Source organism: Danio rerio, chromosome 7 (assembly GCF_052040795.2).
Source record: "Danio rerio strain M-AB ecotype USA chromosome 7, GRCz13ab, whole genome shotgun sequence".
In the NCBI taxonomy this organism is placed as follows: Eukaryota; Metazoa; Chordata; class Actinopteri; order Cypriniformes; family Danionidae; genus Danio; species Danio rerio.
Genome location: NC_141027.1, coordinates 4,455,716 through 4,585,000, shown reverse-complemented (window position 1 = coordinate 4,585,000; position 129,285 = coordinate 4,455,716). Strand labels below are relative to the sequence as shown.

The window sequence follows — 129,285 nt, the reverse complement described above, 5'->3', positions numbered from 1 at the left end:
ACATTAGCTCCAGTCGTGTTTCTTAAAGCAAGTTACATTTCGTATCAAACTGTTTTAAATTACTAAACGCTGTTACAACCAAACACTGTGGAAATGTTTTAAGCTCTAAATTCGCTAATTATACAGTACACAAGCAGTAAAAAGCTTACCTTTCTGACCGGGATTCACGTGAAGTCTTTAAAAAAACCAAACTTTTTCTTCTTGTGATCTTCGTGCCATGGTGGTTGACAAACAGCTTTTTGGAGCATTACCGCCACCGTCTGGATTGGAGTGTGGATCATGAGTTTAGTCACGCATGTGTTTATTATGAAACCAACTTCTGCTTTAAAACAAAAACAGTCAGCACAGGAGCGTGCTATCTCAAAAATAAGCGAATTTTACATAGTTTTTCTCTAGATGACATGTATAATCTATTTATAAATAATATTGTTTTGTTTGCGTCTAAACATTGCGACCATCCACACTAAATATTCTTTTTTTTTTTTTTTTTGCTATCGTACCATGAATATTTTCTCAAATTATCATTAAACGTGGAGCTAACAGATTACTAGATAAAATAAGAACTTAATCGGTTGCCATCAGCCTTAATCGGTTGCCATATGGTTGACCGGAATCGGGCCAGTGCTTTACAGCCGCATCACAACCGCATGTGCGCGAGCGAGCTGCGGGCCGCACTCGGCCCGGATAACACTCGCCGATGCCGAGTCGGAGCCGGAGGCGCCAGAGGGCAGCCGAGCTCGGGCCGATTACTGCCTGCTATCTGGGGCTCTTTCTGACAGCAATACAGGTAAAATGTTAATGCTAATAATGGTGATTCACAAGTAATACACTGCGAAAGGGGAATATTGTTAATTATATGTAATATATTATTTTAGTTTTACTTTATAATTATGTTTATGTGACTGGTCCTCACTGTACTCTGTGTTGTATTGTGTTTAGGCGAAAGGAACCAGTCATATAGGAGTAAACGGCCTTTTATTATTTATAAAAACAAAAAAACAAACAAATGACAAGCTGAGTCTGTGGCCTTTCTTAGCAGCTCACCAACCTCTCAATAGTGATGGGTCGTTCATAAACGATTTGTTCATTTTGAACGAATCTTCAATATGACTCTGGAACTACAAGTCCTCTCAGTGAGTGATTCGTTCATCCCCGCGTGTACACATTTGTGCGATGGTATCGTTAATTTCAAGTCTTCATCACATTAGCAGAAGCCAATCATATGCATTTAGAGCCAGAAAAAGAATTGATCCGTTCACCTCTCGAGTCCTCTATCGGGTCTGAGTCACTCGTTCATCACGGGCCAATCATATGCGTTTAGAGCCAGAAAAAGAATTAAATCGTTCATCTCTCGAGTCCTCGGGTTTGAGTCATTCTGTCACGAGATGAACGAACGATTATAGCTCCTATCAGCTTAGACTGTGCATTGATTAAGATTATATGTGACTGTCAGTGTAACGTGAATGAACCCCTGACATTTGAAGACATGAAGAGGTGAGCTGAGCAAAGAGACAACAATACCTTCATAGACAGAAGAGCAGGTAAACATTGAACTATTATTTTCTCCTTCTTATATTCTATTTAAGACTTATTTGTCGTGTGATCAACCTTTTGGGCTAGTTGTAGATGTGTTTGGAAGCAATTCGTAACATTTAAATAATGTTTTGGCAAATTGAACCAAATGAACGAAATGACTAGAAAAAAAAATCATTCATCTTGATGAACGAGACTCAAATATCCAAGTCATTAAAATGATCCGAACTTTCCATCACTACTCCTCAATCGCGTTAGTCGCGAACTGACATAAATCAAGTTGAACATGAGTGTGATGAAAACGAGCCCACCAACTCGTCTTCAAGGGGGAAGAAATGTGAGTTCGTTAAAAAAAATGATGGCTTACTCGCAAAGCACTGTCGTGCAAGGTGATATTTATTTACAGTGCCAAAAAAGTCCATCCACAGTGAAGATATATACAAGTGCTAACAAAAAAAAATAGTAATAAAAAGTACCAAAGAAACAACAAACAGGAAAATAAAATCTGCAAAAATATACTCCAATTATATCTACAATACTAATAATAACGATAATATCAAGTATCCACAATATACTTGCTCGAGGCACCACAGTAGCACTCTTGCATCGACTTGATTAACAAGTGTTGTAAGAAAGTTGGGCTCTGGCTTATATAGCCCAAACTCCCGCCCGTTTGTGGGCTAAACCATTCAACAGGTAAGTATTAAAACGTACAAATACACAAACATTAAATAACTTGACATTCAAGCCACACTTCACATTAAACACATAAAGAAAAAATCCTTAATATATAATTAACAACAAAACATACATTTTCTTAATATAAATAAACACATACTACACACTTCATAAACACAAAACACCTATTTAACAAACATAATGGTTTCGTCAGCTTCAAATCGCAGTGCGCATGCGCACACAATCCCATTCATTCTTAAACCGGCACTTCCTATGTGCTCGGTTTGACCGATCGCGACCGGAAGCCTGACTACGCCCACACAGACAAACACCAAACAGAGAAGACAACACAACAGGTGAAGTGGAGGTGTATGAAATGCCTATGGATGACTTATGAATTGCGGGGAGTGGATTTATGGAAATATGACCATTTGCTATCGAGATCGCGTGTGCACCCGCTCCTCCGATAACGGCAACGGCAGGGAGGAACATTATGATGAATGAATGAGGTAAGTGGGTCTGTGAGTATGTCTGCGTGTCAGCGCGTCTGTGTGTGTGTGTGTTTGCAAGTATGTATGTGCGTGAGAATGTGTGTGTGTGAATGCCAGTGCTGCTTTCCCAGCGGTGACAGTTAATGTGACTTTATCACAATGAGAGTTTAACATACACCAAAAACAGAGAAACATTATACATTATTTCAAAAACAAAACAGAAGCATGAGTAAGCACATAACTGCATGAATAAAATAAACAAATGACAAGCTGAGTCTGTGGCCTTCCTTAGGAGCTCACCAACCTATCAGTGAAAGGGATAATTTTCACTACAAAGCTTGCACACTCATGCTTATATGAAGCATGCATTTTGGGTAAAGTTTGTAAGATACACAACCTCTTATACATGTTTAAATAACAGTGAAATGCAATTTAAAACGAAATTGCATGTATTATTGTGATTAACAACACTTATATGATATGTTTTAACCGGAGCTTCAGTACAGCTCACCTCTCCTCAATCACATTTGCTGTGAACTGAGCGAGAGCTGGTGCACTGTTGCCAACTATTTTCAATGAAAAGCCGCAAAGCTCTGCCTTAAAAGTTGCTAGATTACATCATACGTCAATTTGCATATTACTGACGTCATCACGTTCTACCGTTTCTGTTTGTTTAAAATGGTTAAAAGGGATATTTATTTGCACTACGCTTTATATAAGCATGTCAATTTAATTTTATTGCTGTCTGAATACAGTATATCATTAAAGATGTGTAGTGATATGCAGTAATCTCCCAGATGTAATAAATTCAGACAAGTTCCAAAACTGTCACTAAAATATCTGTAATTGTGAACAAGAAAATAATAAATGGTCAAATTATATTGTTAAAATAAAGGAGTAGCCGACTGGTTTGACTGTAAGAGGGAAATACCGTCACACTGCCAGTATAGCAGTCGATTCTGTTCCCTTCTGGAATTCCAGTTTCCCTCTACGAAGAGTGTCCACTAACAGCGTATGCGGACACACCTAAAGACAACTGGGTGTACGGAAAGCAAAGTGGATCTTAAAGTATGTATTTTTTCCGAAATTGGAAATGAAAAGGACTAGCATAACCGTAGGTCTACGTGCAATATTAAACTAGGGTGCCTAAACTCAAACATTAGAAAAAAAGTTAAGAATACAAACAAGAACCACGGAAAATACGTAATGGGAGTGTTAGATTAATTTTATTACGCTACTTTGGCATTTCAAGACATGAAAGCATTGCCAACACTTTTGTCCATTTTCGCTTTCCGTACATCCAGTTGTGTTTGGGTTGTGTCCGCATACTCTGTTAGCGGACACGCTTCATAGAGGGGGAACTGGAATTCTAGAAGGGAACAGAATCAACTGCTACATCGGTGCTAAATTATTTGTCGTCGGTACGCAGAGGGATGATCTGCTGTCAGGCTGCAGGTGGGAGAGACTGCTGTACGAGGACTGACTGAGCCGCCAATCAGTGGTCTGAGGTGGAGGAGGGGCCGACAGCATCACCCGCAGCTCGTTTAGATGAGTAGGGACAGTACAGTATAACCAAATGACAGTCTGAAAAATCTCCAGTAACACACAAAATAGTCGCTAGATTTGTTGCTAGTCGCTATTTTGAAAATTGGATGCTAGGGGTGTCTAAAAAGTCTAAATTAAATCTAGCAACAAAGTCGGTAAGTTGGCAACACTGAGTGGGAGGAACCGGAAAACGGCACCTAAAGGGGCCATGTACTATACATTAAGTACACTATATATTTATATAACACTATATATATATATAACACACACACACACACACATATATATATATATATATATATATATATATATATATATATATATATATATATATATATATATATATATATATATATATATAAAACACCTGTTACATTTACGTCTGTTATTTTTGTTTGTTTTTAATACATGAATACATTTGTATATGTGCACATTCTCATTATTCATTTGCTTATGTACACAGCAGGTTTGGACATTCTGGATGGAAATTATTTACATACATAGTGTATCTGACGTAAAACTGTGATGAACTGAGTTATTGTTTAACTAGATTCAGATATTGTTATTGGTCTGATTAAATTTCATTCAGTGTCATTCATTTAAAAAATACAAAAATGTTCAAAGAGTAAATTACAAAACTAGCTTTTAATAAAAGGCTGTCTGAAATGTGTTAAAATGTAAATAAACTTTTTGGCATTGTTGGAATATTTTTAATAATAAATGTAGAAAAGTTTGTGCATATCAATCAACTCACATTATATCATTTAACTCTGATGAAAAACACTAAAGAGATAAAGTTGCTGGTTTGACAGGTTTATTTAAGCTGGTGTTGGTGAAACATTTCAACACAACATGATTGTAAATATTTTAACAACAAATTTCACTGAGGTAAATAAAGTTTAGTGATTCACATTCAACCAGTCATTTCTAATATAAAGACATGATAGAAATAATAAAGACAAATCTATAGGTGAAAAACAATTACCCATCAACATAGGAAATTAGGAAAACGCATGTGTAAATTTATAAAACTGATGATTGTAAAAAAACTACTAATAATACGGACACGAGTTCACAGAAAAATCAAAATCACATGACTGTCAGATTAATTTATAGAACCAACATTTGGGTTTCTCTATATTTTACCCAATTTGAGTTGAAATAACTCAGCTTTAACAGTGCAGTTTCAGAAAGATTTCAAATCCCCACAAGCTGCTCTTCAGATATGCTCATCACTATAATAAAGCATTAATGACTGCTGATGTTGAAGATTAAATGTAAAATTATTACTTCAGTGATAAATGAACAGGCGAGGCAGTGGCGCAGTAGGTAGTGCTGTCGCCTCACAGCAACAATGTCGCTGGGTCGAACCTCGGCTCAGTTGGCGTTTCTGTGTGGAGTTTGCATGTTCTCCCTGCCTTCGCGTGGGTTTCGCGTGGGTTTCCTTCAGGTGCTCTGGTTTCCCCCACAGTCCAAAGACATGCGGTACAGGTGAATTGGGTAGGCTAAATTGTCCGTAGTGTATGAGTGTGTGTGTGTGTGTGAATGTGTGTGTGGATGTTTCACAGAGATGGGTTGCGGCTGGAAGGGCATCCGCTGCGTGAAAACTTGCTGGATAAGTTTGTGGTTCATTCTGCTGTGGCGACCCCGGATTAATAAAGGGACTAAGCCAACAAGAAAATGAATGAATAAATAAATGAACACATTCCTCATCTTTCTTCTTCACTCAGTAGTTTCTGCAGATGAAGTTGAGTTTGTGAGTTTCAGGACGGCTGATCCAGGTCTGATTTCCTCCTGACTGAACTGCTCCAGATCTCACTGTGGGCTCACAGTCCTCCTCTGATGTGCCGTTCCCTGGAGCCCAGTTCTGATAGCACACGGTCTGTCCACTCACCCAGAACCAGATGCCCAAAGCACAGGAGTGACGTAAACCCAACCACACCGCCTCAGTAGACGCCAGTTTAACCACGTTTATCACCTTATACTGCATCTCCACTGACTGAACCGAGACCAGATCCACATGATGCCGTCTGCAGTATCTCAGAGCTTCAGACCACGACAGATTCTGCTGGATCACAATCAGTTTATCTGGACACAAAACAAAGCAGAAACTAGAGAGAGACTGATCAACAACAACATGCAGAACAAACACTGTGGAGGAATTTGTCATGTTAGACATGTAGAGTCAACTTTAAGAGATCTGGAGCTGATGATGGATTGAGTGTGTTTGCAGGATCTGCTCACCTTCATGACATACAAAAGGAAGCTGATTGTAACCACTAGTGTAGTCACCCCATTGTCCCTGTTTGTTTAGTTGAATCGCTGCATTTTTTCCATCATTTTTAAAATTATCTGCCCAGTATCTGAATGAGGAGGTGCTGTTGTCTGACCACTGCCATGGGTCTCTGAACAGACCGATCCAGACTGGAGATCCAGATAAGCTTCTATTATTAATGAACTTCTCCAGCTGTTGATTCTCATTCTGGTTCCTCACACTGACCAGATCAATGTGATTCTGTCTGCAGTAACTCTGAGCATCTCTCCAGTTCTTCATCTCATCAACAAACACCAGTCCTCTGCTCACTTTAAGAAAACCAAATAAAAACTTTATATATTTATTTTATTCTTATTCTGCTGTATGCTTAGTATATAAACAGAAGCAGCACTTAAGTTAAAGAAAAGCCCGTGTTTTAAAAAGATGAATTGTTATGAGTTCATGTTGATCATGAATATTACCATGGTTACTAATTCAAGTTTTTAAACTATGGCTTGCAAAACAAAAACATATTGAACTTTAACTTCAATCTTCATCTTTTTTATGTTTACATTTCAGTTCAAAGTAGGTTTGTCAGACATGTCTGCTACAAAATTACAAATTAGATATGACTGGAAATATTTGTTTACTCTTGTCATATTTAATTTTTAAGCATATTTTGTTAAATTTATGTTTTGTACAGTAGAGGTTTGTACTCACTGTTATAGCAGATGAAGACACGAGTGTTGCTACATGCCTCATTTTGCCACTGTCCATTATTCATCACAGTACACTCATTAGTGCCGTCAGGTTCTCCAGATGTCCAGTTCAAAAAGAGCACAGGATCACCTGAAGACCAATGCCAATTATAAACACTCATCTTCTGAAGACCAATCCAGATTTTATGATCACCTCCATCATTCACACTCTTCATCAGCTGGATCATGTCGTTCATGTTGTCAACAGTGGCCAGATCTGTGTAATTCTCTTTGCAGTATCTCTGAGCTTCAGTCCAGGACTTGTTCTCATTTATAAAGTGATACTGACGCTGAACACATTCAGATATGGAGCAGAGAGCTGTGAAAGAGACACTTTGCTTTAATGCTTTTCAGAACAGAGTCAAACCTAATGAAACTATAAACCATAAATAAAACTACAAACACACTCACCAATGAGGAGAAGAGGGAAATATAGAGTCTGAGCCATTTCTGGGGAAGAAACACATCGACAAACATGTAAAGTATCAGAATAATTTTGGAGTAAATCATTTCAACAGATAAAGAAACAAATGCAGAGTACACAATAGTACACAATGAATAATTTCAAGCGTAATATGTATATGTGTGTTACCTCAGAGCTGGTGTATTTCTGTCTTCAGTCTGATGTTTCTGTCTGCAGTGTGATAATCCTATATCTGCTCACATCTGTCATTCAACACTTTGCATCATTTTTTTACGACTCTAAACAAAACATGTCTTCATTTTTCTTCCTCATTCTGGTGTATTTGCATATTTCATTAACTGTTGATCATTGGTTCTGTATGTTTTTGAAGTGAGTTTATTTGAATGTGGTTGAGAGTCGAGTCTACTGTAATATATCTCACAATGTGTGATTCTTCTATATCTGCTCTCATTCATCTTTCAGCACATCAAGTATTTTGTTTTTGACTGTAAAAGCCCCCGTTTCATATTTCAGTCCTCTATATTTGTTTATTTGTCAATTATTTTCTGTTATATTTGCACACTGGCACCTGTCAGTTAGTATCAGTAAACCTGAATATTGACCAGACAAGTAAACGCCTGAAATTTGCAGCTCCCCATTGATGAAAGTTGCATCCCCACTGTCAAACATGGTTGAGTCCTAACTTAAATCCAATCGACAATCTGAGGAGGAGCTAAAAATCAGGGTGATGGTAGAGACCCCTCTGTGGTGTTTGTTCACCAAAAATAAGAATTAATGAAAGAAAAGAAAAAGTGTATTATTTTGTTCATACTGCTGAATGTTACTGTTGTTGTAGTTCAGCTGAAATTGTATGTGTTCTGTACATATGCCTGTGATTGATTGTATACAGGGGGCGCTGCCGGGTAATATGTGAGTGCAGTCATCATCAGAGATAGAAGAGTGTGAGACAGTATCATGCTGCTGTAAAACCTCTAAAGAATAATAAAAGCCTGTTTGCTTGTTCAAAACGTTCTAGTGCCGTGTTTCAGTAAAGATCCAACGTATTTCCACTACCGGACACAACAGTTATGGCGACGAGGATGGGATTTTTACCGTACAGAAACTGAGTTAGGAATAACTCCATTGAGGCCTGTGAACTGAGCGAGCAATTCAGAGGGTAAATTAGTAGCCTCGTAATATGGCATATGGAAAGCCTGAGGATTTTCACTATGAAGAAAGTGAGGAACAATTCGACGCCTATTTGGAAAGGCTCGAACAGTATTTTGAAGCGAATGGATTAAAGGATACAGAGGAGAAGACCAAAGCGGTGTTTCTAACAATTGTGGGGAAGAGGACTCATAGTTTGTTGATGGACTTATGTACACCGGAAAAACCATCGCAAAAGACCTATAAAGAACTGATTGATTTGTTAAAAACGCACTATGTGCCTCGAACGAATTTCATTGCAGAGAGATGCAAGTTCCATGCAAGGAATCAGCTGGAAGGTGAATCGATAAGTGAGTATGTGGCAAATTTAAGAAAATTGTCAGCCACTTGCAAGTTTGGACAGTTTCTGGAGGAAGCTCTACGCGATAGATTCGTGTGTGGAGTAAGAAGCACCGAGTTAAGAGATCGCCTGTTAACTGCTGCTCATTCTAGAGAATTAACCCTTGCACTGGCTGTGGAGATGGGTTTGGCATATGAAGTGACTGTTAAGAGCTCACTGCAGTTTTCCCAGAGGACTTTCAAAACACACGTTGTAGAAAGAAAAGGCGGTGGCAGATTGAACGTGACAAATGCTAAACCATGCTACCGATGTAATGGCAGTGGACATAAATCCGAATGTTGCCGTTTCAAGGATGTTGAGTGCCGCGACTGTGGCAAGCGGGGGTACATCGCGCGCGTTTGCCGCGCACGTTTTAAAGAAAAGAACGACAGTAAGCCTGCCAAGTGGACCAAGCACCTCGATGCCTCTCTGTTGCCGAGTGAGGGTGCGCCTGATCCGGGGGTCGTGAGCAATAATGAAAGTTATGCAGAGACGTTGCAGCGCCAACATGAAACTGAATGCAACATCTGCTTGCCACAATCTGACCCCGGTATATACACGGAGCGTCCAGCTGGCGGAGTTTACAGTGACAGTGACATAAAAGGGACAGAATTGTTTGCTATTGATTCAAATGTAAATCAGGTAGACAAACCATACAATGTGTATGTTAGGATAAATGGTCTGAGGGTAAAAATGGAAATTGATACAGGAGCGGCGGTTTCTGTGATTTCAGAAAAACTGTACCAGCGCAGATTTCACAAGGTAAAGTTATCGCCTGCCACATGTGTGTTGAAAACGTACAGTAAAGAAACGTTGGAGATAAAAGGGAAGATATCCGTACAAGTAAAGTGTAAAGATGAAAGGCACTGCTTAGATTTGTTGGTGGTAAAAGGGGATGGGCCTTCTCTAATGGGAAGAGACTGGATTAGTCGCTTCAATCTAGATTGGTCACGAGTAAACAAACTCACCTTTGAGACGGTGCAGCAACTGTGTGACAGATATTCATCTGTTTTTCAGCCTGAATTAGGGATGCTGCAAGGCATAAGTGCAAAGCTTCATGTGGTAAAAGGTGCTGTGCCTAAGTTTTGTAAGCCACGCCCAGTACCGTATGCTTTAAGAGAGATGGTAGATAGGGAGTTGTCAAAACTAGAAGCTGATGGGGTGATTTCTCCTGTCAGTTATTGTGAGTGGGCTGCTCCTATAGTGTGTATTCCTAAAAAGGACAATACTGTAAGGATCTGTGGAGACTACAAGGTTACTATTAATCCTTGGTTGGAAGTTGAACAGTATCCGTTACCAAGAACTCAGGATTTGTTTACCAAATTGTCAGGGGGTCAGAGGTTTACCAAGTTGGATTTATCTCAGGCGTACCAACAAGTACCGCTTGAGGAAAATTCCAAACGATACCTGACCATTAACACACAAAAGGGGTTGTATACCTTTAACAGATTACCGTATGGGGTGTCAAGTGCACCTGCGATTTTTCAGAAAATCATGGATCAGGTATTGCAAGGTATGGAGGGTGTAATCTGTTACCTTGATGATATTTTGATCACTGGAAGTGACACACAACAGCATATGGATGCTTTAGAAGAAGTTCTAAAGAGACTGCAAGCCTACAATCTTAAAGTCAGAAAAGACAAATGTGCTTTTTTCCAGAGTAGTGTCTCATATTTAGGACATATCATTGATTCTGAGGGTATTCATCCAATGAAGGAAAAAACAGATGCTATTGAAAATGCCCCGGTACCCACTAATGTAACTGAATTGAGGTCTTTCCTAGCTTTGCTAAATTATTATGGCAAATTCATTCCCAACCTTTCTACCCTCATACAACCCATGACAGAACAGTTGCATAAGGGTGTAGAGTGGAAATGGTCAAAGGAATGTCAAATTGCATTTGAAAATGCAAAAAGACATTTAATGTCAAATCAAATTTTGACACATTACAATTCAAATCTACCGTTGCTGTTGGCTTGTGATGCATCTCCAGTAGGAGTAGGAGCCGTAATTGCACACCGCATGAAGGACGGTAGTGAAAGGCCAATCGCGTTTGCCTCCAGGATGTTGACGAAAGCTGAGAAAAATTATTCTCAAATTGAAAAAGAGGCTTTGGGCTTAGTGTTTGGCGTGATGAAGTTCCATGATTACTTGTTTGGGAGACCTTTTGTTCTGATCACAGACCATAAGCCTTTGTTGAAAATACTAGGTCCAAAGACTGGAGTGCCTACTCTGGCGGCTGCCAGAATGCAGAGATGGTCTTTGATTTTATCTGCATACCAGTATGAAATCCAGTACAAAAGGTCTGAACAGCATGGAAATGCTGATGCTTTATCTAGATTGCCCGTGAAAGGGGATGATTCTGTGCATTCCAGTGCTATTTACAGAATTTCTTATTTGGAGAAATTGCCTGTTACTGCGAAAGAAATTGCACACGAAACAGAAAATGATTATGTTTTAAAAAGAGTGAAAGAACATGTAATGAATGGATGGCCACAATAAATAAAGGATGATGCCCTAAAGCCATATTTTTCTAAAAGGATGGAACTGTCTATTGAAGATAATTGTTTGCTTTGGGGCTATCGTGTGGTAATTCCTGAGAAATTACAGGAAAGATTACTGAATGAGCTTCATGATAGTCACTGGGGCATGGTAAAAATGAAGTCATTGGCCAGAAGTTTTTTTTGGTGGCCTAATCTTGATGTCCACATCGAACATTTGGTGGGTCAGTGTGATGCATGTCAACAGCAGCGTAGTATGCCTTGTACTGTGCCTGTGCATACATGGAAATGGGCATCAGGTCCCTGGGAGAGAATTCATCTAGATTTTGCAGAAGATCATCAGCAGATGTTTCTTTTAGTGATGGATGCCTATGCTAGATGGCCTGAAATCATCCCTATGAAAACAACTACATCAGCTAAGACTATTGAGGTGTTAAGAAATTTATTTGCGTCCTATGGTCTTCCGCAGGAAGTTGTAACGGATAATGGACCGCAATTTACCTCCCAAGAATTTGAACAGTTTTTACAGTTGAATGGGGTTAAGCACATTAAATCGCCTGCGTATCATCCAGCATCAAATGGGTTAGCGGAGCGTTTAGTGCAGAATTTAAAAAAGGCACTTGCAAAGAATAGAGTTGCGCAGAACAGGACAATTCGTCATTGTGTTGCAAATTTTCTACTCAGTTATCGCAACACTCCCCATACTACTACTGGCAAAACACCTGCAGAACTTTTTCTTAAAAGATCAGTTCGTACACGGTGGTCTCTTCTCAAACCACAGTTTTCACCAAATCTGAAGAATGAGCATTCTTCAATGATGACCAAATCCCGTAAACTCAGAATTTTTACTGTAGGTCAGAAGGTTCTGGTAAAGAATTACAGGGGAGGGAAGAAATGGTGGACTGGTACCATTTCAAGAGTGCTGGGTCCAGTAACGTATTTGGTTGATGTAAATGGGAAATGTGTAAAGCGACATGTGAATCAGATGCTGGGTAATAGCGGAATGTGTGACAGTCAAATAAATCAAGATGGTGTGATGAAACAAGGAATGTGGGACCTTGATGAAGCAATAAATGTGGATGTTGAACAAGGTTTGGAAGTACCTGAGACAAAATCAGGGGAAGAGTTGGCAACTGGAAGTATGGCTGACTTGCCTAAAACTGAAACTGTAAATGTTAGAAACAGGTGTGCACCCAAGAGGTTGAATTTGTAAATAAATAAAGAAAATGTAAGAGAGCTTAGCTTAGCTTATATTTTTGTAGTTACTTGGTAAAAAAAAAAAAATTTGTGAAGATTAGAAGTTACAGGGGAGGAGCTGTGGTGTTTGTTCACCAAAAATAAGAATTAATGAAAGAAAAGAAAAAGTGTATTATTTTGTTCATACTGCTGAATGTTACTGTTGTTGTAGTTCAGCTGAAATTGTGTGTGTTCTGTACATATGCCTGTGATTGATTGTATACAGGGGGCGCTGCCGGGTAATATGTGAGTGCAGTCATCATCAGAGATAGAAGAGTGTGAGACAGTATCATGCTGCTGTAAAACCTCTAAAGAATAATAAAAGCCTGTTTGCTTGTTCAAAACGTTCTAGTGCTGTGTTTCAGTAAAGATCCAACGTATTTCCACTACCGGACACAACACCCTCCACCGTAAAGAGTTGGAGCTCATCTCTAAAGATGAATGAGCAGAAATACCAGTGGAGACATGCAAAAACACTGGTCAGCAATTATAGGAAGTGTTTGATTCAGGGGCGTAGATTTAGGGTGGACCAATATCCACAAACTACCAAAATGTCCCCACCAATAATTTAATTCACTTAAAAACATTGCGCTGTCAGTATAAACCTAGACATGCTGAAAGGGTTAAATTACGTTCTCTCCTCCAGTCGCACCGCCCCCAAACACATATGAACATTGTGATTGGCTGTGCCTTTCCCTGCTGTCATGTGAGTGGCTGCTTTCAGATCATAGTTTCAGATACAAACAGCGCCAAAACAACTGCGCGGGGGGAATTTCCCGATGTGTGTGTATGACAGACACGCACAAGTTAGGATGGAGGTAGCAAGAAGAGGTGGACATAAGGAGCTTTTTTCAACCAAAAGTGTGAGTCAAAAACTCAAGTTCGCTACTAAATGAGTGCATGATGATAATGCCGTTATGCTAGTGTTTTCACCGCTTTTACGTTCAGTCTAACGTTAAAGCAGACTGGTCTGTAAACAATATTCCCTGAAAACTAACTGCAAAATAAACACCTACATGTAAACGTATATGACCCTGCCAGTTCTCCTAATCTCTTAGAGTAACATCTCCAATTTTGGTTGAAACAATTTGTCAGAAAAACTACAGCCTGTGCTCCATCTTTTAATAATACTGTGAGACATGTTTAATTTGTACAAAAAAATGAACGAAAGTCTTTATTAAACTCTCTCTTTATCAGTTATCTCTTTATCAAACATTATTTTAACTTAACACTTTCAGGCCTGTAGCCAGTTTATTGAAAGGGGTTATTTGTTTTCTGAAAAACCTTTTTGCAGTTATTCACCTGATTTTCTGTTTAATTGAGGTATAAATAATACATTTTAGTGACATATTAAGAAATCATTTTTGCTGGATAATCTTGTTGGATAGTTATTACAACTACACTTTTTGATGTACCAAAACTATTTCCTACCATTTTGTCAAATTGCTTTATTTACACGTTTAAACTAAGTTTTATTACAGTTTTATATATAAAAAAATACTTTGAACTAGAAATTAGGACTTTAAATTCTTAGAATAAAGAAATGAAGTACAGTACAGATGGCAAAACCTCTAAATGCCATGTAAAATGAGCATTTTTCTCAGCCTTGCATAATTATGTTCAGTAATTTCACTTTAAAGGCAATGAAAAGAACATATTTGTCACTATAAAAGTAAAATCACTGAGTCCACACACAGGAGTTGAAGAAAAATGCTAATTTTAGAAGAAAATATTAAATGGCATTTAGAGGTTTTTGCATCTAAACTCTTCAAATATGTAAATACACTTATTTTTAAAATAAAACTTTTTATCATAATTTTCTTTGGGAAATCTGTTAAAACTTGATTTAAATTTAAAACTGAAGCCTATAGGCAAATAACCCACTGGCCGGCGCATTCAACCTTCCTCAGTGAAAATTTATCCATTTGAATAAAAAGATAAATTCAAACATAATAATAACAATCCAACTGTTGGTCTTTTAAACCACCTGACCCCCCTTGGCTACACGCATGACTATTTCATTTAACTTAATAAATTGTAAGAAGAGAGGATTACTCAATGATACATTTTAATTGCAGTTAAATAATAAATAGCAATATATAAAATAAAAAAAAAAAAAAAAAAAATATATATATATATATATATATATATATATATATATATATATATATATATATATATATATATATATATAAACAATATTCATTCTTGGTGGGGGTGACTCGTCCCCAGTCCCCACCAATGTCAGATGCAAACCTACGCCCTTGGTTTGATTGCTGTAATAGCCACTAAAGGCTTCTCTATTGATTATTGAGAAGGGTATGCATAATTTTAGACATGCCACTTTTTGTTCAAATGTAAGGTTAATAAATAGTTTTTTTTTTCCACAATGATGCACTTCCTGGTTAAATAAAAATAACTTTAAGGCATACTGTGCCATGGGTATGAATAATTGGTGGGCTTGGCGACTGAATTATAAAACAATGAAGGAATTTCTGACCTTTCATGCACATCAGCAAGATCATTTTTTGGAAACTCCCAAAACCAAAATATGAACCTTTTATAATCCATAATTGGGGTCCTTAATATCATGTAAAATGCAAATAAACTTTATGCGCAAAACTGGATTATCGCATAAAAGTTGTGCGAATGAAGCATCGTTTTCATCCAACGAGGTAAAGCGAACAAAATCGTCACTTCCTGATTAACTGGCGCCAAATATCAACAGTAAAAACTGCATTTGCTGCAGTAGAGAAGCTGCATCAATCTTTTCTAAATGAATGCACCTCAGAAGACAATCCTGACATGCAGTGAGCGCGCAGTGGCGTTAGAAGGTGTCAGACGCGGAGCACAGGCGCTCTTGATTCTGGAGGTCATTAACAATATAATAACATTAATACTGAAATGTTAAGGCATTTTATAATGACCAAAACAACATTTCAGATGTTTTATAATGTGCTCAGTCTGATGTTTTATCCATTCACACACATTTTAAGCATCACATGATCTCTTTTAACAAAATCACATGACCTTTTTTAATGTGCATGCTGGAGTTTGTGCAGTAAAAGTGTTTCCATCGCAGTTTATGCGCATCTTTTCTTATCGAATAAAAAGTTTATCCTACCCAGTTAGGTGCATAAGTTTTTTATGCCTATTTTCAAAATGTATGCGCATCATGGCGTTTCCATCAACTGTTTTTTTATCCGCATTTGCAAAATGCGCATAAAATAGGTGGATAGAAATATAGGTACTGACAAGTTCTGTAACAATGTTTCCTATAAAATGTGAGGAAATACAGACTGTATTAAATACAATATATTGATAGATCAACTACTTTTGTGTAAAAAGGTAAGTGACTCCAAATATTTAAATATCTATTCATTTATTTAACATTTAGTGGAGCTCTACACACTCTTCTCTGTTGCTGTCTATTAAACCTTTTCCTGACAGCTGAGTATCTCTTCTGCATTCTTACAGGGCTGCTGTAATCAACACCAATAGATTTGTCTGGAAATTTCTGTTAAGTCTGAAGGTAAATTCCAGAAAGCAAAAAGTAAACTTACCCTCTGCTAAACTCTGAACTAGGTTCATTAAAACTAAACCTGCTTATGTAACAGTGGTAATAGAGATTCATTGTGATGAATGACATGAAATTAAGAGTATGCATGATTGATGCTTTGGTGCTTCCTAGTGGATAAGAAAATGCAGGCGTTTTTCTTTAAGATGTCCTTGCGCAGCTACCGTAGTTCAGCAGATGATGGCTGATGCTGCTACAGGTAAGCATACTCTGAACACAGGAGTGGAAATATAGTTATTAAAGTGTTTAACATGATTATTTTTGGATATAAAAGAGTGATTAAGTTGTCAACAAATGTATAATGGATTTAAACAGCGAATAGATTTAAACATAATAGATTTAAACAGCGACTATGTATTAAGAAATGCAACATTATTGAGCTTCGTGTTTCTCATAGTAAAAACCGCATGTTGATTTCATGGCATTGTATTAATGACGCAAGACCACACTTAAAGTGACAGTGTTGTTTATTTTACATCTTTTGTTTGTTCAGTTTTGCAGTATATTGGCGTTAAAAGTGATGTTATGTAATTTGATTTGTTTCTCAGGTATGTGAAAATATATTCTTTATAAGTTTATTTGTTTTGTAAAAATGTTAGTAGTAGTTCAGCAGATGATGGCTGATGCTGGTACTGTTTTGCCTGCAGTATATTGCCGTTACATGTGATGTTATGTAATTTGATTTGTTTCTCAGAATAAAAGAAATGCTGAGAATCACTTTTGGAGGGTTTCATTACTTTAAGTTGGTGACGATAGCAGCACAACACAACGCAAAGGTCAACAATCGTTACACTTACACAAGGTGTATCAGTGCCAATAGCACTCTTGAGAGTAAGTTCAGTAACTCAGAGTTTGTGAACCGTGAATACAATCAACATTCTCAGCAAAACATCTAAACCAAGAGTCAACATGAAAACAGATGCCAACCATCAGCATGCCACACCTTTACTTTTTTATTCTCCTGTTCAATGGTAAGTTACATTCTTAAAGCTTTTCGCCCCCTAATGGTAGTTGTAACATTAAATATTTGTATACATTTTTTTTTATAATAATTTTTTCTGTGTTTTCACCTTTAATGGACAGGTTAGTGGAGATTACAGACAGGAAAGTGTGGGAAGCAGAGAGAGGGGAAGGATTGTAAGACTGTATTTTACTCAAACAAACATCTCTTGCAATAAAAGCATACAAACTCTGGAATCTGGAGGAGCGGACGCAAGTACACCCTTACTGGTGTTGAGGTTTTATTATAATCATTCAGGTGTGACTGGTAATCAGGGGTCCGTTCTTCGTACCTCGCTTAAATGATCTGAGATGATTTGGCAGATCCGGGATCTTTTAATCTTGATAACTGATCTTTCGCTAATTTGGTTCTTCAAACAAGTTCGTGAATCAGATTAGAATGTCTGGATGAACTGATCTGAGATCACTGCGTGTGTTATGAAGGACAGATCTATCCATCCTCGAAATCATGATCAGCAGTGCAACGATTGGCTGACGGCACAGCAGCGTAATGACATCATCTGATTACTATTCAATTATCCATGTGAGCAAAATTACAGCAAATTAGCAGTAAACGATTTGTTAAATATGACACGCAAGAACCTTCCACATTTGTTGTGAGCTGCAGGCTTTACACTTTCATGTGTCAAGAGTATTCATCATGTATTTCAATGGATATCAATGTATTTAGTTCTACATTTAGAAAATATTTTCTTTATTATAGTAGCTGGTTTTTTAATCGATGTATGGAATAACTGGATATTTACAAAAGCATTTTGATATTGGTAAAGGCGTCTGCAACTTTTGTAAAGCATCAAATCACTGGCATATTAACTATCAAAACATATTTATGACTGCTGAAATGTATTATTGCTTTTTTTTTAAAAAGTAACATATTGTGCATTTCTATTATCATACACAAATTGTTCTAGAGCAGGGGTCTCAAACTCAATTTACCTGGGGGCCGCAGGAGGCAAAGTCTGGGTGAGGCTGGGCCGCATAAGGGATTTCACACAAAAAAGTCCTCAAATGTTATTATTAACAGTTTTAATTATTTCTTCTGAACATGAAGTGTCCTGAACATTAATAGAACATTGAGTGAAGATTATGAACAGTTCTTCTGAACATGGCATCTTTTGCCTACCTCTTGCTGCCAGAGACTTGACAGCGCTTCTTCTCACAAATCTGAACCACATTTGGCTTTAGAGCGGAAGCAGTTGAGACCCTCAGTATGGCTTGGGGGAACTCACTCAAAACTTCCATTCCCTCACCCACTGCAGAGTGGATGCGCGTGTACTGATGAGCGGTGTTATCGCGCGCGTACTGATGAGCGGTGTTATCGCGCGCGTACTGATCAGCGGTGTTTTCGCGCGCGTACTCAAGAGCTGTGTTGTCGCGCGCCTACTGAAGGGCGGGACCGAGGGTGTGCCGCGTCACGGGGGCACTTTTGATCATTTTGGAAGGGCACTTTCTATCCAAGACTAAAAAGGGCATGTGCACTGCACAGGTTGAGCCCTATGTGTGCACGTGCCTGCCCTCACCTAAAAAAAAAGGCGTATATATGTATAAATAAAACACCCCCACCCCACTCACATCAATCTGTACCAGTCTGTATCTACCTATAATATATATAAGATGCAGGCTGTAGCTAGGTAGGTGGCAGGTTGCAGATAGGTAGCTAAGTGGCAGGCAGGGGCGGGAACAGCTTACCTTGGTTCTGGCCGGCGCGAGTTCCCTCCTCACAGCGTCTAACAAAGTGGCGGGGTGCGTGGTGACGTCACCGGCATCCCCGCCCCTTTGTTTACACAGGGGGCGGGGAATGCCAGTGACAGCTGTGTACGGATAGAATCAGCGGAGCGCTCTCTCACCCCGCTCCGCTGATTCTGTCAGTGTACAGCGGTCGGCGCCGCCACAAAATATTGCATTGAGGGCCGCAAATGGCCCGCGGGCCGCGAGTTTGAGACCCCTGTTCTAGAGCGATCTAAAAAGTTCATATCAATGAATTCTCTTTGCACCACCAGGTGGCAGTCTTTGTGCTTTAATTTCGAAGGTGCAGATTGCATAAATTTTATTAATATATATATATAACTATGTATTTGATTAATAACTACTACTTTATATATATAGTTACAATTTTTTTACTATTTTCCCAAGTGTATATAACTACTGTTAAAAAAATATCAGAATTCGGAATATGCTTTCTCTATTATCTTTGCTTGAACTGAGCCGATCTAATCCTGTTTATATGATTTGAACCTGCTCCCGATCAGATTTGACCTAGCAGAACTGTTGCTATGACAACAACTCTCAGATCAGCTTTGAAGAAGATCATGTCAAATCGCCAATATCCAAATCCAGCTAACTGAGTAATCCACGTACGAAAAACGGACCCCTGGGGAACTGTCTTTAAACTTTATTTCACCCCAAAACATAGGGTAACCCTTTGAAGTTGGGTTGAAGTTTGATAAACTGGTGAATGTTTTTTTTTCTCCTAAGGATGACTATTCATGGTAAAAATTTGTGATAAACTTTTCTCCCCAAACAAATGTTAAACCCTTTGAAGTTAATTAACTCTGAAAAGAGAGTCAGATATTTGGGTGCCAAATATTCATGACTGTTTCACAGATGATAATGGGTATTTAAAGAGTTTTAGCAAAACACTTGGGGATGTTTCTATAGCCAGACTTCCCACACAGCCTCTGTGTGTCTCTTCTATTGCCAGGTATGCTGACTTTATGACATTATTTTTAACCTTGTATTTGTGCATGTGTTTATATGTTTTGCTGATCAGTTGTGTTTTGTATTCAATTTTGATTCATTCTAAGTGTTGTTATACCTGCCTGGCAAAATAAATGTTAACCTTTTTGATTATTTCTGGAGTTTTCCGAATTCATTGGATCCAGTAGATCGCGCGGAGTCTGTGCTAACTTTAGGTTTGGCATAGGTTTTTTGATTGATAGGTGCATTTGATTATACAAAGCCATTCTGGGTACAACAACATGTAGATCTTTTAATCAATTAATCACTGAACGTACGAAGATGCATTGGGCTTGGCTAAAGGAATTTTGCAACCAGCCTATTTGAATATTAGTTAATCCTGCACCCTTCTGACTAATTTCGTAGTGTCCACATACTGTCCCGGAGAAGACATGCAAACCCGGGGTGTGAAACTCTTGAGCAGCGTTTGCTCCCTAATGAACGTACAATTTAGATTATTAGACCCCAGAAAATATCAAAACTCTAAATTAAATCACAACTAATAACATGATCAGCTAAAGACATAAAAGTTGAATTTATAAAAGTGAAATTGGAGTCAGATTAAAATACGCATGAAGTCAGGTATGAAATTGGTCAACAAATTTTAATGAAGTAAAATAACTTATACCAGAAGCGCCCGAAAAGGCATACACGCAGAGTTCCTGTGACCACAACACTGGACTCAGTCATAGGACTGGTGGGTGGAATCTTACAGGATCGGCAAAGGACCTCGAGCCAGTAATCAAACTCAGGTCACGGTGAACACCTCAGTGCCGTGTGTCAGCAATCTAATCACTAGGATATTTGCACCAACTTCGATCTTAATTTTTTTATAACAAAAATTATATTTTTATAAGGTGATTTATATTTCTATTATAAAAAATATACATAATCTATAGGTTTTATTCAAAGCATCCGGCTACGAAAAAAAAAAAATAATAATGGAGATCCAGCAGGTAAGAGAAGTAATAAATACCAGTACAAAAAAACATTATAATGGCGTTTTATAGTGAACACACTATACATTAAGTACACTATATATTTATAAATAATATATAAAACACACATGTATAAATTTGAGTTCCCTCCATTTTTGAGGGTCTTTGCTAAAACATGTCCTTAAACTTATCTGTGTAACCGCTGGGGGTGATACAGACAACTGAAGTAGGATCCACGTGCAGGTTTATTGGAATATTCAGGCAAGCAGTGGTCAATACGGGTGCAAAAAGAAGTACAATGGCAGTCCAGAATCGTAGTCAATATAACAAGCGAGAAGTCAAAAGGCAGGCAGCAGACAGGGATAACTAAATAAACAAGGCGAGGAAAACACACAGGAAAACAGGGCTAAGAAAACACGTTGTAATGTCACTGTGGCAAATAACAAGACTCTGGAATGTGAATGAGTGAGTGTGCTGCTTAAATAGTGTGTGTAATCAATCGTTGACAATCCTCAGGTGCGAGTGTAATCAGTCTAAATGAGGAAGCATGTGTGAGTGTGAACGGAGTGCATGTATGAAAATGTAGTCCAGAAATGGCGGATTTGTAGTCCATGGTTACTGTGAATGAGATCCATCGATCTTATAAAGTACGATCGCTGGTAATCGTGACAATCTGAGTATGTCCCATAACCTGCTGTCTGGATTACCTGCTCAAGGTGTGTTTAATAAATGTGTAAACTCTGCAGGACACTGGTTGTCCTGTATGAGCAGGTATTAAAAACAGCACATTTACTTTTACATTAATAAGCCAATACAAATTCAGCTTTATGGAATATCTTGTAGCATTGGGGGTTATTTTAGAAAGCTGCTCTTTCTGACAGCAATACAGGTAAAATGTTAATACTAATAATGTTGATTTACAAGTAATACACTGCAAAAAGGGACTATTGTTCATTTGCTAAGATTTGTCTGGTTATTGTTTATTATTTGTAATTTATTATTTTTATTTTATATTACTGATGTGTAATCCTGTTATTTGTGTTTGTTTGTTTATAATACATGAATACATTTGTATACAGTATGTGCACATTGTCATTATTCATTTGCTTATGTACACAGCAGGCTTTGACATTCTGGATGGACAATATTTACATACATAGTGTATCTGACGTAAAACTGATGAACAGTGAGTTATTGTTTAACTAGAGTCAGATATTGCTATTGTTCTGTTTAATTTTATTCAGTGTCATTCATTTGACACAAAAGCAAAAATGTTCAGAAGAGTAAAATACAAAACTAGCTTTTTATCCCTCTCAAGGCAGGCGTTGCAGATTTGCAACAGTTAAACATGAACTACCTTATTACTCCATATACATATTTTGACTTTTTTTACTCAGAAGTACCACTGCAGGACTTGGAGGTCTCCCCACTTGCTCACTAGATGACACACAAAAAAAAAGTTTCTTGGAGAACCACATGACAAAGTGACCTACTCAATGATTTGAGATATTGGATTTGGATCAAATATTGTTTTTGTTGTTGTTTTGCCACAGAAAAGCAATTTATTGCATTGTTTAAAAAGTTGTATATAAAAAGTTATTGTTCTTATCATATTCAGTTGTCAGTGTCTAATTACCACACTGAGCCAATGTTGCAAATCTGCAACATCCCAGAACGCCGTGCATGTGAAGGTCTCTCTAAAAAAAAATTTTAAAAAGTCAGGATTACACCATATGATAATTTTCCCCAAATATCAGATTTTTCCTTGTTTCTAAAAATTCATTTGAGCCTGAGAGGGTTATAAAAGGCCGTCTGAAATGTGTTAAAATGTAAATTTACTGTTTGTTATTGTTGGAATATTTTCAATAATAAATATAGAAATGTTTAGTTGTGCATCTCAATCAACTCGCTTTTATTGCATCTGCATAAAGACAGATTATCCTCAGTATTTAATATATTACATTATATCATTTAACTGATGAGAAAACACTAAAGAAGTAAAATTACTGGTTTTGCATGTTTATTTCAGCTGGTGTTGGAGAAACATTTCAACACAAAATGATTGTAAATATTTTAATAACAAACTTTATTTTTTAAAGAATAAACAATATTTAATATCACTGAGGTAAATAATGCTCAACGATTCACATTCAACCAGTCATTTTAATATAAAGACACTCTATAGGTCAAAAATAATTACCCATCATGCCCATAACCATCATACAGTGATCAACAAAACACAAGAAATTAAGAAAACTCAAGTGTAAATTTATAAAACTGATGATTGTAAAAAAAAAAAAAAAAAAAATTAATTGTACAGACACGAGTTCACAGAAGCTTCACTCACAAGTGACAAAACACTAAAATGTAAAATCATTCTGCATAACGTATGAAATATCAAAGCTTGGTTCAATGAAATCACATGTCAATTAAATTAATTTATAGAACCAACATTTGAGTTTCTCTATATTTTACCCAATTTGAGTTGACATAACCCAGCTTTAACAGTGCAGTTTCAGAAAGATTTCAAATCCCCACACAGCTGCTCTTCAGATATGCTCATCACACATAATGCATTAATGCCTGCTGATGTTGAAGATTTCATGTAAAATTATTACTTCAGTGATAAATGAACACATTCCTCATCTTACTTCTTCACTCTCAGTAGTTTCTGCAGATGAAGTTGAGTCGGTCAGTTTCAGGACGGCTGATCCAGGTCTGATCTCCTCCAGACTGAACTGCTCCAGATCTCACTGTGGGCTCACAGTCCTCCTCTGATGTGCCGTTCCCTGGAGCCCAGTTCTGATAGCACACGGTCTGTCCACTCACCCAGAACCAGATGCCCAAAGCGCAGGAGTGACGTAAACCCACTGCACAGCGTTTATCAACTGGAGGTTTAGGTTCACCAGGTTTCCAGTATCTGAATGAGGAGTTGCTCTGATCTGACCACTGCCATGAGTCTCTGAATAGACCGATCCAGACTGCAGATCCAGATGAGTTTCTGTCATTAATGAACTTCTCCAGCTGTTGATTCTCATTTTGGTTCCTCACACTGACCAGATCAATGTGATTCTGTCTGCAGTATCTCTGAGCATCTCTCCAGTTCATCTCCTGATCAACAAACACCAGTCCTGTGCTCACTTTATGAAATAAATTTATTTTATCAGTTTATTCTTATTAAAATATTAAGAACAACTGTTTATCAATATTACTGTGGTTAATATTTTATGTCTTTAAATGTTATGCTATGGGACTATTATTACATTTAGTTAATAGTAGGTTTGTCTGAATTATCTGCCACAAAATTACAGCAGATTTGACTTGAAAAATACATTTGAATTTTGCATTACAATTATATAAAATATGTAATATATTAATTATATTATATTAATATTTAAAAACGGTCTTTTGTTAAATGAAAGCTTGATGTAAATATTTGTACTCACTGTTGTAGCAGATGAAAATCCAAGTGGCACTACATGCCCAAACAAACCACTTTCCGTTACTCATAACAGCACAATTATCACTGCCGGCAGGTTGTCCAGATGCCCAGTTCAGAAAGAGCGCAGGATCACCTGAAGACCAATGCCATTTACTGTCATTTGTACCCTGAAGACCAATCCAGACACCATCATTCACATTCACACTCTTGTTCAGCTGGATCATGTCGTTCATGTTGTCAACAGTGGCCAGATCTGTGTATTTCTCTCTGCAGTATCTCTGCGCTTCAGTCCAGGTCTTCTTCTCATTTATAAAGTGATACTGACGCTGAACACATTCAGATATGGAGCAGAAAGCTGTGAAAGAGACACTTTGCTTTAATGCTTTTCAGAACAGAGTCAAACCTAATGAAACTATAAACCATAAATAAAACTACAAACACACTCACCAATGAGGAGAAGAGGGAAATATAGAGTCTGAGCCATTTCTGAGGAAGAAACACATTGATAAACGTAAAAAAAAAAATACATAAGAACGAAATCAGAAGACCTAAAAGAGAAACAAATGTGATAATAATGAAGATTATGAATGGTAACATGAAGATGTGTGTGTTCTTACCTCAGAGCTGGTGTGTTTCTGTCCTCAGTCTGATGTTTCTCTCTGCAGTTTCAGACTGTGTGATTATTCTATATCTGCTCTTATTCTTCATTCAGCACGTCACATCATTTGCTTGTTACTTTAAACAAAAGGCATTTTTCTTCCTCATTCAGGTGTATTTACATTTTCTCCTCTGTGTGGTTAAATTCTTCAGTAATTCTATAAAAGTGAGGTTATTTGAATGTGGTCGAGAGTCGAGTCTATATTCCTTACAATGAAGTCTTTATGTAATGGATTCACAGGAAAAATCCTCCTCAACTATGTGATTATTCTATATCAGCTCTCATCCTTCATTCAGCTCATCACTTCATTTGTTTACCACTCTAAAAGCTGCTGCTTCATATTTCAGTCCTCTATATTTGTTCATTTGTCCATTTATTTCCTGTTATTTGCACACTGGCATCTGTCAGTCAGTGTTAATAAACCTGATTATCAGACAATGTTTTAAACTAGAGATCTGCGCGGGACTAAATGTTGAATCCCGCTCCCGCCCGCACCCGCCAGGTTTTAGCCCGAAGCCGCCCGCTCCCGCTTATATTGAGAATTTATTGTCCCGCTGCCCGACCCGCCCCTTTTTCTGCCCGCAGCGCCCGATCCCGCTAAAGAGCAGGGGAGAACAAAACCGAAAATCCCCCAGCTATACAGTCCAGACAGCCAAGCTGTCTGTATAAACACACACACAGACAAATCTCTCTCTCTCATACGCGCGCGCGCACACTAACACACACACAAGCACCAAGCAGACACACAGGCGTTTGCTGTTATATCAACTCAAAAGCTTGTAATACCATTTATCAAGTACCAATGTAATACCAAAAGGTTTAATATAAAGGTATATAAATACTGAGTCGCGCCAGCTCCAGGCCGCAGCGCACATTACTCTCGGGCCGATTCCGGCGCGGATGCGGTAGCGCAGGCTCGCTTACGGCAATTGATTCGGGCCGGAATCGGGCAGTGAGTCCACAAGCATACGGAGTCCGGCAGCCGGAGCCGGGCTGAGTGGTAAGTCTCTGGCAGGCGAGAATCTAGCCGGAACTGGCCCGAGTGTATTTTGCTATCTGGGAAAGCTCTCTCTCTCTCATTCGCTCGCGTGCGCACTAACATACACACACACAAGCACCAAGCACACACACAGGCAAAGCTCTCTCTCTCTCTCTCATTCGCATAGCAATATCCGCGATATTGCTTGACAGCCCGCTCCCGTCCCAAATTAAACCCGTTACCGACCGCTCCCGCGATTTATTCGGAAATTTATTTCCGCGCCGCAGAAATCTGGTCGGGTCCTGCGGCGCCCGCGGGACAGCCGCGGGAATGCAGACCTCTATTTTAAACTAAACACTCATCATGTACAGCTTATAGAATACACCAATGTTTAGAACTTTTGAAAATGACCTTATTGAAAATATTCTGAAGATGAGGCTGTGAGGAATAAAGGGTTACAATCTGTCATTACAACAATACCACAATATAACCCCAACTGTGGGCTGTTCCTATCATTTTACTGATGATTGCTATATAAACCGATTTTTTCGAGATGTTGTGGGATCTCATTTCAGGCTTTAGTGAAAACATAAAAGAAAGATCTCTGTCCATAACGGTTTTTAAAAGCTGGTACTGGCAAACATCCATGTGTTACAGATCTGGTGGAACGATCAGTCCTTGTGTTGAGTTTTGGTACCAAAGCACAAAGGGCTGCTGATGTAGCACTATTTAAAATTTGATTGTACAGTTTAATACCTGTGTTCATAATGTAGTTTTGAAATGTTACAGCAGGGGTCACCAATCTCGGTTCTGGACGTTCAGTGTCCCTGCAGGGTTTAGCTCCAATTTGCCTCAAAACACCTGCCTGGATGTTTCAAGTATACCAAGTAAGAGCTTAATTAGCTTGTTCAGGTGTGTTTGATTAGGGTTGGAGCTAATATCTCCAGGACATCGGCCCTCCAGGAACAAGTTTGGTGACCACTGTGTCACAGCATTAGAAAGTGATAGAGCAAAACAGTGATGTGTCCAACCAGAAAGTCTGTTGTGGATCTTATAGGCCCTTTTGTACAGTCTAGCTATTGGCTCCAAGATATCATTTGTTGTGAGAGACCAAAGAGGCAAACATCAAGACAAGGTAGACAAGACTATGACATGAAGATAAGTTTCTGAAACAGAAAAGGACAAATTAGGAAAAAATTTTGTTTCATTTATTCATTCATTTTCTTGTCGGCTTAGTCCCTTTATTAATCCGGGGTCGCCACAGCGGAATGAACCACCAACTTATCCAGCTAGTTTTTACGCAGCGGATGCCCTTCCAGCCGCAACACATCTCTGGGAAACATCCACACACACATTCACACAAACACTAATACACTACGGACAATTTAACCTACCCAATTCACCTGTACCACATGTCTTTGGACTGTGGGGGAAACCAGAGCACCCGGAGGAAACCCACACGAATGCTGGGAGCATCCAAACTCCACACAGAAACACCAACTGAGCTGACGCTCGAACCAGCGACCTTCTTGCTGTGAGGCGACAGCACAACTTACTGCGCCACTGCTTAGCCAATATTAATAATAATTCATGTACAAATGTTTAAATGTGCACCTCAAGCAACTCATTTTTAATGCATCTGCATAAAGACAGATTATCTTCAGTATTTAATATATTAAATGATAGCAATTAATTTTAACGAGAAAACACAAATGAGATACAATTGCTGGTTTGACATGTTTATTTCAGCTGGTGTTGGTGATACATTTCCTAGCACAAAAGGATTGTGTATTCTTTTTTAAAGAATAACCATAATTTAATTTCACTGAGGTACATAATGTTCAGTGATTCACATTCAACCAGTCATTTCTAATATAAAGACATGATAGAAGTAATAAAGACAACTCTATAGGTGAAAAATAATTACCCATCATGCCCATAACCAGCATACAGAGATCAGTAAAACACAAGAAATTAAGAAAACTCATGTATAAGTGAATAAAACTGATAAATGTGTAAAATTACTAATTATACAAACACAGGTTCACAGAAGCTTCACTCAAAAGTGACAAAACACTGAAATTTAAAATCAGTTTGCATAACGTATGAAATTTCAAAGCTTCATTCAATGAAATCACACGACCAAAATACACTAAAATGTCATTTCACCCAATTATTAGTAAAATGTGGACAAAACTAATTGCTGGATTATTATTTATTTTAAATGTAATTAAAATAACTAACTTTTGGATTTGTCTGTATTTTACCCAATTTCAGTTGAAATAACCCAGGCCAGCTTTAACAGTGTAGTTTCAGAAAGATGCAAAATACCCACAAAGTTGTGCTTCAAATATGCTCATTACTATAAAATGCATGCCTGCTTAAGTTCAATATTAAATGTAAAATTATTACTTCAATGATAATGAACACATTCCTCATCTTACTTCTTCCCTCTCAGTAGTTTCTGCAGATGAAGTTGAGTTTGTGAGTTTCAGGACGGCTGATCCAGGTCTGATTTCCTCCAGACTGAACTGCTCCAGATCTCACTGTGGGCTCACAGTCCTCCTCTGATGTGCCGTTCCCTGGAGCCCAGTTCTGATAGCACACGGTCTGTCCACTCACCCAGAACCAGATGCCCAAAGCACAGGAGTGACGTAAAACCAACCACACCGCCTCAGTAGACGCCAGTTTAACCACGTTCATCACCTTATACTGCATCTCCACTGACTGAACCGAGACCAGATCCACATGATGCTGTCTGCAGTATCTCAGAGCTTCAGACCACGACAGATTCTGCTGGATCACAATCAGTTTATCTGGACACAAAACAAAGCAGAAACTAGAGAGAGACTGATCAACAACAACATGCAGAACAAACACTGTGGAGGAATTTGTCATGTCAGACATGTAGAGTCAACTTTAAGAGATCTGGAGCTGATGATGGATTGAGTGTGTTTGGAGGATCTGCTCACCTTCATGACACACAAAAGGATACTGGTGGTAAACATTACTGAAGTCACCCCATTGTCCTGATTTGTTTGATTGAATTGCTGCACTGTATGAAGAATCTTTGAAATTATCTGCCCAGTATCTGAATGAGGAGTTGCTCTGATCTGACCACTGCCATGGGTCTCTAAACAGACCGATCCAGACTGCAGATCCAGATGAGTTTCTGTCATTAATGAACTTCTCCAGCTGTTGATTCTCATTCTGGTTCCTCACAGTGACCAGATCAATGTGATTCTGTCTGCAGTAACTCTGAGCATCTCTCCAGGTCATCATCTGATTGACAAACACCAGTCCTCTGCTCACTTTAAGAAAATCAATTAAAAACATTATTTTATCAGTTAATTCTAAATCTGCTGTATGATTTGTATATGAACATAAGCTGCAGTAAAAGAAAAGCTTGTGTAAAGAGGAGTTGTTATGAGTTCATTTTGATTATGAATATTAGTTTGATTACTGTTTCAATTATTTAATCTATGGCTTGTAAGACTACAATTCAACATCACTTTTTTGTTTGCCTCACAATTCAAAGTATGTTTGTCATACATAGTGATACATGACAAATTTCTGTAGACCTGACTGAAATAGACTGACTTAAACATAAGAATTTATGTTTACTATTGTCACATTTTAATGTCCATTTGAATCATCTTTTGTTAAATGAATATTTGTTACTGTAAAGGTTTGTACTCACTGTTGTAGCAGATGAAGACACGGATATTACTACATGTCTCATTAATCCATTGACCATTATTCATTACAGTACACTGATTACTGTCAGCTGGTTTTCCAGATGTCCAGTTCAGAAAGAGCACAGGATCACCTGAAGACCAATGCCATTTATAAACACTCGTCCTCTCAAGACCAATCCAGATATACTGATCACGTACACTATTCACACTCTTGTTCAGCTGGATCATGTCATTCATGTTGTCAACAGTGGCCAGATCTGTGTATTTCTCTCTGCAGTATCTCTGAGCTTCAGCCCAGGTCTTATTCTCATTTATAAAGTGATACTGACGCTGAACACATTCAGATATGGAGCAGAGAGCTGTGAAAGAGACACTTTGCTTTAATGCTTTTCAGAACAGAGTCAAACCTAATGAAACTATAAACCATAAATAAAACTACAAACACACTCACCAATGAGGAGAAGAGGGAAATATAGAGTCTGAGCCATTTCTGAGGAAGAAGCATTGAAAACTCAATTACTTTTAAAACAGTCACTGAATAAACAGGATCATAACATGATTCACAGTCATCGAGACAACATTGATTACAGACTGTAGATGTGAGTATTTCTTACCTCAGAGCTGGTGCGTTTCTGTCCTCAATCTGATCTTTCTGTCTGCAGTTTCAGATTGTGATTATTCTATATCTGCACTCCTCTGTTATTCAAATCTATTTTTTTAATTCTAAAACACCGTTTCACATTTCTTTTCCTGTTTAACTGGTTTTACTCTATTATTTTCCCCTTATTTGCATTATGACATTTGTGTCAGTCAGTTTCAGTTAACATAAAACATGTACAATATAATAATAATAAAAACATAATTTAGCCACATACTCAGGGTCTTGTACCATAATAGAGACTAGGGTGTTTTATGCTTTTGTTCGTGATATGAGCTGAAGGTTAGCCATCAAGCATAAGTGACTATATTGATGAACACTGCTGTCTAAACCCAGAGCTGATGCAAATAAATCTCCTACACCGTGAAAACTACACTAGTTTCATTGTGCTGACCCCTGATCAGACTGGTTAAATTTCATTCTGACTTCATTGTTTGACTAATAATATGGTCCAGGCTCCTGGTACATTTATCCAACCTTAAACACTGACTACTGTACTCTGTGTAACTTAAGAGATCAGACTACTGAGACATTCTTCAAAAGTTTGAACATGCTTCATCACAAAACTGTTTTTAATAAAACCAAAATGATAAACAACACAAGAAATCTGTGGAGTGATAAATAGTTAAGATTAAATAATTATCAATAAGGCCTGAATGTCCTAAAAGGTTTATCGGAGCTTCCAACATATGAATACTTCAACCAGAAACATTGGAAATATCCTGGTCTGTGGTTTAATGCTAATTTGGTTTTACCTTTCCTCATTTGTTTTTCCCTGTTGCTGTCTTCTCTTGGCATCAGTGAACAACAATGTGCTTCTGTGTGAAACCCTACAACAAATCTTTAACCTTTAATATTAAATATTCTATATTATCTACTGTGTATTAAGATGATCATTTGAACAGCAAATGGTTTCATAAGTTTGTTTAGAGTTTCTCTTTCACATTTAAAATTGTCTGGACAGTCAGAGGTATGACTTTCAGCACTGAAATAAAGGGTGACTATACATCCTTTTTCTATAGATATGTCCTGTTTTTAGGACTAAAATACATTTTTCTAAATCTCCTAAAATGTTGAGGATTCTGTCACGATCACGAGAGGTCTAACCACCATTCTCATTCACACAAACTACAATCCTGCTTCAAAATGAACTACAGATCCAGTCATGCAACACACACCTACACCTGCTCCAAGTCACTATTGATTGCACTCCCACAGCTGATGCTGCTTAATGACTGATTACACACTCATACTGTGACAATTAAAAAACAAGAAGTGGAACCCAAATGCAAGTAAAAAAGTCTTTAATGCTCAACCTAAGCAAAACAGGGAAAATGGTGAGTGGCTGGAAGTAAGGAAACGTTCGAGGTTACAGAAGTAACCCTTCGTTCCCCGAGGAGGGGAACGGAAGTGCCATGAATGGGAGGATTCGTATCAGAAGCCGCTTATCTGGAGAGTATTGAACGGGCCAATGAATGAAATTAATTGGCAGCGTAAGCTTGCGCAGGTGTGCGACATCTGCAATCATCTCAGCATATAAGCACACCTGAAGCCAGCAGACGCCATCCTTTTAACCCTTAAAGACCGAGACAGCCGCCCGCGGCTAAAAATAAGTATTGCTCTTAAATGTTTAATAACTTTTGATCCGCTGATCCGATTCATACAATTCAAAGTTTGGCATAAAGAAGAGAATCTCAGCTTTCCAGCGCTGTAACATAGTACATTCGCGGACTTTCAGAGGCTCCGGAATTAGTGCGGTTACGTCATCAAAATTTGACAACGCTGATTTGACAAAGGAACGCTCGTCACTGTGTCTCCGGACAAACCAGATATGATACATTGATGCATTGTCCCTCCTCCATGCCCAGATTGGTTCAAACTCACAATCTCTCAACCAATAAGCATAGGTTTCGCTTTCTGGACCAACAATGAGCTTTTTGAACAACACGGAATGAGAGATAGGCTGTACATTTACGCGCGGCTAAATAAAACGCAAAAAAAAAGTTTTGCATGAAATAATTCTCATACTAAGTACTTTTGCATGCACATCTGCACAGAAACATGACAACAGTGACACAGCAAAGACGAAGTGCTGCTCTTGCTGTTTTCAAAAGACGCAAATGAAGGTGCGGCTGTTTGTCTGCATTGCAGACAGCCATATCCATATCCATAGACAATCATGTCCATGCTGGCACATAAAACCTAAGGATGGTCCATATTGAATCTAGTTTAGTTATGTAACTATTTATAGTATAGTAAATATTTATATCAATTTTTTTACTGAGGATTTGCACCATGTTTATTTGGACTTTGACGCATTATTTATTATTTTCTTATTTTTTTATTTGTTCATTGTAAGTGGTGTTGTTTATAGTAACTGAAAATATATTATTTGGAAAAAGTCAAAATTGCTTCACTGTTCTGTTATTTTGTAACATTTTTTTTCTGTTTAGTTCATTCCCAAAACTTTTGGGCAAATACATTGTCAGTAAATAAATGCATTTTTTCCCCCATTGAAAAACGCCTTGGAATAACATTGAAATAAATTGCTATAACTTGCTCAGGGAATGGTGGATGTAGACAAAATTTATTTTGGAAGTATAAAACATCATAGCATGTATTTCTAAAGAAAGAAAAACAAACTTCATAAGGTTTTGTTTGTAACAACTAGAAAATGCCACTTTTTTAAAAATCGTTTCTGGAAAATTCTGGAATATTTTCTGTCTGTTCATATGTTTTTGGACCAAAAAATTTTTTAGACTGGACCTTTAAATGATACAGATTGAAACTTCAGGTTCTCCTGTTTAAAATGATATATAACACTTGAGGCTGACTGCTAAAATAAAAATAAAAACTGCTTTTAAAAAAATAATAATATAGGCCTATTAGGTGCCCACAAAATACCTCTAGGTCTTTAAGGGTTAAGCTGAAGAGACTTTCAAACAGCTAAGGGACAGTCATTATGGCGACGGAATATGGCACTTCCGTTCCCCTCCTCGGGGAACGAAGGGTTACTTCTGTAACCTCGAACGTTCCCCTTCGGTTGGGGAACTTCAGTGCCATGAATGGGAGAATATGGAAAGCGCCATAATGACTGCACCTTACCAACACCCCCGATGAGGAGATAGTCAAGCAAGCGTGACGCACCCACATCATGGGGGGCGCGGTCCTCCAACGTGTCCCTGGCCCTAATTTATCCTACTTCAACAGAAGTTTTACGGATTTAGATATATTTTTTGGGAAGTCGTGAGCATCTAGATAATTCTAGGAAATACGACAGTACGTTGGGAAGCGTGCAATCCCGATAGGGAGGACGCTGCGGAGGCCATCCGTTACCCAAGGGGGGGATAGATGGCAGAATTTACCTATGGACTAGCCCTAAAAAGGGGGAGTACGCATAGCAAAGAGTGGTTAGCGGAGAGGGAAGACACGGGTCCGCCCAGGGGGGGGACTTAACCGTGGCGGAATAAGCATATGGGATCGCCTAGTGGGGATCACGCATAGCAGGCACCTATACCCAAAACGCGGGCTGACCAGCGGGCAGACCTACAACGTAGTGGGCCAGCAAGTGACTCCTCCGCTGAGTCAGTGCTGGGGGCCACGGAGGAATCTGCAGGGCTCACCTGACGGGGAACTTTACTGACAGATAAAAAAGGCGCACGTACCTCCGTGTTAGGGAGAATGGCGCAGCAAGCGTGTTTCAACACCCTACCGAGTTGTCTCCTCAATCACCAAAGGGTTACCTAATACCCTTGAGGAAACCGGCTCCACTCGCAGATTGTAAAACCTTGCAAATGTGTTGGGTGTCGCCCAGCCCGCAGCTCTACAGATGTCTGTTAGAGAGGCGCCGCGTGCACGCGCCCAAGAGGATGCAACGCTCCGAGTGGAGTGTGCACGTACTCCCGGGGGACACGGCTGACCTCGACTCGAATAAGCGAGTGAAATGGCATCCACAATCCAGTGGGATAATCTTTGTTTCGATACGGCACTTCCCTGCTGCCGACCGCCATAACAGACAAAGAGCTGCTCAGATGATCTAAAATTCTGAGTACGGTCCACATAAATGCGCAGAGCGCGAACTGGACAAAGTAAAGAAAGGGCTGGGTCTGCCTCCTCCGGGGGCAGCGCTTGCAGGTTCACTACCTGATCTCTAAAGGGGGTGGTAGGAACCTTGGGCACATAACCGGGGCGGGGTCTCAGGATAACGTGAGAGTAATCCGGCCCGAATTCCAGGCACGAGTCACTGACCGAAAATGCCTCCAGGTCCCCGACCCTCTTGATGGAGGCCAACGCAACCAGCAGAGCTGTCTTCAGGGACAGAAATCTTAGAGATACTGATTCGAGTGGCTCAAAGGGATCGGATCGCAGACTCGTGAGAACGAGGGCGAGATCCCAAGAGGGCATGAGAGGGGGGCGAGATGGATTAATTCGCCTAGCACCCCTAAGGAACTGGATGACCAGGTTATGCGTTCCCACGGTGCCGCCAGCTACCGCGCTATGATAAGCGGAGATGGCGGCCACGTAAACCTTGAGAGTGGAGGGCGACAGCCTGCTGTCCAACTTCTCTTGAAGGAAAGAGAGCACAACACTAATCTGGCAATTTCGGGGGTCTTCTCTGCGAGAGACGCACCATTCAGTGAATAGACTCCACTTCAGGGCGTAGGCGCGCCTCGTGGAGGGGGCTCTAGCCTGAGTGATGGTATTAACCACCGCAGTCGGTAGGTTACCTAAGTCTTCCTCGCGTCTAGGGACCACACGTGGAGGTTCCAAAGATCGGGGCGAGGGTGCCAGATGGTGCCCTGTCCCTGAGAGAGTAGGTCCTCTCTCAAAGGGATCCGCCAGGGGAGGGCCGTCGCGAGGAGTGAGAGCTCTGATATCCAGGTCCGGTTGGGCCAAAGGGGCGCAACTAGCAGAACCTGTTCCTCGTCCTCCCTGACCTTGCACAGAAACTGCGCGAGCAGGCTCACTGGGGGAAACGCATACTTGCGCATGCCCCGAGGCCAGCTGTGGGCCAGTGCATCCGTGCCGAGAGAGCCCTCGGTCAGGGAAAAAAACAACTGGCAGTGAGCGTTCTCGGGGGAAGCAAACAGATCGATCTGGGCCTCCCCGAATCGCGCCCATATCAGCTGAACAGACTCGGGGTGGAGTCTCCATTCTCCAGGGCGTAACAGCTGTCGTGAGAGCGCATCGGCTGCACGATTGAGCGTGCCTGGGACGTGAATGGCGCGCAGCGATTTCAGCCGCGGGTGACTCCAGAGGAGCAGACGGCGGGCGAGCTGAGACATGCGGCGAGAGCGCATACCCCCCATGCGGTTGATATACGCCGCCGCCGCCGTACTGTCCGTCCTGACCAGCACGTGTTGCCGCTCCAGCACCGGTAAAAAGCGGTGGAGAGCGAGGAACACTGCCAACAGCTCTAGGCGATTGATATGCCAATGCAGCTGGGCACCCTTCCAGAGGCCCGCAGCCGCATGCCCGCGACACACGGCCCCCCAACCCGTGTTGGAAGCGTCTGTTGAAACAACAACATGGCTGGACGCCTGTCCTAGAGGCACACCGGCCTGTAGGAACGAGGGGTCGTTCCAAGGGCTGAGGGCGCGGCGACACAGCGCAGTAACCGAGACCCGGTGTGTGCCCGCGTGCCATGCGCGTCTGGGGACCCGATCGTGAAGCCAGTGCTGAAGTGGTCTCATATGGAGCAACCCGAGCGGCGTGACGGCGGCTGCGGATGCCATATGCCCCAGGAGCCTCTGAAAGAACTTCAGTGGGACCACTAGTTTGCTGTCGAGCTCCCTCAGACAGTTCAGCAACAGGCGAGCGCGTTCCTCGGAGAGGTGCGCTACCATGGTGATCGAGTCCAGCTCCATCCCGAGAAAAGAAATCCTCTGCACGGGGGCGAGTTTGCTCTTTTCTCGGTTGACCTGAAGCCCCAGTAGGCGGAGATGCCGAAGCACCTCGTCCCTGTGCACAATCAATTGCTCCCGCGAGTGGGCTAAAATCAGCCAGTCGTCGAGATAACTGAGTATGCGAATGCCCGCGAGCCGAAGGGGCGCTAGGGCACCCTCCGCGAGTTTGGTGAAGACCCGCGGAGACAGAGAGAGCCCGAAGGGGAGGACCTTGTACTGCCACGCTCGACCCTCGAACGCAAACCGCAGAAATTGGCGGTGGCGTGGAAGAATGGAGACATGGAAATACGCGTCCTTCAGGTCTATGGCTGCAAACCAATCCCGAGGACGAACGCATTGGAGAATGCGCCTCTGCGTGAGCATTCTGAACGGCAGCTTGTGCAGACAGCGGTTCAAAACGCGCAGATCTAGGATTGGCCGTGACCCACCGCTCTTTTTGGGTACGATGAAGTATGGGCTGTAAAACCCACTCTCCATCTCGGCTGGAGGAACCGGCTCGATTGCACCCTTCGCCAGGAGGGCAGCAATCTCCTCTCGCAAGACAGGGGCGGACAGGGGGTTGACCCTGGAGAAATACACGCCCGTAAACTTGGGGGGCCGCTTCGCGAACTGAATCGCGTAACCGAGTCTGATTGTGCGTATGAGCCACCGCGAGGGGCTGGCCCGCGCTAACCAGGCAGGCAGAGCCCTCGCTAATGGAGTCATCGCTACAATCGCTGACGTACCAGCGGTGGGGCAGCGCGGAGTGGGTGTGCTGATCCGGGAAGCACGAGGGTCCCGCGGAAAAGCTGGAGGAGAGCGATTCGCTCTGGCTCCGCACCCTGACTCCGGAGAGGGGGCTGGAGGGCTGAGGGAAGGGAGACCGTCCCCCCAGCGCTCGTGAGCCACTGGCGAAGCACGTAGAGTCTGCGAGCCGGAAGGCAGCGCGTCCCGGACTGGCAGAACTCGTGCAGTCACATCCGGGGAAGGGAAAAAGTGCTCTTTTACTGATGTTTTGGTGGCACTGAAAAGTACCGTTGTTATCGGGGCCCCGCCCTCCAGCGGGGAAAGAGCAAGTTTCCTCTTCTCCGGATGGCCTGTCTCAGGGACGCTTCGCGGTCCGTTTACCGGACTTAACGGCGCCCTGGGCAGGAGGGGCTGCCTGCTTTCGAGGTGAACGCCGCGCCCGCTTGGCCGGAGGCGCAGGCGGGGGCGGGGCAGCACTCGTTGGCGGGCGCCCTCGGCGAGGAACAGCGGAGGTGGATGGCTCGGCAGGCGGAGCGGGCTTACGGCCACGCCGATAGATGACATTGCCCATCGCATCCGACTGCTCTTTCACCGCCTTGAATTCCTGGGTGAATTCACCGACGGTGTCGCCGAACAGGCCAGCCTGGGATATGGGCGAGTCAAGAAAGCGAACTTTGTCAACGTCGCGCATATCGGCCAGGTTTAGCCAGAGGTGGCGTTCCTGAACCACAAGTGTGGACATCGTCCTCCCCAGCGCACACGCGGCGGACTTAGTAGTCCGAAGAGCATAGTCGGTCGCGGTGCGCAGCTCATGTAATAAGCTTGGGTTGGACCCGCCCTCGTGCAGCTCGGCCAGCGCCTGCGCTTGGTAGCGCTGGTAGGTGGCCATCGCGTGCAAAGCAGAAGCAGCCTGGCCCGCAGCCTTATAAGCTCTGGCTCCGAGGGAGGCAGACAACCTACAGGCTTTGGACGGGAGGCGGGGCAAACCCCGCCACGTAGAGGCGCCGCGCGGACAAAGATTGACCGCGATAGCGCGCTCCACTGACGGGATCGCCTCATACCCCCTGGCAGCTCCGCCGTCAAGGGCGGTGAGGGCGGAGGCACTCGCAGCACGGGCAGAGAAAGGTGCCCTCCAGGACTGCGTGAGCCTACTGTGCACTTCCGGGAAGAAGGGGACGAGAGGCTTCGAAGGCTTCGCCTTCTGGTCCTCTACGTAGCACCCATCTAGTCGGTCCGGCCGCGGAGCTGGGGGATAAACCATCTCCAACCCCACGGCCGAAGCAGCCCGGGAAAGCACGGCTAACATGTCCGCTTCAGGATCCGATTTGACAGCGCTCACCTGCCCGGAGGGGGCGAGCGGGTCCGGATCTTCGTCGGACAGTGAAAGCCCACCCTCCGATGCCGCGGAGGACATCTGATCTCCGGTGTCAGCGAGTGTGAGAGCTACCATCTGGTTAGACGGATCACTCTCACCACCCGAAGCTTGGATGGAGCGCCGTGAGGAGCGAGAGGTCCGCGAGCCCGTGGGCGGCGGATTAGCTCCCGCTGAAACCCTCAGATCTGCCCGAGCGCCCGCTGCTTTTTTAGAACAGGAGGCAACTGGGGTGGCTCGCTCTCTTGCGAAAGTTAGCCGCGATCTTAGCTGTGCAACGGTCATGGCATCGCAATGACGACATGAACCGCCCGCGAGCACCGCATTAACATGCTGGACCCCCAAACATGCAATGCAGTGATCGTGTCCATCATCCGGAGACAGGAAACCCCCGCATCCAGAAACGCACAGTCGGAGCGCCATCCTGAAAAGGACGTGCTGCACGACTGTGTTGCTCTTTTAGGAAAGTTGCAACTATACGCACCGCTCTGGAGGACCGGACCCAAAGAACCGCAGGCAAGGGAGTAACCCAGCTCGACCGTCTGCCACCGCGAAGACCCACTCTGGACCGGGAGACACACTCGTTCGCTCTGAAGTGCTGATCAGCAAGAGGAACCCTCATCGACTCACTCAGAAAGGATCTGAAGCGAAAAGGATGGCGTCTGCTGGCTTCAGGTGTGCTTATATGCTGAGATGATTGCAGATGTCGCACACCTGCGCAAGCTTACGCTGCCAATTAATTTCATTCATTGGCCCGTTCAATACTCTCCAGATAAGCGGCTTCTGATACGAATCCTCCCATTCATGGCACTGAAGTTCCCCAACCGAAGGGGAACTGTAGGAGTAATTAAAGAGATGGTCCGTCTCTGCAGCGTCGATAAATATTCATAAACTCATCAACAGAGCAGATCAAACATTCGTCGTAGAAGAAACAGCAATGTCTCAGATGTACTCATCAACAGAGCAGATCAAACACTCAGCGTAGCAGGAGGAGGGATCATCAGAGACAGCAACAAGGAAATCAACCAAACCACTCACCACTAGCGATCCCAACGGGAGGAGCCTGACAAAAACACAAAGCACCGTGAACAAACAACGAACTGACAAGGTGAGACAGGAACGCTGATCATTTATAGGCACATAAAATGCGCTACACCTGTAGCGCGCTGATTATCGGCCGAGCGCGCTACGCAACAGTTCCGGTGTAGCAGTCGATTCTGTTCCATTCTGGAATTCCAGTTCCCACTCTACAAAGCGTATCCGCTAACAGCGTATGCAGACACACCCAAACACAACTGGATGTACGGAAAGCGAAAAGGGACAAAAGTGTTGGCAATGCTTTTTATGTCTTGCAATGTCAAAGTAGCGCAATAAAATCAATCTTACACTTCCATTACATATTACCTGTGGTTCTTGTTTGCATTCTTAGCTTTTTTTAATGTCTGAGTTTATGCACCCTAATTTAATATTGCATGTAGGCCTACAGTTATGTTAGTCCTCTAGACACATGTGTCCCAGTATGTGCCCCAGTGTGTGTGTGCGCGCGCGCATGCATGCATGCATACATACATACATACATACATACATACATACATACATACATACATACATATATATATATATATATATATATATATATATATATATATATATATATATATATATATATATATATATAAATGTTTACAATTAATTATTCAATTAATGAATTATCAGTGGAGCTATAAATTGGGAACATGGCCATACCACATTGTCACTTGATAGTCACACCAATTTGTATTGCTGGTGGTTACTCTCTGACTCAAACAACAATAATGGATCCAAAAATGTATGAACAAATTATGAACTATAAACAGCAAGGCACATACCCTGTTGGTATAAAGAAGGAGCAAAAAAATATTATACGCAGGCGTTCTTCCAACTTCCAAATTGATGGTAAGCAAAGTACTTTTGAGTTAAGATTTAAAAATATTTATTCATAAAAGAATTAAATAACAATAATGCTGTTTGAATAGATGGAAAACTTTACCACCTTTCAAAAAAAATGACGTGGAGTTAAAAAAACAAGTGGTTGTTGGGGAAAATGAATCAAATGAAATTTTTCAAGATTTTCATGCAAGCTCCCATGGAGCACACTGTGGAACGGAGAAAACAAAACTTGCCATTTCAGCCCGATTTTACTGGCCTGGAATGGGGGTGGATATTAATAAATGGGTAAGATTTAAATCATTTCTTTCAATCTTGTTATGAGATCTCAATGGATTGTTTCTCATTTGCTTATTTCTGATTTTCAGGTTTTGCAGTGTGCTCAATGCCAGTTTAGTAGGCCATCCATAAAACAGGAGCCAAAGTATATTCCGATATGTGTATGTAAGCTTGTTCACATTTATAAATACAAGGTGTCACAGCATTCACATTTATTTGTGCTGTTTTTCCTTCCTAAGTTAGATAGGCCACTAGAACTGTTGGGTATGGACCTGGTGGGCAAAGTGACCAAAACCGACAAGGGCAACGAATACATTTGTGTCATTGTCGATTATTACACCAAATGGTCAGAGGCGTATCCCATACCCAACAAATCAGCTGCAGTTTTTGCACGCTGTATCATTAACTTTTTTTATAGGTTTGGGGCACCAAAGAGGATCCTAACCGACCAAGGCAGAGAGTTTGTGAACCAGGTTTGCAACTTATCAAATTAAATTCAGAAAATAACTATAAATGTTTTGTGCAAATCAGAATTATACAAACCTGACATACGTTTTGCAAATAGATCAACAAAGACCTCTGTGACTTCCTCGGTGTGGAACGAAGCCTCTGTGCCCCATACCATCCACAAACTAACGGCCTTGTGGAAAAACTAAATGGGACCATCCAGAAGTAAGTTGGCATTGTGGGAATGCAATATTGATGTAATATTGTACATCCTTGCAATTGTTTACTAATACCTTCCTGCTCCTTTTTATTACTCTAGAGCCTTGTGTAAACTTGTGGAGGAGCGACCTGAAAAATGGGATAAGTACCTAGATGCAGTGATGTTTGGTCTAAGAACTAAGCCACAGCTGACAACTAGGTACTCCCCATTTTTCCTGATGTTCGGCTTTGAGGCCCGATACCCTTCAGACGTGCCTGAGACATTTGAGGTATATGTTCAGTCTTTAATTTGGTTTAAATGACAAAGTGAAATCTTTTCTAAGTGCTATATTTCCTAAAAGGTCAACAGCACAGTGGAAAATATATTAACTGAGGACACCGTGTCAAGGGCCATTTCTCTAAAAGAGAAAATTGACCACATGGTAAAGGAAAATGTAAAAAAAAAAAAAACAGAAAGTGCAAAATCAAGCACAGTTCTCTGTTGGTCAAAAGGTCCTACGGAAAAACATAAGGTCCCAGCAGAGAAAAGGTGGCAAGCTTGAGTGGAGCTGGCTAGGACCTTTTGAAATCCTCCATCCTCAAGAAAAAAGTGCTGATCTGAGGGATGAGAGGTCACATTTACCCAAAAATAAGCACAGACCACCTTAAGTTATTTAAAGTAGATGGACCTCATGTACCCCACAGGATCCTTGCTGCACAACAAAATCAAAGACCTGACCAGCATCCTTCACCTTTAGACCTCACCATCACAAAACTGCAGCCCCAATCATCACCGCCATCCTCACCAAATGCACCACAACTTTCTCCCCGTGTCTCCCCCAAGTCTTCCTCTTCCCTGTCTCCACTCAACTTAACTGTCAGTCTCTCCTCTCCTCCATCCCACACCACTACAGTGGAAGTGCTTGCACAGGCTGACTCCAAGGATGCAAAACATGGCTGTAAGTGCTGATATACTATAGAATCAAATGCTGTAATAAAAGCAAAATATTTTTCAGGTGTGAAACTATATTTTTTAAAGTGCTGCTTTTTATTTGTTTATAGACCTCAAAAGTGCTTGGAAAGGCAATGAAAGCCATGTATTGCTGTCCAAAGTGGGACCATATAAATTATTTTATTCTGACATTTCAAGGCTCAGACCTGGCATGGAGTTGGAGAGTGATGTAAAGATAAAAAAATTTTTGTCACGTCAATCTTTTATGTAATGTTCTATTAATGTTTTTTTTTTTATTATTGTTTGACAAGGTAATAAATGCTTATCTTACCTTGAAAGTGAGGGAGCACAATGAAAAATCTAAACGTAAAGCCTTTGCTTTTAACACATTTACAATGTCTGAGCTGTGGAAAGGAAAACCTCAGCGATTCAAGGTGTTTTTTTTTTTTTGTGTTTTTATTAATAAATATTTTAGTTTTTTTTTTCTCTTTCTGACCATGTGTAAAATTTAATAACAAAATGGGTCTTGCATGCTTTTAGCAAGTTGTGTAATTATATATAGTTGTCTAATACTGTGTTCATTTATATTTAGGTGGACCCAGCAAAATATGATGTGTTGTTGGGTATTGTCAATGAATGTCACCACTGGTTTTTGATGGTAAATGCTTCTGATTTGAAAACAGACTCTTCTTGAAACTTTCCCTTTTCTCAAGTTTTTTATTTTTATTTTTTGTTAAATCTAGGCTATATACCCAGCCCAAAGGAAAGCTCTTCTTCTTGATTCTCTTGGAGAGACTGAGGTGAAGAAAAAGAAGTGTTTGGAAACGGCAAGGTATTTTAATTCGGCATAATCTGATATTGGAAGTTAACTGACAGACAGACAGAAAAAAAAAAAAAAAACTTTTTGCAGCGCAATTATGAAGAAACTTCTAGTTTCACATTGGGTGTGTGAAACACTGCCTCACCCACATCATAAAGATGGAACATCATGTGTGTTTGCGTTAAAGGTATGTGTCATTGACCATATGAAATATTAATAAAATTTGGATTGTTTATTTATTTTAGTTTTTGTCCAGTTTGCAGAATACATGCTTAAAGAGAAGGAAATTGACTTCTGCAGTGCACCTCAAGAAGTGAAACGACTCCGATAAGAGATTGCATCAACACTTCTTGACCAATCTGGTATGTTTTTATTTGTTTTTAACTTGAAAATTTTCAGTGCGTTAATGCATTTTCAGAACTAACTTAAAATTCACAAAAGAAATTTAAACATCTCATTTTTTCTCATAGATGATCTAAGTGACCTGTGTCACTTTTGTGGGGAGGCAGAGACATTTGATCAATCTGAGAATGTTCTCTGGGTAACGACATTTGTCTTTTTTTTTTTTTTTGTAAATGCATTGTAAGCAAGTTTTATTTATTTATTTTTTAATCATAGCATATGATTGAATAACACGAACATTTTGCTTACAACGTTGCTTCCCTTTTTATTATGAGGCAGATGTATTATTAATACCCCCTCTCTATTTTTTAGATTTCCTGTGACCAATGTGGGCGATGGTTCCACGTAGCCTGCGTTAATAATCCAGCAACAGAAGCAGACTACAAATGCTTTTCCTGTAAATAAAAAAATGAAATGTAAAAACGTTTATTTTCTTGTTTATCTCTTTGGAAATTGCTATGGTATACCTTGCTGTAAATTTGTCTCTAAAATGTAAACCTGTGTATGGCAAACATGCTGTCTAAAATAAAATTCCGCTTAAGGAATAAGGAAAAACCTTCTAGATTACGTTGAGAAACTTAATTTTCAGGTTCGCGAAAAATACGAACTTTAAGAACCACTCTGCTTCCCGTACATCCAGTTGTGCTTCACGGGTACGTTGTTTGCGATCATACGTATGGTGCCTCGGCAACAATGCAAACCATGTAGTTTAATTGCGTAAAGGGGAACAGACATTCCGATGGGAACAGAATCAACTGCTGACCACTCAGCTGATGACATGAAAACAAACACCCACTGACACTGATAATGAACATACACAACGCAGACACTTCAAATAAGGAGCAGATGGATCCACAACCGTGACACATACATACAACTGGATTGCCCATACACTTCTGTTTGTTCCTGTATTGACCATTGCTTGCCTGAACATTCTGTTTAATGAAACCTGCAAAAGGATCATCACTCTGTTTTACACCATCCACTGCCACATTACAGAAAACTCAGCCAGAAAAAAAATGGATCCAGCATTTTTATTGGTCCATCTATAGCAAGGTAACAGCTTCCTCAAGAAGCACATCCAGGACTATCTGAAACTTGCTAACAAGTCACATTTACCAGACTGTATGCTCATTGACTGTACGCTCATTTAAACGAGCCCCTAAAGAGCATACTCGCCCATGTTGATTCTTGAGGAACACTCACACTACAGAAATTCCTGGACTTTCACTGTTGTCTGTGGGCTCTTCCTTCACTTTTGGCAAGATGGAGGGGGACTTTGTACAGCAAGTCCCGCTGGCAATGGGGCTTGCTGGAAAGACCACCACAACAATTGAGCTGGCATCATCGATACTCCTGTCCAATACACAACAGCAAGACCTGGGAGCTGCAGGATTTGCCACTCACAAAATGGCTTCCAGCACTATCCAACAGCAATACCTGTGAGCTGCGGGAATTGTCACTCACAAAATGGCCGACTGCAGCACAAGAACTCCTAAGATGGCTACAGCTTAGAGGCCAACTCACACGGTGGTCACTGCCAAACTACCGGTGACCCAGATGGCTTCCTGATCAGAGTCTGTTCCTGTTTTCGTTCCTGTATTTGTTCCTGAAATGCCATGATCTGGGCTTACCCAGAGCTCCCAGATCTGCTACAGCTTGATCCCCTAAGCTTGCATCTACTACATAGACCGGGTACTCCATCTTTCCCCCTGTCTCCTTCCTTCTGAATTGTTTTGGGAGCATCATAATGTGGCTCTAATGGGGCAATTCACATCAGACATGACCTGCTTGAATGAATTGTGCTATTCGCACATAATTAAACAATTGAACATTTTGAGTTGACTCGTTTTATCTGTGCCTCATTCGAAGTGAAATTAACTTGTTAAATTACCGCGTGTCATGGGAAGAGCATCTGCCTACTGCAAAATTAAACTCAAAGTCAGATAAGTTTGGGATATTTCACGTCTTTAGGATGTTGCTTTTCTTTTTCTTATTTATGACCAGTCAATATTGGTTTAAAATTAAATTGTTAAACACAAAATGAAAGCATTAACAGTTTACAGCATTTTTCCCAGATAAAAATGTATCATGCAAATTGCAGAATCAACAAATAAAAGCCAATTCAGAAATAAATACTTCACATTAATTATTCAAAGACAAATCTAGGAGTATAGATGGATAGTCAAGTACAAATTATACATAGTGTTGAACCTGAGAGCTCTTCACAGAAGAAATCAAACTTGTGCCCTGACACATTTCTCCTACCCTTTAATACTATATGATGCCCCCATTTGGGGAATAAATGATGGTTTAGTGCCTGCCATTTGGGTAGTTTATTAGGGTCTGGCACCCGCCATTCAAGGGATTCAGAGGGATATGTTACCCGCCATTCAGAGATTTCAGCGATATCTGACCCACTATTAGAGGGATTCAGAGGCATCTGGCACCTGCCATTCCAGGTATTCAGAGGGTTATGGCAGCATCAATGTCAACTCTGGCAGCTCGGATGGCTCTGGCCGCAGCAGTGTCAACTCTAATGGCGGCGGTGACTCTGGAGTATCTGGAGGTGGTGGTGGTAGCTCTGGTAATAATAGTTCTGGCAAAGGCAGCAGCTCTGGCCATTCAGGTGGTAGTGGTCATTCTTGTGGCTAAGCCGATGGCATCTCAGGAATAGTAACTTGGACTATGACAGAAAAACAAAATTAAACAACGAATCATCTTCTGAGCTGACGACAGATTAGCAGTGACCGTAATAGGAGCTGGCATTTTAGCTGCAGCCATTCTGTGAACTAGATTCCTGGTGTCGGCCATCTTGTACTTAAGTGGATTGATGCTGGCTATTTTGTAACAGGAGGAAATTGGCATATTCCAAAAAGGGACTTCCGTGTAGAACAGAGGTACGCCCAGTGTTGTGGTGTCTTTTGCAAGCCCCACTGCTCACAAATCTTGCTGTGTACTGCTGCTGGTGGCCATTTTGTGAGTGGCAAGCCCCATAGCTGGCGGATCTTGGTGTTGAAAGGCAAACGTTCAGGGCAAAGAATCAAATTCACGATAAACAGTCCAAAGTTCAAAACACAGCAAAACAAGGACAATGCTTACAAAATGTGTGCAACAGCTAAACAATACTGAATGTGAATGAGAAACTAAGGAGTATTTATAATCCATGTAATTAGTGATGATGAGTTTCAGCTGTGAGTGTGTCCCAATAGCTGTCAGTAGAGGCAGGCGTGATTAGCACAAAGGCTGTGTCCGAAACCGCCTACTACTCAGTAGGTACTGCATTTGAATTTAAACGTACTACTCGGCCGTTAGAAAAGTATGTTCTATACAGTATGAATGTGAAAAGTATGAATGGAATTCAGACGTACTACATCCGCCATTTTGTCATGGTCACGTGACCTACCTGCGTCAGTTGCGTCGCCTCACTTCCATTCAAGAATTCTCTCACGGGGCATTATGGGATAGCGCAGCATGCATGGAATGCACACTTCAGAATCTCGCCGGAAGTAGTAAGTCATCCGGGTACTTCTCGTCTACTGATTTTCAAATTCTATGAATTCGGACATACTACTCGGCTCGCATACTATGTAGTATGGAAGTATGCGGTTTCAGATGCAGCCAAAGAGTTCTGAGAGTTGTAGTTCAATAAAGAAGTCATCTCCAACAGAGAAAACACCGCTGGTTATTACGATGGATTACAGGAAGTAATCGCCAGCAGAGACAACACCACTGGTGAGGCTGCTCCCCAAGCACACACACACACAGGTCAAGTTGTCAAAAGGGGTAACAGATTTATTAAACAAAAAGATCAATATCATAACCAGGGAACAAATAGGCCAAAACAACAAACAAAACAAGGTACGCTACCTAATATTACATTTCTTACCTAAAACTAAAATAAAGTTCTGTAAATAAAGCATACAATTCTACCCTCCATAACTAACCATTAAACATGAGAAAACGAGACAAAAGAAAAAGGGCCTTCCCTTTGATCAGTCAGCAGTAGGTTAACATTAGCCACAGCTAACACAGGATATCATCCTAGTACCGTATTTAACAGAGAATCTCACCAGATGACTTGAGACAGGGTTGTAGAAAGGTATTAAACCATCAGCCACCGCTAATGCAAGTTACCGTCCTATTACCGTATTTAACAGAGTATCTCACCAGATTACTTTGGATCAAGGTTTCAGACAGAAAGATATCTGTCACACAGAGAACTCACACACACGCACGCATGCACACACACAAGCTGCGTCCCAAATGACACACTATACACTTATGTACTATATACTTATGCACTTACACACTCAACAGGATAATATATGTATGTAGTGTCGTCCCAAATGGCACACTAATGGTTTTTTGACTAAGCGGAAATTCAAACCGTTTCCCCGATGACGTTTGACTGTTGCCAAATCAGTGAAATAAACGACTGAATTATCAAATAATACCTGCCGTGAGTATTGCCGCATTCACCATCGGGAGGCGCTATAATCACTCTCGTAGGAGAATTTTGCTTTCACCATCCAAAGTGTCCATCATTACACACTTCATTTTAGCGGCTGAATGAGTGCATCATCCGGGTAATTAAAGTGCACTTATTATTTTTTTACTTTTCAGTGTGAACACACTACTTACACTATTTATACTACAAAATGGCGTAGAATAGTGCATAAGTATGCAATTTGGGACGCAGCTTATCACACACACACACACACACACACACACACACACACACACACACACAACAGAGAGGGACAGGAAGAGAACTCAACAAGCAGCGTCAACAGCGTGCTTTTATAGCTGGCGCCGCTCCTCTCACATCTGCACCTGATCTCCGCTCATGTGGAGAGAAAGAAACAGATAATGGAGGATACAACACACACAGGAACAATACACATTAGCATTGTCAAAATAATGTTACTCAATATGTAACAGACATGAAACTGAAGTATGTACAGTCAGTTATTGTTTTAATAAATGTCTAAAAACAGTCAGATATTCTTATTAGTCTAATTAAATTTCATTCAGTGTCATTCATTTGACAAATGCAAAAATGTTCAAAAGAGTAAAATGCAAAAGCTTGTTCGTCTGAAATGTATTAATGCAAATTTACTTTTTGTTACTGTTAAATTAGTTTGAATAATGAATGTAGAAATGTTTAATTGTGCATCTCGATCAACCCCCTTTTAATGCAGTGGCATAAAGACAGATTATCCTCAGAATCGTCAGTGATTCACATTCAAGCAGTCATTTTTAATATAAAGACATGATAGAAATAATACAGACAACTCTATAGGTGAAAAAGAATTACCCATCATGCCCATAACCATCATACAGTGATCAGTAAAAGACATATTAGGAAAACCCAGATATTAATTATACAGACACAGGTTCACAGAAGCTTCACTCACAAGTAAAAAAGCACTGAAATTTCAAATCAAAGCTTCAGTCAATGAAATCACATGACTGTCTGATGAGTCCTTAAAGCCTTTTAGTAAACTTTTAGTAAAATGTGAACAAAACCAATTGGTGGTTTATTATTTTATAAATGTAATTTATTCAAACCAACATTTGGGTTTGTCTATATTTTACCCAATTCTCTAGCCTTTTTACAGTGTAGTATCATAAAGATTTTAAATCCCCACACAGCTGCTCTTCAGATATGCTCATCACTACCATAATGTATTAATGCCTGCTGAAGTTAAAGATTGTATGTAAAATTATTACTTCAGTGATAAATGAACACATTCCTCATCTTACTTCTTCACTCTCAGTAGTTTCTGCAGATGAAGTTGAGTCGGTCAGTTTCAGGACGGCTGATCCAGGTCTGATTTCCTCCAGACTGAACTGCTCCAGATCTCACTGTGGGCTCACAGTCCTCCTCTGATGTGCCGTTCCCTGGAGCCCAGTTCTGATAGCACACGGTCTGTCCACTCACCCAGAACCAGATGCCCAAAGCGCAGGAGTGACGTAAACCCAACCACACCGCCTCAGTAGACGCCAGTTTAACCATGATCATCACCTTATACTGCATCTCCACTGACTGAACCGAGACCAGATCCACATGATTCTGTCTGCAGTATCTCAGAGCTTCAGACCACGACAGATTCTGCTGGATCACAATCAGTTTATCTGGACACAAAACAAAGCAGAAACTAGAGAGAGACTGATCAACAACAACATGCAGAACAAACACTGTGGAGGAATTTGTCATGTTAGACATGTAGAGTCAACTTTAAGAGATCTGGAGCTGATGATGGATTGAGTGTGTTTGGAGGATCTGCTCACCTTCATGACACACAAAAGAAAACTGATTCTGATTACTAGGGCTGTAGTCAGCCCATTGTCTTTGTGTGTTTGGTTGAATCGCTGCATTTTGTCCAGCATTTTTAAAATCAGCAGCCCAGTATCTGAATGAGGAGTTGCTCTGATCTGACCACTGCCATGTATCTCTGAACAGACCGATCCAGACTGGAGATCCAGATGAGTTTCTATCATTAATGAACTTCTCCAGCTGTTGATTCTCATTCTGGTTCCTCACACTGACCATATCAATGTGATTCTGTCTGCAGTAACTCTGAGCAGCTGTCCAGTTCTTCATCTCATCAACAAACACCAGTCCTCTGCTCACTTTAAGACAACCAAATAAAAACTTTATATATTTATTTTATTCTTATTCTGCTGTATGCTTTGTATATAAACAGAAGCAGCACTTAAGTTAAAGAAAAGCCCGTGTTTTAAAAAGATGAATTGTTATGAGTTCATGTTGATTATGAATATTACCATGGTTACTAATTCAAGTTTTTAAACTATGGCTTGCAAAACAAAAACATATTGAACTTTAACTTCAGCATATATTTTTACGTTTACATTTCAGTTCAAAGTAGGTTTGTCAGACATACCTGCTACAAAATTACAAATTAGATATGACTGGAAATATTTGTTTACTCTTGTCATATTGATTTTTTAAGCATATTTTGTTAAATTTATGTTTTGTACAGTAGAGGTTTGTACTCACTGTTATAGCAGATGAAGACACGGGTATTGCTACATGCCTCATTCGCCCACTGTCCATTATTCATAACAGTACACTCATTACTGCCGGCTGGTTCTCCAGATGTCCAGTTCAGAAAGAGCACAGGATCACCTGAAGACCAATGCCAATTATAAACATTTGTCTTCTGAAGACCAATCCAGATATACTGACCACCTCCATTATTCACACTCTTCATCAGCTGGATCGTGTCGTTCATGTTGTCAACAGTGGCCAGATCTGTGTATTTCTCTTTGCAGTATCTCTGAGCTTCAGTCCAGTTCGTCTTCACATTTATATAGAAATATTGACGCTGAACACATTCAGATATGGAGCAGAGAGCTGTGAAAGAGACACTTTGCTTTAATGCTTTTCAGAACAGAGTCAAACCTAATGAAACTATAAACCATAAATAAAACTACAAACACACTCACCAATGAGGAGAAGAGGGAAATATAGAGTCTGAGCCATTTCTGAGAAAGAAACATTAAAAAACTCAATTACTTTAAAAAAAAAAAACTAAACAAACAGGATCACGACATGATTCACAATAATCGAGACAACATTGATTAAATACTGTAGATGTGTCTGTTCTTACCTCAGAGCTGGTGTGTTTCCGTCCTCGGTCTGATGTTTTTGTTTGCAGCTACAGGCTGTGATTATTCTATATATTCACTCATCCGTCATTCAAATCACATTTATGTATTATTCAAAAACCCTGTTTCAAATTCTATGTATGCACTCATCTGTCATTCAAATCACATTTGTTTATTATTCTAAAAACCTGTTTCACATTTACTTCCTCTATATGCTATTTTAACTCCATTATTTTCTCCTTATTTGCATCATGACATTTGTGTCAGTCAATATCAGTAATCATGAAACATGTACAATGTAATAATAATAAAACATTTTTTAGCCACATTATTTGGGTCTTGTACCATGATAGTGGCTAGAGTTTTTATGCTTTTGTTAATCATGATATGGGCTGAAGGTGAGCCATGACGCACTAGCGACTATATTGATGAACATTGCTGTCTAAACCCAGAGCTGATGCAAATGAATCTCCTATTCCTTGAAAGTTACACTAGCTTCATTGTGCTGACCCCTGATCAGACTGGTTAGATTCCTTACTTCATTTTTGGCCTAGTAATATGGTTCAGGCTCCTGGTACATTTATTCAACCTTAAACACTGACTACTGTACTCTGTGTAACTTAAGAGGTCAGACTACTGAGACGTTCTTCAAAAGTTTGAACATGCTTCATCACAAAACTGATATCAATAAAACCAAAATGATAAACAGCACAAGAAATCTGTGGAGTAATAAATAAAGATAAAATAATTATCTGAAAGGCCTGAATGTCTTATCAGCTTTATCAGAGCTTTCAATACATGAATACTTGAACAAGGAAACATCCTGGTCTGTGGTTTAATGCTAATTTGGTTTTAGCGTTCCTCATTTGTTTGTCTTGTTGCCGTCATATCATGGGATCAGTGAACAACAATGTGCTTCTGTGTCAAACCCTTCAACAGATCTTTAATTTTGAATATGAAATATTATCCACTGTGTATTTAGATGATCATTTGAACAGCAAATGGTCCCTGGTGAAAAAAAGTATACTAAATTGTATTGCATATATATTTTTATTATATATTTTTTAATTTAAATATATTAAAAATGTAATATTACCAAACTTTTATATATAGCTTTTAACACACTTAAAAATAATTGTAATTTAGCATATTTTCCAAAAAAATATATTTTAGAAAAATGCACTTTAAATACATGCTTAGTTTATTTTTTACAAGTGTAGTTATTTAGCATTTGATGGTAATATATTTTAGTATTATTTTAACTGTGCTTTGAAAATTAACTTGTAAGAATGTTCAAAGCACATTATTAAATACGTTTTATACTTTGTTAAATTCTATCTATCTATCTATCTATCTATCTATCTATCTATCTATCTATCTATCTATCTATCTATCTATCTATCTATCTATCTATCTATCTATCTATCTACCCATTTAAAACATTTGTAAATAGTGTGCAAACATACACTGTTAAAACAATTCCCAGAAACTCACAACATTATAGTATCCATTTACTGGATTCAACTGTAAAAAAATCACAGTAATATAATGTAGGCCTACTTAAAATTTTATTGTGACATTAAGGTTGGCAGCAAAGGGCTATATGTTTTGCACATTAGTTATAGGGATTCAAATTCTTTTTATTTTTGCATAAAAATTGATACAGTAGAGCAGGCACTGTATATAAAAGATATAATTTTCACATCTTTAAATTTGGCTACCAACATCTTATAATGTAACAAGTAAATATGACATTTTTTAAAGAACATAATTTTGTGCTTGGCCAAAACGTAATAAAGTGTAACAAAAATAATTGATTCATGAAACCAAAAAAGTGTTAAACACACCCTGAGGTTAGGAATCTGCGCTACCGACTCATTTAAAATGACACAATCTTAATAAATAAACCAAAACTATCAACTATTGATTAAAACAATATCACTTTTGCACTGGTTCAGCTGGTTTAATGGTACTCCTGTGACAGTGAATCGAATTGAACTGTTTGCTCGGGAGCCGAGCAGTTTAAGGGTCTACTCACACTATGCCATCCGTACCCTGCCCAGGCCCGTTTCCCGGATCGTTTGAGAAGTGTGAGTGCGCTGAATCGGGCTCAAGCACGGTTCACTTGGCCGGCCCTGGCCCGGTTGGAAGAGGTGTGTCTGAGCGCGGTTCACTTGGGCTTTGGCGCGGTACGCTTGTAGTGAGAGTGCAAGCGTGCCAGAGCCTGAAACTAAAGACGCTACGTCATTTGCTGCGACGCTTCAAAACAGGAAAAAGTCATGTTACGTCACTTTCTGCGACGCTTCAAACTCCCAAAGCAACTGGAAAAGGACGAGTGACGCATTTTCTGCGACTATTCCAAAAACAACCATGGCGTGGAAAGGATCCCTTTGGTCAACTGATGAGGTGCAGTGTTTGTTGGATGTTTGGGCTGACGAGAGCATTCAAGAGCAGCTGGACAAAACTCACAAGAACTCCGAAAATACTTCAGAAAATTAAGGATCATCTTCTCGGCCGTGGTTACCAAAGAACCACCGAACAATGCCGGGACAAAATAAAAAAACTACGGGCACAGTACTTAAAAGTGCGTGACGCCCTCCGTAGATCTGGGAGCTCTGCAGAAGAAAAAGATAAATTTAAATGGTATGATGCTGTCCACAACATTATCGGCAGCAAACCATCCAGCCAGCTGAATGTGTTGGAATCCCATCCCCAAAGCATGGGTGATTCTACGCCATCTACACCATCTGAGATGGAGGACACAGGATCGGAGAGATCCCAGCGTGGTGAGTAACGTTGCTTCAGCATATGCGTGTCCCAGAGTAAATGACATGTTTTATTATTTATGTATAACCAAGAAACAAAGGTAACTGTAGTAAAACTATGGTTTCCACAAATTTACCAATATTGTGATAGCAAACATGTTTTACTACAAATGGAAAAAAGTAAAATGATCATAAGGCATGTTTGTTTACTGTGCATTATTAAAATGTTTATATTTGTGTTTTCTTTTCTTGCAACTCGACAGTTATGCCCCGGTTCGGACTCACCTGGCACCTCAAACAGTAGTGTTGAGACACTAGAAACAACACCTTCAAGGGAACAAAGGAAGAGGAAGAGAAAGGTGGAGGCAAACGACACTATGGCTGCCTTTGTAAAACTGCAGAAACGGCAGTATGACGAATCTATGGAGGGGGAACAACTGTGTTACCAGCAAGAAAGAGAAATGCTGGATAATTGGATGAAAGCTCAAGCTAATGTGGAGGAGCGTAGACTGCAGCAGCATCAAGAAACCACAATGTTGTTTATGCAAACAATGAACAGACTCATTGATGCCATGGTGCCTACAAACTCTCATCAGCATTCTTCTTTTCGTGGCCATGTTCCTACACCTCCTCCTGCAACTCCTCCACAGCGGCCATACCCTCACCCCACCCAGTCATCATCACCCTACCCAGAACTTGAAAATATGACTCATCCCCAGTATCACCAGCACACCGAGTTATCACAGTACTCTGAATGTGATATGTCAAAAGTTTATCGGAAGCTTTAAAAAACTTGTTTTTGTATTTACAGTATTGTTTTCTTTTACTTAGAATAATAGTTTTACATTTTTTTAAGTTTATTTATATATATATATATATATATATATATATATATATATATATATATATATATATATGTGTGTGTGTGTGTGTGTGTGTGTTTGTGTTTTAAATAAACACTTGGTAACCGTTCTTTAAAGATAATGTATGCTGCCAAAAAACTGCACTTTGTTGTTGTACCTCAGTATGCAACAAACTTTAGTTTTGATTTTGCTTTCTTAATTTTGTTCTTTTATATAGTTTTTTCTTTATATAATAGTTTATATATTATAGTTTGTGTTGTTTTTCTTTACTTTATATAAGAGTTGTTGTACTTATTTATATATATATATATATTATATTTATATATGTATATATACATATTTTATATATTTTTTGATAGTTATTCAACCACAATGTATATCTCTAAAAACTGCACTTTATTGTTATACCTCAGTATTCAACAAACTCTATATTTGATTTACTTTCTTTTTGATTTTCTTTTATGTCCCATTACTGCACACAGTCATCTATTGTAAAGTACTCTTAGTACTGCAGAATGTGCTTCTTATATTTTAAATAAAATTTTTGGATATTATCTAATGTTTTGTGTGTTATTACATAATTAGAGCAGTTCTGAAAATAAGCAATATGTCTTTATTGACAACAATCACAGAAGTAGCATACCAATACTAACAGGGTAAATAACTATGCAACATTACACAAAGTATGCCATCAAAACCATTGTCATCTCCAACAGAGAAAACATGCTGGTTACTATAATGGATTACAGGAAGTAATCGCCAGCAGAGACAACACCACTGGTGATTGCAACAATGAGAGCAAAGAATGGTTCTTTTGTTTAGGTTAACCAGGTATAGCAGGGTGGAGTGAAAATGCAGACACAAGTTGTAGCTAAGTGAACACACCCGCAAAAGGCTTTTTACTTACAGTGCTGCTGAAACGTAACATGCTGTAGGTGTAGCCCTAGCTGTAAATGTGTGATTTAAGTCACCACGTCTTTGATTATGCAGAGTTATTCATTCATTCCATCAATTTCTTGTCAGCTTAGTCCCTTTATTTCTCCGGGGTCGCCACAACGGAATGAACTGCCAACTTATCCAGCATGTTTTTATGCAGTGGATGCCCTTCCAGCCGCAACCCATCTCTGGGAAACATCCATACACACTTATTCACACTCATACACTACAGACAATTTAGCCTACCCAATTCACCTGTACAGTATATCTTTATACTGTGGGGGAAACCAGAGCATCCAGAGGAATCCCACGCGAACGCAGGGAGAAACGCCAACTGACCTAACCAAGGCTTGAACCAGGCGACAGCACTACCTACTGCACCACTGCATCCCCCTATGCAGAGTGAATGTAACTTAATAAAAATGAAAGGGTTTTCAATTTCAAGTTTTAAAAAAATTCCCCTCCTTCACAGTGGTTATGAAGGGTAATCATAGCTTTATGCACCAAAGCTATCTTTTGTACCAGGCTGTAAACGTTTTTATTAGCTGTGAAAATGGCCAATTTCCCATTGCAGTCAGAAATCACCTGGATTTCCTGTACCCAGCTCCTAAAGGCGAGTCAATGAATTTCAGTTTAGTTGCTTCCTTATTGGCTTCCCAAGGGAGAGCGGGAGTTTGCCATTTGCTAAAAACACAATTCTGTAAAAGACTTGTGTATAATAGTTGCACACATCTGCAAACAATGACAATACAAAATATTGGGCCTGTTTCAGGTTCAAACAACTCGGAGTTTAAACTTGAACTCTAAGTTGATTTACCGAGAGATTAAAAACTCAGAGTTTTCGGTTTCAGAACAGTTGATCTGAGTTGGGTCAATCAACTTCGAGTAGACCAACTCAGAGTTAAGCGCGAGCACCGTGACTTTAAAAAGGCATTATCAATGGAGCGCAGACATTACGAGTGACTATGGCAATATCTTATAAAAGAGATCACCATTTCTTTCTCCAGCTGAACTTGATGTTCTCATGCAAAGTTATAGCAAACATGAGCGTATATATTTGAAAAGAAGCAACCATCAGTGAACAAGAGACAGCGTGGGAAAACAGCTGCTCAAGTTAATGCCTAATTTCACTTTTTAAGTATTTAAATATTTAAGTATAATAAAATAAGTAATGTAATTTGTGACGTTTATATATTTTTTTCTAAACTTTTATACACATTTATTAGTTTTAAATGATTTAACTGTGCACTTGTGTGTCTGCCTTTTTATTGATCAAGTGATAGAGGTTAATATAACATTTAGAAGGTAAGCAGTACTAAAAATAATTTTTAGAAAGAATAATAATCCCATTAATCTAGTTACATGCATGTCGAAGGTGAATTTAATTTAATTATTTATTACAAAAGGATAAGCCATTCTCGTACAGTTCTTCTGTGTGTGACTAAAATGTAGGCTATATCTATGTTTCCATCCAAATATATTACATAAATTTATGTGCAAAACTGGAATATTGCATAAAAGATGCGAATAAAATTCCATCCAACGAGTCAAAGAGAAAAAAATCGTCACTTCCTGATTAAACTGGCACCAAATATCCACAGTAAAAACAGAATTTACGTTGGTAGAAGAAGCTGCGTCAATTAATTCTTTATTTAATAAATGTACTTGCGCCTCGATGTCAGAAGACAACGCTGAAACACAATGAACACGTGGGGTGTCTGAAGCCATGAGACGCGGAGACTCTTGACACGCTCCAGACGTTCGGAGGTAATTAATAATGTACACTAATACTGAAACAGTAAAGGCATTTTAGAATGACTAAAACAATATTTAAGACATGTTACAGTGTGCTCAGCCTGCTGGTTTGTCCATTTACACACATTTTCATCATCATATGATCATGATCTTTTTTATAATGTACATACTGTAATTTGTTCAGTAAAAGTGTTTCCATCGTAGTTTATGCGCACATTTTCTATCGAATAAAAGATTATCCTACTCAGTTATGCGTGTTTTTTATGCATATTTTAAAAAGTTATGTGCATCATGACGTTTCTATCAACCATCTCCAAAATGAGCATTAAAATAGGTGGGTGGAGACGTAAGGCTAAGGCGAGAAATACCGCTTCGTCTTTAACAAAGGGGAGGAGACCGACAGAAACTCTGAGTTTAGAGAATAAAACCTGCTTCTGACCAGGTTAGATTCACAGAGTAAGTTACCACAGTAACTGACTCTGAGTTAAAGTTACCTCTCTTTCAGAAACAGGCTTGACTTACCCTACTTTCTCGAGTTTAACAAACCTGCCATTTTGAAATGGAAAACCCAGAGTTTCTCTCATTTTAGGGTTAAAATACTCTGAGTTTTCAGTTAACCTCCTTTCTGAAACAGGCCCATTATCTATTTTGAGCTTGTAAGTCAGTCTGTGAATAACGTAGTGCCTTCTCTACACACACACACGCAACAGCTGTTGTTTGTGTAACGAAGTTATATTTTTCATTGTGAATCCTCCTGAATTATGCAGCAGTTATGTGTTTTATAGAGTAAGGGCGCCCTCATGTAGTTTGTTTGGGTACCGCAGACATACAAGTTAGGCAGGAAGTGACCTAGCGCAGTAGATGCTGTGAGACAGCCATGCTGTGGGTAGGTGTTTTTCATGCTCTCTCTTAGTTTATTAATATTAGCTTAAGAGAGTAGCGATTTCAAACATTTAGTTTATAATTTGGTTATATTATCATTAAGCATTAAGTTTGACTTGTGACATGTAGTTTTTGTAAGTTAAATGGCTTTTTATAAATGTCTACTGGATTGTGCTCTTTAGCAAGGCCATGCGGTTGATTTGATTTTCTATTTTATTTAGATGTTGTATGTCTGCAGCTAGCAATCCACTAAAAAGGGCTGTACTGTTTATTATTTCAGGTATGTCAATGTTTATTTGTTAATTGTGAATGTTACGTTTTATGCTAAATGTTCATATGATTATCAGTTCATATATGATATTAATGATGTAATAAGCAGATGCTGTGAGACAGCCATGCTGTGGATGTTGTATGTCTGCAGCAAGCAATCCACTACAAAGGGCTATACTGTTTATTATTTCAGTATATCAGTAAAAAGGAGTAATCAAATACTGTGTCCGGGCCTTCATTAAAGAGCATTGCACACAACGCAGAGGAAGAAGAGTTGAAGGACCGGAGACGTTACATTTGCTGCACCTGTTATGGATAAACACAGTGAAGCATTTTCATTAAAACAAATTTCAGGTTTGAAGCTTACTGAACCTTGAATTTACTACACAATTATTGTTTGTTCCGTTGTTTTACGAGAGAGCTGAGCTTAGTCTTTAAAATTTAATACACAGTTTTTTTTATTATAGCATACTTTTGCATAAAAATACCTATTCATTTCTGTAGCTGATTGTGACAAAACACTTTTGTCTGTTCAAAATGAACAGAAAAAGCAAATACTGGAGATTTGTTGCATATTACATCTGAACTGTATCGGTACCGAACCGTTATTCCTGTGTTACACCAATGACTGTAAAAAATATGGACGACGTGACAGCCCTTTTTCCCATTGAACGCCTTGAGGGCAAAACGCCTAATTGACGGGCACAAACTGTCGCAAAAGACTGCTGAAATTGGAGCCTTGACATGCGCAGAAGGACTGTCTGATGGAGCCAGAGGAGGAGCCGCGATGAGCGCAGTCGAGCTTCCAACCAAACGCTTTATGTAAAATCAACCACGCCCCCCCGAACTTCTCAGCATGCGTTTGCTGTCATATCAACACAAATGGATGTAATAATGTTAACAAATATGAGGGTTTTATATATTAAATCGCGCCAGCTCCGGACCGCAGCGCATAACCTACTCGCGGCGTCGTGGGCTGATTCCGGCTCGCATGCGGCAGTGCCGGCTTGCTCGGCCGCCGCATCTGGCTCGATTGACTCGGGCTGGAATCGGGTAGTGAGTCCAGGCATGCGGAGTATGTCCAGCAGAGGTAGTCAGTCTGAGCTCTAAGGGATAAGTGTCCGGCAGGCGAGAATCTAGCCGGAACTGTGGTTTGCTATCTGGGTGGTTAGGCGTGTATCAGCAAACTAATAAAGCCCGAAAAAAGCCCTGAACTTAGCGAATAAACAGTGTTCCACCAGCATCATGTATGTGAGAAACTGTAGTTTACTGCTGAACTCATTATATCATGGTAAAATAACACAGAAATCGAATAATAACATTTCAGTCTCCTGCCGAAGCTCAGACGCGCTGCTTTGAGAAACTGTCAATCACAGCTGTCAATCACGATGACACGCCCAGCATTAAATTACTGCTAAAAACAAACTGTTTACAAAAATGAAGATCTGCACCTATTTCAGCACAATAACCAGTGCCTTAATCGACCAGAACTATCTTTCGGGACATTTTATTGCAAGTGTAATACATTTTTTTATTTGGGCTCAAATCTCCTTCATTAACACGGAGGAGGCGGGCTTTATGACTTATACTGCAGCCAGCCCCCAGGGGGCGATCTAACGGCCGAGACCTTCACTCAAACGCAGGCTTGCGGCACACTTGTGTTACACATCTTACACAAAAAAAACAGATTAAGTAAATATAATTGTCACCGACTCGGTCCCAGTCATTCCCCTTGCTGGCCAGCAGAGGCCGCCATCCCCGGATTTCTAAGCATTATATCATCCACCTAGACTGATTGTGCACACACCTGACCTGAATCCAGTTAACGACCCACGCTCCCTTTATAAGCCACACTCAAACCCCAGTTCATTGCGAAGTCTTGTTCAGCCACGGCCAACATTTCTGAGCGGGTTTCCCTGCCTGATCTTCTGTGCATTACCCCGGACTGTTTCTGACTCTGAGTTGCCTTCTGCCTGCCCTCGACCCACGCTTGTTATACGGACTCTGAACCATGCTGCTTGCCCACGACCCACACCTGTTAAACGGACTCTGAACCACGCCGCCTGCCACTGATCCATGCCTGGTAAATCACTCTGTGTCTGTCAGTCGCCAGCCCCACGATCCATATTGAATGCTGTTGATGTGAGTTCGCACTTTTGTGCGTGTTTTATGTTTGTGATTGAACTGTTTATTAAATACTGCAAAATGGATCCCTCCGTGTCAGTCTCCTTGTTACAATAATAATGTAACAATATATTATCAATGTTATACTTGACCTGATCTTATGTTTAAAAAGTGTATTAGCTATTACAGACTTTGGACTCTATTCAATCATTTTCTTTTCGGCTTGGTCTCTTTAGTAATCTAGAGTTGCCACAGCAGAATGAACCACCAACTTATCCAGCATATGTTCCAAGCAGGGGATGCCCTTCCAGCTGCAACCCAACACTGGAAAACACACCTACACTTTGGCATATTTAACTTGGCCAATTCTCCTATACCGAGTGATTTACATGTTAAGTCAATGCAAACGCGTACAAATGACGCACGTGTCGTGCGAATCGCGAGTTCGAAAATCTGAAGAAAATTTTCAGCCTTAATTAAGCACATAAACACTGTTATTTTCTTCATGAAATCCATTTTAGCCATTTAGCTATGAAGCTAGAGTCACCGGGCAGACAAAAGCCCTACTCGTCACGCGAATCTGCATCTGTTCTGAAGTGAATTTGACACGCGAATGAAGCGGATTTGATGCACGAATGAAGCAAGTAACTTCAAATGTTCACACGGCTATTTACGCGCGAATAGCGCAATTTTTCCCCGCGTTCCGCATCTGGTGTGAACGCAGCATGAGGGTCTGAGTGGGGATTGAACTCTGGTCTACTGTGTGATTGCAGTAGTTCTTACTACATGAGCCGAGTCAGCAACTGGTGGCCCAAGAGCAGAGGAGGAACAAAGTCCACAACGTCAGAATTTCAAAAATACAGTCTTTAATGAAGGGAAATGGACAACAAAAGGAGACAATATCTTTCTACAGCCAGGGTTGAAAGAAATACAACAAAAATAGGAAAGCCAAGCTTCCCAAAATACATACAAATAAAACAGACCCAAGGGTCTCAGAACAATCAAATAAGAAAATAGCAAGCAAAGATCTTGAGAACAACGTAACTGTAGGGATGGCTGACGTGAAAGTGTCGTTTCGACACAGTGTCGTGATCTGAAGCGCAAGTGTTTCGAAACACTGCACCAAAGCATGATCCAAAAGACCCAGGTCACATGACTAAAGTGTTTCAAAACACCTAGTCACATGACTAAAGCGATTCAAAGCATTAATAATTTCAGAAGTGTTTCGAGACCTGGAGAATCTGCATTTGACTGACAGGGTCAAAACCAACATTCTGTCTTGTATGACCTAGTGGACCGTCCATGCGCACTTAATGTGCTTTAAATGACTTTTGGGTTCAAATCCCGACTTGTAAAAATACTCCAAAATCATGATTTTATCTTTTTAATCATGTTACTGTTTTATGGTGTAGTCTAGATATGATACAGCTGCTGATACGCCTGATATTGCTTATAACACTGCAAAACAATAATTAATATGTTTACAGTACTGTAATGGTTGGGTTTAGGTTTTGAGAAGACGTTAATAAAATACAATGGCAAATTTAATTAATAATATAAATAATTATCGTAAATTTTTGGCCACAACTGTGTCTGATCTAGCAACAACCCTGTTTTATGTCCAAAACAAGACATATTTATTCACAAAGTGTTTATTCGGATGTCAGACCAATGTTGAAACCATACAAGAACACAGCATTTCAACCTGATATTAAGCATTTCAAAATGGCTGTATCAGCCTGGATTCAAACCCACTATCCCGGCATAGTAGTCAGGAACTCAACCTGCTCCACTAAATCACTTCAAGGTTCAATCCTATAAAGTGCTATTTGCTAAACTGTTCTTTGTTAAGGCTGTTTCAGCGCAATACAAAAAAAAATGACCACTATGTTGAGTGGAGTGGGGTTTCGAAACATTTCAAAGCTTCAACATTTGCTTCAACTGTCTCATGAAGCCTTGCTTTGCCCACCACTACTTAACTGGACACCGGACAAGGCAGCTAAGAAGGGTTCCGCACAGAGAACAGAGAAGAATACAAAACAGCCTTATATAGAGCAAAGAACAGGTGGTGGTGATTAGGCTGATTACAGGGGAGTTTAAAGGAACAGGTGTCACTACTGCCATCTAATGTTGAGGAGTATAGGACAATATGACTGTGCCCCCTGGTGGCTTGAAGGATGTAATACAGTTTTGAGATATTACAGCATGTCTTTGGATGTGTGGGGGAAACCAGCGTACCCGAAGGAAACCCATGCCAACACAGAGAGAACATGCAAACTCCACACAGAAATGCCAACTGACCCAGCCAAGGCTCGAACCAGCGACCTTCTTGCGGTGAGGCGATCGTGCTACCCACTGCGCCTCCATGTCACCCTAGACTTTGAACTCAACTATATTCAAATCAATATGCTTCCTAGCAAGAACATTAACAAAGACCAACACAGAATAAATATACAAATGAGCAATAAATGAACGAGGAAGGCCTCTGTTTGGAGGAATGAATAAATAATATCATATAAAATAATCAAATAGTCTGAAGCTGCAGACAGAAACATCAGACTGAGGACAGAAACACACCAGCTCTGAGGTAAGAACACACACATCTACAGACTTTAATCAGAATTATTTAGATTTTTACGTAGTTATGCTATCAACTGCTAACATTATTTTATATACATGATCATGTTCTAGCCATATTCGCAGTAGTCCTCTAGTTTTTCTGGGGGACATTAGAGAAATTTCTGTTTCACAGACATACATTGTGAATCTGACATGTCTTTCTGCTCTCACACACAACCTCTGTAAAAATTTCCAGAGCAAATTACCTACTGTTTTCAGCAAACTCTGTAGTCCTGTGAGAAATATAATCCTGTACTAGTGTGAATGTCTGCAATTGCCTTTTTGTTGGGTCAGTGTGAAATGCCTTACTAACCTCTACTTTGCCAGTATTTAGGTGTTCAGTAATGGAGGCTATGCTGCAAAGAATTAAAAAAATTAACAAGAAGAGTCAGATCAATTAAATGGTTTAGAACAGAAATTCTGAATCTCAGTCCTGGAGGTCCGGTGTCCTGCAGATTGTAGCTCCAACCCCAATCAGATACACACCTGGGCTGGCTAACCAAGCTCTTACTAGGCTTTCTATAAGAATTTTTACAGGTGTGTTGAGGCAAGTTGGAGCTAAAATCTGCAGAACACCGGCTCTCCAGAACCGAGGTTTGAGAATGCCTGGCATAGACGGTCTACTATAAAATCAGTTTCAGGTAAAAAATACTTTCATTTTTGCAGTCAATCACATAATGTGAAAATTATAATATAACATTCATTTTAGTAGGTTTACTATATAAAGTTCTATAAAACTATCATGTCAAAATTTTGTGTTTTAAAAAAAAAAAAAAAAAAGTAAAATGTTTTAAACACTAAACAAGCAACAGTGTTTTACTTTACATTTCAAAGTGCTTAAATGTAAATCTACTATTTTAAAATACATTTAATAAAATGTGTTGAATGGCAGTAAATAAACTACAGTTTTACATATTCTGAACATGTCGTCTTGTGCAATGCTTATGTAATGAAGGGGCTGACACAGAGGGATCCATTTGCAGTAAATTTATTAAACACAAGTTTAATAAACACAAGCACACAGATGTAATGCGTGTGCGAACTCACATCAAACACAATAGTGTTACGTTGAAGGATGGACGGCAGGTAATCACAGTCTGAATGTTCAGGCATGGGTCTGAGGCAGGCGGCGAATATCAAGGTCGGTGAACAGGCTTGAGTTCAAAGGCAGGCGGCAGGGATCAAAGTCGATAATCAGGCAGAGGTACAAGGCAGGCGGCTGGCAGGATGAGGTCGAGGAACAAGGCAAGGTAAGGTAAGGAACAGGAAAGCATGCAGTATAGAGCAGCGGTTCCCAAACTTTTCAGGCCGTGACCCCAAAAATGTCAATGCCAGTGAGTCGCGACCCCCAATATACTCTGAGGTGGTTATAAATACAGAAACCTTGCATGCAATTGAGCACACACACTAATGCACCCAAGTCTATTCTTCTTTTAATTTTTTTAAATGTATGAGAGCTGTAAATGGTCCACAAAGTTTAACCAGGTGTTATGAAATCTGCTGCTTCTGACACTATTGCTTTGTCTTTAATACGTTGCAATCCAATAGAAGTAGTAACTATAAGCTACTATAGTAACTTTATATGGTATAAACAACTATTTTTCTCTTCAGTAGGTTATGGATGAAATATGGTAATTCTTATGGTTTAATAAAAATGAATAGATTTTTGGAAATCACCAGGCGACCCCCCTTTATTGACCCCCACTTTGAGAACACTTGGTATTGAGAAACACTCAGTAGTGTTAGCCTGGGCAGAACAAGACTACCCTATGAATGAGTGTGTGCTGCTTATAAGCGTGAGCGTGGGTGATCAAGTGAACGCGCTTCAAGTGTGCAGGCTATCAGTGTAAGAGGATGACGTAATGCTTAATAGTCCAGTGATGGTGACCTCTGCTGGCCAGCGAGGGGAATGACTGGGACCTGGGTTTCAGTGACAGCCTACATGTAAAACACAGGCACTCCTACCTTTGTACAAAACAGAAATGTTAGTACCGTTTGAGTTCGTACATGAGTGAGAAACATTGAGTAAAAAGAATTGTAACTTGTCTTTTGGAAAACTAGCCTTGTTTAAATAGTGGTAAAGATGAATGTAAGAGTTATTCAATGTGTTTTTTTCCTCAGAAATGGCCCAGAAACTACAGTTCCCCTTCGGTTGGGGAACTTCAGTGCCATGAATGGGAGGATTCGGATCAGAAGCCGCTTATCTGGAGAGTATTGAACGGGCCAATGAATGAATTTAATTGGCAGCGTAAGCTTGCGCAGGTGTGCGACATCTGCAATCATCTCAGCATATAAGCACACCTGAAGCCAGCAGACGCCATCCTTTTCGCTTCAGATCCTTTCTGAGTGAGTCGATGAGGGTTCCTCTTGCTGATCAGCACTTCAGAGCGAACGAGTGTGTCTCCCGGTCCAGAGTGGGTCTTCGCGGTGGCAGACGGTCGAGCTGGGTTACTCCCTTGCCTGCGGTTCTTTGGGTCCGGTCCTCCAGAGCGGTGCGTATAGTTGCAACTTTCCTAAAAGAGCAACACAGTCGTGCAGCACGTCCTTTTCAGGATGGCGCTCCGACTGTGCGTTTCTGGATGCAGGGGTTTCCTGTCTCCGGATGATGGACACGATCACTGCATTGAATGTTTGGGGGTCCAGCATGTTAATGCGGTGCTCGCGGGCGGTTCATGTCGTCATTGCGATGCCATGACCGTTGCACAGCTAAGATCGCGGCTAACTTTCGCAAGAGAGCGAGCCACCCCAGTTGCCTCCTGTTCTAAAAAAGCAGCGGGCGCTCGGGCAGATCTGAGGGTTTCAGCGGGAGCTAATCCGCCGCCCACGGGCTCGCGGACCTCTCGCTCCTCACGGCGCTCCATCCAAGCTTCGGGTGGTGAGAGTGATCCGTCTAACCAGATGGTAGCTCTCACACTCGCTGACACCGGAGATCAGATGTCCTCCGCGGCATCGGAGGGTGGGCTTTCACTGTCCGACGAAGATCCGGACCCGCTCGCCCCCTCCGGGCAGGTGAGCGCTGTCAAATCGGATCCTGAAGCGGACATGTTAGCCGTGCTTTCCCGGGCTGCTTCGGCCGTGGGGTTGGAGATGGTTTATCCCCCAGCTCCGCGGCCGGACCGACTAGATGGGTGCTACGTAGAGGACCAGAAGGCGAAGCCTTCGAAGCCTCTCGTCCCCTTCTTCCCGGAAGTGCACAGTAGGCTCACGCAGTCCTGGAGGGCACCTTTCTCTGCCCGTGCTGCGAGTGCCTCCGCCCTCACCGCCCTTGACGGCGGAGCTGCCAGGGGGTATGAGGCGATCCCGTCAGTGGAGCGCGCTATCGCGGTCAATCTTTGTCCGCGCGGCGCCTCTACGTGGCGGGGTTTGCCCCGCCTCCCGTCCAAAGCCTGTAGGTTGTCTGCCTCCCTCGGAGCCAGAGCTTATAAGGCTGCGGGCCAGGCTGCTTCTGCTTTGCACGCGATGGCCACCTACCAGCGCTACCAAGCGCAGGCGCTGGCCGAGCTGCACGAGGGCGGGTCCAACCCAAGCTTATTACATGAGCTGCGCACCGCGACCGACTATGCTCTTCGGACTACTAAGTCCGCCGCGTGTGCGCTGGGGAGGACGATGTCCACACTTGTGGTTCAGGAACGCCACCTCTGGCTAAACCTGGCCGATATGCGCGACGTTGACAAAGTTGGCTTTCTTGACTCGCCCATATCCCAGGCTGGCCTGTTCGGCGACACCGTCGGTGAATTCACCCAGGAATTCAAGGCGGTGAAAGAGCAGTCGGATGCGATGGGCAATGTCATCTATCGGCGTGGCCGTAGGCCCGCTCCGCCCGCCGAGCCATCCACCTCCGCTGTTCCTCGCCGAGGGCGCCCGCCAACGAGTGCTGCCCCGCCCCCGCCTGCGCCTCCGGCCAAGTGGGCGCGGCGTTCACCTCGAAAGCAGGCAGCCCCTCCTGCCCAGGGCGCCGTTAAGTCCGGTAAACGGACCGCGAAGCGTCCCTGAGACAGGCCATCCGGAGAAGAGGAAACTTGCTCTTTCCCCGCTGGAGGGCGGGGCCCCGATAACAACGGTACTTTTCAGTGCCACCAAAACATCAGTAAAAGAGCACTTTTTCCCTTCCCCGGATGTGACTGCACGAGTTCTGCCAGTCCGGGACGCGCTGCCTTCCGGCTCGCAGACTCTATGTGCTTCGCCAGTGGCTCACGAGCGCTGGGGGGACGGTCTCCCTTCCCTCAGCCCTCCAGCCCCCTCTCCGGAGTCAGGGTGCGGAGCCAGAGCAAATCGCTCTCCTCCAGCTTTTCCGCGGGACCCTCGTGCTTCCCGGATCAGCACACCCACTCCGCGCTGCCCCACCGCTGGTACGTCAGCGATTGTAGCGATGACTCCATTAGCGAGGGCTCTGCCTGCCTGGTTAGCGCGGGCCAGCCCCTCGCGGTGGCTCATACGCACAATCAGACTCGGTTACGCGATTCAGTTCGCGAAACGGCCCCCCAAGTTTACGGGCGTGTATTTCTCCAGGGTCAACCCCCTGTCCGCCCCTGTCTTGCGAGAGGAGATTGCTGCCCTCCTGGCGAAGGGTGCAATCGAGCCGGTTCCTCCAGCCGAGATGGAGAGTGGTTTTTACAGCCCATACTTCATCGTACCCAAAAAGAGCGGTGGGTCACGGCCAATCCTAGATCTGCGCGTTTTGAACCGCTGTCTGCACAAGCTGCCGTTCAGAATGCTCACGCAGAGGCGCATTCTCTAATGCGTTCGTCCTCGGGATTGGTTTGCAGCCATAGACCTGAAGGACGCGTATTTCCATGTCTCCATTCTTCCACGCCACCGCCAATTTCTGCGGTTTGCGTTCGAGGGTCAAGCGTGGCTGTACAAGGTCCTCCCCTTCGGGCTCTCTCTGTCTCCGCGGGTCTTCACCAAACTCGCGGAGGGTGCCCTAGCGCCCCTTCGGCTCGCGGGCATTCGCATACTCAGTTATCTCGACGACTGGCTGATTTTAGCCCACTCGCGGGAGCAATTGATTATGCACAGGGACGAGGTGCTTCGGCATCTCCGCCTACTGGGGCTTCAGGTCAACCGAGAAAAGAGCAAACTCGCCCCCGTGCAGAGGATTTCTTTTCTCGGGATGGAGCTGGACTCGATCACCATGGTAGCGCACCTCTCCGAGGAACGCGCTCGCCTGTTGCTGAACTGTCTGAGGGAGCTCGACAGCAAACTAGTGGTCCCACTGAAGTTCTTTCAGAGGCTCCTGGGGCATATGGCATCCGCAGCCGCCGTCACGCCGCTCGGGTTGCTCCATATGAGACCACTTCAGCACTGGCTTCACGATCGGGTCCCCAGACGCGCATGGCACGCGGGCACACACCGGGTCTCGGTTACTGCGCTGTGTCGCCGCGCCCTCAGCCCTTGGAACGACCCCTCGTTCCTACAGGCCGGTGTGCCTCTAGGACAGGCGTCCAGCCATGTTGTTGTTTCAACAGACGCTTCCAACACGGGTTGGGGGGCCGTGTGTCGCGGGCATGCGGCTGCGGGCCTCTGGAAGGGTGCCCAGCTGCATTGGCATATCAATCGCCTAGAGCTGTTGGCAGTGTTCCTCGCTCTCCACCGCTTTTTACCGGTGCTGGAGCGGCAACACGTGCTGGTCAGGACGGACAGTACGGCGGCGGCGGCGTATATCAACCGCATGGGGGGTATGCGCTCTCGCCGCATGTCTCAGCTCGCCCGCCGTCTGCTCCTCTGGAGTCACCCGCAGCTGAAATCGCTGCGCGCCATTCACGTCCCAGGCACGCTCAATCGTGCAGCCGATGCGCTCTCACGACAGCTGTTACGCCCTGGAGAATGGAGACTCCACCCCGAGTCTGTTCAGCTGATATGGGCGCGATTCGGGGAGGCCCAGATCGATCTGTTGCTTCCCCCGAGAACGCTCACTGCCAGTTGTTTTTTTCCCTGACCGAGGGCTCTCTCGGCACGGATGCACTGGCCCACAGCTGGCCTCGGGGCATGCGCAAGTATGCGTTTCCCCCAGTGAGCCTGCTCGCGCAGTTTCTGTGCAAGGTCAGGGAGGACGAGGAACAGGTTCTGCTAGTTGCGCCCCTTTGGCCCAACCGGACCTGGATATCAGAGCTCTCACTCCTCGCGACGGCCCTCCCCTGGCGGATCCCTTTGAGAGAGGACCTACTCTCTCAGGGACAGGGCACCATCTGGCACCCTCGCCCCGATCTTTGGAACCTCCACGTGTGGTCCCTAGACGCGAGGAAGACTTAGGTAACCTACCGACTGCGGTGGTTAATACCATCACTCAGGCTAGAGCCCCCTCCACGAGGCGCGCCTACGCCCTGAAGTGGAGTCTATTCACTGAATGGTGCGTCTCTCGCAGAGAAGACCCCCGAAATTGCCAGATTAGTGTTGTGCTCTCTTTCCTTCAAGAGAAGTTGGACAGCAGGCTGTCGCCCTCCACTCTCAAGGTTTACGTGGCCGCCATCTCCGCTTATCATAGCGCGGTAGCTGGCGGCACCGTGGGAAAGCATAACCTGGTCATCCAGTTCCTTAGGGGTGCTAGGCGAATTAATCCATCTCGCCCCCCTCTCATGCCCTCTTGGGATCTTGCCCTCGTTCTCACGAGTCTGCGATCCGATCCCTTTGAGCCACTCGAATCAGTATCTCTAAGATTTCTGTCCCTGAAGACAGCTCTGCTGGTTGCGTTGGCCTCCATCAAGAGGGTCGGGGACCTGGAGGCATTTTCGGTCAGTGACTCGTGCCTGGAATTCGGGCCGGATTACTCTCACGTTATCCTGAGACCCCGCCCCGGTTATGTGCCCAAGGTTCCTACCACCCCCTTTAGAGATCAGGTAGTGAACCTGCAAGCGCTGCCCCCGGAGGAGGCAGACCCAGCCCTTTCTTTACTTTGTCCAGTTCGCGCTCTGCGCATTTATGTGGACCGTACTCAGAATTTTAGATCATCTGAGCAGCTCTTTGTCTGTTATGGCGGTCGGCAGCAGGGAAGTGCCGTATCGAAACAAAGATTATCCCACTGGATTGTGGATGCCATTTCACTCGCTTATTCGAGTCGAGGTCAGCCGTGTCCCCCGGGAGTACGTGCACACTCCACTCGGAGCGTTGCATCCTCTTGGGCGCGTGCACGCGGCGCCTCTCTAACAGACATCTGTAGAGCTGCGGGCTGGGCGACACCCAACACATTTGCAAGGTTTTACAATCTGCGAGTGGAGCCGGTTTCCTCAAGGGTATTAGGTAACCCTTTGGTGATTGAGGAGACAACTCGGTAGGGTGTTGAAACACGCTTGCTGCGCCATTCTCCCTAACACGGAGGTACGTGCGCCTTTTTTATCTGTCAGTAAAGTTCCCCGTCAGGTGAGCCCTGCAGATTCCTCCGTGGCCCCCAGCACTGACTCAGCGGAGGAGTCACTTGCTGGCCCACTACGTTGTAGGTCTGCCCGCTGGTCAGCCCGCGTTTTGGGTATAGGTGCCTGCTATGCGTGATCCCCACTAGGCGATACCATATGCTTATTCCGCCACGGTTAAGTCCCCCCCCCTGGGCGGACCCGTGTCTTCCCTCTCCGCTAACCACTCTTTGCTATGCGTACTCCCCCTTTTTAGGGCTAGTCCATAGGTAAATTCTGCCATCTATCCCCCCCTTGGGTAACGGATGGCCTCCGCAGCGTCCTCCCTATCGGGATTGCACGCTTCCCAACGTACTGTCGTATTTCCTAGAATTATCTAGATGCTCACGACTCCCAAAAAATATATCTAAATCCGTAAAACTTCTGTTGAAGTAGGATAAATTAGGGCCAGGGACACGTTGGAGGACCGCGCCCCCCATGATGTGGGTGCGTCACGCTTGCTTGACTATCTCCTCATCGGGGGTGTTGGTAAGGTGCAGTCATTATGGCGCTTTCCATATTCTCCCATTCATGGCACTGAAGTTCCCCAACCGAAGGGGAACGTTCGAGGTTACAGAAGTAACCCTTCGTTCCCCGAGGAGGGGAACGGAAGTGCCATATTCCGTCGCCATAATGACTGTCCCTTAGCTGTTTGAAAGTCTCTTCAGCTTAAAAGGATGGCGTCTGCTGGCTTCAGGTGTGCTTATATGCTGAGATGATTGCAGATGTCGCACACCTGCGCAAGCTTACGCTGCCAATTAAATTCATTCATTGGCCCGTTCAATACTCTCCAGATAAGCGGCTTCTGATCCGAATCCTCCCATTCATGGCACTTCCGTTCCCCTCCTCGGGGAACGAAGGGTTACTTCTGTAACCTCGAACGTTCTCTCTTCTCCTCATTGGTGAGTGTGTTTGTAGTTTTACTTATAAATAATAGTTTCATTAGGTTTGACTCTGTTTTAAACTAAAACCTCTGTTTTAAACCCGTGTCTTTTTTCTTTTACTTTTTTTTTTTTTTTTTTACAGTTTTCTGCTCCATATCTGAATGTGTTCAGCGTCAGTATCACTTTATTAATGAGATGAAGACCTGGACTGAAGCTCAGAGATACTGCAGAGAGAAATACACAGATCTGGCCACCGTTGACAGCATGAATGACACAACTGAGCTAATGAAAATTGTAAATAATGTACGTCTCTGGATTGGTCTTGAGAGGAAATGGCAGTGGTCTTCAGGTGATCCTGTGCTCTTTTTGAACTGGGGAGATAAACAACCTGACGGCAAAGATGAGTGTGCTTTTATGAGAAATGGAGAGTGGCATGATTTGCCTTGCAACAAAGACTGTTTTTTTGTCTGCTACAACAGTGAGTACAAACTCTTACAACAAACATTGATTGACAAAAGTTTTAAACTGAAATTTAAATGTCACGATGGAAAACATTCTAAACTAAGTATAGATGCAAAACAAAATCTGTTGAGGTCAAATCCACTATGGTTGCACAGTGGGTAGCATGATCGCCTCACAGGAAGAAGGATTCTGGGTCAGTTGGCATTTCTGTGTGGAGTTTGCATGTTCTCCCAGTGTTGGCATGGGATTCCTCTGGGTGCTCCGGTTTTACCCACAATCCAAAGACATGCGGTATAGGTAAACTAAATTGGTCATAATGTATGTGAATGCAAGAGTATGGCTGTTTCCCAGTGTTTGGTTGCAGCTGGAAGGGCATCAGCTGTGTAAAAACATATATGGATAAGTTAGCATTCATTCCGTTGTGGCCACCCCAGATTAATACTGAAAAGAAAATGAATGAATGAATGTAATTAAAAAAGAAAACTGGAAAAGCAATGTTGTATTATTAATTATAGTTTTAGAGGTTATTCTTTAAAGATTTACAATTGTAAGTGAAGTTTATTTATAAACTAATTTCGAGAGGATCAGGTGATTATGATTGAACACGACTGGTTATGCATTAACCATGTATGATCCACCAATCAGACGATTCCTAACCCACTATAAAGAGCCAGGGTTTCTCACAACAGTCATCTTTGATTTGAAGAATCCCCCCTTCCACCCCTACTCCTCCACCTTTCCCTTCAAAGGGCGGCACGGTGGCCCAGTGGTTAGCACTATTGTCTTACAGCAGGAATGCCACCGGTTCTAGTCCTTTAACAGGCTGGCTGTCATTTCTGTGTGAGGTTAGCATGTTCTTCTTGTGTCTGCGTGGGTTTCCCCCAGGTTCTCCGGTTTCCTCCCACATTCCAAAAACATGCACTACAAGTGAATTGATCAATCTAAATTTAGCACTATAGTCAGTCTCTCATCCTGCAGTATATCTCCTCATAGCAATCATTAAGTCAGCTCTTAACAAAAAGGGGGAGTTGTCGAGATCTCACCCTGTAAATGGGAGGTAGCCCAGGGCTCAAGGACCTTTTGAGCTCAGAGCTCTCTCTTGGGACAGCATGACAAACTTGCTTATAATCAATCATCAGCTAAGTGTGAACTCTTGAACCATACTTATAATAATAAACAACATGTACTCATAGCCACTCAACTTTTTGGTAAGACAGGCTTTTCTTAAGCTTTTCCCACGACTTCTGTTTACATTCCAAGTAGAATAAGAATGAAATGATAAAATAATATTACCATTTGATTTTCTTAAAGCGAGCAGAGGACTGGTGTTTGTCAATCAGTCGAAGAACTGGGGAGATGCTCAGAGTTACTGCAGACAGAATCACATTGATCTGGTCAGTGTGAGGAACCAGAATGAGAATCAACAGCTGGAGAAGTTCATTAATGACAGTCCGAAACCTGAACCAGGATCTGATGTCTGGATCGGTCTGTTCAGAGACTCGTGGCAGTGGTCAGATCAGAGCAACTACTCATTTAGTAATTGGAAACTTGGTGAACCAAATAATGTTGGAGATCATGAAAACTGTACAGCAGTTGAAAAGGATGCCCAGGGACGATGGATAGACATTTCTTGTGACCACCAGCTTCCTTTTGTGTGTCATGAAGGTAAGCAGATCCTCCAAACACACTCAATCCATCATCAGCTCCAGGTGCCTCATTTATCAATCTTTGCGGTTTGATGCTCACGTTTGGATTTACTAACGATGAAATGAACATGAGAATGTGCGTTGTTCCAGGCCAACTTTATGCCTGGCATACGTGCATTTCTTGTGTGTGTTTGTTTTATTTTCATTGGCGACTCCTTGAGGCAATCATGTTAAATTGCACACTACAAAGTATCATTGAGCTGTGCAATGGCAGCTGTGTGGGATGGGATCATCCGCATGTCTAGCAGGTTTATAAGGTTTCCTTACCATGCAGTTGACCAGCCAAACATTAAAGCGGTGGCCGGTTTTCCCAATGTAATCGGAGCGATCGACTCCACGTAAATTGCTATAAAGATGCCATCTGAAGGTGAATTTGCATTCGTGAATCTGAAACATTTCCATTTAATAAATGTGCAAATAATATGTGATGCTCAAATGCTCTTAACAAATATTGTAGCAAGGTGTTCTTGGTCAACCCATGATTAATTCATCCTCGCAAAGTTGTAAAGCAGGCGATTTGGCAGCTGAAATGCCGGTGGTGCTGTACCGCCCATATAAAGTGTTCCTCTGAAACATCTGTGTCTCCCACAGACACGGATACTACTCCAGACATTAAAGAGTCACCCACAATTGAGGCAACTCTCTCCTCAAAGGGTGTTAGTTCAGCATCCCCTGCAGTGGCGTTGCGAGGGGGGGGCTTTGGGGGCTTAAGCCCCTGATGTATTGTCAAAAGCCCCCTGATCTCTTGGAATATGTTGCACTTAAATAAAAAATATGTTGTATAACATTTATTTTGTTATCTAAGTACTGAAAATTACCACATACATCACGAACATTCCACTTAACGCAGCTTTTGTGTCGGGTAATTAAATAGTCAGCTGTTCAGCAGTACCTGTTTCTACCGGCAGGTGGGAGTGGCTCTGTTGTCACATGGTGTTAAAAAAATCCCACCACTGCACTTCATTCATTCATTATTTTGAGGAGCTGAAGCTAATGAGGTAATAATACAACTCTTTCGCGAAACTGAATAGTTTTAACAACTGATGAAGCTTATTTGTTTCCACAGTATAAAATGTGTGTAGTTTTGGTGAAATAAAATAACTATAATCAGTAAAATGTGCATCATATCAATGTAAAAACATGCAAGATAGTCAAAAAAACGTAAATTGTACTAGCTTTCTAGATATGACATAGATATCTAGACATATTTATATGATATAGCAAGTCACATCTGTTTCTGTAATAGTTAAATCACAGTGAGTTTATGCATCTAGCTTATTATTAGCTATATTCTACTGTAACATGCAATGTCAATGTTGGGGGGGCGAGGCAACTTCTTTGGGGCTAAGCCCCTCATCCCTTTCGACCCTAGCAACGCCCCTGATCCCCTGTACCCCGGCCTGTTCGGGCCACACTCTGACGGTGTCCTGCTGTTCTCCTCTTAACCTGCACCTTTACATCGGATCATTTCTTTTTTTAATTCACTCACAGTGTGATGTTTAGACCCCACTGCATTAACCGCGACAGCTAAACTCTCCCACTCTATTTTTTCTTTTGTTATTAATTCCAGGGGACAAACTTGCAAATAACACAGGTTTTCTCCGGTCTACCTCCAATAGAAGCACCTCCAATTCACATTCTGTGAAGTTTCTCTTCTTTCTTGCCTTTTATTTTGCCAAAGTGGAGTCATTACCATATTCATACGGGGAAAAATGCAGGGAAGGGTTTTGCACTCATGCACATGCGCTCAGTTTCACGTTAATTCGGATGTACAAAGAAAATATGTGTGGGATTCAACCATTATTAGTATTAATTCAACGCAGCTCGTCATACATGAGGCCCCAGATCTCTTAAAGTTGACTCTACATGTCTGACATGTCAAATTCCTCCACAGTGTTTGTTCTGCATGTTGTTGTTGATGAGTCTCTCTCTAGTTTCTGCTTTGTTTTGTGTCCAGATAAACTGATTGTGATCCAGCAGAAGCTGTCGTGGTCTGAAGCTCTGAGATACTGCAGACAGAATCATGTGGATCTGGTCTCGGTTCAGTCAGTGGAGATGCAGTATGAGGTGATGAACGTGGTTGAAAAGGCGTCTACTGAGGCGGTGTGGTTGGGTTTGCGTTTCTCCCACATTTTGGGCATCTGGTTCTGGGTGAGTGGAGAGACCGTGTGCTATCAGAACTGGGCTCCAGGGAACGGCACATCAGAGGAGGACTGTGAGCCCACAGTGAGATCTGGAGCAGTTCAGTCTGGAGGAGATCAGACCTGGATCAGCCGTCCTGAAACTGACAGACTCAACTTCATCTGCAGCAGATATTAGTGAATGGAAACACATATCTGTCATGCAAGATCATTGTGTGATCCCTACATTTGATTCAATCATTGGCTGAGGTGCCCAAGGGCAACAGGCCGGGTATTTAATATATGGTACATACAGTTGAAGTCAGAATTATTAGCCCTGCTATTTATTTTTTCCCCAATTTCTTTTTAACGGAGATAATTTTTCTTCAACACATTTCTAAGCATAATAGTTTTAATAACTCATCTCTAATAACTGATTTATTTTATCTTTGCCATGATGACAGTAAATAATATTTGACTAGATATTCTTCAAGACACTTCTATACAGCTTACAGTGACATTGAAAGGCTGAACTAGGTTAATTAGGTTAACTAGGCAGGTTAGGGTAATTAGGCAAGTTATTGTATAACAATGATTTGTTCTGTAGACATTCGGGGGAAAAATTTAGCTTAACCTGTTAGCCAGCACTCAATTTTGGGGATTTACACCTACCTAACTTTAAATAGTAACAGTTCCAGGCTCCAGCAAGCTACAAACACAAATTATGTATCATTGGAAAGAAGTCACTTTGAGCTTTATTGTGGTAAAAGGAGAAGTTACATGTTAACAAATATAAAAAGTTATACATTATGAATTCATGAGGAAAAAATGTATTAGTTTTCCATATAGAAACACATGAAAACAATGTAATTTACTAGAAAAAATATGCCTTGAAAGCCAAGTATTTTATGAGTTTATATTAGTGCTGTCAATCGATTAAAAAAAATCAACTAATTAATCGCACCTTTTTAAAAAAAAGTATTGTGATTAATCGCGATTAATCGCATTTAAAATACTGAAACTTGTAATTTTGGCTATTGAAATGTAAAATTAATGTAAACGCAAGACAAAAACTATTTAAATTCAAAATATAATGTTTTATAAGAATTTTTGTTTAACTTTCAACACAGATTTCTTCATGTAAACAACAAACCCACAGTAAACCATCAAGATCCTGGCTTGACAGCCATATTTATTACAGAAATAAAAACACAAGCATGTTAATGACATTTAAATTTCAAAACAATCAATGCCAATAAAGCAAACATTGATTTCCATGTTGTATTCTAAGTGGACTGCAAAAAAATGCCAAAATACAGGAATTGCAGATATGGAAAATGAAAAATTATAATAATAAACTATAGAATACAAACTGTTGCACTCATTGTAAAGTTTTATTGCTGTGAGTTGAGAACATTAATTATAGAGTAGAACCAATTTAGCTTAATCCTCCTTTATATTCATCCAGTTGCTAAGACTAGGAGTATCCCGCAAGTGCACAGAGACTCCCAAATGCCCGCAAATGAATGATAATTTCTCGCAAACCGGTCGTTAAATACATTGCACACCCGTCTCCCCTGCATCCCTCCTAGCTCTTCAGGTAGCCTATGTTGCGCGCAACTCACCCCCACCGTCCTTCAGGTACATCTCGCGCGCACACGCCCCTACTCAGATACGTCGCTCACTCCACCCCTGACACCCCTCAACGGGCCTGACACAGACACACACACACACACACACACAACGCGCTGCAGACGTTTTGGCCCAAACAGCCTTCCATACTGGAGCGACTCCCCTCAGATTCAACACGCACGATCACGTTCATCAAATTTGCTTAAACTAAGCGTCCTAAAGTATTACTGTATTTCACAAGGATTCTAACACCACAACGTGAAGCATACGCTTTCGTTGCGTTTAATGAGGAAACACGCTAAACTTGGAGGGCTCATGCTGAAAGGCAAAGTAATGCCCTGTCTTTGACAGCTCACGACTTCACCAGAGACTTTCTGAGTACATTTACATAAGACACCAATACTCAGATTTTAATATGATTAAGATTATACTCTTATTAAAAATCTACCATGTAGCCTAAGCAGTGATTTTATTACCTAAAGGAACACTGAGTCACGAAATGCGGAGGATTTTCTTTCTGTTCGCCATGCGGTATCAACTTACAACAGAAGTCGAAAGTTAAAAATGAAACACCCCAAATTGCATGAAACTTTGGAGAGCCTGGTGATGTGACTAATTGTTTTATACTGAAACTTGCCTTCAAAAAGTGCTTCCTTGGTCTTATCCACATTTCTTGCATGTTAAACACTCGTCCACCACAACAGGAAGTAAAAAAAACCTGCGTTAAATTAACTTGCGTTAATTTTTGGTAACGCGTTAAATATTTAAAATTAATCGCATGCGTTAACGAACTCATTTTAACAGCGCTAGTTTATATTTCAAATTTGGTGAAGATAGCATGCAAAATGAGATTTCTGTAAAAAGTTTTCTGAGGCTATGTCGATGTCCTTCTCTCCCTCACCGTCAGAGCTACTTTTTCAAAAATCATCTTCCCAAGCTAAAACGTTTACATTAGCTGAATGATTTGGTCTATTTTCACAGTTCATGTATCTTTGGAATGCAGAAACATGTCTCGAAACACACTGACAATAAATGAGATCGGAAAGCGTCCCAATGAGTACAAGCCTTAAAGGGGTGGTCCAGAATGTCATTTTAAGGCTCGATTGTGTTTATAAGATGCAAAATAATGTGTGTTCATGTTTCACTTGAAGGAAATCGTGTTATTTTTTCATAAATCTTAAATTGATTATATACAGCTACTCAGCTAGCATGAAGACAACAGCTTTTCCTGAGTTCTACATCTCAGATAATGAACTCGCAAAAGATATGTGAACGATTCATATTACTTACATCTGCATATTCCAAATATATGTGAAAAACGTGTTGAGTTAAAAAAATACATAAGAGCTCACCTGACTCTTGAAGCAGAAAAATCAATAAAAGCTCACACAGGTCGCATCCCACATCTTGTGCTTTATTCTTTCGTCAACAGCATCACTATATATCACAGAACAATAACTTAATCCGAGCATCAGAGAAAAATAAAAATAAACATCTGCACATGTGCTTACACGCGTCTAGAGACATTTCACACACACACACACACACACACACACACACACACACACACACACACACACAATGGCTCTTAAAGGAGCCGCACTCCATTTTCAGTCGTTACAGACACTAGTCAGATTTTATTTTAGAGAGCTGGAATGAGGTTGACTGACTGTTTACACAGCATAAAACTGCATGCTTGTACGAGCGTGACATGGAACTGATCCGCGAACTGCAGCTTATTATGACAGATGACCTATCATAGCCTCTTGAGGGCGGGCCTGTTGTAGGAACTAGGAAATATGACAGTCGTTTTCATGTTAGCTGAGTAGCTGTATATAATCAATTTAAGAGTTATGAAAAACATGTTATTTCCTTCAATTGAAACATAAGCACACATCTTATAAACACAACCAAGCCCTAAAATTACATTCTGGACCACCCCTTTATGGCTTGTTCACATTGGGACGCTTTCCCATCTCATTTATTGTCAGTGTTTTTTGAGGCGTTGTAACTTTTCAATTGTTTTATTCATTGTAGTCACATTAAAAAGAGGTTACCACTAGGATATTAGTGAAATACTGATGCTAGCAAATATTTATTCAATGCAAGTATATTTTATTTTCCAAGTGGAAACATACTGGTTAACTGAAACAATGCACTCAAAAACAAAACTAATAAATCCCCAAACTCTTTTAAACTTCTCCCAAACACAAGAAAAAAAAAAAAATATAATGTCTTAGCTGTTTGATGATGGTCTCTTCTTCTGTACAAAAAAAAAACATTGAGTGCGCTGAAAATCACTAATCCACTTCTTCAAAACTCACAGTTAATGTTTGAAAGTAACTGCATGATGGCCTCCAAGAAAAATCGTCTAAAATTAATCAGACATCATACCCTTAAAACATTATGGAAGTCCTTAAGTTGAGCTTAAAACTCTAGGTTTCTCCACTAATACTTCACAAAATTCCTATTAGTTTGAAGTAGCCTCAAAGAACCATGTGCTCCATAAAAAAAACTACCCTCTCTTCTTCTTCTCTTTCTTTATACCCTCTATGTATCTCACCAGCGCCCTCTAGTGCCCTGTAGTATCCCTTAGAAAAGTATTTTTCTTTCATTACAAGTGACAGACATTTCATTCTGTAAGGTTTTTTTGCATTCAAACCCAGGCGATTTTCATTAGCGTTGAGAAGAGTGAACACACAAAATTAGCCATGACATTTGATGGTACTTAATGAACTTACAAGTCAGAAAAGAAAAGTGAAATGAAACTCACCATCAAATCCTCCTTTCTGCTCTCTGCTCTGACTGACATCATTGTAGTTGCTGTTATGTTTTTTTTACAGCTCTTTGTGTTCAGACACCAGTGAAACAGCTGCTCCATATTCATCTGGGCTGTTTCTCAATTCCAAGAACGGAGAGAACGGACTTGCGTTCTTGTGGAGACCAGTCTTGCCAAGTGTCCTAGAAAGAACGAACTCAGGAGACCGCGAGGGCAGAGGAAGCGTCCTTTAAGAAATGAGATGCTGCGTTCTTCCTGATGGTCACATGACCTTCACATGTTTTAAATGGTAAATTATTTAAACAGTGCAGAATTCATACAACGATTTATTGTTGTATGATATATATATATATATATATATATATATATATATATATATATATATATATATATATATATATTTATTTATTTAATTATGATGTTTACTCCTATTATTAATTTTTTTGTTTATAAAACATAAACACATTCATATATTAGGGCTGGGCGATATTGCAAAAATTTATATCACGATATATTTCTTAATATCGTTCGATACATTATAATTCCGATATCATTATGAACAATATTAAAAAGACATGAAAACACTGCCAAGAACGCACACAATCAAATGTCTGCTAACTGAATATGCAAAGTCTATAATACCTCCAGGCTCTTATATTTTTTCTTTAAATAAAAAAAAAGACAAAAAAAATTATGTTCTTTTTTATTTTTATTTAGCCTACACACACACACACACACACACACACACACACACACACACACACACACACACACACATATATATATATATATATATATATATATATATATATATATATATATAGACATAGTTCATGGGGGTTAGCTTGACCAACGTGATGGACAAAAAATTGTATCTTTTTTTTGTATATGCTGAATATTTAACAAATTTATTTACCAAAATAATACCAAAATCCACATCGTAAAAAAAATAAAATAATAATTATAATAATAAATAAATCAACAAGAGTATGGGCTACATATTTGCAAAAGAGAAGAGTTGCTTGAGTATATTCATAGTTCTGGTTGCTTTTCATCTTGAAAGTCTTTTAAGGGTTCTAACTATTTATATTTGTGTATGTAATTACCTTATTAAATGAAAAGGTTTAACAAAACAGTTCTTATATATTTTATATAGTCTATTTATATACACTAATATTTAAATAACACATTTTCATTATTCATCATGTTTAATACCTCTATTAATCACATTCTTACTATTTCATCAGCTTAGCAATAACCAGATTCCTGATAAATGTTTTTGTGATTTTTATTTTGTAAATTTGAGTTCTATACCAGCATGCAGCGAGTTTGTGTATGTGTTAATTTGGGTGTTTATGCGAGGATCAAGTGTAGTCACGGAGAGAGTTTATATATCTTAGCGTGTGTATGTGGACGTATGCATGCATCAAGTTTATATATGCGCAAGTTTCACACATGTTTTGAAAATAATAAATGTTTATATGCGAGTAATTTATAGGTGTACATGCACGTGTTGATAAGCGAAGTTTGATTTAAATCCCACATGGCGCCTCATAGCCATCTGTGTTTGGTGTCGGTGTCATAGAGGTAAAGTTGGTTTTATATTCGCACATTTGTTCATTTAAAAGTCTCTGTTGTTTACTATGAATATTCGATCGGAATTAGCATGCAAGTATGACTTGAAAACAACATTAACACTGTTTTTTTCACTGTGAATAATGATGTAGTCATTGGCTGCTAATATGATTTCTCTATTTAGTTTGCAAATAATACTTTTATGAAATTATATTATTAAGGGGAAAGTCTGAATGTGCGAATATAAAACCAACTTTACCTCTATGTCGGTGTCAGGAAGGTGGATGGTTGGCGACAGGTTGACTTAAACTTATATGATGCCTCATCTTCTGTCATTGCTTCTGACTCTCAGTATGTTCTATCGGGCTGAATAGATTTGATGTGTTCCCTAGTCAGCACCACTCTCCCGAACATTTTGCAGAGCACCGAAACTTTATTTTACCGAAGTTTATCGGAACTTAAAAAGCAGAACTTCCACACTACTGCATTCATCTTTTCTCTCCCATCAACTAATTTGTCTGCATTCTTACTTATGGAAGCTTGTTTCCCCATATCTGTATTCAGGGCACTCATTCAGTAGCATTTTGTTGCTTTTTGCGATGGTGCAGCTTAATCAACTTCTGAGCACTTGCAGTGGCAGAGTGTCTGTGATGTACGTCATCACGCAAGTGACATCACGCTCATTCTGAGCACGGAAAGTCATTCAGTGACAAATGAAAGGTATAAGATCTTACATTTATGATAAAAAATACATATGCAAATATATATTGAAATACCAGAAATGGGTTTAAAAATCATTTCACCGTTATTGAAAAAAAAAAATAATCTATTTCGATATATATTGATTTTAAATTATTGTCCAGCCCTATCATATATATATATATATATATATATATATATATATATATATATATATATATATATGTGTGTGTGTGTGTGCGTGTGTGCGTGCACATCTTCATTATTCATTTGCTTACACAGAAGGCTTTGACGTTCTGTATGGACAATATTTGCATCTCTGACGTAAAACTGTAGGATGAACAGTCAGCTATTGTTGAAATAAGAGTTGGATATTTTTATTGTTCAAATTGTTTACATTTTTTCAGTGTCATTTATTTGACAAATGCAAAAATGTTCAAGAGTAAAATGCAAAACTAGCTTTTTATAAAAGGCTGTCTGTAATGTGTTAAAATGTAAATAAACTTTTTTGTTATTGTTGAAATAATAATAATAATAAATGTAGAAATGTTTAATTTTGCATCTCGATAACGCCCTTTTTAATACATCTGTATAAAGACAGATTATTATTAGTATTTAATATATGAAATTATGTCATTTAATTCTGATGAGAAAACAGTAAAGAGATAAAATTGCTGGTTCACATGTTTATTTCAGCTGGTGTTGGTGATGCATTTCAACACAAAAGGATTGTAAATATTTAAATAACCAACTTTATTTTTTAAAGAATAACCATTTTTGAATTTCACTGAGGTTAATAATGCTCAATGATTCACATTCAACCAGTCATTTCTAATATAAAGATGTGATAGAAATAATAAAGACAAATCTATAGGTGAAAAACATTTACCCATCATGCCCATAACCAGCATACAGAGATCAACTGAAGAATATAGGAAAACTCATTTAAAAGAAAAAGATCAGATGCCAGTTATTGAGTATACGGACACAGGTTCACAGAAGCTTCACTCACAAGTGACAAAACACTGAAATTTAAAATCATTCTGTATAATGAATGAAATAATAAAGCTTCATTCAGTGAAATCACATGATTGCCAGTTTGATGTGTCCTAAACCAGAATACACTAAAAAATATATATATTTTAGCCCAATTTTGAGTAAAATGTAGACAAAAAAAAAACATTTCTAGCTTTTTATTTTTTATGTAATTTATAGAACCAAATTTTGGGTTTGTTTATATTTTACCCAATTCTCCAGCTTTAACAGTTTAGTTAAAAAAGATTTCAAATCCCCACAAAGCTGCACTTCAAATATGCTCATCACTACTGTACACTAATGCCTGCTGAAGTTGAATATTTGATGTAAAATTATTACTTCAGTGATAAATGAACACATTCCTCATCTTACTTCTTCACTCTCAGTAGTTTCTGCAGATGAAGTTGAGTCGGTCAGTTTCAGGACGGCTGATCCAGGTCTGATCTCCTCCAGACTGAACTGCTCCAGATCTCACTGTGGGCTCACAGTCCTCCTCTGATGTGCCGTTCCCTGGAGCCCAGTTCTGATAGCACACGGTCTGTCCACTCACCCAGAACCAGATGCCCAAAGCACAGGAGTGACGTAAACCCAACCACACCGCCTCAGTAGACGCCAGTTTAACCACGTTCATCACACGACGCTGCGTCTCCACTGACTGAACCGAGACCAGATCCACATGATGCTGTCTGCAGTATCTCAGAGCTTCAGACCACGACAGATTCTGCTGGATCACAATCAGTTTATCTGGACACAAAACAAAGCAGAAACTAGAGAGAGAGACTGATCAACAACAACATGCAGAACAAACACTGTGGAGGAATTTGTCATGTCAGACATGTAGAGTCAACTTTAAGAGATCTGGAGCTGATGATGGATTGAGTGTGTTTGGAGGATCTGCTCACCTTCATGACACACAAAAGGAAACAGATGGTATTCACTATAGTAGTCACCCCATCGTCCCGATGTGTTTGGTTCAATCACTGCGTTGTCTGCAACATTTGGACTAGTAGGGGCCCAGTATCTAAATGAGGAGTTGCTCTGATCTGACCAGTGCCATGGGTCTCTGAACAGACCGATCCAGACTTCATATCCAGGTTTCTGACTGTTAATGAACTCCTTCAGTTGTTGATTCTCATTCTGGTTCCTCACACTTACCAGATCAGTGTGATTCTGTCTGCAGTAACTCTGAGCATCTCTCCAGTTCTTCGTCTCATCAACAAACACCAGTCCTCTGCTCACTTTAATAAAATCAATTAAAACATAATATTATTAGTTTATTCTTATTCTGCTGTATACTTTGACTGTGAACAGAAGCAGCACTGAAGTTTAAAAAAATGTGTTATTATGATTTATTATGAGTTCATGTTGATTATAGATTTTACTACAATTACCATTTAAAGTCCCCAAACTAGCAAGCAAGACTATAACATTTTAAATGATAACTTTAACATCTGTTTTTGGCCCAATCCCAACTCTATTTTTGTACCCCTTCCCCTTGGCCCTTGAAACAGAATGTGAAGGGCTTTAAGATTTACCCCTAAGAATTGGGACAGCACTACAGCACCTGTACACGTCTTGCTTCATATGAAATCAGACGATGGCGACTGCTGTAGGTATTCCAGTTGTGTAATTTTTTGTGATTTATCTTCAGGAAATCACTGAATGCATATATTATGTTATCTTAATGATATAATGTGACAATAAGCTCATAACTATACTGTGCATTTTATACAGTGGCCATATTCATCTACGTAAACACACAAAAACAACTTTAACATTATAGCAGACAAAGTAAAAAGCTCATTCCCAGTCACTAGACTCTTCTAACAGGGGATTCGAGTGTCAGAACGTTGTAGGACCTCCATACAGCAGTTATGATTATGAGTTTTTTTTTTAAAGCATGACAGTAAAATACAAAAGCAGTTCTGAATATTAAAACATGTAGCTTGTTGTAAAAATTCATAATAATAACAAAAAAAAAATACTAATTTTTGGATCTCCTTTATTCCGGGTTCAGTAATACTGCAGTTGTGGTTGGTGTATTCTGGGAAAATTTCTTACCTCTTGGTTTTAAATGTGTTCCTGGAAAATCTCCATATGAAGGGCTATCTAGCCTTTCCCCTTAGCCATATGCCTTTAAGCTAAAGAGAATTGGGACATCCCTTACCCCTTCACGGGAACACGCAAAACGAGGGGCAGCGTTAAGGGGAAGGGCTAGGGCACAGGTGTCAAACTCAGTTCCAAAAGGGCCGCAGCTCTGCACAGTTTACTTCCAACCCTAATTAATCACACCTGATCAAATTAATTGAGTCCTTCAGGCTTGTTTGAAACCTACAAGTAACTGTGTTGGAGCAGGGTTGGAACTAAACTGTGCAGGGCTTCGCCCCTCCAGGAATTGAGTTTGACACCCCTGGGCTAGGGGGTAGAATAGGAGTTGAGCCTTCATGTTTGCCTTTCAGTCAATAGTAGGTTTGTCAGACATATATTTTCTACAATATTACAAGTTAGATCTGACTTACAAATATTTCGGTTTACTACTGTTATATTTAAATGTCCATTTGAAGCATATTTTGTTAAATTAATGTTTGTTACTCTAGGGTTTGTACTCACTGTTGTAGCAGACGAAGACACGAGTATTACTACATGCCTCATTAATCCATTGTCCATTATTCATCACAGTACACTCATTACTGCCGGCTGGCTCTCTAGATGTCCAGTTCAGAAAGAGCACAGGATCACCTGAAGACCAATGCCATTTATAAACACTCGTCTTATGAAGACCAATCCAGATTTTCTCAACAACTCCATTATCCACGCTCTTCAACAGCCGGATCGTGTTGTTCATGTTGTCAACAGTGGCCAGATCTGTGTATTTCTCTCTGCAGTATTTCTGAGCTTCAGTCCAGTTCTTCTTCTCATTTATAAAGTGATACTGACGCTGAACACATTCAGATATGGAGCAGAGAGCTGTGAAAGAGACACTTTGCTTTAATGCTCTTCAGAACAGAGTCAAACCTAATGAAACTATAAACCATAAATAAAACTACAAACACACTCACCAATGAGGAGAAGAGGGAAATATAGAGTTTGAGCCATTTCTGAGGAAGAAACACATTGAAAAACATTTTAAAATAATATTTTAGTAAACAGGATCATAACATGATTCACAGTCATCAAGACAACATTAGTTTAAGACTGTAGATGTTAGTAGTAGTTACCTCAGAGCTGGTGTGTTTCTGTTCTCCGTCTGATGTTTCTGTCTGCAGCTTCAGGCTGTGATTATTCTGTATATGCACTCTTCCGTCATTCAAATCACATTTGTTTATTTTTTTAAAACCACATTTCACTTCCTTTATAGGCCCTTATTTGCATCATGGCATGTGTGTCAGGCAGTATTAGTAAACATGAAACATGTCCAATGTAATAATAATAATAATAATAAACATTATTTAGCCACATTCTCTGGATCTATGACAGTGACTAGAGTTTTTTATGCTTTTGTTCATGATATGGGCTGAAGGTTAGCCATGAAGCACTAGTAACTAGATTGATAAACACTGCTGTCTAAACCCAGAGCTGATGCAAATGAATCTCCTTTACCTAGACAGCTACATAAGCTTCATTGTGCTGACCCCTGATCAGACTTTTTTTGTTTTGTTTTGTCAACCAATCATGTAACTTCATTGTTTGACTAGTAATATAGTTCATGCTCCTGAACAATCCATCCTTAAACACTTACTACTGTACTGTATGTAACTTAAGAGATCAGACTACTGAGACGTTCTGCAAAAGTTTGAACATGCTTTAACACAAAACTGATATCAATAAAACCAAAATGGTAAACAACACCAGTGGCGCCCCCAGAAAATTTTCTTAGGGGTGGCCAGAAGAGGCCGCACCAAATCTTGGGGTGGCACACAAAAAAAATTATGAATTCAGTGTAATGTTATATTTTTGTTTTTGGTAAATGTAATATTGTAGTTTTTATTCATTTAATTAATTCTTCTTTAAATATTGCTATTTATTCCTTGAAGTAATTTAGGAAGTACATGTGCAAACCAAATAAAAATCTGTTTAGTTTAAAAACACTTTTCATATATATATATATATATATATATATATATATATATATATATATACACAGTATAAATAAATTTTTACGTGCTTTTATTGTACATCATACGGTATATGCCATGTCTAAAAGTAATGAAGATTAATAAGTTTATTATTCCCAGAGATGGGTTGCAGCTGGAAGGGCATCCACTGTGTAAAAGTGTGCTGGATAAGTTGGCGGTTCATTCCACTGTGGCGACCCTGGATTAATAAAGGGACTAAGCCGAAAAGAAAATGAATGAAAGAATAATGAGTTTATTAATAACCCAAACAAATAATTAAACTGAACAAAAGGCATTACTATACACATTCACTATACCTAATAATATCATTTATCCATATTGCTTTTTGAGCCATTTTATTAATGCAGCTTCTTCTATTGATATACTGTACCTTAAGGCAAATATTAAATTGCCAGTGCTGTCTATTGAAGGTGTGTGCGTGCTGTCAACGACGAACGGGAAGGGTAGTGGCGGTTCTAGTTTAAATGACACCCTGGGCGAACCACCCTATACACCCCACCTCCCTTGAATTGTTAGATTTGTTATTCAATAAATATAACAATTTATTTAGGCTATATTTATTTTAAATAAATAAAATTAATATTATTATACAATTATTATTCTGAATAAATAACAGAAATCAATCCTAAATATTACTGTAAAACAACAACTGGAGTGATATGCCAAAATCACTTAAGAAACCTTTTGCATGAAAATTAATTATGACAATTCTAAAGAATACAAAAAATGTATTATAGAATTATCTGTGGTCTTAGACCAGATCATGGCTGAGAAATCATGTTATGAAGTCTTACCTCCCTGACTCATTATCCCTCCTTTCTGCTTTAAAGGCATGCTTAGGGAAAATAACATCATCATCATCATCATATTATATAAACTTTAGTCGACTTTCACCTCTGCACAAAAGGCTTTTACTCCGTTTCATGGCTCATGAGCGTCGCGTATTTTGTCGGCGTGCATGCAAACAACCAACCGGGATTCACACAGGAGTAACACCAACAATAATTTAGTGGCTGCATTTTATTTATTTAAACATTGGGAATTTATAAGTACATTTAAATCAATAATGTCAACAGCAAAATTATATTGGGGTGGCCAAAGGGGTGGCCAGAGTTTACTGAGGGGTGGCCCCTGAACAACACAAGAAATCTGTGGAGTAATAAATAGTGAAGATGAAATAAATATCTGAAAGGCCTGAATGTCTTATCAGGTTTATCAGAGCTTCCAATACATGAATATTTCAACAAGAAAACAGTGGGCTCATCCTGGTCTGTGGTTTAATGCTAATTTGTTTTAGCTTTCCTCATATGTTTTTCCTGTTGCTGTTGTCTTATGATCTCAGTGAACAACAACAATGTGCTCCTTGTCAAATCCTTCAACAGATCTTTAACCTTGAATATTAAATATTATTTATTATCTACTGTGTATTTAGGTGATCATTGGAACAGCAAAGGTTCCCCTGAGTTTGTTCAGTTTCTTATTCACATCTAAAAGTGTCTGGACAGTCAGAAGTAGGAATTTCAGGGGGAGAGTCACGTGACGGGCTGATGAACCTAGCCGCACTTGAGTAGAGCTCCGTACATTCGGCCCCTATTTTGCTGATTTTTTCGGTTGATTTATTAATATTACTTTTTTCAGTTGGCACACAGTTGGAAAAAGCATGAGTTGCCACCTTCGGCTTCGCCGATTAAGAAAAAATCCAAGCCTCAGCCCACGAGCGACATGGTGGACAAGATGGCGAACACTGTAGCGCACTTTAAGGACATTCTAAAAAATGAGTTGACTGTGATGTGGAATGACTTCGCTTCTCATATGTCGGTTGTTCAGTCAATGTGCTCCAAACTGGATCTTCTAACAGGGGAAATGAGAGAACAAAAGAAAGTTGTCGCAGACCACGATAGACGAGTAACCGCGCTAGAGCAACAGGTAGTGGATTTACAGGATCGTAGTAGGCGCAGCAATTTACGTCTGATTGGATTGCCCGAAGGTGCCGAAAAAGACGACCCGATGGGTTTCTTGAAAAGATCGCTGCCGATGTGGCTCCCGTCTCTAGCGGGAAGATATTGAAGTGGAACGAGCGCATCGCGTGTACACAAGGCTGTCCTCAGATCACACTAAACCACAGGTTTTCCTCTTTAAATTACTGCGGTACACGGACAGGGACCTCATTCTGCGGGCCTCCAGACTCCACGCCCCAGTGAAAACATCCGACGGAGCAGCACTGTCTTTCTTTCCGGATTTTTTTCCACTCACCGCAAAAAAAGAAGTGCATTTGCGTCAGTTAGAAAGGAAATGAGAGAAGCTGGCTTCCAAAAATTTCTTCTTTATCCAGCAACACTGAAGTCATTCTCAGTCAGGGAGAACCCAATATACTATACTCTCCAGAAGAGGCAAGAATTTTTTTAAGATCACATTCACCCAGCAGCTCTAAAGCTTTAACTGAACATTTGGTATCTAATCGGCCTTAGATGGATGCTTAGGTTACCCTTTTCATCTTTTATATCACAGTTACTAAGTATTGTTTACTGATAATGCCGTTGTGTGCCCTGATTTGTTAGTTTGTAAATTATTATTATTAATAATATTTTATTTTGTTTTATTTTATATATATATTTTGGGGCCAATGTTGGTGCTTTAGTATTGTGCAGGTTTTGTTGACGCCACGGATCATATTAAGGGGGGTAGGCAGACCAAGATTTGTTCTGGACTTGATCTGCCAGTTCATGGGAATGTGTTTATGTTTTTTCAATTACTGACGGGAAGGGTGGGGGGTGGTTTAATGGTAGACTCAACTGGTTTTACTTGCAATATTGTTTTTTGTCTTATTATGCAGTAATTCTGTTGGATACTTATGACTGATCTTAATATTCTGAGCTGTAAGATTAATGGGTTAAAAAGCCCTCACAAACGTACTGGTTTCCTGGATTTTTGCGTAGAAGAAAGATTGACATAGTGTTAGTTCAAGAATCCCATTTGAAAGAGGAGAATATACACAGGTGCAATAATAAGTTTTATGAAGTGGTATCTCCCTCATCTGCGAATACTAAAACTAAGGGTGTCTTAATATTAGTCCGGAGGTCTTTAAATTTTTCTATTTTAGATAAAGGCTGTGATACAGATGGTAGAATAAAACATATAAAAACAATAATAGAGAACAGGAATATTGTATTTCTTTCAGTTTATGCCCCTGCTACTCCTGTCCCTACTTTTTTCTCTGCTTTAACAGCTTATCTATTGAAATTTTCAGACTTTAAAAATTGTAATGGGTGCAGATACAAATTCCGTAATGTCACATATCTTAAATAGATCAGGACCAAAGAAATCATACTCTCAAACTTCTTGCTCTGACAAACTTCGGCAATGCGTAGTCTCATCCTCATTGGTGGATAGTTGGCGATTATTAAACCCTTCTGCTAAGTCTTTCACTTTCTTTTCTAATAGACATAAATCCATATCACGAATTGACTATATTTTCATATCTACTTCTCTATCTTCAGCTATTCGTGATGCAGATATTTGTTCCTTATCTTTGTCGGATCATGATGGAAATTTGTGCAGATTAACTTAGAGCCCCCAACCATCTCGAGCCACCAGATGGCGTTTTAACCCTAAATTGTTACAGGATGAAAACTTTTGCAGTCAATTCAGGAATAAATTTGCTGAGTTTATTGAAATTAGCAAAGGTTCAGTAGATGACCCACGAACACTTCGGAATGCAGTTAAAGGATTTATAAGGAATAACTCAATTTCATATGCATCATTTCTTCAGAAAAGCTGTCACAAAAAGATTGCTGAACTATAATTATAGCTCCAGAATCTGACTAGAGATAATCAATGTTGTTTTTCAGACAATACACTCAGCAAAATTTTGGCGGTTAGGTCTGAACTCAATTCATTACTGAGATCCAGGGCAGAATTCCTCATTCAAAGATCCAGGCAAAATTATTATTTTCAAGGGAGCAGACCAGCCCATCTTTTAGCTCTAAGACTACGCAACAGTGAAAAGTTTGCTAATATCTCAAAATAATGGCAGTAAAATCCCAATCTGGGCTCATTGTAACAGACCCCAAAGACAATCGTCTTCCATTCTTTTTTCTCTAACTTTTACACTTCTTCTACTAATGGCATCCCTGACTCTTTTGTATCTTTTCTCTCCAATCTTGATTTACCTAGGTTGTCAGATTTAGATGCAGAATATTTGGCAGAGCCGATCACTTTACAAGAGCTGGAATCAGCAATTTGAGCTATAAACAAGGGTAAATCTCCAGGCATAGATGGTATTCCAATCGAAATGTATATAACTTTTTGGTCAGATTTAGGACCTTTTATGTTAGATATGATACATTTTTCAGTTACAGAAGGCTCTTTTTATCCATCTATAAATATAGCTGTTATTTCTCTCCTGTTAAAAAAAGATAAAGATCCGACCTCTTGCTCTAGCTACCGGCCAATTTCTTTGATTGGGACTGATGTTAAATTATATGCTAAAGTTCTATCTTGTCGTTTAGAAAAAATCATGAATATGCTAGTCTATCATGACCAAACGGAATTTATCAAATCTTGCTCCACAAGGGATAATTTGCGTAGATTATATCATATTATTAATTAATACAAATAAGTTATCTTCCCCCGCTGCAGTATTATCTCTTGATGCAATGAAAGCTTTCGACCAGCTATAATGGAACTATTTATGGGCAGTTTTACAACATCTGGGCCTAAGATTGAGTTTTATAAACATGATAAAAGTCCTGTATGCCAATCCAGCAGCTACTGTACTCACAGGCTATGTTTGTTTCAATCCATTTTTTATACATCGAGGTACTCGTCAGTGTTGCCCTCTTTCTCTTCTCTTATTTGCCCTATCCTTGGAACCTTTAGCCCAAGCGGTCCGACAATCTGAAACTATTTCTACTATATTTATGCGAAATACTTATCATATTTCTTTGTTCGCTGATGACATCTTAATGTTTTTGGAAAAGCCAGCACATTCTATCCCTCACGTCTTAAAATAATTTGACCATTTTGGATCTCTCTCTGGGTTTAAAATTAATTGGAATAAGTCCTGTTTACTTTCCCTCAATTCTAAAATTGATCTGTTGTCCCTTCCTATATCTATCCCTATATCTATTCTAACTACTGTTTCCTCAGGTTTAGAAAACTGGTCACGTCTTCCTACCTCTTTTCAGACGCATATATCAGTGATTAAAATGAATGTCCTCCCACGTGTTAATTTCTTTTCTTCTATGATTCCTCTCTCGCCACCGTTTGGCTACTGGAAGAAACTTGATGCATGTGTTTCACGACATATATGGGATGGGAAACGTCCTTGCATTAAACTGACTACTTTACAACGATGTAGATTACATGAAGGTCTTTCTTTTTCCAATTTCAGACTGTACGCACAAGATTTTTCCCTCCGCCCTTTATTAGTTTGGTTTGATCCTGTCACTTCTGTGTCTTGGAGAGCAATTGAGGAATCTTTTGTTAATCCATATAAATTAAATCATCTTGTTTTTTCAGGGGTCCCACTTAAACAATGTAAATCTCAGTTTGGTCCTATTGTAACCCATCTCCTCTCCACATGAAGGGATGTAGGAAGACGTTTACAACTAATCACAAAACGGCATAGGCATTCACCTATTTTCCGTAATAATAATTTTCTGTCAGGCGGTCTGCCATTTCATTGTCTGCAATGGTCTCATAATAAAGTAAACACTTTAGGAGATATCTATGATGACAATGGTTTAAAATCCTTCCAGAACCTTAAAACTCAATATAATTTGCCAGGCACCTCCTTTTTTATGTTTCTGCACATGGGGTACCTTGGAACTCTCAACTATCTATTCACCCATTACGTAAATTAATCCTTCCTTTTGACAAGTCTCCCTCCTCTGCTTCAGTTATCTATCTCTTTCTTCTTGAGCATTCATACAAACCTCTACCAATCACAACTGTTTGGGCTAAGGACCTTAATGAGGATGTGCACGTTTTATTTTCAGATCAGGTATGGGAGAGGCTTAAAATGTCTTCTAGAAATCCTAATCACCAAATTATACACTGGAAATTGCTGCATAGGTTCTACTTGACTCCAAAGAAACTTTTTTATATGAATCTCTCATCTTATTCTAATTGTAATCTCTGTTTACAAGGATCTTAAGTCACTTTTTTACATTTCTTTTGGGAATGTCCCTCTCTCTCTCCTTTCTGGACTCAGCTCTCACAGGATTTATCATACTTGTTGGGAACTGAGATGTGTTTGACTCCACGTCATTTTTTCATGAATTACTTTTGGGACCTCACTTTGTCCGTTCAAAAAAGATGTCTTTTGTTAACTTCTCTCACAGCAGCAAAAAAATTGCTTGTCAACCGCTGGAATCCTCCACATACTATGGACAGATGAACCTGGACTGTTTATTTGTTGGACATTCTCTCGATGGAACTCTCAACTTCCCGTATACATGGTGCTAATATGAAAACTGTCAGTATATGGCATTCAGCCTTTGATGTTGTTTCATCCTTTTTGATGTCTTTGTAAAATTCCTTTGTAAAAGTATTTGATTTGTTAATTTATTTAATTATTATTATTATTATTTTATACTTTTGAAGTCTACCGGGGGTGGGATGGGTGGGAGTGGGTTTTAAATTTACACTTGTTTTTTTCTTTCCATTTAATATTGTTTCCTGAAAAACTCAATAAACAGTTGTTAACAAAAAAAAAAAAAAAAAGAAGTAGGAATTTCAGCAGTGAAATACTATACATCCTTTTTCTGTAGATATGTCCTGTTTTTGAGACTAAAAATTGATTACTAAATCTCCTAAAGTGTTGGGGATTCAGCTTTTGTTTTCTATTGTTTTGTATGTGTTTTTGCATTATTTAGCTTTCTCTTTATGCCACATCTTGTCACCTGCATTCAACTGATTCGATTTTACCTCAATTTTAATTTAACATAATGCAAAGAAACTGTTAAGTAGAAGGTGTTAATTCTTCTATTGCTGAGGGCCAGAAGTTTAATGGAAAGGATGTTATTACTTGTGTATTAAAGTTCAGCAGCATAGTGTCATTGAAGGGGCATAGTTGAACGGCCCACATGGAGTTAGAGCAGGTTGAAAGCACAGCAGCTCGAAGCTGGGTAAATCAAATGCATTACTAACATCTGTGTTTTACAGTGATTGGGATGGAGAGATGATGTTCTCTGGCCTAACAACAGATGAGGAGAGAGAACCAGGACCAGAGAGCCGTGAAGGAAAAAACAGAATTTTATGTTTACTGAAAATAAAACAAATACTTTAAAAGCCCTTATTAGAGTCCCCTATAAGGGACTAATAAAATAAAGGACTCTGCATGGTTTAAATAAATCATCCTGATTTCAAATCTTGCATGTTTTGTGTCGACATCAATAGAGCATTGTATGAGGCACAAGAGCCAGGAAAACTTGAACCTACACCTTCAAACACTAGAGGAGTGCGGGGGATGTTCCTGAGTGACTGGCTGGTGAGATCTGCTTGTTGCAGGCAAGACAGGAGTTTGGCGAGTGCAGTCCGTTCGGACAAGATCATATGCGATGTCAACATTATTTTTCTAAAAGTTAAAACTAAAATAATGATGAGATCTTCCAATTATCTGGATCAATCATTTTATTGCTACATTATTTAAATAACCATTATTTTATAATGGCATTTGATTGAGACTATACATTAAGTACACTATATATTAATCAATAATGTAAAAACACACATGTATAAACTCAGTTCTCTCAGTTTTTGGAGCTGAAAGCTGAGGTTATTTGCTTAAACATATCTTTAAACTTAACCATAACCTGCTTTCTGGAATCCCCCCTGGATTATCTGCTCAAAGTGTGTTTAATAAATGTGTAAACTCTGCAGGACATTGGTCCGATTAAAGCAGATTTGGAAAACAGCACATTTACTTGCACACTAATAAGCAAATAACTAACAAAATCAACTTTTTGGACTATCTTGTTGTCCTGGTGGTTATTCTAGAAAGCCGGTTATGTGGCATTTTTAGACAGTAATGCAAGTACCTTTGATATACCAGTATTACATTGTAAAAGGGCTATTGTTACATGTTTCTTTTTTATTATTTTTATCATTATAACTTATTATTTTTGTGTGTTTATAAAACATTTGTGAACATTTTCATTATTCAGTTGCTTATGTACACAGCAGGCTTTAACATTCTGTATGGACAATATTTACTAATTATTGTTCAAATTAAAATCCATTCAGTCTCATTCATTTGACATAATAGCAAGAATGTTTGAAAGTAAAATGCAAATCTTGCTTGTTTGTAAAATGTAAATAAAAGTTTTGTTACTGTTGAAATATTAATAATAAATGTAGAAATGTTTTATTGTGCATCTCGATCAACTCCCTTTTAATGCATCTGCATAAAGACAGATTATCCTCAGTATTTAATATATGAAATATATCATTTAATTCAGATTAGAAAACACTACAGAGATAAAATTACTGGTTTTACATGTTTATTTCAGCTGTTGTTGGTGATACATTTTAACACAAAAGGATTGTAAATATTTTAATAACCAACTTTATTTTTAAAAAAGAATAACCATTATTTAATTTCATTCATTCACTCCTAAACCACAATACACTAAAAATGCTATTTCAGCCCAAATGAGAGTAAAATGTGGATAAACCCAGTTGCATGTTTATTCATTCATTAATTTTCTTGTCGGCTTAGTCCCTTTATTAATCCAGGATCGCTACAGCGGAATGAACCGCCAACTTATCCAGCAAGTTTTTACGCAGCGGATGCCCTTCCAGCTGCAACCCATCCCTGGGAAACATCCACACACACATTCACACACACACTCATACACTACGGATAATTTAGCCAACCCAATTCACCAGTACAGCATGTCTTTGGATGGTTGGGGGAAACCGGAGCACCCGGAGGAAACCCACGCGAAGGCAGGGAGAAAATGCAAACTCCACACAGAAACGCCAACTGACCTGAGGTTCGAACCAGTAACCCAGCGACCTTCTTGCTGTGAGGCGACAGCACTACCTACTGCACCACTGCCTCGCCCTACATGTTTATTATTAATTTTTATGTAATTTATAGAACCAACATTTGGGTTTGCCTATATTATACCCAATATGAGTAGAAATAGTCATATTTTTTTTACATTGTACTTTCAGAAAAATTTAAAATCCCTGCAAAGCTGCTCCTCACATATGCTCTTCACTATCATAATGCATTAATGCCTGCTGATGTTGGATATTTCATGTAAAATTATAATTTCAATGATAAATGAACACATTCCTCATCTTACTTCTTCACTCTCAGTAGTTTGTGCAGATGAAGTTGAGTCGGTCAGTTTCAGGACGGCTGATCCAGGTCTGATCTCCTCCAGACTGAACTGCTCCAGATCTCACTGTGGGCTCACAGTCCTCCTCTGATGTGCCGTTCCCTGGAGCCCAGTTCTGATAGCACACGGTCTCTCCACTCACCCAGAACAAGATGCCCAAAGCACAGGAGTGACGTAAACCCAACCACACCGCCTCAGTAGACGCCAGTTTAACCACGTTCATCACCTCATACTGCATCTCCACTGACTGAACCGAGACCAGATCCACATGATTCTGTCAGCAGTATCTCAGAGCTTCAGACCACGACAGATTCTGCTGGATCACAATCAGTTTATCTGGACACAAAACAAAGCAGAAACTAGAGAGAGACTGATCAACAACAACATGCAGAACAAACACTGTGGAGGAATTTGTCATGTCAGACATGTAGAGTCAACTTTAAGAGATCTGGAGCTGATGATGGATTGAGTGTGTTTGGAGGATCTGCTCACCTTCATGACACACAAAAGGAAATAGGTTGTTAGGACTGGAGTAGTCAGCCCATTGTCCCTGTTTGTCTAGTTGAATCGCTGCACAGGTGCCTTTATCTTTGAAATTATCTGCCCAGTATCTGAATGAGGAGTTGCTCTGATCTGACCACTGCCATGGGTCTCTGAACAGACCGATCCAGACTGCAGATGATGAACTTCTCCAGCTGTTGATTCTCATTTTGGTTCCTCACACTGACCAGATCAATGTGATTCTGTCTGCAGTAACTCTGAGCGGCTCTCCAGTTCATCTCCTGATTGATAAACACCAGTCCTCTGCTCACTTCAAGAAAATAATTTAAAATATAATTTTATCAGTTTAGTCATGTTCTTCTGTATGCTTTGTATATGAACAGAAAAGCCTGTTATGAAGTTTGAGTTTTTTTGAGTTCATTCAATTTGATTATGAATATTATTATGATTACGGTTTTAATTATTTATACTATGAATTTAAAATGCAATGATTTAGGATATATATTTTTTGCCTTTTAGCTCAAATTAGGTTTGTCACACATATTCCCACAACATGAAAAAAAATTGTAGAACTGGCTTAAAAAATATTTATATTCTTTTGTTGAATGAATGTTTGTTACAGTAGGGAGTTGTACTCACTGCTGTTGCAGATGAAGACACGAGTGTTACTACATGACTCATTAATCCATTGTCCATTACACATAACAGTACACTGATTACTGTAGGCAGAATCTTTAGATGTCCAGTTCAGAAAGAGCAGAGGATCACCTGAAGACCAATGCCATTTATAAACACTCGTCTTATGAGGACCAATCCAGACAAACCGATTAGTTCCATTATTTACACTCTTGTTCAGCTGGATCATGTCGTTCATGTTGTCAACAGTGGCCAGATCTGTGTATTTCTCTCTGCAGTATCTCTGAGCTTCAGTCCAGGTCTTGTTCTCATTTATAAAGTGATACTGACGCTGAACACATTCAGATATGGAGCAGAGAGCTGTGAAAGAGACACTTTGCTTTAATGCTTTTCAGAACAGAGTCAAATACCTAATGACCTAATGAAACTATAAACCATAAATAAAACTACAAACACACTCACCAATGAGGAGAAGAGGGAAATATAGAGTTTGAGCCATTTCTGAGGATGAAACATTGAAAAACTCAATTACTTTCAAAACAGTCACTGAATAACAGGATCATAACATCATTCAGTCATCGAGACAACATTGGTTAAAGACTGTAGACGTGAGTATTTCTTACCTCAGAGCTGGTGTGTTTCTGTCCTCAGTCTGATGTTTCTGTCTGCAGATTTAGGCTGTGATTATTCTATATCTGCTCTCATCAGTTATTTGAATCACATTTGTATAATATTTTAAAACCACATTTCACTTCCTTTATAGGCCCTTATTTGCATCATGGCATGTGTGTCAGTCAGTATCAGTAAACATGAAACATGTCCAATGTAATAATAATAATAATAATAATAATAAACATTATTTAGACACATTCTCTGGATCTATGACAGTGACTAGAGTTTTTTATGCTTTTGTTCGTGATATGGGCTGAAGGTTAGCCATGAAGCACTAGTGACTAGATTGATGAACACTGCTGTCTAAACCCAGAGCTGATGCAAATGAATCTCTTATACCTACACAGCTACACAAGCTTCATTGTGCTGACCCCTGTTCAGACTTTTTTTTTGTTGTCAACCAATCATGTAACTTCATTTTTAGACTAGTAATATAGTTCAGGCTCCTCAACAATCCAACCTTAAACACTTACTACTGTACTGTATGTAACTTAAGAGATCAGACTACTGAGACGTTCTGCAAGAATTTGAACATGCTTCATCACAAAACTGATATCAATAAAACCAAAATGATAAACAACACATGAAATATAAATAAATAGTATAGATAATAAGTAATAAATAGTTAAGATTAAATTATTATCTGAAAGGCCTGAATGTCTTATCTGGTTTATCAGAGTTTGCAAAACATGAATTCTTCAACAAGAAAACAGTGGGCTCACCCTGGTCTGTGGTTTAAAGCTAATTTGGTTTTACCTTTCCTCATATGTTTTTCCAGTTGCTGTCATCTCCGGACATCAGTGAACCACAATGTTCTTCTGTGTCAAACCCTACTACAGATCTTTAACCTTGAATATTAAATATTATTTATTATCTACTGTGTATTTAGATGATCATTGGAACAGCAAAGTTTCTCATGAGTTTGTTCAGAGTTTCTTATTCACATCTAAAAGTGTCTGAACAGTCAGAGGTAGGAATTTTAGCAGTAAAATATAGAGTGACTATACATCATTTTTCTTTAGATGTGCTGTTTTTGGGACAAAAAATTGATTTCTAAATCTAAAATGTTGGAGATTGAGCTTTTGCTTTCTACTATTTTTGTTAATTGTATGTATTTTTGCATTATTTAGCTTTCTCTTTATGCCACACCTTGTCACCTGCATTCAACTAATTCGATTTTACCTCAATTTTAATATAACATAATGCAAAGAAACTGTTATGTAGAAGGTGTTAATTCTTCTATTGCTGAGGGCCAGACGTTTAATGGAAAGGATGTTATTACTTGTGTATTAAAGTTCAGCAGCATAGTGTCACATGGTCGAACGGCCCACATGGAGTTAGAGCAGGTTGAAAGCACAGCAGCTCGAGGATGGGTAAATCAAATGCATTACTAACATCTGTGTTTTACAGTGATTGGGATGGAGAGATGATGTTCAAAACCTGGCCTAACAACAGATGGGGAGAGAGAGCCAGGACCAAAAAACTGTGGAGAAGGAAACTGAACTTTGTTTATTGAAAAAAACAACAAATACTTAAAAAGCCCTTATTAGAGTCCCCTATTTTTCCCAAAAAAAAAAAAAAAAAAAAAGACCTGATTTTAAATCTATAGTCGTTTTGTGTCGACATCAATACAAAGCATTGTATGGAGCACAAGAGCCAGAAATACTTTAACCTTCCCTCCAAATACTAGAAGAGTTTGGGGGATGCTCCTGAGTGACTGGTGCTTGTTGCAGGCATGACAGGAGTTTGGCGATTGCACTCCGGTCGGACAAGATCATATGCAATGTCAACATTATTTTTCTAAAAGTCAAAAAATCTTAAGAGATCTTAAAATTACCCCGATCAAGCATTTTATTGCTATAGTATTTAAATAAACATTATTTTATAATGGCATTTGATTGAGAACACTATACATTAAGTACACTATATATTATTCTATTATCTATAAACACACATGTATAAACTCAGTTCTCTCTGTTTTTAAAGCTGAAAGCTGAGGTTATTTACTTAAACATATTTCTAAACTTAACCATGTCTGGAATACCCTCTGGATTATCTGGTCAAGGTGTGTTTAATAAATGTGTAAACTCTGCAGGACACTGGGCCTAGAGTTGCAGGTTTGGAAAACAGCACATTTACTTGCACACTGTTCAGCTAATAGCTCAGAAAATCAGCCCTTTGGAAAACCTTGTAGCCCTGGAGGTTATTCTAGAAAGCAGGTTGTGACATTTTTCACTCAGTAAAACAGGTAAATGATAATTCTAGTACTGTCCATTTACCAGTATTTCATTGTGAAAGGGCTATTGTTATACATACATACATACATATATATATATATATATATATATATATATATATATATATATATATATATATATATATATATATATATATATAATTTTTTTCTGTATAATTTACTGTTTTTATTTGTTTATAAAACATGAATTCATTTGTGTGTGTGCACATCCTCATTATTCATTTGCTTATGTACACAGCAGGGTCTGATGTACTCTATGGACAATATTTGCATCTCTGACACGAAACTGAAGGATGAACAATGAGTTATTGTTCTAATAAGAGTCAGATATTTTTATCGTTCTGATTAAACTTCATTTAGTGTCATTCATTTAACATAAATGCAAAACTGTTCAAAAGAGTAAAATGCAAAATTAGTTTTTTATAAAAGGCGTAGGGAGTAGGGTTGGGTGATGTCGATCAGTATGGCATTATACGATGTCTAATGTGAAACATCGCGATGGATGATGTCATTGTCAAATCATGAATAAATAAAGATATGTTACACACAAATGACCACGAGTCAATCACTTTTTCCGCTGGACTCTGGCGTGAATATGCAGAGTGATCTGTGTCGTTAAAATGACGTCCACAAACTTGATTGTTAAAAAATATGCCAAACCAACAGTATCTGAGGTTTTTGTTAAAATGACTAAATACAAGCGTGAAAGCGAAAGACCGAAGCAGTGTACTGACGCTGTGACACGTTACCTGACAGATTCAAAAGACTAAAGAGTCGTTAAATAGAGACAAGATTAATGAAATATCTCGTTTAACTACTATAGTGAGAAGCGATCCAGCGGTACATCCTTGATAAACTGTCCAACATGCACTGCTCTCTGCAGCTCAGGCTGTGTCTGTCTTATGTGTGGTCATGTGATGTGCATTTTCAGTGGTATAGTGTAGATGGAGGGCTGTTCAGAAATTCTAGGTGAAACGCCAGTATAGACATGGATTATTTTCGTTCTAAAATGCCATTTTAAAATTTTGACATTAGTGTAAACGGGTTTGCATCGAGGGAAGGGAGGAGGATCTGTGATGCCGGCTCAGCATTGTGATGTCTATTGGCCATTGGTGATAAACGATGGCATCGTCTATCGACCTAACCCTAGTCTGGTAAAACGTAAAATGAAGGGGGCGCGGCTCTGCTGCAGACCCAGAGCTTCACATGTTGTCACATTTCGCTGGTTTGTCTTGTTGAAAAGCTTGTTTTTATGTTTGTTTTTATGTTTTTGCATTAACTTTTAGTTAGTCTTATAGACTTTTAAATATGAGGTGTAGTGAATGGCGTTCTCACCTACACGCGGGAGGAACTCTTACTACTCTTGTCCCGGTCTCGTTTCTGCAAATTACAAGTGGACTTACCAGAGGATTGCTACGAACTATTAAGGAAGTCTAGGCTAAGAAATAGAAGGTGTTCTCTGTAGAAACGAGGGTCGAGAGGAGGCGTTCGTCAGAGGGTTAAAAGAAGAGGTTACAAACCCCCTTTACCGGTAATCACTAGGGATGTAACGGTATTGTAAATACCGTCATACCGCAATATTAATTTTTTTCGATATTACCGAAGTCGCATGACTCGGTAAAACTATAGGTCTTCTGAGAAAATTTGCTTAGGCGAATGAAGCGAACGGGAGATAGCGAAAACTACAATACCCATCAGCCCATGCTTGACCATCATCCCTTGCGGTCTGTTGCTACAGATCCAGTAATGCGGAAATGGAGTGTGCTGCTAGAAGCGGGGATGAAAAGAGCTGGAAAACTCTAAGGCCCCGTTTACACTAATGCGTTTTAGTTTGAAAACGCATAAGTTTTGCTACGGTTACGCCAACCGTCCACACTACGCCGGAGTTCTCGAGCGCCGAAAACGGAGCGTTTCGAAATGTGTGGATAATGTCTCAGTGTGGATAATGGAAAACGGAGACATCTGAAAACGGAGGCGGGGCAGCAGACGTTCGCCTCTCTGATTGGGGCTTTTCCTGAATATTAAGTAGCCTAACACGCACAGTTCAGTCCTGCATCCTCTCCTTGTAAGTTCAGACTTCGCAAGTTTGATCAAGGCTGCAGTCTCTTCTTCTCAGTTTGATATGGAAAAGCAGACTATACCGAGGACACGGGTAAATCTTCAAAGGGAACAGTGTACTTTATAACTTCATTCACATCACCCTGGCTTCGTTGTTTCACTTTCTCAACAATAAAATGTAAACATGATTTAAGGAACTGCCTATTTTCATTTTAATATTAGCAACTTAGACAGCAGAAATGTTGAGGCGCCGTGCTGCATATATGAGCGTCATCTTCACTGTGTGGATATTTATAACAAAACGGAGCCGATAAAAACACTGCCTCCTTTCAATTTCAGTGAAAATACGAAACACACCCTCTCTTTTGCTGAGTATCAGTTTAAATAATCAATAATGGCCATTTTAAAAGTATAACATACAATAAGTTTATACATTATAGGAAATAAAGGCAAGCGATCAGTCAATATACAGAATGTACGTGGTTACATTAATCATTAACTTATCTTTGCGCTCAGCCAAAACACGTTACCTGAGAACAAGTAATAGATTCCAATGACCAAAGTCAGGGAATATGTCGTTAGATAAAGACAACAAGATAAATAAAATATCCTGTTTAATAAATATAGTGAGATTAGATCCAGCGGGAGATGCTTGATGAGAAGTCCGACTAGCAGAGCTCTCATCTGGGTAGATGGGCTGAGTGTGATTAAATGTTGAATGTGATGAGTTTTCAACAATACTAAATTGAAACTTTATTGTTTTTACATGGTTTAATAATTTTTTGTTATTAAAATTGAAGTTCCTGTTTCAAAGCTTACAGATAGATGGCTAATTTGTATGTCATTGACACTTTTGGCACTTTTTGGAGTATTTTCATAAGTTTTGTTTTTTCCTGTAAATGATTCAATAAATACCGTACCGTGACATTTATACCGAGGTATTACCGTACCGTGAAATTCTGATACCGTTACATCCCTAGTAATCACCTTATCAAATGTACCTTCTCTAAAGAACAAAAGGGATGAATTAGCAGTAAAAAATTAACTATGACAGAGACTTTAGGCAAAGTCATCTGTTGTGTTTTACAGAGACTTGGTTAAGAGAAGACATAGACATTTCTTTAAATGGTTATACAATGATTAGAGCTGACAGAGACAATATTACATCCCGAAAGTCGGTTGGTGGAGGTTTGTGCTTTTTTAGTTCACAAGAAATGGGCGACACACTTTAAGATCCACGAACAAACGTGTACCACAGACTATGAAATCCTCTCAGTGTCTTTTAGACCTTTTTATCTGCCCAGAGAGTTTGGACAAATTACTGTCATTTTAACATACGTTCCTGGTCCAAAATATGAGGAAGCTGCAAGCAAAATAACAGACAGCTATAATGATGACTTGGCTCGTTCATCGGATCAACCGATTTGAATTCTTGGGGATATAAACTTATGTGAGTTATTAAGCCATTTGCCAACTTTATATCAGTATGTGGACTGTCCTACCAGATCAACACGCATATTGGATAAATGTTCTGGCAATATAAAAGACGGATATAAAACTGTGTGTCACCCTCCGTTGGGGAGGTCGGACCACAACATCATAAACCTGTTACCCAAATAACGAGCTAAGTTTAAACAAGAAAAACCAGTGACTTAAGAGAAACAATTATGGACAGATCAGAGCAAAGAGGAACTTGGGGACTGTTTTGAAGATACAGAGCGGCAAGTGTTTTTTGATGCATGTGAAAATGTACATGAAACTACTGATACCATTACATCTTACATACGTTTTTGTGAAAGTAATTGTGTTAAGACTAAAACAATTAAGATGTACCCAAATAATAGGTTATGGTTTACAAAGGATCTTAAAACATGTGTAAATGAGAAAAAAATCTGCTTTTTTAAATGGGGATATTGAATTTAGTTAGACAGAAAAGAAAGGAACTCAGGGGTCAAATTAAGAAAGCTAAATTAGCATATAAAGACAAGATTGAGGATAAGTTATTTAAAGGTAGTGCTAAGAAGGCATGGTAAGGAATGAACAGTGTCATTGGAAGAAAGAAATGGCATGTTTATCACATGGTGCACCTATGGTAGAAGATTTAAATATTTTCTTTGCTAGGTTTGATAAAGGGGAATGCAAAACGGAATGTGAGAAAACCTGTTCTAATATTGCTGCATATGAGCCCATTAAACTTAATGAGTATGAAATAGCAGCCAGCCTTGCTAGTATAAAGCCAAATAAAGCACCTGGCCATGATGGGCTTAAAGGTCGCGTGTTGAGAGATTGTGCTTTTCAGCTATCTAGTGTATTCACCCGTTTGTTTCAGCTTTCGTTAGACTGTAAAGTGGTTCAAATTGTATGGAAAGAAACAAAAATTGTTCCAGTACCCAAAATATCTAATGCCAATCAGTTAAAAAAATTTTAGACCAATAGCTCTTACATCTATTCTAGGTAAATGTATGGAAAGAGTATTATCAAGGCATATCTGGAACATGGTTGTCAATGATTTGGACCCCTTTCAGTTTGCATACAGGGTAAAGAGGGGCACAGACGATGCTGTAATAACTTTGTGTGATTTTGCTGCTGAACATATTCAACAGACCACAAATTATGTGAGGATTTTATTTATAGATTTTAGCTCAGTGTCACCGACTCGGTCCCGGTCATTCCCCTCGCTGGCCAGCAGAGGTCACCATCTCCGGACTTTTAGCATTACATCATCCATCTACACTGATTGCGCATACACCTGATCTGAATCTAGTTAACGACCCACGTACCTCTTATAAGCCGCACTCGAACACTCAGTGTGAAGTCTTGTTCAGCCCTGGCCAGCATTACTGAGCGGTATTTCCAGCCTGATCTCTTGTGTACGACTCCAGCCTGTCTCTTACTTTGCTTTGCCTTCTGCCTGCCCACGACTCATGCCTGATATACGGACTCTGATTCTCTCTGCCTGCCCACGACCCACGCCTGATATACGGACTCTGATACTCACTGCCTGCCCTCGACCCAAGCCTGATATACGGACTCTGATTCTCGCTCATTACTCTCCACTCATGCCTGGTAACTCACTCTGTGTCTGTTCATCATCATTCTAGATACCCTTACTACTACTGTGGATGTGTGAGTGTGTGTACTCCGGTGCATGTTGTGTGTTTGAGTGAAGTTGTGATTAATAAATACTTTATAATGGATCCCTCCGTGTCAGTCTCCTTGTTACACTCAGCTTTTAATTCAATTTGGATAGATATTCTCCAGCAAAGACTACTTGATCAAGGAGTGAATGGTGATCTTATTTGGTGGATTAAAGATTTCTTTTTTTTAATTGTCCTCAAAGAGTAGTCAATGAAATGGTGTCTAAAACAATGATTGTAAATATAGGAGTTCAGCAAGAGAGCATTTTATCACCCTTACTATTTTCTCTTTACAAAAATGAACTTAAAATCCAGGATTCAAGTTTTAAGTTATTTAAATATGCAGATGATATGGCACTTGTTGGATGGTTGACTAAAATAAGAACAGAAAGAGATACCTTGTACTATAATTATATAAATTTGCTCAAATTGGTGTAAAATGAGTTCACTGGAGATCAATTTTAATAAAACCAAGGAGATGATAATTAGCAGAAATAAACTAGTGCTTAGTCAAGGGTTGAAACCTCAGGTCCTTGAGGGACATGAAATGGAGACAGTTGGCTGTTTTAAATATTTAGGAACACTTATTGATAGTGGATTAACATTTGCTGCAAATGTGCATTTTAAAAAAGCAATGCAGAGATTATATCTCATTAGGAGGTTACAACAATTTGGTGTGAGTCAAGATGTCCTTGAGATGGTATACAAGAACTTGGTTGAAAGTCTCGTGAGTTTTAATATGATTGCATGGTATGGACTGTTGCCAATTAAGGAAAAGCAAAAACTGTGGTTGTGTGGTGAAGCCAAAGATGAATTTCTACTTGTGAACAATAAAGAATGTATAGTAAATTAACTTTTTGTTATTGTTGAAATATTAAAATTATTAATTGTAGAAACGTTCAATTGTGTATACTGATAAACAATAAAAACATATTATTCTCAGTATTTAAAAAGAATATATATTTTAATTAGCATTAGAAAAAACTAAATAGGTAAAAGTTTTGGTTTGACATGTTTATTTCAGCTGGTGTTGGGGATACATTTCATAACACAAAAAGATTGTATGTATTTTTTATTTTTTTTCAAAGAATAACCATAATTTAATTTCACTGAGGTAAATAATGTTCAGTGATTCGCATTTAACCAGTCATTTTAATAAAAAGACATAATAGAAATAATAAAGACAACTCTATAGGTGAAAAGGAATTACCCATCATGCCCATAACCATCATACAGAGATCAGTAAAACACAAGAAATCAGGAAAACTCATGTATAAAACTGATCTGATACCAGGTATTAACTATGCAGACACGAGTTCAAAAAAGCTTCGCTCAAAAGTGACAAAACACTGACATTTAAAATCAAAGCTTCACTCAATGAAATCACATGAGAGTTTGATGAGTCCTAAACCACAACACACTAAAAATGTAATTTCAGCCCAATTTTGAGTAAAATTTTGATAATCACAGTTGCTTGTTTATTATTAATTTTTATGTAGTTTATAGAACAAACATTTGGATTTGTCTATTTTTACCAATATGAGTTGAAATAGGCAATTTTTTCATAGTCTAGTTTGGGAAAGATTTCAAATCCCCACAAATCTGCTCTTCAGATATGCTCTTCACTATCATAATGCATTAATGCCTGCTGATGTTGAATATTTTATGTAAAATTATTACTTCAGTGATAAATGAACTCATTCCTCTTCTTACTTCTTCACTCTCAGTAGTTTCTGCAGATGAAGTTGAGTTTGTGAGTTTCAGGACGGCTGATCCAGGTCTGATCTCCTCCAGACTGAACTGCTCCAGATCTCACTGTGGGCTCACAGTCCTCCTCTGATGTGCCGTTCCCTGGAGCCCAGTTCTGATAGCACACGGTCTGTCCACTCACCCAGAACCAGATGCCCAAAGCGCAGGAGTGACGTAAACCCAACCACACCGCCTCAGTAGACGCCAGTTTAACCACGTTCATCACCTTATACTGCATCTCCACTGACTGAACCGAGACCAGATCCACATGATGCTGTCTGCAGTATCTCAGAGCTTCAGACCACGACAGATTCTGCTGGACCACAAGCAGTTTATCTGGACACAAAACAAAGCAGAAACTAGAGAGAGACTGATCAACAACAACATGCAGAACAAACACTGTGGAGGAATTTGTCATGTCAGACATGTAGAGTCAACTTTAAGAGATCTGGAGCTGATGATGGATTGAGTGTGTTTGGAGGATCTGCTCACCTTCATGACACACAAATGAAAACTTGTCATCACAGGAGATGTCATTCCATCGTCCCTGAACACTCTGAGTGATCACTGTACAGTTTTCTTTATTGTTTTGATTATCAGGTTGAGTACTATCCCAGTATCTGAATGAATAGTTGCTCTGATCTGACCACTGCCATGTGTCTCTGAACAGACCGATCCAGACTGAAGATCCATATTTCTGACTGTCATTAATGAACTTCTCCAGCTGTTGATTCTCATTCTGGTTCCTCACAGTGACCAGATCAATGTGATTCTGTCTGCAGTAACTCTGAGCAGCTCTCCAGTGCTTCGACTGATTGACAAACACCAGTCCTGTGCTCACTTCAAGAAAATCAGTCAAAAACACAACTTTATCAGTAAATTCTTAAACTGCTGTATGCTTTGGCTGTGAGAAGCAGCGGTGAAAGTTCAAAAAAAGCCTGCGTTATGAAGAGCTAAGTCACCATGAGTTGATTATGAATACTAATGATTACTTTAGTAAACTATTTAGTACTACTATAGTTTATAAAGTACAGCATGCAAGACTGTAATGATATTTATTCATTTATGTTGTTTGGCTCAGTCCCTTTATTAATTAGGGGTCACCACATGAATGGTGGTGACCAAATGAACCACCAACTTATCAATCACATGTTTTAAGCGACGATCACACTAGAGTTTGTGTGTGCAAAATTCTGTCATGCAGCGCTGCGAAAAGAGACGGGATTTAACAAGCTTGGTAGACATTTTAAATTTCACAGGTCAGAGTTCACCAAGCTTGAACTTTGCACCGCAGCAACATGCGAAACTTAATGCATGACCTTGCGTTTCCTGTCTGACGCATTCGCGTGCGTATGAATGGAAGTCTATGGGAGGAAAAGCCCAGTTTGACCGCAGCTTTACGCAGTGGATGCCCTTCCAGCTGCAGCCCATAACTGGGAAACGACCATACACTATCATTCAGACACATACATTACGGACAATTTAGCTTACCCAATTCACCTGTACCACGTGTCTTTGGGCTTGTTAGGATACCAGAGCACCCGGAGGAAACCCATGCCAACACGGGAATACTCTTATAACCTCTTTTTTTTTTTTTTTTTTTGTTCATATAAGGCAGGGGTGTCCTAACTTGGTCCCTGGAGGGCCAGTGTCCAGAAGAGTCACCTGAACCAGCTAATCAGGCTCTTACTAGATGTACTAGAAACTTCCTGGCAGGTGTGTTAAAGCAAATCGGAGCTAAACTCAGCAGGACACGGGGAATCCAGGGCTGAGCTTGGATGAGCCTGATATAAGGTTTGTCAGACATATTTGACTGATTATTACGAATTAGATCTGACTAAATATTTACTATTGTAACATTTACATTTCTATTTGAAGCATATTTGGTTAAATTAATGTTTTTACAGGTTTGTACTCACTGTTATAACAGATGAAGAAATGCATGTTATTTCTACATTCCTCAATAATCCAATGTCCATAATTTATAGCAATACACTCAGTAGTGCCGGCTGGTTGTCCAAATGTCCAGTTTAGAAAGAGCACAGGATCACCTGAAGACCAATGCCATTTATAAACACTCGTCCTCTGTAGACCAATCCAGATATTATGATTACGTACATTATTCACACTCTTGTTCAGCTGGATCATGTCCTTCATGTTGTCAACAGTGGCCAGATCTGTGTATTTCTCTCTGCAGTATCTCTGAGCTTCAGTCCAGTTCTTCTCCTCATTTATAAAGTGATACTGACGCTGAACACATTCAGATATGGAGCAGAGAGCTGTGAAAGAGACACTTTGCTTTAATGCTTTTCAGAACAGAGTCAAACCTAATGAAACTATAAACCATAAATAAAACTACAAACACACTCACCAATCAGGAGAAGAGGGAAATATAGAGTCTGAGCCATTTCTGAGGAGGAAACATTGAAAAACTCAATTACTTTCAAAACAATCACTTAATAAACATGATCATAACATGATTCACAATCATCAAGACAACATTTGTCAAAGACTGTTGATGTGAGTAGTTCTTACTTCAGAGCTGGTGTGTTTCTGTCCTCAGTCTGATGTTTCTGTCTGCAGATTCAGACTGTGATTATTCTATATATGCACTCATCCGTCATTCAAATCACATTTGTTTAATATTTTAAAACCTGTTTCTCATTTCACTTCCTCTATGTGTGCTTTAACTCCATTATTTTCCCATATTTGCATTGTGACATTTGTTTCAGTAAATGTCAGTAAATATGAATGACTGAAAACATTAATTGATGAACATTATAAGCTACATTTTAATCTGGTTTTTATATCATGACAGTTTTTTATTTTATTTTTTAATGGTAGTATTCATTATGTCATGGGCTAAATGTCAACTTTGAAGCACTAGTGACTATATTGATGAACAATGCTGTCTAAAGCCAGAGGCTAGAGCTGATGCAAATGAATCTCATACCTAGACAGCTACACTAGCTTCATTGTGTTGATCCCTAATCAGACTGATTTGGTTTTGTCAACTTAACCTTGCCATCCACAGCTCATACAAAATACTAAAAAATGAAAATGTTCATGTGAAAGACCTGAAAGTTTTTGAAAGAGGGGACTAAAAATACTGAAAGAGGTTTACTGGAGCTGCCAATACAATAATCCTTCACTAAGAAAACACTGGAAGTATCCTGGTCTGTGGTTTAATGTTAATTTGGTTTATCTTTCCTCATTTGTTTTTCCTGTTGCTGTCTTCTCATGACACCACTGAACAACAACAATGTGCTTCTGTATCAAACCTTACAACAGATATTTGACCATGATATATTATTAGAGTTGTATTTAGGTTATAATTTGTAAATGTGGATCAAACTGAATAGAATCCCTTGTTTCATTTTTTATTCCCATTTAAACATGTCTGGTCATTGGGGACAGTAAAACAGATTTAGACCTCAGTGACTAGGTAACACTGCATTTGTCACTGTCCTGTGGTGTATTTGTACTCTGTTCTCTGTGTATTCAATGTGCCACACACTTGTTTGTTACCATGGATTTTAATTACCTCCACCCCTTATCTTTATTATCTCATTGTTCTCCATGTATATAAGTCTGTATGTTTTAGGATGCTTTCACACCTGCCTTATTTAGTTCAGTTATATTGCACTAGAGTTCGTTTTTTCCTCTTGGCGCGGTTCGTTTGGGCAGGTGTGAATGTAGCAATTAAACTCGAGTTCGCACCAAAAGTGGACTAAAAAGTTGCATTATAGAATGTGGAAAATTATTTGTTGACAGTGCTTTATCAGCAATCTTAAACAGAGAGAGGGAAAAATATTACATGATGGATCGTTGGTAATATTTTCTGCAAGATGACCATGTCGCAGTTTGGCTAAATTGATTTACGTCTCCTGAAGTGACGTGTGATGCATTAAAACATTGTTTTCCAGCCCTAGCTGCACTTCATTTTCGAAATGTAGTTTGTCTAAAGTGATGTATAGAAACTATATATTATGAGCAGGGATATAGTGTTGATGTGGGACCGGAAGTGGGGAGCTGTTGACCTCGACTGGGGATGTGGTCGAATGGTGGAAGGAATATTTTGAGGGTCTTCTTAACCCCACCGACATGTCTTTCATTGAGTATGCAGAGACTGGGGATGCAGGGGTGGAATTACCCATCACTCAAACTGAGGTCACTGAGGTAGTTTGCAAGCTCTGCAGTGGCAAAGCAGAGGGGCTGGATGAGATTCACCCTGTGTATCTTAGGTCTCTGGATGTTGTGGGGCTGTCTTGGCTGACACATCTCTACATCATAACATGGAGGTCAGGGACTCCCCTGAGGCCCAACCAGTCCACATGTGTTTTGCAGACTTGGAGAAGGCATTCAACTGTGTTCCTCATGGCATTCTGTGAAGGTTGCTCAGGGAGTTTGGGGTCAGAGGCGTTTTCTTAAGGGCCGTCTCGTCCCTGTATGAACAGTAGAAGCCTGGTTCACATTGCAGGCAGTAAGTCAGACTTGTTTCCAGTGCATGTTGGACTCTGGCACAGCTGCCCCTTGTCACCAATTCTGTTCATAATTTTTATGGACAGAATTTCAAGACAGCCTTGGGCTGGAGGGGGTCCAGTTCAGGGACCACAGGATTTCATCTGTTGATGAAAGTGTGATAAAGGAGCTTTCGATTTACCGGTCAATCTAAGTCCCTACTCTCACTTATGGTCCTGAGCTTTGGGTCATGACTGAGAGGAAAAGATCTCGGATACAAGCGGACGAAATAAGTTTCCTTCGAAGGATGGCTGGGTGCACTCTTATGGATAGGGCGAGAAGCTCTGACACTCCTCCTCCACATCGAGAGAAGTCAGCTGAGGTGGCTCAGGCATCTGTTTCGGATGCCTCGTGGATGTCTACCTAGGGAGGCATGAGGAGCGGAGGATAGGAGAGGAGCTAGAGGAAGTGTCTGGGGGAGAGGGAAGTCTGGGGTTCACTCCCAAGAACTGTTGCCTCTGCGACCCAGCCCCAGAAAAGCAGCAGAAAATGAATAATGATATAATAAGCCAGTGCAGTCGTCCTGCCATAGTAAAACACAACCTTTTGTGTCTGCCGTTTTTTAACTTTCAGGAGTTCCATTGGCATTTTCCCCTACGTTAATACTGACTAATCAAAAAGCAGTTTAGGAAATATGTTCAACAACATCTTGCGAATAAGTGATGTGGATTTTGTCAGATGACTGCATTTTGATTCTTTTCAACTGGTTCGGACCAAAGCCAGCAGTGTGGTGTGATAACGACCCAAAGGCGGCAGAACTTGCTATAATGTATAATTTATTGGTTCGGATCAAATTAAGCGAATTACAGATGTGAAAGTACCCTTAGTCTTTGTTTGTCGATCATTAATTTTATTTGAATTCCATGATACTATGTTTCCAGTTTTATTTTTCCTACCCCCCTCCCCCCCTGTAGACTCTCTTGTTTCTCTAATTGTTGCTCTAGTCAAGATGTGCTACTCTGTTAACTAGTGGTGGGCAAAGCGAAGCTTCATGAAACAATGAAAGTCAAAGCAAATGTGTAGAACTTCAAAACATTCCGAAACTCGTCTCTACAGTGACACCTAGTGGTATTTTTTTTTTTTTACATATTGCTCTGGACAGCTACAGCAACAAAAATAAGTTTAGCAAATTGAGGAATTATACCCCACATTCTAGAGGTAAGGTTTCAAGTGAATTAGTGAAGCAGAGGGAGTTCCTAACTAGCATGCAGAGAGAATAGGTTTGAATACAGGGTCATGCAGCTATTAGTTTTTAAATGCTCTGTTCTTGTATCTTGTTTTAACATTGATCTGACATTCATTATGTGAATAAAAATGTCTTGTTTTGGTCATAAAGAGAGTTTTTTTTTTTTATCTGACCCTGTCAGTCAAACGCAGATTTGCCAGGTCTTTAATGTCAGGGATAGACAGAATACACAGACAGATAATGCTCAAACTGAAAGTTTATTTAGTAAAGAACAAAGGCAGCTGCCTTTTGATGACCACCATCGAAGACGCAGACTGGATTAAGTCAATAGAAAATCCTCACTCGGGTCCTTGGTTGAGGAGAGAGGTTGAAAGAGCAGTATGAGGAGCTCAGATCAAACCTGACGCATGAAATTTAAATGCTTCTGAAATGATGGATGCTTTGAATCGCTTCAGTCACATGACCTGGTGTTTTGAAACACTTTAGTCACATGACCTGGGTGTTTCAGATCATGCTTCAGTGCAGTGAAACACATGTGCTTTAGGATCTCGACAAGGTGTCGAAACCTCACTTTCAAGTTTTAATTACATGTCTTACCTTTGCTTAACCCAGTCAACAGCTATCTGAGGTTTGCTTCTTCAAGGTTATCTCTCCAGCCAGGTTTGCTGCATTAGCCTTAGACCATTTCCCCAGAGTCTCCAAACAACGAGGGGTGTCTATATTTTCTGTTTAATGCCTGCAATGTTTTACAGTTTGCATTACCCCCAATGCAATCAGTGAATGGGATTGTTTATTTTACTCTTAACCCCAAACACTTTCTGTTAACCTATATACTTTGTTTGGCCTTTCTGCCCAGACAACAATTAACCTACAAATCTTGATGGCCATGGGACAGAGAAGACACTCCACACAGCAACATTAATGGTTGCCTCACTTCAATTAACACCCACTGCTCCTGAGTGTCTCAGGGTTTCTAGTTCTTCAGCATGTGTTTACACAATGGTTATAAATGAGCAGGACAGTAGGGCTAAGGCAGCAGGGGGCATGGACAAAGTGGGTAGCCTACAATGTAAAATCACCTGAAAAAACATCATGCAGCCAGACTTCCAGCACATCTGATTCCTCATCCACCCATTTCAGCCAACCTTCACTTGAGGGGCAAGACTGAGACTCCAGCATGTCAGATATCCTCTGGTAGGGGATTATTACAACATCTATTGAGCAGCTGTCTACAGGCACTGGTGGAAAGGAGCTACTGTTGGCGGCATTACCACGTACTGAAGGCGGAGACAGAAAGCATATGCAATGCTCACATCTCTGGTAGGTAACATCTTGCCCTGAAAAGGAGGACTGACTTTGTGAAAACTAGGGAGGAACCCTGCCAACTGCAAAGGACAAGGTTGGGCCTACTCTACTACCTCTGACTGGAAGTTGCTAGTCAACCTGGGGAAGCACATAAAGTTCCAACATCACTCTGACCTGATGTAATAATAATTTCTGAGGCAACTAGACAGTTGATTATGCTTGAACGGATGAAAGAGGCAAATGAAAGGAAACGCTCAAATTACCAGGAGCTAGAAGAGCAGTGGGGAAGAGGGCTGGAAGGTCCACTATAAGTCGATTGAAGAGGACTGTAGAGGGTTTGCATTGCATTCACTCTGTAAAGTCTTCAACCAACTAGGCCTAGCAGTAGCAGCTAAGAAAAGGGCTATTAAATCCATTTGTGAAGCTGCAGAGAAAGCCACAAGATAGCTATAGAAAAAAAGGGCTGACCTTCTTGCTGTGAGGTGATAGTGCTACCCACTGCGCCGCAACAATATTTTCATCTAAACATTTAATGAGGACTATATTTGACCAAAACATGAACATGAGCTTTTATCTCTTCAATGTTTAATTAATATATATATATATATATATATATATATATATATATATATATATATATATATATATATATATATATATATATATATATATAGTTCTATAAGCAAATTAATTTATGTTTTTAAGCAAACTAAAGAATAAAGACAAAAGAAAAAATCATTTCACATTTGTTCTAATATGACAGCTATGCTACGTGTATTCATTCACTCATATCTGCTACAGATGAAGTTGAGTCGGTCAGTTTCAGGACGGCTGATCCAAGTCTGATCTCCTCCAGACTGAACTGCTCCAGATCTCACTGTGGGCTCACAGTCCTCCTCTGATGTGCTGTGCCCTGGAGCCCAGTTCTGATAGCACACGGTCTGTCCACTCACCCAGTACCAGATGCCCGAAATGTGGGAGAAACGCAAACCCAACCACACCGCCTCAGTAGACGCCAGTTTAACCACGTTCATCACACGACGCTGCATCTCCACTGACTGAACCGAGACCAGATCCACATGATTCTGTCTGCAGTATCTCAGAGCTTCAGACCACGACAGATTCTGCTGGACCACAATCAGTTTATCTGTACACAAAACAAAGCAGAAACTAGAGAGAGACTGATCAACAACAACATGCAGAACAAACACTGTGGAGGAATTTGACATGTCAGACACTTCGGCCGCATTTACACTGCACTGTTCAAGTGACTCCATTACGATTTTTTCTACCATGTGGCACAGATCGGATTTGGCTCATGTACATGTAAGCAGGAACAAATCGCATGGATTCTGATTTACTCAAATCAGATTCAGGCCTTGTTCATATTTGGAAATTTATCCAATATGAATCGGACCTGTGTTCTCGTGTCTGCAGTGTAAGCAGGCAGATCGGATTTTCTCCTGTCAATGCGAGTCACGCGTCATTAAAAACCATAGTGAAAGACGTTAAGTCTAACGCTTTCTTTTCAGAACAGACTTCAGCAAAGTCTCAAACCTTAAACCTCATACACAAGGACTTAAACAGCTTTTATATTGTCATGTAGCACAGGTATTTAAGCATGTTAATGAGAGCGAGAGAGCGCAATCTCCGCCGTGTAACCAATATAAACTAATATAAAACTAGTGCATAGCTACATCACAAGCATAAATCCCGCCATGGACATTATATCAAGATGCCTAAAGGTTTTTTAAAAAGCCTATATACCAAAAGAAGATGGACAAATGAGAAACTTTCTGTCATAAATTATAGTAAAACAGCTTGTCAAAAGCTGTGAACAGATTACATACAGGAATAGAGAAAAGAGCACTCTTATTATCAGCTGTTAGTCAGCGCATGCCCTTTTTTTCCCTGGTCATTGTGTCTTTGCCGTGTGATGTGTAAATGCAGACAAACGGATACGATTCACTTTTAAAAGATGATGTAAGCAGGTCATCAAAAAAGTCAGATACAGTCACAAAATCGGAATTGACCATCAAGATCTGCAGTGTAAATGCAGCCTTAGAGTCAACTTTAAGAGATCTGGAGCTGATGATGGATTAAGTGTGATTGGAGGATCTGCTCACCTTCATGACACACAAAAGGATACTGGCGATCACAAGAGACATCTTCCCATCCTCTCTGAGAATTCTGACTAATCACTGTGCAGCTTTCGTTACCTCCAGAATTATTTGGTTGACCAGTTCTCCAGTATCTGAATGAGGAGTTACTCTGATCTGACCACTGCCATGTGTCTCTGAACAGACCGATCCAGACTGAAGATCTAGAAAAGTTTCTGTCATTAATGAACTTCTCCAGCTGTTGATTCTCATTCTGGTTCCTCACAGTGACCAGATCAGTGTGATTCTGTCTGCAGTAACTCTGAGCGGCTGTCCAGTTCATCATCTGATTGGAAAACACGAATCCTCTGCTCACTTTTAAAAATCCAATGGAAAACATTATTTTATCTACTTATTCTTCTACTGCTTTATGGTTGAAATGTGAACAGATGTAGCAGTGAGAGCATCAGCAATGTTTATATTAACAAAAAATATTCATATTTTTTATATTTAACATTTTAAGTCCTTTAAACCAGCAGTTCTCAACCTTTTTTAACTTTTGGCTCCCTAAACCAAATACATGTTTTCATGATCCACCTTCAAGTTATATTTATTAATTTAAATGATAATTTTTGGCAATTTTTTGGTTGCAAATGTCAGCCATTTTCATAATTTTACTGATTTAAAAAAAGTTGGCCAAATTAAATATTATTCATTCATTTTCCTTTAGCTTAGTCCCGTATTTATCAGAGGTTACCACAACAGAATGAGCTGCGGACTGTTCCAGCTTATGTTTTTGCACAATGGATGCCCCTCCAGCTGCAACCCAGTACTGGAAACCACCCATATACACTCATTAACACACACACTCATACGCTACGGCTAATTTACTTAATCCATTTCACCTATAACGCATGTGTTTAAACTGTGGGGGAAACCGGGGCACCCAGAGGAAATCCACGACAACATGGGGAGAACATGCAAACTCCACACTGAAAAGGGGATCATTACAACATTTGCAATGGAGAGAGGAATGATTTGAGACAGAGAGCTGAGTTGATCACAACAACAAGGTTGGAGTTCAGGGGAAGAACGATTCCAGAAAGCAGGTAAGACAAAAACAGAAGTCAAAAATTAAATAAACAAGTAAATAAGAGGCTGATAGTGTGGTTAAATCTGAATACGTATTAAAAATCAGGCTGCCGCGAGGACTTTTTACTTGTTTGGATTGCTTTTGAAAACACTTTCGGTTGGGTTTAGGGAAGTGAGTGGGTGCTGGACAAGCGGTGCTTTTCAAAACACTATTGGTTGGGTTTAGGCAAAGGGGTTGGTTGGGGGAATCGGGTTGGTCAGTCAGTCAGCCAGTCAAGTGGCCTCTGGTAGATTTACGTGAGAACAGCAGGCGTGAATGCACAGAAGACATTTGAGATCTGAAAAAGCATACACAGCAGCCTCTAGTAGATTCATAAAAACAAAAACTGCTAAAAACATAGCTTGTGGCATGTATTTGGTGCTCTTAAAAAATGTATATAGGGGTACATAATCAGAGTGAGCCTGAGCTGTTTATATTGGCCAATATATCATGTCAATAGTCAAAATTGTCCTTAACTATGCTTTATTAGACATAATTAATATGCTGTATATAGTAGATCAAAGACGTCTAAAACAAGAACAGATATTGTTTTGGTTTTAGGTCAAAAGCAAAGTTTTAAGGTTGATTCCCTTCAAATGTTGTCTACTGTATACCAGCTACTATACTTTGTTCTAATTTGGGTGGTCAGAGGGGTTTTAAATAAATTACATCAAGTTAAAAGACTTTAACTGAAGTAATTTGGCATGGTTAAGTCAAGTTTTCAACAAAATTTGGCTGGTGAAAATGCAAAATGGGCGTCATGGGGGCAGTGTGGGTAGCACAATCTCTTTACAACAAGAAGGTCGCTGGTTCAAGCATTGGCTGGGTCAGTTGGCATTTCTATTGGAGTTTGCATGTTCTCCCCGTGTTCGTGTGGGTTTCTTCCGCATGCTCCGGTTTACTGCCAAAGACATGTGCTTAAGGTAAATTAGGTGAGCTAAATTGTCCATCGTGTATGAGTGTGAATGAGTGTGTTCAGATGTTTCCCAGTGATGGGTTGCAGCTGGAAGGGCATCCACTGCGTAACACATGTGCTGGATAAGTTGACACTTCATTCCACTGTGGCAAAAATAAAACAAATGAATGAATGAAAATGCAGAAAGGCTAGAGCTTTGGACAATTACTAACCACAGTGGCTGGTGAGCAAAAAAATGATTTTCAAGCCCTGTTTATAAGTATTATCCTACTTATCAAATCTTGTCCCGGGTGCTAATGCAGTCTCTAGCAGTCATGTCATATATGTTGCTCACTTAAACATTATAATCATCATAATAAATTAACTTACGACTGGACATTTTTACGTATGTTAAATTTAAAAGTAAATGACATTTTAAAATAAATTTAGAAGTAAATTTCTATTAATAACAGCTGGCATGTTCTCCCTGCGTTCGCATGGGTTTCCTCCGGGTGCTCCGGTTTCCCCCACATGTCCAAAGACATGCGGTACAGGTGAATTGGGTAGGCTAAATTGTCCGTAATGTGTGAGTGTGTGTGTGAATGTGTGTGTGGATGTTTCTCACAGATGGGTTGCGGCTGAAAGGGCATCCGCTGCGTAAAAACTTGCTGGATAAGTTGGCGGTTTATTCCGCTGTGGCGACCCCGGATTAATAGTGGGACAAAGCTGACAAGAAAATGAATGAATGAATAATAACAGCTGGCAGCCCGTCTGCAATTCCATCACAGCCCCCTGGGGTTGAAAACCACTGCTTTAAACTAATAACATTAGAATCACAATTTGGTTTTATTTTTGCTTCGCTTTTCTTCTAAAAGTAACATGTAGAATGTTCACTGTTGTCATATTTAAATGTCAATTTGAAGATTGTTTAAGAATGTTACTGTAAGGGTTTATACTCACTGTTGTAGCAGATGAAGTAATTGTTGTTATTACATGGCACAACAGACCACTGGCCATTTCTCATCTTAGAAGTACAATTATTATTGCTGGCTGGACTAGATGACAAGTTCAGATAGAGTGCAGGATCACCTGAAGACCAATGCCATTTATAAACACTCGTCTTCTGAAGACCAATCCAGATGCGTTCATCATTCACACTTTTCCTCAGCTGGATCATGTCGTTCATGTTGTCAACGGTGGACAGATCTGTGTATTTCTCTCTGCAGTATCTCTGAGCTTTAGTCCAGGTCTTCATCTCATTTATAAAGTGATACTGACGCTGAACACATTCAGATATGGAGCAGAGAGCTGTGAAAGAGACACTTTGCTTTAATGGTTTTTAGAACAGAGTCAAACCTAATGAAACTATAAACCATCAATCAAACTACAAACACACTCACCAATCAGCAGGAGGAAGTATTGAGTTTGAGTCATTTCTGAGGAAGAGAATTATAGATAAACAATCAGATTTATTTTAGAGTAAAACATTAGATGCATTAATGTAGAGTAAATCATTAATAAGAATATGAACAGATGTCAGAACAGTATTTGTGTTAAGACTGTAGATCTGAGTAGTTCTTACTTCAGAGCTGGTGTGTTTCTGTCCTCAGTCTGATGTTTCTGTCTGCAGCTTCAGACTGTGATTATTCTATATCATACCATATCATTTATTTATTCATTCCTCTAAACAGGCCTTTCTTCCTCTTTCAGGTGTATTTGCTTATTTATCTCTGTGTTGGTCTTTGTTGCTGTACTTCCCTGCATTACATTATGACACTAACCATATTCGAATAATAAATATACATTCTTCCATGGCAATTTACACCACTGGTCAGTTTGGGGATTTTTAAATGTTTTAAAATGAGCTTCTTCTGCTCACCAAGTCCACATTTATTTAATCAAAAATACATTACAAATTGTAAAACTGTGAAATGTTACTGCACTATAAAATAAATGTTTAAATGTAGTTTATAATTAAATTTAATCATGTATTCCAGTGATGTTAATGATGAATTTTAAGCTTACTCCAGTCTTCAGAGTCACATGATCCTTCAGAAATCACTCAAATCAAATCAAACCACTTTTATTATCACATCATCAGCAGCACGTGTGCTATGGTGAGTGAAAAGCTTAGGTGCTGACTCCAGACAGTACAAAATACTGATATAATACAACGACAAATACAACTCTGATATTAATAATTATTATAATTATTAATGGTTATAGTAATGTAACCCCACCAGTTCGACACCACCCAACCCGCTCTGAGCTGGGATGCGCATGACCGGCTACCTTCCGCATGGGAGCCGGTTGCTCTAACAAGGAGACTAAAGACCATTGCTGCTCCCCAATTCGCATACTTATACTAAGCCCTAAAAGTGTGTACTTTTTTGTGAAGGAAATGTTTATACTTTTGTGTGCAAGAGAAGAGTATGCAAGCTTTGGGACATATTACTTTTTCTTTAACAGATAATTGTGTTGCTTAGTTATGAACCCGGTCAATCATCCACACATCATCTATATTTCTGTCGTATTTAATTTCGTACCTTATTTGAGAAGCAACAGCAGGTTAATCTGCCGTTCATGAGTCTTTCATGCAGAGAAATCTCCTCAGGTCTTTGGGTAATTATGCATTCAGACGTTTTGACGTCCAAAAGCGTCTTTATATACGTTCAGTATTGTTGTTGCAGATGAAATATAACACAGATAATGCAATTTTAAATATTTTCCAGTGGGCTAGATATTGACTAACAGTCATTCAAACATCTTTACCGAAGCCTCTCTACTTGACGGTTGGTCTTACTCGTCCATCATGTTTGTAGTTTATTTGCACTTTTCACACGTGTTTGTAGTTCTAATCGAATTCATGCCCAATGCAGAATGTATTGTGGGCAATATCAGCGGTTACATCATGGATGCTTCTACACTTACATTTTTTTCGCGGGAACCTCTGGCATACTCTTTTCAACATACTATGGTTTGGGACATACTAATTCTATTTTCAAACACTATTTAGGACAGATAGTATGCGGATTGGGGCGCAGAACATGGCCTCTAGCGTCTGTCGCTAGAGTGCCTTTTAGAGGTCAGCGGAGTGAGGTTTACCTGCACAGCACTTACTAGCTGGCTCTGTTACAGTGATAAAAGCTGTAATGACTGGATTAGCGATTCCATTTAAAACTACCACTGTGCCAACTATTTTCAATGAAAAGGCGCTAAACTCTGCTTAAAAATTTGCTAGAACAAGAAAATATTAAATGGTCAAATTAAATTGTTAAAATAAAAGAGAAGCAGATCAGTTTGACTTAACAAGGGAAATACCTTCACATTGCCGGTGCTAAATTATTTGCTGTCGGTATGCAGAGAAGTGATCTGCTGTCAGGCTGCCGGTGGGAGAAACTGCTGTATGAGGACTGGGCAGTGCTCTGAGGCGGAAGAGGGGCCAACGGCATTACCTGCAGCTTGTTGAAGGAGTAGGGACGGTACAGTATGGAAAAATGACTGTCTATACAAAAAAAGTCGCTAGATTTGTTGCTACTCGATTTTTTGAACATTTGTCACTGGGGGGGGGGGGGGGGGGGGGGTGGGGGGGTGAAAAGTCGCTAAATATAGTGGTAGGGGAGTGACACTGACAACAGAAGGTCCACATGCAGGTTTATTTTAAAAGTCAGGCAAGCAGTGGTCAATACCGGCAAACAGATACATGAGGGCAATCCAGAGTCAAGGTCAAAACAACAGGCAGTTGGTCAGAGGCAGGCAGCAAACAGCATTAAATAAATAAACAAGGCAAAGATCAAAACACGGTAAAACAAGACCAGGATAACGCGTTGTAATGTCACCTTACAGATAAACAAGACTCGGCAAACTGAAGGAGTGAATGTGTGGCTTAAACAGTGTGTGTTAATCAGTCTCTGAAAGTCCTCAGGTGTGAATGCAAATCAAGCCAAATGAGAAAGCAGGTGTGTGTGAAGAGCATGTATGAAGTTGAAGTCCATTTACTGGCAGATTTGTAGTTTCATGAGTGAGTGTTTACCAGCGACATTTGGTGGTTTGTTCACTGGTAAACATGACACACGGATATGGGTCAATATCACTATAAAGTGCCCTTTGTTGTCCCCATCACAATCATGGAGTTATTTCGGCCATTTTGTGTAATAATACTATTCTGGTTGGATACAAGTAATGTATAAGTACTTTAATACACTTTTGTACAATAATATCTGCAATTAAATTGGTTTTCTTTATTTTATTCCACTTTCTTCTAATGCATCACTGCCCTTCTCTTGTGTCCCTTATGCTGGACAGCAGACATCAACCAAGCCTAATAATAATAAAAAAACACATAATCAAACAAATTTTACTTTTCCTTTATTGTTGCCATTAGTTTATAGCAAATAAAAAAGGTTTTTTGCCATTTTATTTGTATTTTTACAAAAATATCTTCAATTTCATATACATCCCTGAACTTAATGTCCACCCTGTCATTATGGGTCACTTGGCCCTTTAATTACTAATATGATGCAATCAGTGACATCATCACCAGAAGGTTGACATATTTGAAATGAGATCAAACCAACAGCATCAAGAAGAGTAAGTACTTCGTCTTATTTTTCATTTTTATCATCATTATGTGTTCATGGTTTGATGTGGTCACTCATAACATGTCCACCCTGTTGGCGTGAACATCTGAAAAGTAAATATTTTTTTCGCCAAATGTTTAGGTATATTTGTCAAAATACTTAAAAGTCACCTTCAAGTTAGCTTGTTATGATTGCTAGTGTCCCACCATGTGTTTAATAAAAGCAGATTAGCTAAAATTGTCCACCCTGTCATTGTCCACCCTGTCATCAAGGCTGTTATGACAGGGTGGACATCAACCGCTGAGATGGGTAACATAAGACTACGTATCACATTTAATGACAATTTAGAAACAATATAACTAATTGTGAAAACATATTTTACTGTATTTATTGTTTGCTAATAAAATAAATTTTTTTTTGAGAAGTATGGGACTTAATGGAGCTGAGATAGCAAGGCGTTACAGAGAGCGTCGAGATGCAGATCCAGACAGAAGAAAGCAGTATCTTGAGGGAGAGAGAGCCAGGTGGCAAAGAGACAGGCAGACTGGAAAGAAGAAGAGTTTCAGTGAAATAAGTAAGCATGAGAGGAGAGAAAAGAGAAAGAGATGGAGGGAGGCTAAAAGACAAGCCAGAGCAAAGGCCAGGAGGAATGCTTTGCTTGTGTCAGATACACCACCCATCTCTCCTGAAGCTCAGCATGAACCAGGGCCATTCAGGTTGGAATCTATAGTAGACATTTAGGGATATACTTAAGCTGGTTAAATGTATTTTGAGATATTACTTGTATGTAGAGTATGTCTTGACTGAGTCTCTCTCTAATACGCACGCAAACACAGAAGCGTGTGCACATGCAGGCTCACAAACTCTCTCTCTCTCACACTCACACACACACACACACACACATAAGGACACTCAAAATTTTCCCTGTGTGTCTGTGTATGCGTGCATATGGAGAGAGACTGAGTGTGCATTTTAGAGATTTATATCTTAACTGGTTTTGAAGTAAAACTTTTAGGGGGAGTGTAAAATAGTTTTTTGTTTTCACAGACAAAAGCGTCAAAGACAAAACATTTAACAAGATTAACAAGAAAACTAAAAAAGAAGATTCAACAGCTGGAGATAAAACTTAAAACCATCACACATATTAGTATTTCGTGATTTTAATGGTTAAACTGAAATGTAGTAACGTTAAAACATTGTTTGAGCTGTTCGTCATCCCAGAGCATGTTCTTGAAGCCAGGGATATGGAATCAAAGCCAGGGATATGGAATTTGTTAAGACAAAAGTGCACAGTATACATCTGTTCTTTTATGACTCTGTTTAAGTGTGTTATTATTGGCACTTCAGTCTCTCTTCCTTCAGTTGTCCTCCCTGTCATGTTACCGTCCACCCCGTCATATGTCATTGTCCACTCTGTCATATGCACTTTAACTGAAAAAAATAAAATGTCTTTATACAAATGACAATCTTTAGCATTTGTTCTTTTAGGAACATTTAAGGATAATTTGGTTTTGGATAAATTCTGGTCAGATATGTTTCCTATATTATTTTTTACTTTAAATGGTATGTAACTCGGGCAAAGCTCTGATAGCAGAACATAGTTTTTTGTTATTTCCAAAGTTTTTGAAGTTCTTTCTAATATAAAAAATATATATATAAGAAAAGCGACAGAAATATGTTGCAAAGGTGTATTTTTTAGAATGATAACACTGTCAGAAATATTTGCTTTCTGTATCCATTCGTCCCTGACAGGGTGGACATATTTTGTAAGTTGGTCCAAATGTTTTTGCTTATAATTGTTTTATTAAAGGTCCAGGAGCTGGACCAACCAGCAATTGTTGAAGTTTAAAGTCTTCTTAAAAGAATAAATATGTGGTTTAACAAAAAACTTGAACACTGTCTTTAAGAAATTTTCATCTGTCAAAGGCACTCTATGGTGATATTGACCCATATCTGTGGTATATTTAATACAACTGCAAAATTGCAGCATAATAAGGTAAAAACACAGTTAAACCACAATGCAATACAGTAAACAGCAGTAAAATCTGCACTGCAACCGAAGTAACATTAAATAAACTGAGAGGGGCAAAATAGTGATATTTGTAAAGGTCTTTTTTCTGTTGCACACAAAAAATATAAATTTTGAAGAAAGCTTGTTAGTGGCCCATGGACTTCCATAAAAAAATGACTATGAGATTCAGTGGGTATTATCAAATCAACATTTTCCATAATGACTAACTTTGAGTGGAATTACATAAAAGCCCACCACATATCATGTCCATTCAGTTTAGCCTTTTGGTCTTTGTTTTGGGTTTTGTCTCTGTTCTTCCTGTGTTTCTAACCACATCCTCTGGTAACCATTGAAACAGCTGTAGAGGAAATTGTGTTGCCAAGCTTTACTGCTTTGTCTAGAGCAGGGGTGCCCAAACTTGGTCCTGGAGGGCCGGTGTTCTGCATAATAAGTTTCAACCCCAATTAAATACCTAAACCTGCTAATCCAACACAATCTCACGGCAATTTGTAACATTCTGATTTAGTAGCTAATTCCTATGATTTTGTACAATCTAATTAGTACAATTTAGTACTATTTGCTCATAACCCAATGATGGTTGAGGTGAGGGGTGGGGTTGGGTTAGGTGCCACGCCTCCTTTTTAAAATCGTACGTTTTTCTACGACTAAATTCGTACAAATTCGAACGAATCAGCCACTAAACTGACAAATGTAAAATATTTACGTTTCCTCGTGAGATCAGGCTGGCTAATCAAGGTCTTTCTATATATACTAGAAACTTCCAGGCAGGTGTGTAGAAGTAAGCTGGAGCTAAACTCTGTAAGACAGCGGCCCTCTAGAAACAAGGTTGCACACTTTGAATCTAGTGCACAGGGTGCCCAAACTCTGTCCTGGAGGGCTGGTGTCCTGCAGTTTTAGGTCCAACTTCCCTCAAAACACCTGCAAGGATGATTCTAGAAAGCCTAGTAAGAGCTTAATTAACTAGCCCATGTGTGTCTAATTGGGGTTGGAACTAAACTTTGCAGGACAACAATGAATCACACTACAGAAACGTGTCTGAAACCTTGTGAATCTGCCAGAAAAATCTGATCACAACAGCCATTAAATGGCTGTCTATGAACACATCAACCTAACAAAAATCACAGATTTTTGCCTAGGAATTTAGGAATCTTTTAGTATTTGCCAAATTTGCCTCAGACGACCAAATCGTGACTGAAATCCAACAGTGTTAGCAAGGCTTAAGAATAAATTATATTTCTGCATAAAGCTCATGTGTATGGTCTGATGTGGCCTCATAGCCCTTGCTGACATGCACCTCTCAACAAAAGTATACACACTCCGCAAACATTGGTAGCGGGCGGAAGCTCTGTGATTGGTCGGCTTGGTAACAGCGATGAGTGTGGGCGGTGCTGAGAGCTACAAGCCTGATGGAGCGAGCATTTACAAGTGTTGAATGAAGGAGCTTTTGTTTGACTGCTTTTTTAAATGATTACAAAACATGAACCCTCATTCCAGCATCATGAAGCTGTGCTGAACTGTCAAGGGGAGTTAATAGCTAAACATTCTCAACCCTTTGCTGATGTGACGTCCTCCATTTGCCACCTCTTTGATAGCCTGACAAAGGGAGAAGTCCAGGTTCACTGGAGTCCAGAAGCAGCAAGGACATTCCAGGATTATAAGCACCACTTTACTTCTGCCCCTGTTCTTCCAATTTCAGATTCAGAGAGGTGGATGCCTCTGATGTGATGTGTGAAAGCATTCTGTTACAGATAAGTAAGGAAGTGTTAGCAATAAAATTTGCTTTGGAGGAATAGCACCTTTTGACTTGAGGGTGCTTTACATCCTTTCCAGGTTCTTATCACAGAAACCTGTAATGACTACAACAGTCAAAGCAAATGGATCGTCAGCAGATCTGATGTTCCCTGTATTTAAGAGGTTTCAGTTCATTCTAACTTGCAGACCCGACACCAAAAAGTCAAGCTAGATGCTTTGTACCAAGCCTATTCTCCCAGAAACAGGTAAAACCTGTAGCACCTGCCATCCCTAGCTCTAAGATTGTTGCTTCCATTAGATAGGAAGTTCAGCATGTGGTGCGAAGATTTCTTACTCAGTAGTCTGATCCGGGTGGCACCCAGTGGATGGCTTCTATGGCCCTCAGTCTTTAAAAAGCCTTTAAGTTGCACTGGCAAATCGTGTTTTCCTTTGACCAAGGGTTATAAAATTACATCATTGACGCAACAAGCTCAAAATCTAACATAATAAAAGCCTTTAACAGTGCTTCAATTTCTCCATGATCTAGACACACTACTAATCACACTACAAGTTTTTTGACAGTTTAACACAATGATTTACTAAATCTACCATGTTATAATTGCAGGATTGGACAATATCATCTGTTAGTTGTGAAAGTGAGGTCTAAAATAGAGAAACAAGTGTGCATATTTAGGTGAAGATATAAAAGGATTCCAGTGGTTTTAGAACATGCGAAATATTGTGCTGAAGTCATAACCACTTTTAATTAACATTTCTTTGCTCTCATATTGAGATTTTTGGTATGGTAATTTTCCTGTACTTTATTTTCCACAGATAATTGTTTAAGATGCCATAAGGCTGAGTAAAGTTGTTAGAAGAGTATTATAAAAAAAATATTAAATTATGATTGTATGGACATTCAAGATTTTGTTTTTCCCCTGTTAAAATGTTGTTTCAGAAAGGTGTTTATGTGAATTAAAAATGCTATTAAGTGGAGTTTATTTATGAAATAATTTAGAGAAGAGCACATGTGTATGATTGATCACGGATGGTCCTGCATTAACTAACATATAATTGACCAATCAGATGATTCCGAACTCCCTATAAATAACCAGAATTTCTTCAGTTATTTTTGCCAGTTGTACAGGCCAGTTGTCATTTCTGTGTAAAATTTACATGTTTTTCCTGTGCTCGCTTGGGTTTTCTCTAAGTTCTCTGGTTTCCTCTCATAGTTCATGCATCATAAGCGAATTGATCAATCTAAATTGGCACTATCGTCAAGCTCTTAATTAGCAGAAAAATGTTCCTATATCGCCATTTCTAATTTGTCATTAGCCCTAAATAGAAGGAGCTCTTGGAAGCTGAGCTTAAACTCCCATCTCGCCTAGCAAATGATAGGGAGCCCCGGACTCCAGGATCTCATGAGCTCAGGGATTTCTCCTGGGACAGCATGCCAAACAAGCTTTATGATCAATCATCAGCTAAAAGTGAACTCTT

General features: G+C 39.9%; 8 protein-coding genes, 1 long non-coding RNA gene and 1 pseudogene across 15 annotated transcripts in view; 1 reads left to right on the top strand and 9 right to left on the bottom strand.

Annotated features, from left to right (window-relative positions):
- LOC147842949 (uncharacterized) overlaps nt 1-205 on the bottom strand; it is a 4,255-nt gene extending 4,050 nt beyond the window's left edge. Inside the window, exon 1 of the long non-coding RNA XR_015495245.2 lies at nt 150-205. This is a non-coding gene — a long non-coding RNA (uncharacterized LOC147842949). The remainder of the gene's footprint in view (nt 1-149) is intronic.
- si:ch211-272h9.3 overlaps nt 1-25,316 on the bottom strand; it is a 151,163-nt gene extending 125,847 nt beyond the window's left edge. The window contains 2 exon segments of the mRNA NM_001128587.1: nt 25,106-25,144; nt 25,276-25,316. Coding sequence (NP_001122059.1) covers nt 25,106-25,142 — 37 coding nt within the window. The 5' untranslated portion in view covers nt 25,143-25,144; nt 25,276-25,316.
- On the bottom strand, nt 5,047-8,060 carry si:dkey-28d5.10. 3 transcript variants are annotated; one of them, XM_087260449.1, is made up of 5 exons: nt 7,852-7,996; nt 7,671-7,709; nt 7,222-7,578; nt 6,492-6,830; nt 5,047-6,335 (listed from the first exon to the last, which is right to left on the bottom strand). In XM_087260449.1, the coding sequence occupies exons 2-5, from the start codon at nt 7,705-7,707 to the stop codon at nt 5,974-5,976; spliced, it is 1,095 nt and encodes a 364-aa protein (XP_087116575.1). In that variant the 5' UTR covers nt 7,708-7,709; nt 7,852-7,996; the 3' UTR covers nt 5,047-5,973. The 3 variants fall into 3 exon arrangements, with proteins under 3 accessions (XP_087116575.1, XP_087116576.1, XP_087116577.1); XM_087260450.1 differs by having other exon boundaries at nt 7,671-8,060; XM_087260451.1 differs by having other exon boundaries at nt 5,842-6,358; nt 6,515-6,830; nt 7,671-8,060.
- Nucleotides 25,317-28,018: 2,702 nt separating the features above from the next.
- Nucleotides 28,019-45,566, bottom strand: LOC147842948 (C-type mannose receptor 2-like). The gene is made up of 6 exons (XM_087260445.1): nt 44,551-45,566; nt 30,608-31,903; nt 30,445-30,483; nt 29,996-30,352; nt 29,268-29,606; nt 28,019-29,111 (listed from the first exon to the last, which is right to left on the bottom strand). Exons 3-6 carry the CDS (start codon nt 30,479-30,481, stop codon nt 28,750-28,752), a joined length of 1,095 nt encoding a protein of 364 aa, XP_087116571.1. The 5' UTR covers nt 30,482-30,483; nt 30,608-31,903; nt 44,551-45,566; the 3' UTR covers nt 28,019-28,749.
- Nucleotides 45,567-47,455: 1,889 nt separating this feature from the next.
- LOC147842947 (C-type mannose receptor 2-like) lies at nt 47,456-52,305 on the bottom strand. 2 transcript variants are annotated; one of them, XM_087260442.1, is made up of 5 exons: nt 51,320-51,796; nt 51,156-51,194; nt 50,707-51,063; nt 49,977-50,318; nt 47,456-49,820 (listed from the first exon to the last, which is right to left on the bottom strand). In XM_087260442.1, exons 2-5 carry the CDS (start codon nt 51,190-51,192, stop codon nt 49,459-49,461), a joined length of 1,098 nt encoding a protein of 365 aa, XP_087116568.1. In that variant the 5' UTR covers nt 51,193-51,194; nt 51,320-51,796; the 3' UTR covers nt 47,456-49,458. The 2 variants fall into 2 exon arrangements, with proteins under 2 accessions (XP_087116568.1, XP_087116569.1); XM_087260443.1 differs by having other exon boundaries at nt 51,156-52,305.
- Nucleotides 52,306-63,461: 11,156 nt separating this feature from the next.
- On the top strand, nt 63,462-77,458 carry si:dkey-28d5.15. The gene is made up of 5 exons (XM_087260477.1): nt 63,462-63,499; nt 65,653-65,696; nt 71,943-72,278; nt 73,574-73,927; nt 75,926-77,458. The coding sequence occupies exons 3-5, from the start codon at nt 71,996-71,998 to the stop codon at nt 76,285-76,287; spliced, it is 999 nt and encodes a 332-aa protein (XP_087116603.1). The 5' UTR covers nt 63,462-63,499; nt 65,653-65,696; nt 71,943-71,995; the 3' UTR covers nt 76,288-77,458.
- A 5,677-nt stretch (nt 77,459-83,135) lies between these two features.
- si:dkey-28d5.3 lies at nt 83,136-87,089 on the bottom strand. The gene is made up of 5 exons (XM_087260453.1): nt 87,027-87,089; nt 86,868-86,906; nt 86,419-86,775; nt 84,711-85,046; nt 83,136-84,552 (listed from the first exon to the last, which is right to left on the bottom strand). Exons 2-5 carry the CDS (start codon nt 86,902-86,904, stop codon nt 84,191-84,193), a joined length of 1,092 nt encoding a protein of 363 aa, XP_087116579.1. The 5' UTR covers nt 86,905-86,906; nt 87,027-87,089; the 3' UTR covers nt 83,136-84,190.
- Nucleotides 87,090-96,078: 8,989 nt separating this feature from the next.
- Nucleotides 96,079-99,546, bottom strand: LOC147842946 (C-type mannose receptor 2-like; annotated as a pseudogene). The gene is made up of 4 exons (XR_015495220.1): nt 98,897-99,546; nt 98,438-98,794; nt 97,880-98,108; nt 96,079-97,633 (listed from the first exon to the last, which is right to left on the bottom strand). The product of XR_015495220.1 is annotated as a C-type mannose receptor 2-like (transcript).
- Nucleotides 99,547-107,561: 8,015 nt separating this feature from the next.
- Nucleotides 107,562-111,205, bottom strand: LOC110439916 (snaclec alboaggregin-B subunit beta-like). The gene is made up of 5 exons (XM_087260423.1): nt 110,843-111,205; nt 110,679-110,717; nt 110,227-110,586; nt 108,800-109,147; nt 107,562-108,643 (listed from the first exon to the last, which is right to left on the bottom strand). The coding sequence occupies exons 2-5, from the start codon at nt 110,713-110,715 to the stop codon at nt 108,282-108,284; spliced, it is 1,107 nt and encodes a 368-aa protein (XP_087116549.1). The 5' UTR covers nt 110,716-110,717; nt 110,843-111,205; the 3' UTR covers nt 107,562-108,281.
- A 4,816-nt stretch (nt 111,206-116,021) lies between these two features.
- si:ch211-225k7.5 lies at nt 116,022-121,097 on the bottom strand. Of its 3 annotated transcripts, NM_001100080.1 has the most exon segments (5): nt 116,098-116,466; nt 117,446-117,793; nt 120,406-120,753; nt 120,846-120,881; nt 121,028-121,066. In NM_001100080.1, coding segments are annotated over 4 exon segments (1,095 nt in total). In that variant the 5' UTR covers nt 120,880-120,881; nt 121,028-121,066; the 3' UTR covers nt 116,098-116,101.
- Nucleotides 121,098-129,285: the final 8,188 nt, after the last annotated feature.

Excerpts from the sequence above, each read along its gene's own strand:
- si:dkey-28d5.10 (XM_087260450.1), bottom strand. The coding sequence starts at position 7,707 with ATGGCTCAGACTCTATATTTCCCTCTTCTCCTCATTG. Across the intron at positions 7,579-7,670 it reads TTTCCCTCTTCTCCTCATTG|CTCTCTGCTCCATATCTGAA; the intron begins GTGAGTGTGTTT and ends TCTCTTTCACAG. Across the intron at positions 6,336-6,491 it reads TCCTTTTGTATGTCATGAAG|ATAAACTGATTGTGATCCAG; the intron begins GTGAGCAGATCC and ends TTTTGTGTCCAG.
- LOC147842948 (XM_087260445.1), bottom strand. The coding sequence starts at position 30,481 with ATGGCTCAGACTCTATATTTCCCTCTTCTCCTCATTG. Across the intron at positions 29,607-29,995 it reads TGTCTTCATCTGCTACAACA|TGAGCAGAGGACTGGTGTTT; the intron begins GTGAGTACAAAC and ends ATTTTCTTAAAG. Across the intron at positions 29,112-29,267 it reads TCCTTTTGTGTGTCATGAAG|ATAAACTGATTGTGATCCAG; the intron begins GTGAGCAGATCC and ends TTTTGTGTCCAG.
- LOC147842947 (XM_087260443.1), bottom strand. The coding sequence starts at position 51,192 with ATGGCTCAGACTCTATATTTCCCTCTTCTCCTCATTG. Across the intron at positions 51,064-51,155 it reads TTTCCCTCTTCTCCTCATTG|CTCTCTGCTCCATATCTGAA; the intron begins GTGAGTGTGTTT and ends TCTCTTTCACAG. Across the intron at positions 49,821-49,976 it reads TTCTTTTGTGTGTCATGAAG|ATAAACTGATTGTGATCCAG; the intron begins GTGAGCAGATCC and ends TTTTGTGTCCAG.
- si:dkey-28d5.15 (XM_087260477.1), top strand. The coding sequence starts at position 71,996 with ATGAAGACCTGGACTGAAGCTCAGAGATACTGCAGAGAGAAATACACA. Across the intron at positions 72,279-73,573 it reads TTTTTTTGTCTGCTACAACA|CGAGCAGAGGACTGGTGTTT; the intron begins GTGAGTACAAAC and ends ATTTTCTTAAAG. Across the intron at positions 73,928-75,925 it reads TCCTTTTGTGTGTCATGAAG|ATAAACTGATTGTGATCCAG; the intron begins GTAAGCAGATCC and ends TTTTGTGTCCAG.
- si:dkey-28d5.3 (XM_087260453.1), bottom strand. The coding sequence starts at position 86,904 with ATGGCTCAAACTCTATATTTCCCTCTTCTCCTCATTG. Across the intron at positions 86,776-86,867 it reads TTTCCCTCTTCTCCTCATTG|CTCTCTGCTCCATATCTGAA; the intron begins GTGAGTGTGTTT and ends TCTCTTTCACAG. Across the intron at positions 84,553-84,710 it reads TCCTTTTGTGTGTCATGAAG|ATAAACTGATTGTGATCCAG; the intron begins GTGAGCAGATCC and ends TTTTGTGTCCAG.
- LOC110439916 (XM_087260423.1), bottom strand. The coding sequence starts at position 110,715 with ATGGCTCAGACTCTATATTTCCCTCTTCTCCTGATTG. Across the intron at positions 110,587-110,678 it reads TTTCCCTCTTCTCCTGATTG|CTCTCTGCTCCATATCTGAA; the intron begins GTGAGTGTGTTT and ends TCTCTTTCACAG. Across the intron at positions 109,148-110,226 it reads TTTCTTCATCTGTTATAACA|TGAGCACAGGACTGGTGTTT; the intron begins GTGAGTACAAAC and ends ATTTTCTTGAAG.
- si:ch211-225k7.5 (XM_087258346.1), bottom strand. The coding sequence starts at position 120,879 with ATGACTCAAACTCAATACTTCCTCCTGCTGATTG. Across the intron at positions 120,754-120,845 it reads ATACTTCCTCCTGCTGATTG|CTCTCTGCTCCATATCTGAA; the intron begins GTGAGTGTGTTT and ends TCTCTTTCACAG. Across the intron at positions 117,794-120,405 it reads TTACTTCATCTGCTACAACA|TGAGCAGAGGATTCGTGTTT; the intron begins GTGAGTATAAAC and ends GATTTTTAAAAG.